Raw genomic sequence first — 125723 nt, 5'->3', positions numbered from 1 at the left:
ACGCGCTCAGTCCCTGGGCAAAGACGAGTTAGTCATCCGCTTCCTCAGGGGAGCTAAGAGGATGAACCCTCCGCGCCCCCCTTCGGTTCCTATCTGGGATCTTTCTATAGTTCTCGAAGCTATGAAAGCACCCCCGTTCGAACCGCTCGAGTCTGTGGACCTAAAATACCTCTCGCTCAAAACCGTTTTTCTGACGGCTCTGTCCTCAGTAAAACGCGTGGGGGATCTTCACGCGCTCTCATCCAGCGCCGCGTGTCTCGAGTTTGGTCCGAATGATTCTGTTGTCATTCTCAAACCTAGACATGGCTATGTCCCGAAGGCGATTGGTACCCCGTTCAGGGCTCAGATTATTTCCCTATCGGCTCTGCCTTCATCCGATAGTGAGCGCGACGCCAATCTCCTCTGCCCGGTGCGGGCTCTGAGATCGTACACTACGCGCGCTGCCACGTTCAGACGCGCTGAGCAGCTTTTCGTGTCGTTTGGGGGGCGCACCAAAGGTCTGGCCGCCTCTAAACAGACACTGTCTAGATGGATAGTAGACGCTATCGCCTCTGCTTACGCATCTAAATGCCTGCCCTGCCCTCTGGGCATCAGGGCGCACTCCACTAGAGGCATGGCCTCATCGTGGGCATGGTCCTGTGGAATTTCCATTCATGACATTTGTGTGGCCGCGGGATGGGCCTCCCCGTCCACTTTTGTCAGATTTTACAACTTGGAAGTTCCCGCCTTGCAGGCAAAATTACTAGCTGTCTAAACGACCAGCTCCCTAAGAAGCTGCATTACTGGGAGTCCCTCACACAACCGGTTCGCCCCTTGTGCTCTCCTTAAATGCTTATACTCTTCATGTGCCCGCTCTGCCGGCCTCATACATGCTTATGTATACACTTCATGTGCCCGCTCTGCCGGCCTCATAATACATTCACTCCACGTTAAAATCCCCCGGTATCTCCCTGGGATTCATGAGTGGATTCATAGCGCGCACGGCGTTGACCAGGTGTTCCCGCAGCGTAAGCTAGCTTACGCAATACGAGAGAACCTCTCGTAAGAGAACGAATCGGTTACCTAACGTAACCTCGGTTCTCTCTAGAAGAGGGAACGAGTATTGCGTTCCCGGCCGTGCTTGCGCTACTAGCGTTTCGCTTCACGCTGAAATAAATCAACATATAAGCCTGGGAGAGACTGTTATATACACCATGGCCACGCCCATTCTGGCGGGCCATGACGCAATGAGCGCGCGGGCGCCTCTCATTGGAAGCGGGTTCAGCCCCTTTCCCATAGGCTTAAGCAGTTCTCTCTGAGCGAACCAATGAGCTGCTAGCTAGCCTGCTCTAGGTCTGCCGCAGAGGAACTGCGTTGTGTATGGATACAAATTATGAAATAATTTTTGGCTTCAATATCTCAGCAAAGATGAATCTTTCCCGCAGCGTAAGCTAGCTTACGCAATACTCGTTCCCTCTTCTAGAGAGAACCGAGGTTACGTTAGGTAACCGATTCGTTCGTGGTTCGACCAGTAGCGCGGGAAGGGGGGTGCTGCGGGGGCTGCAGCCCCCCGCGTCATAGCCACAGCCCCCTTGGTGGGGGCTGTGGACTAACATAATATTGTACTAAAAAACGTGGGGGGAAAAATGAAAATAGACATGCTGTGTTTGAGTGTTCAAGCTACGGAGAAAATGAAATAAAGTTTGAATTTGTCATGCTTAGTTTGTTCCGATCAGAGCATGTGAGCGGAGAGCGCATTTCTGAATCCCTCCGTTCGCTCATTCCGCTCAGGGTCGCGCGCTCAACCCTGAATGGCCTGCTGGTTCGAAAATATGTGGAATAAGGGCTGCCTCCGACTAAAGTTTTCTTCTAGTCGATTAGTAGTTGTTCATTTTAGCCACTGGGGACACATCGCCCCTCTTTATATTGATTTCACGAGTTCACACTTACAAATAAGTCAGATAGAATAAATGCGTATTTGGCGTGCTGTCCGAGGAGAGGGCTCCGAGTTAGGTATTCGGCCCGAACCCAGAGCACTCCCCCCGTATTCCTGCTGTGAAATAAATAAATAAGATAAGCCAAGAGTGAGGAGTCGGGGTGGTGGAGGGATGCTGAAACTGTCAAGGAATGTTAGGTGAGTTGACAGAGTGAATATTTATATGCTCCTTCTCGTGCTGATAGGGTAGACATGGTAATTGTTTGATGACCAGTTGATTGGAATGATTATTTGAACGTGCTCCTCCCGAACTTTGTTTATAAAACATCATTTAATTACTTAAATAGGCTACAGGATGAGCGTTTTTACGTAGCCTAATATAGCCGCACTCAAGCGCACGCCCGCACTCATAAACCTTGCCACAAAGAACCGGCGAAAGTAATGATTATTAATGTGTCAAAAATAGCAAGGAGACATTTAATTGTTTATTAATAAACAGGTGTTTTCTGTGTCGCTGCAAAGATGAAGTTATGCGGACTCGCCATGAACGCCAGAGAGAAATGCACATTTGATTACATAATCAGAGAGTCGTCTATTTCTTTTCGTTTTGAATAGTTTCATTTAAAAGAAGACATTTCAAGCTAATAGATATCCTATATTTATAAAATCTGTGAGGCACAAGCTGAGTTTCGGCACCCTTCAGTTTACGTGCAATGCAGTGATCGCCGGCGCCTTACATTGTCTGCTATATTTGCTTCTTATTTAGCTATTAAATACAGGCAATTGTTTGATAAAACATATCAAAATTAAGATACAATTTATACTAAACGAAAATATTTTTAAAAGAGTCTTTCTACAACAACAACAACAAAGACATTTTGGGTATCTCATGATCTCATGTATCATGTCTTTCTCACGCTGCACGCTCACTTTCATAATCAACATTGATTAAATAAAAAATAACATTAGCCTATAATATTTAAACATAAATATGAAACTAAATATGTTTTCTTTAATGGCTACAACATATACAGAGAAATGTCATGTCTTGTCGTCAGCCATAACACAATGACGTCACATATTTTCCAACCCAGCCCTCAGCCCCCCTCGCATGAAACAGCTTCCAGCGCGCCTGGGTTCGACTGGTCAAGACTGTTTTCCAAAGATGGTTCCTGCCTATAAACGCGAAGTGAACTGTCTTTATAAAGTATCTTCTTATTAAACTGTCTGTACACTTACAAAGTTCTCAATGCTTCGGTTTGCAGAGACCCTCATTATGCTATACCATGTTAGTGTGGGGCTATTTTGAGCCTTGTTAGTGGTATTAACTAGTGATTTTTACTTTTACTTATTCTATGCCCCATACACTAGCGTTATAAGCTAATCTGTGGTTAAGCTAAAACTAACGTTAAAACTCGGTACATTCGATTATCATGAAAACGCATCCCAGAGAACGGTCAACTCAGTACCCTGTTATTTAGCCCAGGTTCATTTTTGGCCGGAATTGTCCTTTAACTTCCGCCCAGCTCCATCCACCCACACAGAACGTAAAATCCACCCAAGAGGGTCACCCCATATAGGCTACATAATAAAGTCTAAAGAGTATAAACCAGCCTATATAAAATCACATGCTGGTAATAAGTCGACATTTTAACCTTTATTATATATTTTTCTTTCATTTGTATCATTAGATACATTAGATTAATCGATTAAACTGAAGGATACTTGCATTTAAAATTGTAATCTGGCTATTTCGCCTCCGGCGCGCAATGAATTCTGGGGTAGGCAAGGCTACAAAGGATCCTTCTGATGTATCCTGCATTCAGGGGAAAATAAGAACGCATTTGCAGGCCGCATTTTGAAGGAGCCTTCGAAGGACCTTCGAATTGGGACAGCCTTCGTCGTGCCACGGTGACGCAATCGGCTATTCTTTCCCATTTAAACAAGTCTCGGTGCGTCCTTTGAAGACCGCTACGGCCGCGCACTTCGAAGGATGCGACCTTCAAATGATGCAGCCCCTGGGACACAGGTATTGACATCAACACATCTGTGTGAGTTTCTGTGTGAGACATCAACACATATCAGAGACAAGAGTCTCTGACTCTTGTCTTGTTATTATGGTTATTTATGGTAGTGAAATTCAAAGTAGGCCTACTGCTTTGGTGAATCCTCTGTTGGTGAATCCTGCTCTGCAGTTATTTAAATTTGTGTCAGTGGAAATTTTAGCGTTATCACACTATTTCTGGGATGCTTCTTAATTTCAGTTCCATGCTGTCAGGATTGCTCAGTAGAATTTGGTAAGAAAGAAACACTTGTTTCCTTCTTACTTGTTTCTATTGTCACTGATCATTCAAATGTTCACTTAAAAAATGTAAAAGTTTGAACTACTTTCCCCTTCTTGGAAAGTAGTCAGATGTCCCACACACTGTCAGAAAGTTTATATTAATTGCATTGTATTCTTTAAAATTATTACAAATTGGGCCCTGTCTGTTCATGTTCCAATGATACATGATGTCACCTCATAACCTACCTCTGTTTGCAAGAGTGGAAAAGCTAATTCCTGTACATATTTATCGCGATATTTGTAAAGTTGCGCCCCTTCTTGGAAAGTAGTCGGATGTCCCACACACTGTCAGAAAGTTTATATTAAATAATGTTTTATTAACAAAGTTCAGGGGGAGCTCGTGTCTTTCCACACCTCATAACCTACCTCTGTTTGCAAGAGTGGAAAAGCTAATTTGACATGTCACATGACATCAGATATTCGATTCTTCTGTCATAATCAGATCAGTTACACTGCTGATAACTGTTCCGTTTGCATGTAAATCATGTTCAACAGCTCTTTTAAGACCCAATCCTCACAAGAGCTACTGAGTCGTAGCGAATCTTGACGTGATCAGCCCTTCTCAGGTATTTCTACAATATTTCAATCAGTATTTACTCATCATATGCTCTCTCCTGAATCATTTGGCAAGTTAACTTATTTATAACGGTCTTAATTGATAAGTTTTAAGAATAGTATAGTAATTGCACAGACTAAGTAGAGACTTTCTTGTTTTACAGCAGAGAAGGAAGACCAGTCCTTATATCAAAGCAAGTCCTTTGTTTAGGGCGAGGAAGGAACATCTGGGGCCTCATTTATAAACATTGCGTACGCACAAAAGAAGGCGTACGCCGCTCTCTACGCAATAATTGGTATTTATAAAAAGCAAACTTGACGATCAGCTGTCACTCCCCATCTAAGCATCTTGGGCACAGTGGTGAACAAGGTAAGGTGTTGAAACACAACCCGAAGCGATCCACATGAAACAAAACCTAGTGAGAAGCCAATGATCCACCCTGAACCGTGAGAATAGGATGTTGAGACCTCTTCCTCTGGTTGAGAAAAATCTACACCACATCACTAATCACATCCACAACTGATGGACGAGGAAGAAGAACATGCACATGATGTGCAGGGAAGAGCAAGAAACCAGTTTAGCTGTGATAATGAATCATTATTTTCCAACTCAATATCAAATCTGTTTTCTGTAGCATAGGTGATGTGATGGATTTTTAATAAGATAAGATAGATGAACTATCTTTTAAAAACTAACCATGTTTCTAACTCCAAATCTGACTACTTCCCCTTCTAGGTCTAACAGTCTGACAAACTTTGGACACAATTTACCAAAACGTTCTGTTCTTTGTGTGTATTTGTAACGTGATGCGGTGAAGGCAGATAGGAGGCTGGATCCAAACGCAGTTTACACGCTTTATTTAAATAAACTCAAACAGAGACTCAGAATGTGGAACAAGAATCTTTACACTGGGAAACCAACACTCACGTTAATCCTGAAACATATAACAACTCACAAAGACAGGGCAGAAACACAGGGCTTAAATAATCAAGTACAAACGAGCTAACAGGATAACAAGGGGGCGTGGGAAAATCAGAAACACCTGGGAAAACTAATGAACAAGACAGTGAACCAAAGAACATGACAGGACACAAACCCACATCGTGACATAACCCCCCCCCTTAAGGGCGGCTCCTGAAGCCCAATAAAACAAACAAAAGTCCAGAAGGGCGGTCTTGGGGGAGGGATGGGGGGCCAGGCCCATGCAGGGGAACGGGACCTGGACCTAGGCAAGGCGGGCCTGGGCCGCAGAGCGTGGGCGGACCAGACTGGGCCGAAGGCCAGGGCGGAGCAGGACGTGATGGCGGCCAGGGCGGAGCAGGACGTGATGGCGGCCAGGGCGGAGCAGGACGTGATGGCGGCCAGGGCGGAGCAGGACGTGATGGCGGCCAGGGCGGAGCAGGACGTGATGGCGGCCATGGAGGTGAAGCCCCTGCAGACGACCATGGCGGCGCAGCCCTCATGGTCTCCTACCGGACCCTTGGCCCCCCCCAAAAAAATACTTGGGGAAATCCACGGGTTCAGGAAAGCCCTCCCGGAGCTTGAAGGGCGCAGGCAGGGCGAGGCGCAGAGGCGGAGCCGGCAGGGCGAGGCGCAGAGGCGGGGCCGGCAGGGCGAGGCGCAGAGGCGGGGCCGGCAGGGCGAGGCGCAGAGGCGGGGCCGGCAGGGCGAGGCGCAGAGGCGGGGCCGGCAGGGCGAGGCGCAGAGGCGGCGACGGCAGGGCGAGGCGCAGAGGCGGGGACGGCAGGGCGAGGCATCTGGGAACGCCCTCCGGAGCCTAGCGAGCCAAACGAGTCCTCCTCCTCCTGCGACGGCGCTTCACTGGGCTTGAAACTTTCACTTGGCTGGATTCACTTGACTTGGAACTTGACTCACTTGACTTGGAACTTGACTCACTTGACTTGGAACTTGACTCACTTGACTTGGAACTTGACTTGGAACTTGACTCACTTGACTTGGAACTTGACTCACTTGGAACTTGACTCACTTGACTTGGAACTTGACTTGGAACTTGACTCACTTGACTCGGCGGCACTTGACTCACTTGACTCGGCGGCACTTGACTCACTTGACTCGGCGGCACTTGACTCACTTGACTCGCCGGCACTTGACTCACTTTGCCTCGCCGGCACTTGACTCACTTGACTCGCCGGCACTTGACTCGTTCGCGCCGGCTGGCACGCGTTCAAACTCCGGTTCGGCTGGCGAAACCTCCGCCGCGGTTTCTGGATTAGCAAAATCAACAGGACCAGTGCGGAATACGGGCTCGAGGGGTCCGACACGAAGAGTGGGTTTGGCGGAGCAGACGTGCAGCGCGGGCTTTAGGAGCGCGGGTTCGGCTGAGCTGAAGTGAAGCGCGGTCTCTCGCCGCTTCTTCTCCTCCACGCCCACAGTAAATGATGAACCGCTCCTGAAGAGGGCCAGGTTGACATACCCCTCCAGGGTCCAGCTGGTACAGTCATCCGGCATTAACTGGGCAACGTCCTCGTCCAACCCGCTCCAAAACAAGTCCATGAGCTCGAGGTCGTCTAAAGCCCCCAGACGACAGCACGACATAAAGTCCCTCACGTACCTCTCGATGGACTGGCCTTCCTGAAATATCGAGGCAAGGAAACTTATGAGGGCCTGGTTGCTGACAACTGCTGGATCCATATTGTGGTGAGTTGTTCTGTAACGTGATGCGGTGAAGGCAGATAGGAGGCTGGATCCAAACGCAGTTTACACGCTTTATTTAAATAAACTCAAACAGAGACTCAGAACGTGGAACAAGAATCTTTACACTGGGAAACCAACACTCACGTTAATCCTGAAAAATATAACAACTCACAAAGACAGGGCAGAAACACAGGGCTTAAATAATCAAGTACAAACGAGCTAACAGGATAACAAGGGGGCGTGGGAAAATCAGAAACACCTGGGAAAACTAATGAACAAGACAGTGAACCAAAGAACATGACAGGACACAAACCCACATCGTGACAGTATTACGTCATGATATATTGAGTAATCAACTGAACTCTTAACCCTTTACAAAGTTTTTTTTGAGGATTCGAGATATTTTTGCTTTACCAATTGAACCAATCATATTGATAGAAGGTGACATGTTAGTCACGCTGATCTTATTTTGACGTGTCTGTCGTTATCCTATAAAACCTGATGTATTATTCTTTTTCAGGAAGTTAACTGCAAATTCTGCGAAATTATGCTCACAGTTAGGCTACTTGTCAATGTCCGGTAAATGATGACTCTTCCGGTTCTGGTTGAAGGGATTTAATCCTTAAAGGGATAGTTCACTTTGAAATAAATTTTTGATATGTTTTAGCTTACCTCAAGGGCATCCAAGATGTAGGTGTCTTTGTTTCCGCAGAAGTTTCAATTTTGATATTTTTAGGTCAAACCGTTCTTGTCTGTCAGTCATATAATGCAGGTCTGGTCACCACCTCAAAGAGCATGCACAGAGGAGTCCAAATTAAACATGATTTAATGACTCGTAAATGTAAGTACACATTGATGGCCTAAGACACAAAACGAGCAGATTGTGTGAGAAAACTAACAGTATTTATATCGTTTTTACCTCTTGTAACCACAGCCCCGTCCAAATGATCTGAGGGCACGGGCACTTCGGTCTGTGCGTTACAAGAGGGAAAAACGATATAAATACTGTTCGTTTTCTCACACAAACCGCTCGTTTCGTGTCTTAGGCCATCAATGTGTACTTCCATTTACAAGTCATTAAATCATGTTTAATTTGGACTTCTCTGTGCATGCTCTTTGAGGTGGTGACCATAGACCTGCATTATATGACTGACAGACAAGAACGGTTTGACCTAAAAATATCAAAATTGAAACTTCTGCGGAAACAAAGACACCTACATCGTGGATGCCCTTGAGGTAAGCTAAAACATATCAAAAATTAAATTCAAAGTGAACTATCCCTTTAAATATGTAATATTTAGACTGTTAAATATGTATTCCTTCTAATTAAATAATACAACTCACATTTTAAAACAAAAGACTCCTATGTGTGGTTAAACTGATAAATACATTTGAAAGATAAACTTTTTTTCTAACCAATGGCCTATACAGCAGGGGTAGTTTTGCAATATATTTAATTAAAGATAATTGCATGTAAAGTGCTTCTAACATTTACAGTGTATGTATATATCAAAGGTATACATTTAATAATTTAATTATGGAATTAAAATAAATGTAACTAAAGCATAATGCATGCACACAATTTTGAATGCATATTCCAATATTTAATGTCAAACTGTTTAAAGACAAATGTAGTGCTAAAACTAATGCAAAACAGTAAAAAAAAATCTGTTAATTATATATTTTTTACAAATCCAGATACAGAGGTAATGTATTATAGTGACACCTCACGTTAAAAATATCGCTATGATGAAGTAATAATATTTTTACAAACCAAGAAACCAACCAACCCATCGCTAGTGGGGTGAAAGGTGGTGACAATTATAGGGGCCCCGGCTGCCCAGGGGGCCCCACAAAATCCAGCAGTTATACTATTTATGCCCCTGTAGTATGAATAATTCTAATATTTATATTAGTTGTATGCCTGAGATTTAAATGAAAACCACAAAAACGTGCAATTTGGGTAAATATTTTTTCCAAATATCTGCTTCTCTTACCTCCATAAAAATGGTTTAGTCCGACCTAAAGTATGTATTAATTATTCAGTCAGAGTCAGTGACAAACATCAGATGGACCCAATAAAATTGTAAGTCCCACCCCAGCTCGTGAACAGAACCAATCAGAGTTGAGGCGGCAGCCTGAAGTTAACGATGAACTTGGTGGAAGAGCAGGAGACTAACTGACTGAAAAATGTTGGGGAAAAGAAAACAAATCAGGGAACCAGAAATGCCAGGAAAAGACGGAGAGGGAGGCAAGGAGAGTGGTTGTATCCCAGTCGATCAAGACGTTCTTAAAGAAGAAGGCCCGCCTTGCCTAGGTCCTTGTGTCCTGTCATGTTTAGTGTCATTAGTGTCTTGTCATTAGTTATCCCAGGTGTTTCTTGTTATCCACGCCCCCTTGTTATCCTGTCTGCTCGTTTGTCTCTGATTATTTAAGCCCTGTGTTTTTGCCCTGTCCTTGTGAGTTGTTGAATGTATGTTAGATGTTAACGTTGGTTATCTCTGAATCCTTGAATCCTGTTTCTGTCTAAGTTTGTAGTTTGTTAATAAAGACACACTGCGTCTGGATCCAGCCTCATCGCTATTTCTATCGCACGACGTCACATGTAATACTCTTTCAGCACCAAACAGAATTCAATAAATATTGATTGTTTTCAAAAGGTTTTCCTGAACACTCACTATCTTCAATTGTTCGGACAAACACCTGCTATATACACTTGCAGAAATATACGTTTGACTATTGCATCATGAAGTCCCTGCATGACTAGAACTAATGGATGGAAATGAATATGTCCTTTACCAAAACTCCTGATGAGCACTGACGCTTTTTTGATAAAGGCATTAGGCAGACATCAAGTACAGATTATGAAGCTGAAAAGCGATATGGAAAAAGATAAATGATTATTTTCAATATTGGTTCTGCATATATCAAAGAGATCATGAGGAGGAGTGGGACTTCACATGAAGACTTGAAACTGTGACAGAGCAAAGGGTGCACCTCGCTGGACACATCCTACGCATCCCCAAACAACAGCACCCAAAGACAGTAATGAAGTGGACACCACCACGATGATGCAGGAGACAGGGAAGACCAAGGAAGACATGGAGACAGATGTTTCACGAAGACCTGAAGAATGTCAGTGTCCCATGGGAAGATGTGGAGAACTTGGTGGGCCACGGATCGAATACGCTGGAGGACACTTGTTGCCCAGTGTACTCAGCACAGCACTTGATGATGATGTTGTGAGTTTATCTATAACTGTGGGATATTTTTCTGTAAAGAGTGTTGCATAATTAAATGTTAAATGCATTTATGTAATAAGTTCACTATGTGGGCATGATTAATAGCAAGCAATATTCATATGAACTCGTTTAAAAAGAACATGATTTAAATGCAAACGGGACAGTTATCAGCAGTGTAGCTGATCTGATTATGACAAAATAATCGAATATCTGATGTCATGTGACATGTCAAATTAGCTTTTCCACTCTTGCAAACAGAGGTAGGTTATGAGGTGTGGAAAGACATGAGCTTTCTGACAGTGTGTGGGACATCCGACTACTTTCCAAGAAGGGGCGCAACTGATTTACAAATATCGCGATAAATATGTACAGGAATTGAGGCAGTAGCCAATGACAGCAGTAGGAGTAAAAGCTGCAGGATTACATACAAATATGTACGAGTATTGTACAATTTGAGATGTTTGTACTATTTGGGCGATGGGTTTTGTAAGGAAAGGTTTAAAAAACAACAAATGCTTGATAAAATGTTTGACTAAGGGTTAAAACCAACACATACCATTGAAAATATTTGTTTCCGTCTCCTCCGTTTACTTCTCAAACAATAAATGTATTTTCAGTTGAAAAAAGAGAAAAGAAAATATCATTATATATAATATATAAGATTATTTAAAGGAAAAATAACAGATTTACCTCACAAATTTTGGATTTTAAATTATAAAAAAAAGCATGGTACGTTTTGTGGTTAGTTACTATCCTTTTACCACACCTATCACAATACAACTAGGGTTACTGTAGTAAAAGCAAGGTAAGTGTTGTGGTTACTGTGCATTTACAATAAATATCACATTAAAACTACCAACAGTGCGGTAAAAGCATGGTAAATTTTGTGATTATTGTCCTTTTACTACACTTATCACAGTAAAACTAAGGTTACTGAGGTAGAAAGCTTGTTTTGTGGTTACTGTGCATTTACAACAAATATAACATTAAAACTAAGATTACTGTGGTAAAAGCATGGTAAATATTGTTTTTACTGTGCTTCTACAACAAATACCACTTTGGAACTAATTGTACAACTTTGAACCTGATATGAACTGATTGAAGGTCAATAGTACGTCACGTGACAAGACTGCGTTTAATCACCCTAGTTTAGTAAGGTGTTTTGAAAAAGAAAGCAATGAAATGCAAAGCCTCCGTGGAGATGACAGATATAATGCAGTGACTGAACATGAGGGAGCTAATCTGATTAATATCGACAAACAGAAAAAACATTATATCAAACATTATTGGGACCGCATATTTATGACTAAGCCTACTTACCAACATCTGGCACACGAGAACTGATGCCAAATATCGTGATGTGTTTAATATGAGACTTCTTCAGTGCGATTTCCTACTGATACAATTCGCGTCTGTTGTTGATGCCACAGGTTTCCATAGGACTCCATAGGAGTTCCCAATTCGTCCATGGAGTGACGCCGGGGCGCCTTCACTGTGACGCTAGGGGCGCTTGACCATGCGTCAGTTTTTGACGCCTTGGTAGTGAGAATGGGTTGTCATTTTGTTCATTTCAGCAGAATATAGCCTAATTAAAATGTTACATGTTGCCCCAGTTCCTTTTCCTGCTCTTTCATCTGCTTTGAATTTAGCGATTGTTAAAAAACAGACGGAAATATACAGTATGTTTGGACCCTTTAAGCTCTGTGAGAAATCTGGTTAGAGCATATCTGAAGTCTGTGTCACCTCTGTGTCACCTCTGCGTTTTGGGATAAACCCAGCTTCAGTATTATCTTTATTGTATGCTGCATCGCTGTGGCTGTGGCTGAAGATGTAGGAATTTCTTATAACAGTCTCAATAATGCTGAAGAGAGCTCTGAACGACATAGCAGAAGATGCCAGAAATTAGCTAATAGCTTCACTGGGACTGAAGTGTAAATGTAAAATGTGACTGGCTTAATGGTCTATTCAACAGCATTTATACTATTATGTTGCTGTGGCTTTTTCTTACCAACAAACATCATCACTGAGTAAGAGACACTCTGAGTCCAATTTAATAGTTTATAAAGTATTTATTCTCTTGCAAGAGAGATCTTCGTCACCAATACACATTCGTGAGTCAGTGAGGAGAGATAAAGAGAAGCAGTGTCTGTCTTTTTTATATCTTGCGTCCTCCAAGGCCTTATTTCTGCCCTCCCCTCACAGGAGAGATATACTTTGTTTTTTTCCTATTTCTCCCTGTCCCTGAGAGGTAAATGCCCCCTTAACCCTTTAGGCTATAACGTACAAATGCACTCAAGATGACCCCTTGACCACCTGCTTTTCCTTACCTCCACTGACTCCCAACCACAGTAAATTATCACCCAAAGGCCCCCTCTCACTACATTCGTGAGAACAAATGAGGCCATCATTAGGAATCACTGAAATCAGAGTAATAATAGAAAAATTCCATAACAACTCCTCTCTGTTTATCATACTCTGATAACTGATTAATCAAACATTGTAATAATAGTAATAATAAATGCAAATTCAAGTCATTACATTCAAATCACTCTCCTTGAACCTGTGAAGAAAAAGTTTAGAATGAAGAAGCATAAGGCTGTTTTTTTTTGTGGGGGAAAGCCCCATAATTATTTAGCAAGCAAGTAAACATTTTTACTGGGCCGGGCTAAGCGAGGAATCACTGTTCCTGCGCTCCTGCAAGCAGACCCTCAGTCACACCAGTAAGGAGTAAATAGTTATAACACAGTAAGAAAACAAACAGATAAAAGTGTAATAAAAATCCCTCAGTTTCAAACCCTGTCCTTGTACGCCACCTCGTAACACGGATGACCGCTGCTTGTAACCTTCTTTAAATCTTTTGCCCTTAATCTTTCTCAGAAAATAAACAAATAGAAGAAAAACAAACAGAACATACATTTAACACATATCTCACTGTAGCTCCCGCTAACTGTATCGTCGCATAATTTTGTTCATCCTTGGGATAGACTGTCATTTTCACCAATTGAACAGACAGCAGGTTTTCACCTGTCTCTGTAATCATATTCACCCATGAATAACAAAATTATCAGAATAACACACACAATCCTAACTCCTATCATTAAGCCTTTTCCATGAATCTACGCCCATCTCCATATTTCATTCACTTCTAATTCAATTTAGTAAGCTCTATTGAACGCACTGTTTAACAAATCTAACCAGAGAAGTCTTATAATTTTTTTTCCCATTCCTCTAACCAAATTAGTTGTTCAAAATTAACTCTAATATCTCCATTACGGTCCTTCTTTTTTGCTTGTTACACATAAATTAATAGATTTTCTACATTTGCACCAATCAAATCAATACCTAGTTTGATTCAATCAAACAAAATCATCAAAATCATCACAAAAACAGATTCTTCTGTTAAACTTAAACCATCAGTTGGCAGTTGGTTCCTCCAGGTGTGTTGATCATCTCGTTCGCCCCACGGGCGTTCCGTGTTCACCATGTTGACACTTTGCGTGCCGTAGCCATGGTCTTCCATCGCTGGTGAGCAAAGTACGTTACTAGCACGTCCTTGAATCCCTCACTTTGTGCTCTATTGGATGGTTGAGGCCTGTTGGTGTTGTCTAAGGTGAGAGGCTTGGACCCAGGTGTCACACTCTCCAACCATTTTCTGATCCTTATAAGGTTTTCCCTTAAATCACGACCGCACCCCCACTGGAGTGAACCATTTCTTGCCTGCTTCCACCTGTGAATGGAGACCTTAAGTATTTTGTTAGTGACCGCTTGACAGCCGCTCGTCCCCTTTGGTGTGACCTGTGGAATCAACAACCTGAAACATTATCTCCGGATAATTTCTTGCTCACTTAATAGCACTCGGGGTCCTTTTACCCTGAAAAACACTCAACCCACTTTGCTCATGTCCACAACACAATATTTATACATTTGGAACAGAATTAGTTCTGTTTGATCCAATCCATCCTAATATTCTGTAAAAGGAAAATGTAAGTTATGCGCTGCGCAGGTGTGGCCTTGTTTCTTTCTGCCACAATAACAATCCAGGCCAGGATAGTTATTCAAATTCATCCATAACCATTATTTTATAGGGGACATTCTGCCCTGCATCAAAAGTCTGCATGCTCTGTAAAGAAAAGCCAATGTCGAGGTTATTTTCAGATAGTAAAGTACACATCGTTTATTTTGTCTGCTGTACTGCTGCGGCCTTCGCTGCTGCATCTGCCCTGGTGTTTCCTGTTGAAACAGTCCTGCAAATACACTTACAGACAGCAATTTTGTTAGGGAGAAGAATGGCTTCTTGCCAGGCTTTTACCCAATTAAACCCAGTGTCCTCCCAACATATATTGTCCCTTAGTAAACCATATTTTGTCAATTGTTACCATCCCCCTTTTGATGCATTAATCAACTCATGCATCAATTTAAACTAATTTGATTTGCCATCAACACCAACCCAAACAACGTCCTTCAGCCAAATTTTGCCCATACATCTTTCTCTGTCTCTGAAACAAAATATTACATTCTTCACTTAAAGCCCAATCTCATCTTCTTATCGAAGTATTTGAAGGGCAATGGCCCTGAGTCTCACAGCGAATCTTGCTTTTCAGGCCTGTTGTTTGGTCTCTCAAGTCAGTCATCTACAAACATTTCCAAAGTCATCAATTGTGTCTATCAGGTCAGGTCATGCTGTGCATACTTGGTCAATGTCAGTCAATCATTTCTCCCCCTTTGTTCACAATAATCATAAATGTGAGGGGCTCTCTTGATAATTTCATGTTGACTTAGCCAATATGTCACTTTGTTGTTGACATCAAATCTATAACCTTTTCATTTATCTCAGCCCATGCCAGATGGTGATCTACAACTACACAATTCCAATTTACACAAATACTTAAACTGATCCAGAACGTAATTCAAATCAACATCATAAAAGACAAAAATAATTAATACCAGACAGAGCTTGATGACTAGACACACATATGTTAACTGCTCATTCTCAATGTTCACTTTTCTTTATATTATTGCTTAAAGATTTAAATTTTAAATAAGATTTTAACCTTTCCATTTTCCTGTAGCTTCTATCTAATTTTACATGGTCTCTTAACCACTTTCAAAGCATGTCTTGTTCATTATTCATTTGATTTTTAGACAAGTCAGCTGATTTGTTTTAGTTCCTTATCATTATTTTCCCTTCAGCTTGCTCAGGCAGGCCGATAACAGAAAGACAGACACAGTTACCATCCCTTCCTCCAACTCAGGCAGTCTCTCTCACTATAAACAAATAATTTTTCCACCAGCCTCCTAAGGCTGTAACTTAGACAAAATTTGTATTCATTACAATAACCTTTGACCATTCACCTTTGTCATCCAGACTTTCCTTAAATCAAAAGCTGTCTTCATCTTTAGCCACCACCATGTCTAACGACCTTCAAGAGTTAAAACTATGTTATAGACCTATTAGTTCAAAATCAACACTATGATTTTCCTTGCCCATAAGGCAACCAGTACATAAAAAGTTTTGCTACTGTCTCCACAACAACTAATGGCAATCCCCTCATGGTCTCAGCTGGCCCTTGAAAGCCCATTTCTGTTAGCCCTTTATCTATAATCTCCATCAGGGTGTTTTCCCCTGGCATATTTGCAGACGCTTGTCACAATAAAAAACAAGCCATACAACTAATGCGGTTTCTTCTGGTGAGTGGTATGGAGGAGCTTTGCTTTATGGGGCAGACATGCCGTGACTCGTCACAGCTTCATCTCCCTGTAACGGTATAAGGACGCTGCTGGCCTCACAGCTCCTGCTCAACCCTCATACCTGTCTCACATAACACACCTCCATTCAGGAGATGCCCAGTGACTTTACGTGACCCCTCTGCCTTAGGTTGCCCCCTGTCTGGCCAAAGAAGGTCTTACCCGTCATAGAGATGGTCACTCGTGCCCACTGGTGACCGCTCTTTCCCATCACACAATCAGTTCTCTTCAACAGAACTCAGCTGTTTTCTGGAGCTTAGGAAAGGCACGTTCAAGAGTCACCAGAGCCATTCCGATTGCCTAATAGTGTTCACATAGGGAGACAGGTTAATAACAGCAGTATTTAATCACTTAAATCCATTAACCATCTTAAAAGCAGAAACCTAGCTGCTTAGATTATACTAGGGATGTAACGATATTGACGATATCGCGCTATCGCGGTGGTAAACGTGTCTCGATATCGTCGTGGTTGGGTTACAATATTAAAATGACAGGTGTCCATCAAAAAACAAGAGGATAAACACAGTCCCGCGGAACAAATCATTGTTAACTACATAGACCATGATCCTTTGCACTGCGTCGTCACAACAAACGTTGTTAAGCCAATAGGATTGCACGCTGCACGCTGTCCACACAAGCTTACAGCAAGCCAGCATGGCCGACAGCGATACTAGTAAGGATGAAAACAACAACCCCGAAGTTGAGATTGTGCCAGCCCCTGCAGCTTTTAAATCAGATGTCTGGAAACATTTTGGTTTCGCCGTGTCAAAAAACGCAAAAGGAGAGAAGGTGGTGGACAGACAATGGACTATGTGCAAGCACTGTCACAGTAAACTGCGATACAACACGGGAAACACAAGCAACATGCGAAGTCATCTGACGACCCATCATCCCGAAAAGTTTGCAGATTCTCTCACAAATCAAGTCCTGTCCGGTCAAAAAACCCTGAAGGAGGCATTTTCAACAACTATGCCACACAACAGCGCAAGGGCTCAAGAAATCACGAGGTACATCGCGGAATACATAGCGTGTGATTTACGTCCCTTTTCTGCAGTAGATGGCAAAGGATTTAAAAGGTTAGTGGCCAAGCTTGAGCCGAAGTATCACATGCCGTCGCGGGCTCATTTTAGTCAGACTGTGTTCCCCGCTCTTTACCGTGAGACAAAAGAACGTGTGATGTTGAACCTTAAACAGTCTGAGTGCATTGCTATTACCACTGATGGGTGGACTTCCAGAGCGACTCACAGTTACATCACTATTACGGCACATGTTTTGACGAGTGAATGGGAAATGCAGAGTTACGTTTTACAAACTAGACAGCTTAGCGAATCACACACTGGCGTAAACATAGCAGAAGTCCTTAAATCTGCAGTCAAAGAGTGGGGGCTGGACAAGATTGGAACAAGGATCGCTGTTGTTACTGACAACGCAAGCAACATGCGAGTAGCAGTAAAGGAAGCCGAACTGTCCCCTCACATACGGTGCTTTGCGCACAGACTAAACCTGGCAGGTTTAAAGGTCAACGCAGTGAGCCGCCTCCTCGGTAGAGTCAGACGTGTAGCAAGTTTTTTTCACCGCAGTTCTACAGCCACAGCCGTGCTGACCACCAAACAAAAACTACTCAATCTCCCTGTACATAAACTCATTATTGATGTAGTGACAAGATGGAATAGCTCTCTGGACATGGTGGAGCGCTACCTTGAACAACAACAAGCTGTTGCTGCAGCCCTACTGAGTGATGAACTGAGACACAAGTCACGTGAAATTGACACTTTGGACACATCTGACATTGCAAATGCAGAGGATCTTGTGAAGATTCTTTTACCAATAAAAAAGGCCACAACTGTTCTCTGTGATGAGTCGCAACCAACAATATCTCTCATTTCACCACTAAAACAAATGATTCAAGACAGCATGGCCACAGATAATCACGGGTCAAATGCCATTGCTCAGATGAAGGCAGCCATTCTGAAGGATCTTACTGACCGATACCAAGGAGAGGATGAAAAGTTCATGCAGGAGAGCAGTGCTTTGGATCCACGCTTTCGGACCTTGCAACATCTAGGCAGTGGAGAGAGAGAGGACGTCTTTGAAAGAATAAAGTTCAAAGCATCACAGATGCAACAACAGGTAAAAAATGTTAACGCTGTGCCATAGAGAAAATTGAGAGAAATACAATAAAATGTAACAAAATGCTAATATAATGTCTTTTTATAATTTATGAACCAGGACCAAGAAGTGCTGCCCAGGAGCCCACATCCAGCAGATCTGGACGACAGCAGCGCGAGCTTTGTGCCTCCTCTTAAGAAGCATGCCCTTGAGGACCTCCTTGGCTCTTCTTTTAGCAGTAATCAAGTCACAGGTGGAATTCAGGCAGAAATTGACTCTTACTGCAAAGAAGCATTAGTTTCTCTGTCTGCTTGCCCTCTTAAGTGGTGGAGAGACAATGCAGGGCGGTATCCTATTCTGTCTTCATTAGCAAAGACCTACCTGTGTATACCCGCTACCTCGGTGCCCAGTGAAAGGGTATTTTCAACAGCAGGGGATATTGTCAATGCCCAGAGGTCTCTTCTTCTCCCTTGCAATGTAGATCTTTTGATCTTTCTAAAGAAAAACTTGAACATTAGCTAAAGGATAGTTCAGTGTTTTTCAGAAGGCTTTTTGCCAGACTGTTTAAGGAATTTATTGTCTTTTTTTTCCCTTCTCCCTTGAAATGTAGATATTTTGATCTTTCTGATGAAAAACGTGAACATAAGCTAAATGATTGGTCAGTGTTTTTTTAAAAGGCTTTTTGACTGACTATTTTATTTAAGTTTAAGTTTTGTTTCTAAATACCAGTTTTAAAAGGCTGCTTTTATTTGCTTTGCACATAAACCTGACTTAACTTGATCTTTGTTTGCACTTAAAGGGAATTCCCTATTGTTTACAATTGTTCTAGTTGCTTCTTAACTTGAACATTGCACAGAAGAATCAGTTATGCAACCAAATATTACTATACAGAATATTGATGTTCCTGACTACAACTTGCACTTTAAAAGCACTATGTGATCAGCGTTTTATGTTGTCATGATCCATAAAAACAACAATAAATTGCCTGTTGACTGGCAAAAGCAAAATAAATGTCAGTATTTTTTTGCTATTATCATCACAAACACTATCGTGAGCTATTTAACAATACCGTGAGCTTTTCCACAATATCGCAATAAATATCGTACCGTGAGGTCAATATCGAAATTGTATCGTACCGTGGGATTTTGATATCGTTACATCCCTAGATTATACTCAGTGAATTTAGATCACAACCGTACATTCAGTGTACTTCATCTGTAGCCGGAGCCATCGGTCCTGAATGGTGGAGACTAAATGAGACAAAGAAGTTACTGGTCCTAAAATAAGCTAATCAAAATGTCATCTCTATCTGTATTATTATTTTAAATACTTCTTTAAAGTCATTCAGTTTTATTTTTAAAACATCTCTGTGTCTATGATCTTCAACTGAAACACTGTGCTTTACTTATTATCACAGATAACAGCTTTTAGCTGACTCATTGAATGAGAGAGACTCTGAGACTCTATTGGATGGAACACTGCTCTCTCAGATACTTCTAACATCAAACTTTTATCTATCATCTTTTAACTCTATCCCAGCTTAAGGCATCTTTGCCAGAAATTACATACGGTTTCAAATAAACATCTTATTTATATTTGTCTTTTGCCCATCTCAGGGAATTTAGACATTACAAATTTCCATTCAGATTGAGTCTCTGTCTCTCATTACAGCCAATAACAAACTTATCTTTTGAAAGCAAAACATCAGCTTCTAGTTCTTTCATGGTCAACTTTTCAAGCTGTTTGTTTAATTAGATGCCTTTCAACACATTTTACATTTAGCAACTGTTAATTCAGTAGCCTACTGCTTCTGCTTATTTGTTCTTACATAATGGTAATTATTCTAGTTCTCAATAACGTTTCACATTTCTCAATCTCAATTACCATAGTTTAATCTCTGACTTCAAAGTTTTCTCTTCTAGGAGTTTATCAGTCTCCAATCAGGATTCACACTAACTTTGACAAGGCTACTCTGCATCTTTTGCAGTTATTATAAATCATTTTTGAGATCTGTCTCTCTATATTACCTGAACCCTTTTAAAAATGTTTAATTAAAACACAATCATCCGTCTAGTTACCTTTACATATTTTGCAACTCACATTTGTTGGAGTCACGAAAGGATTCACTTTAAGACTTCAATCTTTTGACCTTGTTTTTTATCTCTTATTTCTCAGACAAAATGTTAATGTCGTCATTTAAACACTGATCTACTTTCAAACCCACATTATTATCAGAAATGTGTCACTATCACATTTTTTTTTAAACACCTTCTCGGTGGGCATTTACAGTTACGTGTTAAATGGTCCTGCTGACCACAATCCAGACACTCTCTGTCATCTGGTGGGTTCATGTGTCAGCCTCAACTACAGCATCAGACACCTTGACTATAGTTTGATCACTGTGAGCTTGCAAACGGCTCCAACTTACTGCACACCCTTGAAGCAGTGTGTGTCCCATTCAGGAATGTAAACAGACCCACTGCTAAGCAGTTCTCTCTATTCCTTTGACCATCCACCAATGGCGGATTCAATCACAATAGCCAAATCATAATCTTCATTATCATTATCATTGGCAGCACATTCATTTTCATGAGCAGCACAGAAAATGCTCAAAATATTCGAATTTGTTTTCTGTCTTTACCTTACTAATTTGGTATTATCATCAACAACACTAATTACAAGTAGCCTACATGTCTAACATCCGGAAGCCGGGCGAATAAGCAAGCACTGTTGCTGTTATTCCAGCTTATCTTTTACAAAACATCATCTGCAAATCTCTTCAAAGTGAGATCTTCAGAGCAGAGCTGTTTACAGCATTTGCTCTCTTCTGTCTCACTATTTATTTATTTATTTATTTTTTCCCCCAGGACTGTTCAGTTACTCTTCATAAAGTGTAACAATTTGTACATCATTATTTTCATTACAACTGGTTTGAAGCCTTTTTTCTTCCATCACTACTTGCTTCAATACCCTTATTTTCTTAACATTAATAAAATAAAGCAGATATATCATCATTTCAATCATTATTTTATCAAAATCTAGAATTGTTCCCCATTCTGCTTAAACATTCTTCATATCATGTTAATCCCTGTCAATCATACAATGCCTTATTTTATTCTAAAACTTTTCATATCATTTAAACAGTTAATTTGACTTCCATAAATTCTGTCAGACCATGTCTATTTTCATCACATATAGTTTTCTACTGTATTTCTCCTTTCTTTTCCCTACATGCCAGTTCCTTCATTATCCTCTCCTTTCTTTTCTCAAACATGCCAGTTCCTTCATTATCTAACCAGTACATGATTGTTTGCACAATCCCCACACAAACATGTCTCACACGCCAACCTTTTGTTTTTCACTTTCTTCTTCCATCAAGTCTCTCACCCGTCATAGTGACACTTGAATTTCCAATCTTTCCCTTGTTTTGATAACATAAAAAAATTTTTTTTCATTATAACTACTTCTCACAGTATTCCTTTATCAAATGGTTAGTCTGAGATCCAAAAAAAATATTATCCGTATTGTCTCAGTCCCACTTATCTTTACTGTTTTGCAGAAACCAAAATATCAAATTACAATCCTCTATTTCACACAGACAGCCTTATTGCTGCTTGCTACTTCAATCCTTATCATATAAATTTAAGTTCTCTAGACATCTAATGTCATGCATCCATTTACTGGATGAAGAAGTAAAAACCTTATTTCTCTCGACAGTTCTTTTTTATCTGACCCTTTAAGACAACAATCCATTGTTTGTCCACATTGCTTACACACGTTGAACACAGCCATAACAACCTTTTTGTTTCTCACTGCCCTGTTCAACTGATTCTCGCACTACTTTCAGTCTAGTTGTGCTCAGTGTTCCCTCCCTGGGGAAATCATGGTATTTTCTCAGTTTTTTTCAATATCTAAAACATAAATTTTCCCCCATAATTTTCTCATTTGATAGAAAACCGGTGTATCAAATTTTGCATGCTTACCTTGAGACTTCCCCATATTGGCTGCTTCTCTGTTCTCTGTGGATTTCTCTTCAACGCGCGTTTTCCTAATCTGTTAGGCGTCCCCAACAGACCTGATTTTTTCTTTTAACCCAAATCGGTCGGGTTGCACTATTAGTGCCCTCCTAATTAAGGTTTACCAAAAACTGTTCTGGTTCCCCCTAATTAGCCTCAGTACCTAAAAAAAATTTGCTCCGTCGTGGAACAACTGATTTTCAGGTTACCTATCTGTTTGAAATCTCTTGATCTGTTACAGTTCTCACTTAATCCCAGATTATTTATCTGCTTGAAATTTCTTGTTCTGTCGCAGACCTCAATTAATCTCAGATAATTTTCTCTCGTATCTGTTTGAAACCTCTTGATCTATATATAGATCTCAATTAATCTCAGATTACGTACCACAGAAACAGCCCTCAGCCAATATGGTTCACTCACATTTCATACCCGAAACAAAATACTTTTCCCCAAAAGAAAATATTTTAGACGTCTCTTACCAGAGATATGTTGGCTGCCACGGGTTCGCTTTCTTTTGATTCCAGTGGAGCCCCTCCCGGACCCGATAGCGGTCGGCCCCTCTCTCTCAAGCCTACGAGGTAGAGCTGGAACTGCTCAGTCCAGGTGGCCAAACACCGCCCGCTCTCAGGTCCAGAAGGCACTTCCAGGGAATCCCACTTCTGACACCAGATTGTTGTGGCTTTTTCTTACCAACAAACATCATCACTGAGTAAGAGACACTCTGAGTCCAATTTAATAGTTTATAAAGTATTTATTCTCTTGCAAGAGAGATCTTCGTCACCAATACACATTCGTGAGTCAGTGAGGAGAAATAAAGAGAAGCAGTGTCTGTCTTTTTTATATCTTGCGTCCTCCAAGGCCTTATTTCTGCCCTCCCCTCACAGGAGAGATATACTTTGTTTTTTTCCTATTTCTCCCTGTCCCTGAGAGGTAAATGCCCCCTTAACCCTTTAGGCTATAACGTACAAATGCACTCAAGATGACCCCTTGACCACCTGCTTTTCCTTACCTCCACTGACTCCCAACCACAGTAAATTATCACCCAAAGGCCCCCTCTCACTACATTCGTGAGAACAAATGAGGCCATCATTAGGAATCACTGAAATCAGAGTAATAATAGAAAAATTCCATAACAACTTTACAAATAAAAAATAAATCATCTGTAATTACATGGTGCAAAAGTTAAACCTAAAAGGTCAGTCATTCAGTCATCCAATTTCTCTGCACTACTGTCACTGTCGTTACTCACCTGTGAATATAATGTGTTGAATAAACCTGCATCTGGGATCAAGCTTCATCCTCTAGTCTGGGTTTCCCTTATATTGCTCAGTAATCACATTATTTTATTTAGCCTTTTTCATTATTTTATTGGTTGCTGATGAGTCTAAAATAAAGATTTGCATGTGTGTATTTAGATGCAAATGTCAAACATTTCTTAAAGTCTCTTTGTCTCATTACTATGGTGAAAACATCTTGCCTTTTGAGATTAACTGGGTTGCGTAAACCTGGGTGTGTACAATCGCTCTCGGGTTATTTTGAGGCAGTGTGTTTGACAACATTCCTAACACTCTTTATTCTCATTGTGATACTTTTCATAAGTTGAAGATCAGGTTTGAATAATCCGTCATACTCTAATCGGCCAAACACTAACTTTAAATAAAGTTATTTTATGTGTAATTATTTATCTAGGACTAGGAGTTTTTTCTGATTTTTCTTGTGTATGATATGCCTCATGATCTCATGTATTTGCATTTTGTCACAATTCATTAATTCCTTTCAGAAAACAAGAAAGAAATTCAATGAAGTTCTGAATAAACAAACCATCCTATTTTAAGGCTCAGTGAATGCAGATATCCTCCCAGTTATTTAATGAGTATTTGCTTGTATTTTACATCAAATGGGGTTCAACCAAACATTTCCATAGATCCTGAAACCCACAATATTAACGTTACTTACAGCATCTAAAATGACCATCATTTACATATGAACAACTTTAGAATTGTACAAACATTTATGAATCTTTATTGAATCTATAAATACTTTGGTGGTTCTATTGTATTTATAATCAATAAGATTAATTATATTTTCAATACCATCACATTTATTTAATACAACTGACACAATTACTTGATTTGAAATGATCACAACAGGCGTTCCATTCCCCCCTTACATTTTTGTCCTATATATTCAACTCTTATATTGTAAGCCTTCCTTGCCTTGTGTGGCTAGTTTCTGTTACTGGTCTTTCATTTTACTGTGGATTTACATTGAGCAATTGTAAAACAACAGACAGAAATCTACATGAATTATCATGCCACTGCATTCAGAACCGTTCAGTACATTTAGACTGCAGTTAAATAGGTATATCAACGCATGGGTGTTAATGCACATACGTATATAAACAAATGAACTCCATGCAAATATGTATGTCCCTCTGACTGTTACTATGGTGATTTGGCAGTGAAAGTGAAAGTTATTTTGGGAGGAGGCGGATCTTTTATGTCCAGTGGAAAAGTTAAAAGGTCGTCTGCGCTTCATATCAGATCATATGCTGTCAGTGTCTTCTTGCTGTGTGGATTGTTCAGAAGAATTTGGTAAGAAAGATACAGACTAAAAAAAAAACTTTTGACAGGAATATATTTCTTTTTGTAAAATGAAATGTTTCTTAATTGTTGGGCTTATACACATATCTTATACACAACAATACGTTTATTTATTCATTAAAAAAAACATTTATTTATATAGTCTCCTTTAAGGCTGTAATGTAAAATCGATTTTAGAAGCTTTTTTTAACATAATTCATATATTCATTTGGACTCCTGGAATGACTGTACTTCAAACTTTTCTTTACAACAGTAAATTTCACATTGTTGAAGGAAACCACAGCTCCTCTATTCTCGGTCTAAATTCTCTGTGTGTCTCGTGCTCTGAAAACAATTTTCCATTTAAGATCTCTGTCTTGTGATGTCTACACGTTTACGTAAGGAATAATTGACGACAGGTCGTTGAATTATAGGGGATCATCACGCTGATACGTAGTACTTCCGCATTCAGTGATCTTTGTGCACTGTCACTGTCACAGAGACCGTTCACGTCACGTCTGCCCAGCCAGAGACAGTTCACGTCACGTCTGCCCAGCCAGAGACCGTTCACGTCACGTCTGCCCAGCCAGAGACCGTTCACGTCACTTCTGCCCAGTCAGAGACCGTTCACGTCACGTCTGCCCAGCCAGAGACCGTTCATGTCACGTCTGCCCAGCCAGAGACCGTTCACGCCACGTATGCGCCGCCTGAGCCCTCAGCAGATATGGCCACCGCTATGCCTGAGCCCTCAGTGACCGCAACACTGGCCATTATGGCCACAGCCATGTGGTGTGGGTGGGCTGTGCACACACTTGAGCCGGTGTCTGTTCCTGAGCCGGTGTCTGTTCCTGAGTCGGTGTCTGTTCCTGAGCCGCGGTCTGTTCCTGAGCCGCGGTCTGTTCCTGAGCCACGGTCTGTTCCTGAGCCGCGGTCTGTTCCTGAGCCGCGGTCTGTTCCTGTAGGTACTCACCATAGCCACCCGAAGGGTCCTCACCGCCGTGGCCGCCCGAGGGGTCTTCACCACCGTGGCCGCCCGAGGGGTCTTCACCGCCGTGGCCGCCCGAGGGGTCTTCACCGCCGTGGCCGCCCGAGGGGTCTTCACCGCCGTGGCCGCCCGAGGGGTCTTCACTGCCGTGGCCGCCTGCGCATCCTGCTCCACCATGGTCTGCGCCTCATCCTGCTCCGCCCTGGTCGTCTGCAGTTCCTGCTCCGCCCTGCTCGCCCACGCTTCACGACCCAGGTCCGCCATTGCAATGCCCTGGTCCCGTTCCCCTGCTACGGACCTGGCCATCCATCCCTCCCCCAAGACCGCCTCTGCTTCACCACCCTCCCGAACTTGTGTTTTTTTGTTTTGATGGGCGTCAGGAGCCGCCCATAGAGGGGGGGCTATGTCACGGTGTAGGTTTTGTGTCTTGTTCCTTGTTGTTGTCTGTCATGTGATTCCCTGTTTGCCATGTGTCTTGTTAATTGTCTGATCATTGTTCCCAGGTGTTTCTCATTAGCCACGCCCCCTTGTTATCTTGTTTGCCTGTGTATTTAAGCCCTGTGTCTAGTTCAGTCTTTGTGAGTTCGTGATGTTGTTTTTGTGTTATGTCAGATTGGTTGCTCTGTTTCCTTGTCATGTTCCCTAGTCTGAGTTTGGTCTAGTTTGAGTTTGTTTAAAGAAAGTAAGCTGCATTTGGATTCTGCTTGCTCCTTGCTTCAACCACCTCTACGTAACATGTATAGAGAGCAAGTTGCAATAATTTTGCTAGTCCGAAATGTTGCATCCACCTCTTAACTACTGAAGCCTTTCTGTGTTTTATTATCCCTCGGGCCTTTAGTCCAAAAGTGTGCTCAATCAGGTGAAAACTTTAGGATTATCGTATGTTTACCTCAAATATCTTTAGAAGGCAGTTTTTTTTTTACCCAAAATAGGGTGACGTGAGCATTATGGAACTCTAAACTCTTACATGTAATTTGTTTCATTCCTACTCGACGACGGAGGTCACCCTCGCGCAAAAAGTCTACAAGGTTCCAGGAAATCCATAATATGGACAAAGACATCCAGCTTTTGCTGTGGCTGAATAAAATGCAGATATAGACATTTTGACTGAGACATGAAGAGAATTAACATACCATTGAGACAATATGGTTTATCTGTGTTCTTTAAGACATCTCAGGTACTTTCATGAGGATAATGTACATATATAATGCAATGCCAATCAACATAGACTGCATAGAATATGATAAAACCATTAAGTGTAATTGTTCCTTTTGTATGCAATTGTGTGATACTTAAAAAAATAATAATAATTAAAGATGAAATTGACTGATAGCATTTTTTTTCCGAGACTTCTATAAGCTTCTGCGACTTTGGTAAAGATGCAAGCAGACAGGGACAACCCGGAAGGGATGGATCTTGTACTGATATGGCCACCCTTGAAGCTGAACCGAAGAAACGGTCTGCATTGATTAAGTTTGGTCTTCCGTGTTGCAAGTAAAACGAATCGGTTACCTAACGTAACCTCGGTTCTCTCTAGATGAGGGAACGAGTATTGCGTAAGCTAGCTTACGCTACGGGAAAGATTAATCTTTTCTGAGAAATTGAAGCCAAAAAATTATCCTATAATTTTGTATCCATTGTCAACGCAGTTCAGCTGCAGCAGACCATGAGCGGGCTAGCTAGCAGCTCATTGGTTCGCTCACAGAGAACTGCTTAAGCCTATGAGGAGACGCGAATGTATGGAAGTAAAATAATCCCAAATGTTTTTGAAACAAAAAGCCTGTTGAATTGTACTACTTGAAAAAAATATGCATTGCATTAACCCTGCTTGTATTTTAATGCATTGTATTTTTAGGGCTTGAATTTTATAGGCTGAAATTTAGCATGGTTGAATATTTAAGCTGTGAATATTTCAAATCAAATCATTTCAAACACATTTTCATTAGTAAAATTTCAATAATCCATATTCACCTTTCATATTTCATATCCCAAATATTCAAACTGATTAAAAATACAACCTATAATATTCAACAGGCGGTTTTCGGTCCATTTTATTTCGCTTTGCAAATTCGCTTCCACAAATTCAGTGGTTCAAATTCGACAGTAAATTCAACATTGACATCCAGGAGCTGCAGGAAAAGTAGTAGATTACCGAGCATAATCTCCATCTGCTGTTAGTCGACCACACCAGCAGGGGGTGCAAGCGCGTGTTGTTGACGAAGACCAGAGCAACAGTTAGTGCAAGCCATTCATTCATAAAAACTTATTTGCAAAAATGTAAGTGTATTTGTGATTATTATGACGTCTGTTTTATGTGAAATTCAGTGTGTTCACGATTACTTTTCCTGTGTAGCCTAAGTTACATGCATCTTTCTCTACCATGAACGATAATGTTATTCCCCCGATGCGGATGTACAGATCCAGTGTTACATTTGACATATTTCTCTTGGTTGTTTAGTTGCCTTAACCTTATATTGCAGCGATGTGCTGCATGCAGTACTAGGGTTTGGTTTCCCTCAATATGTCAGGATTCCCCTGCTGGACATATAAAACGCTTAACGTAATGGACATAAAAGACCAAACTCGCAGGCTAGCAGATGGACTCAGAATATGAATTTAACGCGCAAAGTTTAATGCTGAGCGTTTCCCAGTGATATACTGGCATAAATTTGGTTTGACATTGGACATTCGCACATTTAGGGACCGTCTCTAAAGTTACATACGAAATTGGTATACACGTTTCTAACTTAAATACCATTTGAAAAGAACGACTTACAGTCATAAAGCCAACTGTAAAGTGTTCATGTAGGTGTCAGGCTCAGGCATAATGCGCAATTTATTCAAATAGATTGAAGTTTGCTATTGAAGTTAGAAACGTTTAGGCCTATAGGACTTGTTACTTTAGAGACGGTCCCTAAATGTGCGAATGTCAACCCAATTTTACATTTAGTCTTTTAGCTGGCACTTTTATCCAAAGCGACTAGTTAAACTAACAATATAGAACAACAATATGAAAGTGCTACTTCCCAGTTTAATCTAATGCAGTACATGTACAATACATACTTTCCAAATAAGGTGCGAGTTTGGTCTTTTATATCACTGTAGTCCATTAAGCTACGTTAAGCGCTTTGTCCTGACGGAATTCGGGGAATCTTTGAGTATGATGATGTATTGAGGGAAACAGATTATAATCCCATTCACTGTAGAAAAGGCTGATAACATAAGGCTACACAGGGAAAGTAACAATGAATGAAACATAAAAACAGCTTTTGTGCCTTTATCATCTTTTCCGCATATATACTGACCCAGATAATCGTCACAAAAAACATAATGCATGCTGAGTTTTTATGAATGAATGGCTTGCGCTAACTGTTGCTCTGGTCTTCGTCAACAACACGCGCTTGCACCCCCTGCTGGTGAGGTCGACTAACAGCAGATGGAGATTATGCTCGGTAATCTACTGCTTATCCTGCAGCTCCTGGATGTCAACGTTGAATTTACTGTCGAATTTGAACCACTGAATTTGTGGAAGCGAATTTGCAAAGCGAAATAAAATGGACCGAAAACCGCCTGTTGAATATTATAGGTTGTATTTTTAATCAGTTTGAATATTTGGGAAATGAAATATGAAAGGTGAATATGGATTATTGAAATTTTACTAATGAAAATGTGTTTGAAATGATTTGATTTGAAATATTCACAGCTTAAATATTCAACCATGCTAAATTTCAGCCTATAAAAATACAAGCCCTAAAAATACAATGCATTAAAATACAAGCAGGGTTAATGCAATGCATATTTTTTTCAAGTAGTACAATTCAACAGGCTTTTTGTTTCAAAAACATTTGAGATTATTTTACTTCCATACGAATGAACTCTCGGCCAATGAGAGTCTGACATGCTCTCATTGCGTCAGAGCCCGCCGAAACGGGCGTGGTCAGAGAGTATAATATTGGCGTCCTAAACTCTGGTTTTCATAGAATGAAGCGAGAACGCTAGTAGCACAAGCACGGCCAGGAACGCAATACTCGTTCCCTCATCTAGAGAGAACCGAGGTTACGTTAGGTAACCGATTCGTTCTCTTACGAGAGGTTCTCTCGCATTGCGTAAGCTAGCTTACGCTACGGGAACACCTGGTCAACGCTGTGCGTGCTAAGCATCCACTATGAGTCCCAGGGGAGACCCCAGGGAACCCTTATGAGTGGGAATAAATAAATGAAGAGTTCAGATGCAAAAGCCTCTAAACGCCACCTCCGTCAAAAATGAGATAATGACATTGAGTGAAAGCTATCTGAACACAGTACACGTTCAACAAATATATTTGCTTCAAATCCTCGAAATCTCAGCCTCAGCCCATTCAGAAACTTCAGTTTGTCGGCAAAAGCCTCTAGACGCCACTTCCCTTTGGCAGCAAAAGCCACTACATCCCGAGAACCAATCAGAAGGCGCGAGCCGCGCGAATCAGTACAGGCTGTTTCAATAGAGCGGTGCGCTGAGGAGACGGATTTTTTGAGACGGCTGAGGAGATTGTTTTGTTTTTGGATTCAGATTTTTTACATTTTTAAGATGGAGTACGATGAAATGGAGGAGCCTGTCCTACTGACATCAAAAGGCAGAAGAGAACGTCGTTTATCTACCTCAAAACTCTTCCCGTTAATTTACAAGGCAAAAGAAAATCGGTAACTTTACAGTGAAAATAGCTTGGTCGCAAGTGTAGCATGCACTCATAACAGTTCTTGGTGCAGTGCTGTAACTTTGAAGGAATTTGATTTATTATACTTGAGATATACATTATAATATTACTTTACATTATTTAAGTCTTATAAGCTTCTTATACAAAATGCACAGATATTGATGTTTAAGAATGTTGCTCTGTTCTACTTGATTATACAAACTAAAACTATTAAACTATTTTAATCGCCAATTCTTTTTGCCAATGTGGTTGTACTGTGTGAATCGGGGGGGGGGGGGGGGGGGGGGGGGGGCTTTTGTCTTTATTCAGACAGGGCAGATAGGTGACTGCAGAGAAATGGGGTGGGATTTGCAAATAATCGCAGATCTCATTCAGCCCCCCTGTAAAGAGGTGTGTCTACTGTTTAGTTTTGAAATGAATGTGCTCTAATCTTTTTCAGTGTTTCTAGTTAAATTTTTATTGATTTTTCAGCTATTTACTATGTCTTGTCCCAAAGAGGTGGATTTAGAGGTTTTTGCGAAAAAAGCACAAGTGGATTTAGCTGTTTTTGACGCAAAAGAAAATCGAATTTGTTAAAAATCACTGAATTGACTCAAGTGACATTTTTGAAAAAAAGTTATTTTATTCAATGACTAATAACCTTATCAGTACCTTTAAAATGAAACTACTGGACGTGAACATAGGAGCCTGATAAAAAATGCTCATTTAAAGAAAATAAGTCTGACGGATTTAGAGGGTTTTGCATCTGAACTCTTAGAAATAATAAATATGTACATGTGACAAAGGCCAGCAGAGCGGGCCGGAGATTGTGTAGTACATAAGCACATGATAGAGAGGGACAGAGCGAAACCGGTCTGTGTGAATAACTCCCTATAGTGCAGCTCAACCAGAAGAGCTGTAACATACTAGACTGCTAGTAGTTTAGCCTGCAAGGCGGGAACTTCCAGATTGTAAAATCTGACAAAGGTGGAGGGGGAAGCCCATCCCGCTGCCACACAAATGTCATGAATGGAAATTCCGCTGGACCATGCCCACGATGAGGCCATGCCTCTAGTGGAATGAGCCCTGATGCCCAGAGGGCATGGCAGGTCTTTTGATGCGTATGCGGCTGCAATGGCATCAACTATCCATCTGGAAAGAGTCTGTTTCGAGGCAGTCAACCCTTTGGTGCGCCCACCGATTGAAAAAAAAACTGCTCGGATCGTCTGACCGGAGCAGTGCGAGTAATGTATAATCTCAGGGCCCTGACCGGACACAGGAGATTAGAGTCAGATTCGCTATCGGATGCAGGCAGAGCCGATAGGGAAATAACTTGTGCCCTGAACGGGGTACCAATCGCTTTTGGGACATAACCATGTCTAGGTTTGAGAACGACTAAGGAGTCATTGGGCCCAAACTCGAGACAGGAAGCGCTAATGGGCAGCGCGTGAAGGTCTCCCACACGTTTTACTGACGCAAGCAGAAAAACGGTTTTGAGCGAAAGGTTTTTGAGGTCCACGGTGTTTAGCGGTTCAAATGGGGGGGCTTTCATAGCTTCGAGAACTATGGAAAGGTCCCAAATCGGCACCGAAGGGGGGCGTGGGGGGTTCATCCTTCTAGCTCCCCTGAGGAAGCGGATGACCAAGCCATCTTTGCCCAGTGACTGGCCGCGCAGGGGTTCAACGAACGCTGCGACGGCTGCCACATACACCTTGAGAGTGGACGGGGACCTGCCCTTGTCCAGCATCTCTTGGAGAAAAACTAGCAAGGAAGGAACCTCGCATGACCGTGGGTCCAAATTTCTGTCGGTGCACCATTTAGAGAACACAGACCATTTAGACGCATAGAGCCTTCTAGTAGAAGCCACTCTAGCCTGCATGATCGTGTTTAACACTCCTTCTGGCAAAGCAACGGGTAGTTGTTGATCACCCACGCATGTAGCGCCCAGCGCTCTGGGTGGGGATGCCAGATCGTGCCGCGAGGGAGGGAATGGGGTTCCTGGACAGACTGTCTGGACCGTCGTTCAGATGACCCGGCACGTGCGTCGCTCTGAGCGAGAGCAGGTGACACTGAGACCAAACTAAGATGCGTTCTGTCAGCCGGAAGAGATTCCTGGATCTGACTCCGCCCTGACGGTTTAGATAGGAGACCACGGCTATATTGTCCTAACGGATCAGCACGTGGTGACTGTGAATGCGCGGAAGAAAGCGCGTGAGCGCGTTCTCGACCGCCAGCATTTCCAAACAGTTTATGTGGAGGAGGCTCTCCTGAGCTGACCAGGGGCCGAAGGGCGGTGAGCCCTCGCAGACCGCACCCCAACCCGTGTTGGATGCGTCTGTCGAGATGACTTTTCGGCGAGAAAAGGTCCCCATGGAAACGCCCCGCTGAAACCATTCTGCCACAGTCCATGGCTGCAGAGCTGTGATACAGGTCTGCGTTACTTTTATCAGCTGGCGGCCCGTGGTCCACGCACGGTGAGACACACGGCTCTTCAACCAGAGCTGAAGCGGGCGCATGCGCAGTAACCCCAGCTGGAGCACCGCGGAGGCTGAGGCCATGTAACCCAACGCCTTCTGAAAAGTTTTCAGAGGTGTGAGTCTGTTCATCTGAAAAGACGCTGAACACGGCGCGCGCGCTGTGTTGACAGACGAGCCGTCATCGTGACCGAGTCTAGCTCTATACCCAAGAAGGCGATAGTCTGACTGGGTTGTAGTGCGCTCTTTGTCCAGTTCACAGAGAGGCCCAAAGCTTTCAGATGGTCGAGGAGAACTGTACGATGAGACAGTAGCTCTCTCTGTGATTGTGCCAAAATCAGCCAGTCGTCCAAATAGTTCAGTATTCGCAGCCCCTAACTCCGCAGGGGGGCGAGCGCCGCATCTATGTACTTCGTGAATGTGCGGGGTGCTAGGGATAGGCCGAACGGAAGGACGGTGTATTGATAAACCTGGCCTTCGAAGGCGAAACGTAAGAATGGCCTGTGAAGGGGATTTATCTGAATCTGAAAGTAAGCATCTTTCAGATCTAGTGAAATGAACCAGCCCCCCTAGCGCACATGCGCGAGGAGTTTTCTGATAGTGAGCATTTTGAACGGTCTCTTCATGAGAACTTTGTTCAGAAATCTGAGGTCTAAGATTGGTCTGAGGCCGCCCTCTTTCTTTGGAACCAGAAAATAACGGCCGTAAAACCCTGACTCGCTCATAGATAGAGGAACTCTCTCTATAGCCCCTTTGCACAATAGTTTTGCTATCTCTGAACGGAGCAGTGTCACTGCTTCTGGGTACACAATAGTTTCTAACCGCGCTCGGAAACGTGGAGGGCGGCAGTGAAACTGTAAGCGATAGCCTAGCCTTATTGTGTTTAGCACCCACTGGGAAATTCCCGGAATAGCTTCCCACGCTTTGAAGCGTAACGCTAAGGGGTGAATGGCGACATGGTCCCCGTTGCTGCACATAGCGGGCTGCGCGGGCGCGCTCATAGTGTTTATAACAGCGGGACTTACACTCAGAGAGGAGTTTAAGGGCCGTGTAACAGAGTGAGCAGAGGTGGGACGCGCACACGGGCTCGTGGGCGCGCTTATGCACTCTGAAACTCGAGCGGGTTGGAACCATTTTATGAGAGTGGGCTCTGTGAGAAACACGGGAACTGAAATGCTTTTGTGTATGAGTGAACACAGTGTTGTGGGCACATTTTCTACACAGGAGGCTTTTGTGCTCTTTTTGAGATTTCTCTGGGTCGCCGTGAGAACGGCGTTTGTGCTCATGCAAGCGGGAAAGGGGACCGGCTTGGTAATGGCGGGGTACACTGCTGTAGTAGCCGCGTGAGCGGGGACTAACAGAGGGCGAAACTTTGACGGCGGTCTGGCCGCGGCGGGAGAGCGCTGTCTTTTCCTCAGCTGTGCTAGGCAGACTTCGAGTGATCAGGTTTCAGCGTGATCCTAGGCCGAGGCCCCCGAGGAGGCGGCGGTCTGTGGCGACTGTCAGAGCGAGAACGAGGGCGGCCGCCCTGGCGTCGCTGAGAAGTCTGACTGTGCTGAGCTGGGAGTGGGGCTCGTGCAGGAGGCTGGTCACGTGAGCGGCCTGCAGAGGAGCTAGCGCGACGAGGCAGAAAGAGATTCATGGCCTGGGAGGCTTTCTGCACTTCGGAGAAACGGTCAACGATACCCGTGACAGCAGATCCGAAGAGGCCGGATGGAGAGAGCGGGGCGTTGAGAAAGGCGGCGCGCTCAGAATCTCTCATGTCGCCGAGTGTGAGCCACAAATGTCTTTCAGACACACACATGCATTTCCCCAGGGCTTGAGCAGCAGATTTTGTAACGCGAAGGGCAATGTCCGTGGCGCTCCTCAAATCCGCGACTGAGGGGGGATTTTTTCCGCTCTCGTCCCATTCACGAAGTAAATCACCCTGTAGTATCTGAAGGACGGACATGGAGTGAAGTGCAGACGCTGCTTGGCCAGCGGCTGAGTAAGCACGGGCGTGAAAGCTTGAAGTCGCTCTGCAGGCTTTAGAGGGAAGCACAGGGGATGAGCGCCATCTCGTGGAAGGCGGGCATAAATGTGTGGCGACTAGGTCCTCTACAGGGGGAATGGAGCCCTTTTCTGCGGCTCCGTCCACAATGCGAAGCGGGGCGAAAGAGTCAGAGCGAGTTCTAGCAGAGAGCGGGGCATTCCAGGACTTTGTGAGTTCCGCGTGCAATTCAGGCAGGAAGGGCGCGGCCCGTTTAGTGACGGGAGTCGAGCGCTGGCGGAAGTAGCTGCCGTCCATACGGTTGATGGTCTGCTCGGGGGGAGGGGACCAATCGAGCCCGAGGCGTTCGACGGCCTGTGAGAGGAGGCGCACTAATTCCTCCTCGATTCCAGCGCGGGTCCCAGAGGATTCTCGGGCCGAGGAGGCGTGAGAACCGGACCATTCCTCACTGTCTGAAGCGAGAAGCGAACAGGTTTCCTTGATGTCCGCGGCGTCATCGGAGGCGACAGAGCGGCCACTCGGCGGCAACTGTATGTCCGGAAGCGGCGGAGAGGGAGAGCGGGAGGCGACAGGCTCCGGCAGGATGAACGCTTCTAGCTGGGGTTCCGGCGGCCTCTGAGAGCGGCGTTTCCTCTGACTTCGCCGCGGAAGCAACTTTAGTGGGCTGAAGTCGAGGCCGCAGGGTCGACAACGGCATGTCCTCGCAGAGATCGCAGCCGCCATCGGCGAGGGCGAGCTCGGCGTGCTCCAATCCGAGGCAGAGAGCACAGATGACGTGGCGGTCTCCAGTCTCGAGGGGAGCGCGGCAAGAACCGCAGGAGGATTTACGAGACATCTTTAAAAAGACGCTCGGCTCTTTTAGATACAAATAAATACAGGAAGCTTTTTGTAAAAAGGATACAAATCCGTCGGATGGCGCTAGCTCGCAGGACGGCTGAAGGTGGCGAAGACGGGCGGCTTCCTTCCGTCTCCCAGATGCTCGCTAGAGTTGCCTTTTCGACGACGGCGGCTTCTCTCAGGATCAGCAGATGCGTGTAGCCTCGCTGAAGAGATGAATATCAGAGTTTACAGCCTAGGACGCCAATATTATACTCTCTGACCACGCCCGTTTCGGCGGGCTCTGACGCAATGAGAGCATGTCAGACTCTCATTGGCCGAGAGTTCATTCGCGTCTCCTCATAGGCTTAAGCAGTTCTCTGTGAGCTAACCAATGAGCTGCTAGCTAGCCCGCTCATGGTCTGCTGCAGCTGAACTGCGTTGACAATGGATACAAAATTATAGGATAATTTTTTGGCTTCAATTTCTCAGAAAAGATTAATCTTTCCCGTAGCGTAAGCTAGCTTACGCAATACGAGAGAACCTCTCGTAAGATAACTAAATCTATTGCAACTGTTTGTTTGTTTTTATACTGGGGAAATGTAATCTTGTAACATGCACCACTTTAACCTACAGCCCACAGATGTAACACTTACCCTGGAACTTAATAGAACAAGAGGGTAACAAGAACCACTGACCCTGTAACTACATGGAACAAGAGTATCCCAGTATTTAAAAAAAAAACTTGCAATAGTTTTAGTTTTACTTGCCTTGAAACAAACTAAAAAGCCCAAACTAAAACAGCTGTACTTTTGCTATTAAAACATTACTGTATGAATGCACTGATATGCACCCCATAATTTTAAAACATGTATTCATACACTATTATTACAAAAAGTTACACAGTGTATGTTCTCGCTAAATTGCTCCCATATAAGATTGCTGCCAATTATTTTAGTAGAATAAGTACCCCTAAGTTCTAAAATACTTACAGTAGGCTATAAATAATTTGTTGATTTTCCTGGTTGTTAGGCTACTCCTTTATTCCTCAAACTTTACATATTGTTCCCTTAAACCTACAAGTACATACTTTAGTTTACACTATAATTACCGAAAGGTACGCTGTAAAATTGTTTTACTTATGCAGTACTTTGTGGGCTGTAATCTAAAGCGTTACCAATGTTTCTTTTAATGGGGTTAAGCGCAGTGTGAAAAGCCCTTTTTTCTTTTTTTTACAGGATATGAGAAATGCATCAGTGTTTCCGCTACATTCATTCTGTGGTGGCGGGCCGCCACACCAAAAATCCACCCGCCACGGTTGCAGCTTCTCAGTGACGTCCGATATTGTGTGCACTATTCTGTGTTATAGTTAAGCCCCACTAAATTCATAAAACATTGTAAAGCACCATAAGGTTTTTGTGCACTATTCCAAGCTTTCTGGAACCATTTAATAGCAGTGCAGTATTTGATTTTTAGCGGCATCTAGTGGTGAGGTTACGAATTGCAACCAACAAAAGTTACGGTGGCCGACAGGAAAATATGTCATCGTCTGAGACAGCAGAGAGTAGCCAGTTCAGCAATAAGGTTTCTTTACAAGGATAAATGAAGAAATTATGTTTACTTAAAGCTGCAGTCGGCAAGTCTGGCAGATTGAGTGGACTTAGGCAAAATTTAGAATGTTTACAACTCTCATGTCCCTCCCCCACTATCAACGAATACCCTCCCACCGAGTTTGTGCTCGTCCGTGCGTGTGCAACAGATTTTCTGTGAACGCGCCCGTCTCATCAGCATCCATCAACACCATGGAGTATTTGGAGCTATCGTTAGTCAGATAGCACATATAATAACAGTAGCTTTACGACTGTTCTTAGTCTCGTAAGAAAGATAGTTTAATTGATTCTTCCAAAAAGCCGAACTTTATCCCTTCATTTGGACATGTTTATCCACCTAACGTTACGTTCACACGGATTTCATTGCAAACAAAGCTAACGAACCTGCCCAACAAGTGCTAAACGTTAGCTATCCATACCAACACATTTGGGCAAACATACTTAGATTACTAACATAACACTAAGAAATAAAGTAACTGGTTGATAAAGCACAATTACCTGTCGAGAAGAAATGTTGCAAGCTCTGCATCCAGCTTGAACCCAATTAAATCATGTAAATCTCTCCACCTTTCAAATGCCGATCCGATGTTGATCCTGTTTTATTTACGGGCACGGTCGCTTTCTTTCTTTACTTCTTTCTTTTCAGCAGGTGTTCTCTTTTCCTGTGTTGTTTTTGACCTCCTAGCTCTTGGGGCCAGTTGTTCAAAACATTTCATCTGGATCAAAATGATCCGGATTTGGAAATCCCATTTTTTCCTATCCAGGATCAGGTAATCCGTTTTACCTTTATGCCGGTTTTTCAAAGCAACATTGGACTGGATCACCCTGATCCAGATACACAGTTTTCAAGATTACCAAATCCGGATTACCAGTGCTCTAAATGGGACAACATATCACAATGTGGGCTACCAGCTATGTAAAGAACAGGTAGAAGAGCCAACATAAGGGTCACTGTAAGTGTTTCTTATTTTGAGACAAAACACAAAAATAACATAAACATCCACTTCTAATCATAATTTATTTTATGACCCACATCTGAACCACAACAAAATAAACAACAAACATACATTAACAAATACATTGTGGACATTTTGAAAACGTCTTAAAAAAATGAAATGGCTAAATATCCAATAGTTAAAGCTGCCGTCGGCAACATTTTTTTGATCATATTCAGTGAAATCGACACTATAATCTGACAGAACAACATAAATAAAGTGGTTTTAGAAAAAACCCCGAGCTTCTAACTCCACCTGGAGCTTGTTATTTGTTTTGCAAAAATCCACAGCTCCCGGTTCATCATGTCCAATCAGCGCAGGGGGGTGTGAGATCTGACTGTCAATCACAGATCGGGCACACGCCACCCCTCGCGCACGTTACAATCATATGCACACGCCTGAAGTTCGCGGAAGTTCGCGCAGTAACGAAGAGTGATGGCGGAAAATCAAGTAAGCTCATTTAGAGTATAAATGACGTTAGCAATTGCAATCTATCGGTACATTAGCCAGGACAGCATACCTCCAAATACTCCATGGTGTTGATGGATGCTGATGAGACGGGCGCGTTCCAGGGCTCTCAAGGTTTGAAGACAGGTAAGAGTGACACCCAGCCGACGGGGGGTTGGATACATTTTTGTCATTGGTTGTTGCGTTAAATCTTACCCAGATACAATAGTGCTATTTTCTGATTGGCTATTGTGTAGCTCGACGAACAACACCAGAGGAAACGCGCTTGATTCATGCCGGTTCCACAGTGAGAGCGGCGCGGCCAGAGTTTTGGGCGCTGCGGCATATTAAATATATTACAAATAGTTTTTCAGCGTGAGAAATACAATGTGTGGCGGGAGAGCGTGACAAAAGACCGAAATTAGTGACTGTCACGCTCAATGCGTGACACTTGAGAGCCCTGGCGTTCACTGAAAATCTGGTGCACACGCACTGACGAGCATGAACTGGGTGGGAGGGTATCCGTTGATAGTGGGGGAGGGGCATGAGAGTTGTAAACATTCAAAATTTTCCTAAATCCACTCAATCTGCCAGACTTGCCGACTGGAGCTTTAACGAAATAAAGAATGTTCAGGGTTCTTCTTCATCTGAGGAGGAGAGACCAGCATTTCCAAGCCCGCTTTTAGGAGGTGGATCTGAAGTTTCGCTTTGGTTTGCTGTAGTTTGGTCAGCTTGATTTGTTCCTCTACCAGGAGTATCTGTGCTTCTGCTCTTTTAGTTTCTCGTTTAAGAAGTGATTCATAGAAATCATCATTTTATTCGGCAAAGGACGCTTCAAGCCTCTTTTCTGAGCTCCTGTGACTGCTGGCTCTACCAGTGAGGATCCAGGTTGTTCTTCAATAATAAGGCTGAGATCCAGAATGAATGTTTCCTCTGCATTAGGAGGAACTGGCTCACTTTCCTCTACAATTGCAGGCTCACCTACAACACCTTGAATCCCATGCAGAGCTTTAGAGTTCTCACCTCCAATAATGTCCAGAATCACATCTGTGTATTCACCTTTCTTAAAGGATTTGTTGCCTGTTTGGGTGTTTTTTGCTTCAGCAAGGTCCTTCGTTGCTCTGGCCCTCAGATTCTTCCATCTAAATTTCACTTGCTCCAAGGTCCTCTTCTGGCCAGACCCCATTGCATTTACATTCTGGGTGATTTCAACCCAAATGTCTTCCTTCCTTTTGTTAGTCACCATTCCACCTGCAACAGAGCTTCGTACTATTGAGGCATAATGGCACTTAACACCCTCCAGCAGTGCATGGGTTTCTGCAACAGTGATCCTTTTGAGTCCATGGTTTCACTGCTTCAGTTGTAGTGAACATAGTATTTCTAGGCCTTGGGCATGATTGATTTAATTGAACACAAGCCATAGCACGTCAGCCAATTGGTGTGTGGGTATTTGACAGCCATCTTATATTCAGCCTTTCTCAGAGGACTTAGAGAGAGGCACTGACATGGCAGGTATTGTCCATCGCTACCACCGTGTTGGTGGAAGAGGATACCGTCAAAGGGTGTATGTTGAGCGTGCACAACCACTGGAGCAATACACCACTGAAGAACTATATGCTCGCTTTCGCTTTGAGAATGCTGATATTAGGTACATTGCAGACCTTGTCAGGCCAAAACTTCAACGGAGAACCCGAAGGAGTCACAGTCTGTCTGTGGAAGAACAGGTCCTCATTGGTCTGCGCTTTTATGCATCTGGGACTTTCTACCAAGTTGTTGGTGATAATATGGGAGTGGACAAATCAACTGTGAGTGATGTAGTGAAAGCTGTGTCAATTGCATTGGCCAGCCTGGTCAATCAGTTTGTTTCACTTCCAAAGGATGTCCAGATTGCCCAGACCAAGCACAAGTTTTTTCTTTTGGGGAACATGCCCAATACTATTGGGATTATTGACTGCACTCATGTGCATATCCAAGCACCTCATGAGAGGGATTGGGAGTACATCAACCGAAAGGGGAGGCGCAGCATCAACATCCAACTTGTGGGCGATGCTGACCTCATCATCACAAACTGTGTCGTGAAGTGGCCTGGGTCTGTTCATGATGCACGCATCCTGAGAGAGAGTGCTTTATACAGAGAGCTCCAAACCAACCGACCGGATGGCATTATATTAGGAGACAGTGCCTATCCACTCCTGATGACTCCTTTTCTTGCAGCAACCACACCTGCGCAGGCACGCTTCAACACTGCTCATTGCAAAACAAGATGTGCAATTGAGCGTTTAAATGGAGTTCTGAAGAGACGCTTTGCATGCCTTAACTACTTGCGAGTGGAACCACAGGGAGCATGCAACATAATACTTGCGTGTATCATCCTGCACAACATCGCTACCAGGCGCTATGTCCCTCTCTGTGATGATGTTTATGATGCACTTGAGCCTGTTGAAGAACAAGACCAACCTCTGGTGGTCTGTCAGAATCAGGGACTGACTGGACGTACAGTGAGGGATGCAATTGTTAGACATTATTTTTGACAGGCTCATCTCTGATGATTGTTTCTTTGAAATTAATATACGGTGATGAATGACCGAAAAATGAATATATTATGTTCATTATGTTTGTTATTGAAATCTGTTTGGGGGATTATTTCATGGGGACAAGATAATTTGTATTTTATTTTTACTTTACTATACTGAATAGCTTAATTGTTAGCCCATGTCTACTTTATCACTGTTACAACGGTTACACAAGTCAAGTGCAAAATATGAATAAAAGTATATACACTAAATGATACAAATGTATTATTTGACCAATTTTAAAGTTTTACTAAATTTTCTTCCTGAAATCCACCTTGAAATCCTACCCCCTGTTGGGATCAGGATAATCCTGTTTTTTGGATCAAAGTTATCCAAATCCCACTGACAAGTTTTGAACAACACAAACTGAAGGTTTGATCCAGATTAAAACTAGGATTGGATTCCCTGATCTAATCTGATTTCAGATTCCTTCTTTCCCTTTTGAACAACCCATTTTCAAGATTTGATCCAATCCGATAACCAAAATCCGATCAGCTTACCTTTGAACAACTGGCCCTTGAGGTTAACTGAGGAATTGGAATCTTTTCCTCCATCACTCTTCCTGCGAACTTCAGGCGTGTGCATGTGATTGTAACGTGCGCGAAGGGTGGCGTGTGCACGACCTATGATTAACAGTCAGATCTCACACCCCACTGCGCTGATTGGACCCGATGATCCGGGAGCGGTGGATTTTTGCAAAACAAATAACACGCTCCAGGTGGAGTTAGAAGCTCAGGTTTTTTATAAAAAACACTTTATTTATGTTGTTCTGTCGGATTATAGTGTCGATTTCACTGAATATGATCAAAAAAATTAAGATATGCAAAGAAACGACCAGGTTTCATTCCCGCGCAGCTTGTTTAGTAACTTCACGAGCGGGACTACTCGACTTTTTTGCTCAATGTTCCGCTCGGTGTTTGCTCTGCGCGTTCTGCTCTGTTGTTCCCGGCCCAAACGCTCCAATCATGTAGGCCTACCGATCACGCACTGAAAAAGCAATGTCCGCTCAAAGTTTCTCAGTAGTAGACTTCTGTTTGCAAGAGTCCACCTCTTGGTATAGCCATGCTGGGCAACAATGGTAAAATTACCTGGGGCATGTTCAAGATCACAACGGTGCGCAACGTTTTGCTACGGTTTCCGGGTTGAACGTCAATGTTTCCTGGAAACGGCGTGCACTGGTGTGCAACCATAGGTGTGCAACGGGGTTTGAGATGCGTTCCCCTATCGAGTCGGTCTCTCGACATTACGTATGGGGAAATCCATTTTCCTCGAATCATGAAGTCTGATAGAATAACTATTTTGCTTGCAAATAGCCAATGGCGGTCCCGCCATCACCTGATTGGCTGACACTGCTCAATATAGGTGACGGCGGGCGCCAAAAACCTCAGAATCTTTTTTCTTCACTCGAGTCTGTTTTCACCGTTGATGTACGCATTCAGAGCGGAGTATATTAAGGAGTTTTAATTCCCCTCTCGCGTTCCGGTGGATTATATTATGTCTCTTTGTCGCCCGTGTGGTGGACCCATCGAATCCCCGGACGCACACAACTTGTGTGCTGTGCCTGGGTCGGGACCACGCAGAGGCGGCACTCGAGGGATCGGGATGTCCCGCCTGTGAGGAGCTTCCCATCAGATCCTTCGTGCAAGGCTGGCCGTTACACGTAGCGACGACCTTGTGTCTCCTGCCTCTCCCCAGTCTGCCGCCGTCGAGCCGCGGACCGGGAGACGGCAGAGATCTCCATTCGCGGGTTCTGTTGAGGCGCTGACGTCGGCCCAAGGTCCACGCCATCCTCACGTGGCAGAGCCCGTGAGTTACTCTTGAGGCCTTTTACCGCCCTCTTGAGGAAGCATGGAAGACCCCCAACTGCTTTCCAGACCATATCGCGCTACTGCTCACATGGCTGAGAAAGCCTAACGTTACACGTCAGCTGGACATGCAGCATCTGCCCTCCACACGATGGCAATTCTGCAGGTTTTTCAGACACGACTCCTAGGGTCCCTGGATATGGGAAGCCCGGACCCCGAGTTGCTCAGGAAACTGCGCATGGCCGCAGATCTCGCTTTGGCGGCGTCAAAAAGATACCGTCAAGCAATCTAAGATGACGCCTCATCTACTGCCGAAACGGTCTCAAGCCCCCCCCCCCCCCCCCCCCCCCCGGCGGTGAGCTCGAGATCATCTTCTGCGCAGCGCCAGCGGGACCTAACAGACGCGCGTCCCCGAGCGCGGCAGAACGTCGCGAGCCAGAGCCTCCCTTCCGCCAGAGGCAGCTCAGGAAGTCGCTGAAGAAAAAAAAAAAAAAAAAAAAAACAGCGCTCCTGATGTGCGTGTCAGGGAGGAAAGAGCGCGGGACGTGTTCGTCGGACCCGTGCGAAGAGGGCGTGTTCCCGCCCAGAGTTCGACGAGAATGTGTTGTTTCTGAAACCGCTGTGTTCTGTTTCAATAACAAAGTACATTACATGTCTCAGCAAAAAGAGCTTCTCTCCCCAACAATATTACCCGCCTCATAGGCGAAGCCTCTCCCCCGGGAGACGCATCGCAGAGCGGAAGCTCGGGGAAACCCGAGGAGATGGCTATTTATGTCCCCGTGCATGATGCCGCGGACGAGCTATACCATTTCATATAGCAGTCAATGCTTCCCCGGTGGCTGGCGCCCAGCCCCCGCCGCAGCATTCATTGCCCTGTATCCTTCAGTGCGATGGCGATTCTGATTACTACAGTGTGTATTCACAGTTGTTGCGCGATGCAACTGACGCTGTGTTACGTACACACCACACTGTTATGTGTAATGATTTATGCCATTATATATTGCCCTGTGTCCTTCAGTGCAATGGCTATTCTGATTACTACAAGTACGTGTTCACAGTTGTTGCGCGATGCAACTGACGCTGTGTTACGTACACACCACACTGTTATGTGTAAGGATTTATGCCATTATATATTGCCCTGTGTCCTTCAGTGCAATGGCTATTCTGATTACTGCAAGTACGTGTTCACAGTTGTTGCGCGATGCAACTGACGCTGTGTTACGTACACACCACACTGTTATATGCAAGGATTTATGCCATTATATATTGCCCTGTGTCCTTCAGTGCAATGGCTATTCTGATTACTACAAGTACGTGTTCACAGTTGTTGCGCGATGCAATTGACGCTGTGTTACGTACACACCACACTGTTATGTGTAAGGATTTATGCCATTATATATTGCCCTGTGTCCTTCAGTGCAATGGCTATTCTGATTACTACAAGTATGTGTTCACAGTTGTTGCGCGATGCAACTGACGCTGTGTTACGTACACACCACACTGTTATGTGTAAGGATTTATGCCATTATATATTGCCCTGTGTCCTTCAGTGCAATGGCTATTCTGATTACTACACCGTAAGTATTCACAGTTGTTGCGCGATGCAACTGACGCTGCGTTACGTACACACCACACTGTTATGTGTAATGATTTATGCCATATATTGCCCTGTGTCCTTCAGTGCAATGGCTATTCTGGTTACTACGCAGTACGTATTCACAGTTGTTGCACGATGCAACTGGCACTGTGTTTACGTACACACTGCACACTATATGAATTTGCCGTTGTATATTGCCCTGTGTCCTTCAGTGCAATGGCTATTCTGATTACTACACCGTAAGTATTCACAGTTGTTGCGCAATGTAACTGACGCTGCGTTACGTACTCACTACACACTGTTATGTGCAATGATTTATGCCATATATTGCCCTGTGTCCTTCAGTGCAATGGCTATTCTGGTTACTACGCAGTACGTATTCACAGTTGTTGCGCGATGCAACTGGCACTGTGTTTACGTACACACTGCACACTATATGAATTTGCCGTTGTATATTGCCCTGTATCCTTCAGTGCAATGGCTATTCTGATTACTACGCAGTACGTATTCACAGTTGTTGCGCGATACAATTGACGCTGTACACACTGCACACTGATATGTGTAATGATTTATGCCTTATAATTGCCCTGTGTCATTCAGTGCAAATGGCTATTCTGATTACTACGTATTCACAGTTGGTGCGCGATGCATCTGACGCTGTGTTACGTACACACCACACTCTAATAATAATAATAATAATTCATTACATTTATATAGCGCTTTTCTAGGCACTCAAAGCGCTTCACATGGAAGGGGGAATCTCCTCAACCACCACCAATGTGCAGCATCCACTTGGATGATGCGACGGCAGCCATAGTGCGCCAGAACGCTCACCACACACCAGCTTACTGGTGGAGAGGAGACAGAGTGATGAAGCCAATCAGTGTATATATATATGGGGATTATTAGGAGGCCATGATGGACAGAGGCCACTGGGCAAATTTGGCCAGGATGCCGGGGTTACACCCCTCCTCTTTCGAAAGACATCCTGGGATTTTTAATGACCACAGAGAGTCAGGACCTCGGTTTAACGTCTCATCCGAAGGACGATAATTATTATTATTATTATTATGATCTATGCCGTCATATTTTGCCCTATCCTTCAGTGCAAATGGCTATTCTGATCACTACGTATTCACAATTGTTGTACGATGCAACTGACGCTGTGTACACACAACGCACTGATATGTGTAACTATTACGCCGCTATATATTGCCCTGTATCCTTCAGTGCAACTGGCTACTCTTTTACTGTGTAGTCACAGTTGTTGCGCGATGCCACAGACGCTGTGTTTTGTACATTGATATGTGTCTATGATTTATGCCGTTATATGTTGCACTGTATCGTCAGTGCAACCGGCTATTCCGATTAACTACGCATTCACAGTCGATGTCGCTATGCCACTGATGCTGTGTTATGTACATTGATATATGTGCCTATGATTTATGCCGTTATATATTGCCCTGTACCCTCAGTGCAGCCGGATATTCCGATTAACTACGCATTCACAGTCGATGTCGCTATGCCACTGACGCTGTGTTATGTACATTGATATGTGTCTATGATTTATGCCGTTATATGTTGCCCTGTAACCTCAGTGCAGCCGGCTATTCCGATTAACGACGTATTCACAGTCGATGTCGCTATGCCTCTGACGCTGTGTTTTTTGTACACAAAAATGTACCTATGCTTGTGCATAGTCTCAGTCGTCGCTACGGCGACTTGCGTTACATCTGTGTAGATATTGAAGCGTTATGCTGCCCTTCAATGTAATGGACCATTGTGTGCGCATATTCATGGAGTTTCGGTCGCTTCAGCGACTTGAGCTGCATTATACACGCAGATGTTTAAAATGTGCACTCTGATGTGTTATGCTGTTATGTTGCCCTCTATCATTCAGTGCAACAACCAGCTATCCTATCTAACTGCATATTCAGTTTGTCGCTACAGCGACTACACTGCACTTATGTACGTATAAGGACGTGTGTTGCTATTTTGTTGCTCTGTTTCTTTCAGTGCAAAACTAGCTATCTTAATCTACCGTGCATACTCACAGTTTCTGGATGTATGTACGTACACGGATGTGCAATTTACCATGTGTTATGCTGTAATGCTGCCCCGTTCCGTGCAGCTAGCCATCCTGATCGAACTGTACATCTCAGTCTCTGTCTCTACGCAGTTCTGTCGCTAAGGCGACTTATGCTGCGTTATGTACATGCATGGATGCGCCACAGCGACCGATGCTGTTACGTACATGTGCTATGCTGTTATGTTGCCCCGTTTCCTTCAGTGCAACTGGCTATTCTGTGCTAACTCGTCTACTCACAGTTGGAGCTACAGCTATGTGTTGTTGTTACTGAGGTGCTATGCTATTATGGGGCTATTATCTACTGCGTATATTCATCAGAGCCCAGGTGGTCACAATTCCAGCATTTTGCCCGGATGAGGTCAGTGTTTCAGAGTCTCAGAAGTACGCTTTGTGCCCCATGCGTGCCCTGCGTGCTTATGTGAACAGAACTAGCCAGTTTCGAACTTCAGAGCAGCTCTTCGTCTGCTACGCGGGTGCTAAGAGGCGGCGCGTTGTCGAAACGGAGGCTATCTCACTGGATAGTGGAGGCTGTGCACTGGCTGGCTTATGCTTCCCGGGAAGCCGTTTCCCTATAGGGGTGCACGCCCACTCCACTAGGAGTTTGGCGTCATCATGGGCGTGGGCGAAAGGCATGTCTATTCAAGACATTTGTTTCGCGTCAGGTTGGTCGTCTCGTAATACCTTCGCGAGATTCTATAACTTGGATATCCCTTCATTCGCACCACATGTCTGTCAGTGCAGGGGGAGAAAGCTGAGCTGTCGTTGGACTAGGCTAGACTGCCCCGATGGCGCGCGCTCTAGCCACGGTTCGACTAGTCGTCAGACAGTGCGAGTTATTATTAGCATAGCTATCATGTTCACTATATTGTGCCCTTTGTTATGCCCATATTCATAGCCGGCAGTATTTTCCTAAGCACCAATCACTTTGCTGCAATCTCCCTCCATTCAGTTCAGCGTGCTTAGCTTGATGGGAGAGGCCTTCGTTGGTGCAGATGCCGAGTTGGCTCTGTGCCAATAGATGTTTCAACCAGGTCCGGTGTCTGTTCCTGAGAGCTGGGCGGGGTTCTCCCACGCGGCGGGGGTTTTATTGTTCCCCATACGTAATGTCGAGAGACCGACTCGATAAGGGAACGTCTCTGGTTACTCACGTAACCGTAGTTCCCTGAGAGGAGGGAACGAGACATTACGTAACCTGCCGTGTGGGAGGGACTCTCAGTCTCCTTACTCTCGTTCAGCTAAGATTCTGAGGTTTTTGGCGCCCGCCGTCACCTATATTGAGCAGTGTCAGCCAATCAGGTGATGGCGGGACCGCCATTGGCTATTTGCAAGCAAAAGAGTTATTCTATCAGACTTCATGATTCGAGGAAAATGGATTTCCCCATACGTAATGTCTCGTTCTCTCCTCTCAGGGAACTACGGTTACGTGAGTAACCAGAGACGTTTTCTCTTGTTTGGTGGGCGTGTCAGAACTGCAGTCCAATCAGCAGCAACATGTATATAAAGCACACGGTATTAAAGAGAACTCGCACAATGGAAGTAATTTACAAATGTGTTCGATACGCAACAACTAAGGATATCAGAAGACATGTTTGTCGTAAGTATTATTGTAAAAATATAGGATATCAACATAATGATGTAGTTGTTTATATTTTTAGCTTCATTGCAAGTGTGTGACATTTGGTATAGAAATAAACAATGCATGTAAAGTGCTTTTCCTAAAAATGAGAAAGAAAATACAGAATATTAATAAAACATTATGAACAACAAGAATGTGAGCCTAAATAGATGTGTTTTACTCTTTATTAGGTAAGATGTGCTTCCATTTCAGTTTCCACAAATCCCTTCACTCGATTGGGATGTTCTCTTGTGTTCTTGGCGGCAAGTGCAGTAACTGTAACATCGGGCATATTTTGTAGTATTAAACATATTTATACCGACTTCATCAGGCTCCGAAAATTCTTCACAAAGAACACAAAAAGCCTTCTCAGCTGCCGTAGTTGCAACTCTTGCGTCATCACAACAGTGCGTTCAACGCATCACCGTTTCTGTTTAAGAAACGTTCTGCAACGTTTTGTCGGCGCTGAACGCAGCCCCGGTCTGATCACATGCTCTGGTAATAATAGCTTTGTAGGACTATAGGCCTACTTTATTTTGATAATTAGTCAAAAAATAAATCTGTTAAATCTGAGTATGTTCCATAGAACTGAATGAAGAATAATATATTGATATATTGATGTTTACAATTATTTTAACATAGGGCTATTTCATGTCCAATTTTTTTGGACATTTTTCTTTTTTCCTTTTCTTTTTTTTTTTCCTGTGTTGTTTAATTTAATTAGGTGATTCTACATATATTATGAATATAACCTTCTCTTACTGTGGCACTTTATATCTTTGCAAATATATATTGTGCGTAATTTGTTTTGATAGAGATGGTTGGTTTTAATTCTTCAATTCCTCAGAAAGTGGCCTGTGTGTGAGTGCTCATGATTCTTGGGTAAGGTTCAATGGAAATCACTCATGGGCGATGCCCCCTCCACTGTTGAAATTGACCTGCCACCACAGCTGGAAAAAAATCCTATAGGAAACACTGTGCATATTGTATAAAAATTGGGTTCTGGTGCACTTTTTTGCAAACAAACTCATGCTTACTTTCTTAGTCGAAGATAAAGATCAAAACAGGATGTTGAATTTACATGAGTATATTTCCATGAGTATATTTCCATGAGTATATTTGCATGAGTATATTTGCATGAGTATATTTGAGTATATTTGCATTTGGATAACAAAAAGTATGAAATCGCACTCACACAGATACATGAACATTGTTTTCATTCTTTTGTCCTGTCCTTTGCATGTGATTGGATTTTAAGACTATCCCCTACATGTCTTACGAGTGAACAGAAAAAAGGCAAATGAAAATGATATGGAGGGTTTCTGTTGTTTTGATACAAAGTTTGAATAGGCCTACCTAATTTGCAGAGGTAAAGTCCAGGGGTCAGAAAGTAAAAGTCCTGCCATATGTTTATTCCACCCATGAACTCAGTCAGCTGTTTTCACTAACTACTTCTATCTCCTGGTTGAAAAACTGTGCTTATTAGCAAATCCAGGTGATTGGAAAAAATACTGAGGAGGACTTTTACTTTCTGAACCTGGACTTTACACCTCTGATTATTTGTGTGTCCTCAGTCTGTGGGCAGAGAGTGGGCCTTAGCCTCACTGTGTTACGCCAAATTACATTCCCATTCATTAACTACAGTGGGGCCGGAAAATATATTTAAACCTCTCATAATAATTGTTTTGCACAATTGCTGTCAAACAAACTAAAATTGAAAGCGCGATAAGGCTTTGTGTCCTTATCAAAAGACTGCCTGTTTGCACTGCACAAATAAAAGTGCGCACTTCACTCACATGATCATCCCCTGATCCGCTCCGAGTCTCAGTTCACAGTGAATGAATGCAGTGAACTCCATCTGTGCATGAGAGTTTAGCGTGCGTTTAGGAATGCTGTTATGCATTATTTTCACATCTACATATTTGACGATTACAGTATTTTACTAGATTTGTAATGAGACGTGTTTGTAAACTTGTTTTCAGCCAAAATAAAAGCTTGACTGCAGTTTCCGTCAAAATAAATGCTCACGGGTTTATCTCTTGCATGTATAGATATTAGGACACAACTAATTATGAAAGTTTCATTTGTTTTTCAGTGCATTTGTTTTACAATATATAGCTATTACTGTCATAAGGATAATGTAGTATAGAAATTAGGACAAAACTAATTATGAAAGTTTCATTTATTTTTCAATGCATTTGTTTTACAATATATTACTGTCATAAGGATAAAGTAGTAGTAGTTGTAGTAGTAGTAGTAGTAGTAGGTGTAGTATTAGTAGTAGTGGTGGTGGTAGTAGTAGTAGTAGTAGTAGTAGTAGGTGTTGTTGTTGTTGTAGTAGTAGGTGGTGGTGTTGTTGTAGTAGGTGTAGTAGTAGTAGTAGTAGGTGTAGTAGTAGTAGTAGTAGGTGTAGTAGTAGTAGTAGGTGTAGTAGTAGTAGTATAGGTAGACTGAGACACTATATCAGGAGTAGGTATGAGACACTATATCACAACTAAAAAGAGGTTTGAGTCCCCTTTTAAGTTCAGGTACAAGTCAATTTGCTCACTGAATATGGGTTGGAGCTCTTCATTTTTTTTTTTTTTTTACTTCAAAGTGCACCAGATTTATACCTTTTCTTCCACCGGGACCAGTCAGCAATGACAAATATTGTGTTGTTAATAAAATTCAGAGTTTTTAAGAGTTTAAGATGCAATTACAGGCCAGTCCTCCTATTGTTTTATTTATCCAAGATCAAACTGCAAGGTTTACCCATGCATAATTTATTAAGTCTACAGGTTGTTGTCCTCTTTGTAACAAGTGCTGATCCTCTCATGCCACTTGCACATATATGATTTAACAAAGGAACCATTTATTTGTCCATTTGACTTGTTACTGGGGATTGTGAAAGCAAGTGAAAGGGTTTGGGTGTATCCTGCTCTGATCATATATCTGATTTTTAGGTGTATACTCTCACAAGCTTTGATACTTCGAGTTGCATCTTCCAGAGCCTTCTTGCTCAGAAATATTTGGTAAGAATGAGAAATGTATATCTTCCTGCATCACTTGTTCAACTTAAAAAAAACTTATATATAAAACACATTTTCTAATGACTAAATTTAATAGAACGTATTTGTATTCTGTTACTATATGGGTCCCACCAGTAATTCTCTAACTGAATGTATTAAACTTTCTTTATATACCATTAGCACCCCTTTGTGAAGGAAACAACTGTGCTTCAAGCATTTGATCTGTAAGCATAAAGGTAAGAGTTTGTCTCTGATTGAGATATCTACACATTTGTACTTATATATGATATTCCAATCATGAGGCTTATGTTTGTATTCCAACACATTTTTAGATGTCGTCTGCCAATTACTTTGACATAACAGACGAGCTGATGAAGCTTCAAGAAATGATTTCTACTCAAGATATTCCATCAGCGACAAACACAATCAAAGAATACCTCAAACAGCAAGATCTTGTGGAACTTAACATTGGTGTAACAGGAGAGTCAGGTTCTGGAAAGTCCACGTTTGTCAATGCATTCAGGGGTTTAGGAGATGAAGATGAAGGCTCTGCTAAGGCGGGTGTAGTGGAAACTACTACAGAACCAGAGGTTTACCTTCACCCTAAATACAAAAATGTGAAAGTGTGGGATCTTCCTGGCATTGGAACACCAAACTTCCAAGCCGACGAGTATCTTAAACTGGTTCAGTTTGAACGCTATGATTTTTTCATCATCATTGCTTCGGATCGGTTCAGAGAATGCCACACTCAGCTGGCTAAAGAGATCATGAGAATGGGGAAAAGGTTTTATTTTATTCGTTCCAAAATGGACTTAAGCATTAAGGCTGAAAAGAGAAAGAAAAACTTTGACCATAGAAAGACAGTGGATACCATACGGAAGGACTGTGAAAACGGTTAGTTTATTTAGTTAATGATATGGCAATGTTTCGCAAACAGAGCTATAACATTTTTTCAGGTTGTCATTAACATTATGCTTTCTTGTGGATATATCTTTAATAAAACTGATATTAACATGCATGATCATAATTAATGATAAATATTGTTTAATGAATAATACAATAATCCTTTGATTATGATTACATCACTCATAAAACCTTTATTTTATTCATTTTTACAGGTCTGAGAAAGATCGGTATAGAAGATGCTGTCGTGTTCCTGATCTCTGGTTGGGAGTTCGGCAAGTATGATTTAAGTCAACTGCAGGAGGGGATGGAGAAAGAGCTTCCACAGCATAAGAGACGTGTGCTGATGTTGGCTGTGCCAAATATCACACACGATATTAATGAGAAAAAGAAGAAAGCTCTAGAGGAAAATATTGCATGTGCAGCCTTTCTGTCTGCTTGTATGGCTGCAATTCCTGTACCTGGTCTTTCCAGATTTAGCCATCATAGCAATTGAGATAGAGAAGTACTGCAACGTCTTTGGTCTTGATAAGCAATCTTTGGAGAAGCTTTGTGAAAGGTCTGGAAAGAGTATAGAGACTATAGAGAGTCTGATGAAGTCAGTTTGGCATAAAGGAATATGTACAGGTTCAATCTTATCCATACTAAGAGATGCATCCTTTCTGGTAACAGAAGATGCTGTTGAGTCAGTTGTTAGGTTTGTGCCCCTTTTAGGCTCTGTAGCGGCAGGAGCAATGTCCTATTGGGCAGTATCAACAATGCTGAAGAGAGCTCTGAATGACATAGCAGAAGATGCCAGGAATGTGCTAATGGCTTTACTGGAGACTGAAGTGTAATTAGACAGATTTAACATAACCGCATATTTAACCAGTGGTTGCAAAGCATGTAATATTCTGCATACTTACAAGTTCATTCTTTCGGAAAGTACATAGTTTGCTCATCTTTGTTTCCTGTTTCCTTTGTTCTATGTTTGTGTTTGCTCCTTAGCTGTCATAGCAATTCATCATTTGATTTTATTGTAGAATGTCTATCCTGTAAATTAGTGAAAACTATATATTGTGGATACTACATAATCATATGAGGGAAACACACATTAAATTGTGATGTTCATATATTTCTTCTTAGTTTTTTGTTTTATTGTTTCCAGCCCAGTGGGCAATTTATGTTGAAAAGACATCAAATTGATGTCAAAATCAACATCAAAAACCAGGTCAAATATGAAATTCAAATTGACGTATTGACATATTGACCTGCATACATAAACCAATTTCAGTGTGGGTATTAACTTTCTCTTTTCACACTAATTACCACTGGAAGACATTGCCTTTCAAACTGACCTTAAAAGGATATGCAGTATCTTGATCAAGTCTTGACTAACTTTTGATGTCAAATTGATTTCAAGGTGATCGCTGGGCTAGAATACCCCTTTATATATATTGCAGTAATATTGCATAACTGAAAAGAACATTGTTTGACTGTACAGTTCCAAACAGGTTTGATACCAGATCTCTCTGCAAGTTTAAACTGGATTCAGCAAGTTAAAACTGTGTTTTTAGATTTGCATCCAAGCAACCATAAAGCTAAATTTAGTTATCTGTATAGGTGGAAGGCAAGTAATGAAATAGTTGTTTTGGTCATAAGCCTATATAAAAGAGAGAAACTTGCAAATGTTTAATTTGCATGGTGATACGGTGCACACACTGTTTTATAAACAAATATTATAAATTATATAATTAGTAATTAGTGCATTCAAAAGTGTTCCCTATATTTTGATGTCCTCTTTGTTAAAGTGCACAGAAGAACTGGTGAGCCCTCGCTGGGACGGATGGGAGTTAATGGATCGGTGTCTCTCAGCATTCACAAGAACATAAGAGTCAAAAACACAGATACTACTACATGGGTCTAGTCTGGATTTGTGACGGGGTCGATGCAGACTTTACTGGCCTCAAAGTTTGATCAACAGTAGTTTGCTCCATCACCAGTTATAAAAGACCTCCAGTGTTAATCTGCACTGCCCCTCCTGCATCTACACTGTAAAGAGATTGCTGTAAATTTTACAGTAACTGTATTACCTCTATATTCTTCCAGCCTCTTTCAGCTTTCCCACCAAATCCTCGACCGTCTCCACTTTCACTCCAGCTAGTTCATCCAGGTTCATCCACCTTGAGCACCTCCAACCGTGAGCTCACATCCACACCTAGGTCTGCAGGCTTCACATTTGCAATCCCTACCTTCAGAAGCTCTGTGAAAGATTTGAGAAAACCGTAGCAGAAATTAAGAGTTTGATGAAGTCATCTCTTCATCAAGGGATAAATCAAAGTTCAGTTAAATTGTTGGGTGCTGAATCAGTGTTCATAAAACAAATGACACTTGAGTGTGTTATTATGCAAATAATATAGGCTCTGTGGTTGGAGCACCACTGTCTTTTTTGACTGTCCAAAGAGTAGCCTACTGAAACAATCTCTGAAGAAATAGCAGAAGATGCCAGGAAAGTGCTGATGACTTCACTGGAGGCAGAAGCCTAATTATATACAAAATTGACAAATAGACATGTATATAATTCTGAAAATGTATTAAACATGTATTAAACACATAAAAGATCTCAAGTCTGGTTGGAAGGAAACTTTACTTGTTGTTTTGATCTATGTTTGGATGTTTCCTTAATCTGGAGATTTTGGTGAATTGTTTGTTTGAGAACACTTACGTAATAGAATGTCTCTTTACTTGCATGCTAATTTATTTAGTTTGAGTATAAGCCTTTCTTGACCCATGTTAATTGCTCCTTTTTATAGGCCTATAATTTTATTTTGTAATGGTGTTCACACAAATGTATCTACTGTATGCACAAACAGTTAAAATGCAAATACCTTTTATACCTTTATATTTCTTTATACAGATTTTCCCTTTATTTTTCCCCTTTTACTTTATTACGATTTAAGTATTAGCCTAATATTAGTATAATTCTTTATGATTATATATATAAAAAAATTTTTGCTGCTATGTTTTTTTAACAATGTTGTGTGCAAACAGCATGGCAACAAACAGTAGGACATGTAAGAGGATGTGCAAAAGTGCATTACAGAAAAGAAGAAAAAATAAAATAATTAATTAATTAATTAATTAGGCTAATTCAAATAAAAAAGAAGGGGGGGTGGTGGCTAGGGTTTACTTTCAAGTCATATTCTTCTATTGTAGCAAAAAGGGTTTTTTTTTGTCATTTTTACTTTTTGTCATTTTAAGGGCATTTGTATATGAAAGAAACTCATTGTGATACACAGAACTTAGGTTTCACTTTCAGATATTTAGATTTGTGTATATAATATTTTACCAGAATAAGAATGTTATTAACCAAAAAATCGTCTTTGTTGTTGCTGTCTATTACAATTTTTTGCTGCCATCTATGGTCAAGTAATTCTTTTGAAACAAAGTTCCACCCGAAGCAATAGGCGGCGCTGTGGGATTCAGTGTGTATCCGTACACACAGTGGACACGTCATGCTAGCGGAAGACTAAAATCATCTGCGCGTGCGTTGAACTGTCTTCGTAATTTTTGAGGCTCAAACCAGCGGACGAAGGTAAAGTGGCTGCTAAATGTTATATTTAAAAAAATATATATATATGCTGAGAAGACTTGTGAAAACGCTTTGGTCTGTGATTGTATTTGTATATAAGTAAACAGTAACGTTAGACGTTGTCTGTATAATACGCAAGGCGAATGCGAAGTACACGTAATCACAGTTTGTCACCTTGTTTAAATGAATAAATAAGATTTTCATCATTTCACTAATTTAATTTGTTTGTTTAACAGTTTTATTATAGTGCATTAGATACAATTAGCCGCGTTCAATACTATAATAACGCTGAAATCCAGTAGTTCGTAGGGGTTGTGAGTGTGACTGGTGTTGTACACGTAAGCATACAAAATGAACTGTCTTTATTTTAAAAATATTAAATGTCAATTTAATTTTTCATTATTATTTAAGAACAGGTCTCTGTATTATGCAACCGATATTTGACAACATGTGCCTTTTATTTGGAAATTTCATTCATCGTTCCTTGCATGCTGATGCTGCCTCTCATAGACTGCACTATATTATAGCTCAACCAACTGTAAGACTGAATATAAATCGATGTTTTATCAATTGACTTCATTCTTCTAAATTGTCCTGTTTCTCTATTCACCACTTCACAAAGATGTAGTATTTTCCATTAGTGAATGCATTTTTGTTGTCTTTTAAAGCAACAACTTTAAATGTTGATTATCCCTGTATTTGGTTAGCAGTTGGTCTGTTTTGTATATGAAATATTCCATTTCCCCCCACAGATGAGGCTGCTGTGTATATTTGCTCTGGTTGCTGCGGTGAGTCTGGTGGCAGGGGAAGAAGGGGCTCGTCTTTTGGCCTCCAAGTCCCTGTTGAACCGATACGCTGTAGAAGGACGAGACCTTACCCTACAGTACAGCATCTACAATGTGGGCACCAGGTATTGTCCTGTTTCTCTCCGAATTTTCAACAGATTGTGATGGCTAATTGAATGATTTATAATTTAGTCTGTTATTCTATTGAATTTGTTGTTCTTTTGCCTAGTGCTGCCCTGGAGGTTGAGTTGTCAGATGACTCTTTCCCCCCTGAAGATTTTGGCATTGTCTCAGGAATGCTGAATGTGAAATGGGACCGAATTGCTCCGTATCCTCCTCCTAAAATTAACTTTTAAACGTTTCATAACTATATACAGTGGGGGGGAAATAATTATTTGATCCCCTCTTACAAAGAAATGGTCTATCATTTTTATGGTAGCTTTATTTTAACGGTATAGACAGAATATCAACCAGAAAAACACATTATATAAAGATTGCAAATTGATTAGCATTTGATCCCCTACCAACCAGCTAGAATTCTGCCTCCCACAGATTTATGTGCCCATTTGGAAAACCGATTAGTCCTGTCACTTTAAGAAAGTACTCCTAATGTCAGCTCGTAATGTGTATAAAAGAAACCTTTCCACAGAATCTCTATCTTCCATTCCATCCTCTCCACCACCATAGGCAAGACCAAAGAGCTGTCAAAGCACATCAGGGACAAGATTGGAGACCTGCACAAGGCTGGAATGGGCTACAAGATCATTAGCAAGAAGCGTGGTGAGGAGGAGACTTTTGTTGGTGCCATTATTCGGAAATGGAAGAAATGCAAAATAACCCATCAATCGCCCTCGGTCTGGAGCTCCATGCAAGATCTGGACTCATGGGGTAAGGATGATCATGAGAAAGGTGAGGGATCAGCCCAGAACTACATGGGAGGAGCTTGTTAATGATCTCAAAGCAGTTGGGATCACAGTCACCAAGCAAACAATTGGTAATGCACTACGCCGCAATGGATTGAATTCCTGCTGCACCCGCAAGGTCCCCCTGCTCAAGAATGTACAGTTACATGTACAGGCTCGTCTGAAGTTTGCCAATAAACATCTAATAATTCAGAGAACGCTTGGGAGGAAGTGTGGTGGTCCGATGAGACTAAAATAGAGCTCTTTGGCATCATCTCAACTCACCATTTTTGGAGGAAGAGAAATGCTGAATATGACCCCAAGAACACCATCCCTGCGGTCAAGCACGGAGGCGGAAACATGCTCTGGGGCTGCTTCTCTGCTAAGGGTACAGGACAACTTCACTGCATTGAGGGGCTGATGGACTGGGCCATGTACCGTCAAATCTTGAACCTCCCTCCTTCTGCCAGAACACTGAAGATCGGTCGTGGATGGGACTTCCAGCATGACAATGACCCAAAACATACCGGCAAGGCAACAAAGGAGTGCCTCAAGAAGAAGCACATTAAGGTCTTGGAGTGGCTTAGCCAGTCTCCAGACCTTAAAGGGATAGTTCACCCAAAAATGAAAATTCTGTCAGTATTTACTCACCCTCATGTTGTTCCAACCTCGTAAGACCTTTGTTCATCTTTGGAACACAAATTAAGATATTTTTGATTAAATCTGAGAGCTGGATCACTCCTCCATAGGCTTCTTAAGGCATTGAAGCTTGCCAGCCCCTAAAAGTTATTAAAGATATCGTTAAAATAGTCCAAGTGACTACAGTGACTCAATCTTAAGTTTATCAAACGACGAGAATACTTTTTGTGCGCAAAAAATACATAACTTTATTTTAACTATTCGTTTCCTTCTCTGTAGGCCTCGAGTCAGTTCACTAGTGATATAGCGCAGTTCTTCTGTTGTTGTACGTCACACGCATCACCCACATGAACAGCGTCGGCCAATAGTGAGCCTACGTGTGACGTAGCTCTACGCTATCACACTAAGTTAACTGACTAGAGGCCCACAGAGAAGGAAATGAATAGTTAAAATAAAGTTGTTATTTTTGTTTTTTCTGCGCACAAAAAGTATTCTCGTCGCTTGATAAACTTAAGATTGAGCCACTGTAGTCACTTGGACTATTTTAACTATATCTTTAATAACTTTTCGGGGCTGGCAAGTTTCAATCCCTTAAGAAGCCTATGGACTAGTATGGAGGAGTAATCCAGCTCTCAGATTTCATCAAAAATATCTTAATTCGTGTTCCGAAGATGAACAGGTCTTACGAGGTTGGAACAACATGAGGGTGAGTAAATACTGACAAAATTTTCATTTTGGGTGAACTAACCCTTTAATCCTATAGAAAATCTGTGGAGGGAGCAGAGACTTCGAATTGCAGAGCGACAGCCAAGAAACTTTAATGATTTAGAGAGGATCTGTAAACAGGAATGACCCAAAATCCCTCCTGAGATGTGTAAAAACCTGATGAGCAATTACAAGAAACATCTTGCCAACAAGGGTTCACCAAGTACTAAATTTTGTTTTGCTTGGGGATCAAATACTTATTTCACTCACAGAAATGCAAATCAATTTATATCCTATATAATGTGTTTTTTCTGTATTTTTTGGTTGATATTCTGTCTCTATCTGTTAAAAGAACCCTACAATAAAAATTATAGACCCTTCATTTCTTTGTAAGCTGGCAAACTTCCAAAATCAGCAGGGGATTAAATAATGATTTCCCTCACTGTATATAATATATACTACACACACATTCTGTATACATCTGTAAAATTTTAATATGATGTTTATATAATCCTAGTATAAAGATGACACTTTTTTTTTTACCCCGTTTAGGTACGTTCTAAGTACTTTACACTCTGTTAGTAATCCATTAAACCTTTAAACAATCACTTCTGTCTTTACTGATAGCACTTAACATCATCAGAACTGTCACAGACTGTCAGTATGCTTTATTTACTTTTGCTCTTTCGTAGATTGTTCCCTAACTCTTTATCTCTATAGTGCCAGTAATGTTTCTCACACAGTGGTTCTGCGGCCACTGAAAGCTGGATACTTCAATTTCACCTCTGCTTCAGTTAGTTACCTGGCGCAAGAAGGTGGACAGGTTGTGGTAAGTGGAGTCCTCAGATACCTTTCATGTATACAGCTAGCATAAGGAAGTTTTTTTATTTTTTTCACTGCCTCAATTAGCCATAATATAAAAATGGCCTTGATTGTGTCTTAATACACAATCTTCTTATTCAGTCAGATTCTTATTCAAGACAGTGAGGTTTTTTTTTTTTTTACACTATTGAATATTTTTCTGCCTTAAAGCTGCAGTCGGCAAGTCTGGCAGATTGAGTGGATTTAGGAAAATGTTGAATGTTTACAACTCTCATGCCCCTCCCCCACTATCAACGGATACCCTCCCACCCAGTTCATGCTCGTCAGTGCGTGTGCACCAGATTTTCAGTGAACGCCAGGGCTCTCAAGTGCCAGGGCTCTCCCGCCACACATTGTATTTCTCACGCTGAAAAACTATTTGTAATATATTTAATATGCCTCAGCGGCCAAAACTCTGGCCGCGCCGCTCTCACTGTGGAACCGGCATGAATCAAGCGCGTTTCCTCTGGTGTTGTTCGTCGAGCTACACAATAGCCAATCAGAAAATAGCACTATTGTATCTGGGTAAGATTTAACGCAACAACCAATGACAAAAATGTATCCAACCCCCCCCCGTTGGCTGGGTGTCACTCTTACCTGTCTTCAAAACTTGAGAGCCCTGGAACGCGCCCGTCTCATCAGCATCCATCAACACCATGGAGTATTTGGAGGTATGCTGTCCTGGCTAATGTACCGATAGATTGCAATTGCTAACGTCATTTATACTCTAAATGAGCTTACTTGATTTTCCACCATCACTCTTCGTTACTGCACGAACTTCAGGCGTGTGCATGTGATTGTAACGTGCGCGAGGGGTCGTGTGTGCCCGATCTGTGATTGACGGTCAGATCTCACACCCCCCTGCGCTGATTGGACATGATGAACCGGGAGCTGTGGATTTTTGCAAAACAAATAACACGCTCCAGGCAGGTGGAGTTAGAAGCTCGGGTTTTTTCTAAAACCACTTTATTTATGTTGTTCTGTCAGATTATAGTGTCGATTTCACTGAATATGATCAAAAAAATGTTGCCGACGGCAGCTTTAATAATCTGACCATTGATTTTATTCTGATTACAATAAATTAGGTCCACCAGACCGTTACATTAAATGTTAATAAATGGAGAGAGAGAGAATGAGAGAATTGCAGTATTAAAATGTATTAAAATTGTATTTTAGTTACTGGTTGTTAGCTAAGTCTTATTCTTCACCTCTCTCAGGTTGGTTACACAAGTGCTCCGGGCCAGGGAGGCATTCTCGCCCAGAGAGAGTTTGACAGACGCTTTTCTCCACATTACGTAAGTTACTCATCAACACTTTAATATGAAAAATGGAGTAAAGTGGCTGTCAATGTGTCCTGTCCTGTAATGATATTTTTTTTCTTTTTTCTTCTATCTAATAGTTGGACTGGGCAGCTTTTGGTGTCATGACCCTTCCCTCCATTGGCATTCCTCTGCTCCTGTGGTACTCCAGCAAGAGGAAGTACGACTCACCGAAGAGCAAAAAGAACTGAGATATCAATTACAGGACAAAAACAGATCAGGGATCATTGCTTGAGTGTGGAGGGAGGGGGGTGTTGAGAGAATTATGGTGGGCTTAAAATGTTGTTTTTGAATACATTTAATTACCCATATTGGGGTAAATGGTCAATGATTTAATCTGTTTTTAAGTAATGTTCTCCATCGGATAGTTTGTTAAAGAGATCTGGGGACGGAAGCATAAAGTAGGATCATTGACATTTGCTTTTGATGTTAAAATGGCCATTCCATGGCGGCCTCAGGTGCACCATCTTATTTTGTTTTGTTTTATTTGTAATGATTCTCAAATGATCAACGGAACTGTACAGCCCTTCATGATCGGTGTAGGGCTAGTTTGGGGAAATAAAAGGTTTTACAGAGATGCTGTTGTGTGTCTGGTCACTTGCTGAAAAATGCTTTCATCTGTGTTCTGTGATGTTTTTCTCATGCAGTGATTCGTGCATTCTTGGTCTTATCATTGGTCAAAAGATTTTATCAAACACACTTGAGGCTATCATCAAACATTTGGTTGATTACAAATGACTAGAGGACTGCAATCCATATGAATTCATAAGAAACAAACGAAAACCGTAGAAAGCAATCTGAATTGTTTAATTAAAAATAAAAAATCTACTGTGTATTTAAATCTTTGAATTAGTGACTGAATCTGGATGTATATTTTTCATTGAATCGAGTTAAATGATCAATCCCTTGATGTTCACAGATCATGCCTAAGACCTCCACAGGGAGGTCCGTATTCACAAGCCTGCAGTTATAAGTTAAGTTATAAATGTATATACAAGTTATAAGTAATTGGTACAGATATGCATGCCATCCTAATGTTTATCACTATGCTGTTTTCTAAATTTATTTTATCAAGTGTGTGAACTAAATGCTCCTTTGAGTTTAGAGGTCTATACAACCATGAGGTCAGCGTTTGTGGATTGGTGGGGGCAGAGATGGTCTAGAGCTGGTAGATCTCTGTGGAATCTGCTCATAAATAGAGCTGGAGGACTCCAGATGTGGCTGCTCTGAATGATGGAAACCAGAGTACTGGGTCTGAGCCATTAGTGGGGACACACCAAAACTCTGAGGGAAAAATTACAAATTTGATCATTTTTATAATAGACAACACTATATACTATACAGAATATTGCACATTACTTTACCTGCCCAGTGATCTCTGGTCGCAAAAGATCATGAGGAGATCTTGGGGGTGGTCTAAGAGGAAGACTAGGCCCGGGTCTTGGTACAGCACCGCCGCCTTGGGCGCCCTTAATGTTCACCTCTGAATACAGATGATTATTTGGAAGGTTCACTGAGGAAAGGATCAAAACAGCAAACAATGTACCAAATAAGTATGTTTTATACATCTTTATATGCTTATATACTGTATATTATTTCACTGACTCTATTAAGTATGTGGTTCTTTTGTAACCAATTCAAATCATTCTTTAAGTATGAACTACGTAACAGGAAATGATTAAAATTAGCAAGTCTTGAGTGAGTTTTGATGCCTGTTTTTCTCATTCTTACCTACATCTCCTTCCACCTGCCTCCTCCACCCCATGGCGTAGCAGTCAATCTCCTCAGGACGGCTGCGTATGTGTGGGGTTTCCTCATAGGTGTGCATGGGCTCCAGTTGCCAGTACTTATTGTCTGCTGCTGTTGTGTCAAAGCTTGGGATGGATGAAGAGGTAAAAGCAGCTGTTGCTCCCTGTTGGTCTGGGTGAGGGTGGGCACTGAAGTTGGGGGTATTTTCTGATAGGCCTACTGCTCTAGGGGGTTTGTTAACTCGGGCATATGGTGCATCCACAGGAGGAGCTTGATCATCTGAGGGTCTTTCAGCAAGCTCAGAACTGCCATTCTAGCAGAGGGCAAATAAATAGTGTGATCTGTCAGTGTATAATATAACAACTTTCCCATTAAACACTTTTAAAAGTTACAAATGGAAAAAGTCATAGGCACAACCCACCATTAAACTCTTCCTTTTGTTAGTCAAGCTTTGTGTAACATCACACAGAGACAACTGTAATAATGAGAAGATGGCACAGGACAATAGAAACTTTGTCCAACAGCTATTGTTAACTAGAAAACGTGAGAAGGAAACTTCTGCAGCATTTTAAAGCTTCAGATTTTTTGCTTTGATTTTCTTGCAGTTTTATAGCAAAATATGTTTTGTAAAATATATATTTTGTATAAAATATTTATAATTATATTTTTACTTGGTACATTTTCATAAACTCAAGCTTCTATAACTTTTTTTCTATTTCACTTTCATCATTTATTTCACTTCTACAATAATCTATCAAATGTCTTCTTTAAAACAAAACCAAATATATATAGGAATATATTCCAAAGCATTCTTGAGTTACAAGTTTGGATAGTGCATTTTCATGTCTATGCAAAAAAAAAGGAGTGACAAGATAAGAATCGATAAGAATAATTAATTCGTTCGTAATTCAGACTAATACACAGTTGGGTGTTTGTTTACTCCAGACATTTTCTTGCCTTTATTTCACCATACATTCACAGTCGTGTTATAGTATTACATATATAAATATGGTTCAAATTAAGGTAGCAATTTTTTTTATCCAGCTCTATTTGCCAGGCAAAACTCACCACCTTGATGTTTGGGTTTGATGTTTATGTTCTTTATGGTTGCCTGGGCGTTTCTATGTGGTTGATAAGGTAAGCACTAAGGAGCAATTTGTAGTTTGTTGTTATGTTGTCTCTATGGTGTTTTGGGTGGTTGCTAGGGTGTAACTAGGCGGTGTGTAAGGTGATTGGCCTATTAGCCCAAACAGGTTGCTTAATTGACAAATGAGCCCAATTTTATGATGATAATCATATCCCCAGATATAAGTTTAGTAAGTCTGTTGGCTTTTTAAAATTATTATTATTATTATTTTTACTTTTGTATCATTCTGCAGAGTTTAATCTAAGAAATGTGAAAGAAAAAAGTCTGATATTTTGCTTTCATTGTCAGTAATTACTCACTTCTAAGCTAGGAGGCGCTGTGTTAGGTCCACAGTTGCACTCTGGCAACGAGTAGCTCTTTTTAAGTGGCTTTCTCACTGCTGCATACTGCACAGACTCTCCTGTAGCAGAAGTGATCTGATTGCAGGGGTTTGTGGGTAGTGGAATCAGAACAGCTGGACCGATGGCCATGGGCAGTTTTGTCAGCTCCTCTTGATCTGTTTCTTTTCCATTTCTCTCTGCTTCCCTGTCCTTCACCTTCCACCTATTCATGTCCTTAAAGCCACCACTAGTCTAGATAGCAAAAAAGACAGTATATGAAGTGAGATTACAGAGGAAATTCAAATGAATTACCCCCTCTCTGTATTAAATCATAAAAGGGTGTGTACCTCCGTACAAGGCACAGTCAACAACTCATTAAAGGGTCCCACATGATTATGGGTGTAGTAGCTGATTAGGTTGTCCAGGCTTCTATGACGGCTGTTTTCTCCAGCAATTAGAAATACACTACCAGATGCTCCACTCTCCTCCTCTTCAATGATAAAATGACGACATCTGTCCTCTCCTCTGGAAATTTAATTAATTTGTTAGTGAGTCACTGAGATTAGATATGTTGCAAATACTCCGTACAGTAACAATGACACCAAAATGTATTTCACGAGTTCACACTTAATTAGAAGGAGGAGTAAAGTTTAATGCGTATTGGCATGCTGTCCGGGGGAGGGCTCCGAGCTCGGAGTTCGGCCCGAACCCAGAGTACCGACAAAAGGCGATTCAACATGTTTAATCAGAGAAAACAAGCGCTGACCAACGCCAACAGAGATCCGACAAAACACAACAAAGTGTTTGTTGATCGGCGTCTGTCTACAGTGTGAATTGGCCTTAAAGGGATAGTTCACCCAAAAATGAAAATTAAGTCATTAATTACTCACCCTCATGTAGTTCCAACCCCGTAAGACCTTCGTTCATCTTCGGAACACAAATGAAGTTATTTTTGATTAAATTTGAGAGCTGGATCACTGGCTTCCTAGTGAAACTTTTCATTTTTGGGTGAACTATCCCTTTAAATGTCATTGCATTAGATAACAAAATGTCTTAGTAGTGTTTTTAAAATGAACGACTTCATGCAAGAAATTTAATTTTACAGATTTTCTAGTTTTTTAAAAGATAAAATGATAAAGTTTTGAAAAAAGTAGCCTATTGCCATTCCAAAAATTACTCAGAAAAGGGAAGTGTGAGCAGATGACACTTGAGATGCTGTACACAACAATTGACATTTTGTTCTGCAGCTTACATTAGCACCTCGGAGAAGGCCAGAGAACTGTCTTTAGGAGTCGTTTGAATCATTGACTCAACTGATTCATTCATTCACTGATTTCTTGCAGGAACAAAACAATGGTGCTTATCAAACGGAAGGCTTTGTCCGAATAAGGCTGCATATCTCGACTGCCGTCATCTAAATTTAGAGGATCCTTGGAAGGCAGCCTTTGTTTCGCATTCTTCATTTAAGCTAAATTTAAAGGATGCAGCAAGTGTATCCTTCATACCCACAATCCTTTGCACACATTCCAATTTACAAAAAAGACATGACGGAAAATGAGTCGGCACTGAGCTTGTCTGAGTTCATTTTGCAGGCGGCAGTGGCTCAGTGGTTCATGTAGGTTGTCTATAAAACTAAAGGTTGGTGGTTCAATCCCCGGTTCCTGACCAAGTGTCGAGGTGTCCATGAGCAAGACACCTAACCCCAGCTGCTCCCGACGAGCTGGATGGTGCCTTGCATGGCTGACACCACCGTCGGTGTATGAATGGGTGAATGTGAGGCAATATGTGAAGTGCTTTGGTGGCCATTGAGTCTGTGAAAGCGCTATATAAATGCAGTCCATTTACCATTATGAAATGTAAGACAAAAATAATGTTTTCGGAGATAAAGGCATACGTGTTATTTTTTGTATTGGTGTAAATTAATCACTTAACATTAAACTGCCAATATTATAAGCCACTGGGAGACCACATATAGTTGTCATTCACTGTACTGCATTTATAGAAAGCCAGATAATATATAAGATTCTTAATATAAAGTAGCATAGTTTTCCAGAATTAAGTTTTAATAATGTTTTCATGCCGTGGGGGCTGGCTAGCCATGCACACTTACTAGACTGTCTCATCCTAGCGTTTAATGCTGAGAAAGACTGTAGTCTACATGCCTCTGAATGACTGGACTAGGAAGGACACAGCCTCACTAGGATGTCAATTTGCACAACCAATTTATTCCAACACTGATTCATACAGGACCAAAATAAGTATTTTATCAAATTTGATTACCGGTAGTGAGTCACTAAATGTACTCAATTCGTTCAACAATGCTGATTTATTAAGGAACAAACCACCACTATGTGTGTTTCACAATGGTTGATGCTGTTTTTTGCTTTGTTTAGAACCATTTTAATTAGCAGAGCAAAAATAGACAATGTAAATTCAATGTCCAAAATGTAAGTTACTCAATATTTACTATATGTTTATTTAACTACTTTTAAATCCACATTATTAAGGCCCAATCACACAAAGAAGAACATTTATAACTATAAAGTTTTGATAATTGTTCTAATAGGGAATGTGGTATGTTATGTAATATAGTTATTGATTTAGTTATCTTTATAGTTACTATTTTTAGTGTGAACAGGCCTTGAGAATGACATTTTAAGAATGGGTTTCAGTGTCCAAAATACGTATCAGGCAACCAACCGTATGAAAGTAGGCCTACCTGTAAGACAGCACAAAGCCTATCTTTGACTCGCTGAGTCTCAACAGGAAACAGCCTTGTGGCTTATCCTCCAGCAGCTGCTCCGCTTCCCTGAGAGAGTGAGAATGACAGGTTGTGTGAAAATCTAAACCCAAAAGTATGTGCTTGACACTGTTTCGCACCTGTACGCGTGCAACTTTGCTTGTGCACCTGTTTTTTTCTGTAATGTTTTTGACAGAATATTTTGATGTGTGTGTAGTAACCTGCGTGTAGCGAAACCATGGAGCCAGCAGGGGAGAGGCTGTCCGGGTGTGTGCAGTCGAGGCAGCTGCGTCCTTTCAAACCACAGCAGAGTGTGAGCTCGCAGAGACGAAGTCAGGGCCTCCAGGGGCCCCACGGGACCCAAAACCAGAGCAGGATCTATTCGCTTCACTGTCGGCTTTAACAGAGAGAATCCAAGTATGATGTCATTTAGATCATTTAAATGTCAAAGCATTTCACATGTACCTAGGCTCAAAAAGCTATATATAGAACCCTGGGTTCTTGACTCAAAAAGGTTATACAATGTCAAAAATGATTGCATAATACTTTTACGTTTAACAGATTATTTCAATTTACTCTAGTGATAAAGTGGGTTTACGAGCTGTTTAATTCATAAAATGTAACCAAATGAATTAAAACAAAATTATCTAATTAAAAATAAATCCATAAAATCACCACATGATGGGAACCCCTAAAGGTTCTATATATGAAGATCCTGACAGAACCTTTTAAGGTTCAATATAGAACCAATATAGAATATATGCAAATAATATTTACAGGGCATATGGCTCTGTGATTAAAGCAAACATTCATGTCGACTGCACACGATAGACGTTAAACATCACATGAAATCTAACCAGTTATTTTTCATCAATTATTTGAGACTACTTAAAATATTGTATATTGTAAAAATATTGGCCTAAAAGTTAAAAGCGTCGGTTTTGACCTCGTTGTTGCTGTACTGACCAATTTATTATTTCTTTGCTTCAAAAGACTCTTCAGAGATAATGTAGAGCAGCAGAACCGCTGACAGAAGTCATCTTGTTTTGAGGAAATTGTAGCGTATGTATATATTATATCTTTGAGGGCATTGGAAGGTTTTTGCAAACCTCAAATGTTTTTTCAAATGCATCTATATACAATATATATATACATATATACATATATATATATATATGCATTTAAATATGAGATGTTGAAGTGTTGTATTTAAAATCATTAAGAAAATGTATACTATATTAATATATAAATGAGAGGTACTATATTACAGGCTGCGGGTATTTAAGTATGTTAAGCATTATTTCAATTCAATATTGTGGCTTTTTAAAGGTATTTCATGGAACAGGGCGTTTCAAACTTTTTAAGTCATGTCTACATATCAATCACTTGACATTCACCTCATTTTCCTTCTGCTGGCCCTGGTGTAATTGCTCGACCTCTTGTTGTGCTGCGGGACGACACTTTATGCTCCGCCGGGGTTTTACTGGAGGTTTCTTGGTTGTGGGATTGTTCTCTGGAGCTACAGATGGACGGGGCTTTGGTATTGGGTGATGGACAGAAAAAGCGCTCAGTCGCTCTTCTCTCTGCTGAGATTCAGCATCTGTACAGCAATAAATGTAGGCTACTCATTCTCACACAAAATAAGGGCAGTTTGATCATTAAAGCAGACAGTATTTAAAAACAGTAAATAAAAAGATGGACATGAAACAAATTGAATAGGTTAAAATTATTATCTTAATAAAGCCTTCAGCCTGCTGCCTGCTGATTTGAATTTCCTTTCAAATCAATTTATCAGATTTTTTATGTTAACTTGTAGATATTAGTATCTAAATAACAGATGTCAGTGTGTGAGCTTAAGAAGTTGAGATGTAGTTAGAATCACACTTGTACAGTCAGGCTCAAAATAAGCCTTCAAACGGAAATGTCACTTTCTTTACAAGCACGTCACCAACATGCATATCTGTAGAACTTTTAGACATCAAACAAATCAACAAAATATTACAGGCTCCGTAACACTAATGCTGTTGAAAGATTGTGACAGTCAGAATCAGTTGATGTGTCTGAGAATTAGTCTAGGATATTGAGGAGTAGGTTATTATGTAGATTTGTGTTGATGTTTTGTACAGGAAAATGTCTAGGACAATTCTGCTTTTTTGTCTCAATTCTATATTAATGCTAGATTGCCTATAAACTACATTAACACGTTAAAATAAAATAAGCACAGCCTGAGCACCACATAGCTTCATTCTAATCGTAAACCTATATGTTAGTTAGTAATAACAATAAATTATGGATAATTACATGCAACTAACCCTAAACCAAACCAAACCCTAATCCTAGCCCTATAGTAAGTATGTAGTTACTTAATTAATAATATTCAGTACTTAAATGTATAATTACACTGTAACAAAGACACCTTAAAATAAAGTGTAATCAAAAGAATGTTTAACTTCACAAAATGATCAAATGCAAATGTATTACCTTGACAAAATAACAGTTGTTTCTGGCATTCATATATATACATTTTGATGCTTTAAAAGAAAGCCTTTCCAGTTTTCAGTGTATCGTCAGAGAAAGCAAGTAAACACAACATCTCAAAACCATCAGGATTGTGTTTTGTTATTTCTATACTAAAACGGTCAATTTCTACCTGAAAGAATGAGTATGTAAGTTCAAAAGCTGGTGAGAAATAGCTGACCTTTAATTTTTTGGTAGTCAAAGTCCATGCTGAGGCGCAGGATGTAAAATGTTACAGTACCTCTTCCTATCAGATCTTGGGTGTTTCTGCCTCATCCTGTTTAAATGCATGTGTGTGACAGTGAGAAAGAAAGCGGCAAATAAAAGGTCATAAGCACATAACCAATAGTAAACTGCAACTGCTTGTGACTGCGTGCAGATTTCAATTTCAAACTCCTTGTGAAATATCCAGCTGATGTAATAAAGCTCAAATAAACAACCGGACCAAATTACATTGATTTTCAAAAAGCTGTCATGCATGCAATATGCCACAATTTATTTATTTTTTAATCATTTGAACTACCAGCACATAATTACCAAATTCTTCAGAACCAAACCAATTCTTTGAAAAGATATGTATTAATATAACTTAATATAATATCAAATTGATGTCTAAAAGTGGAGCTCCTCTTAAAACTAGTACTCATTTTACTGCAGTGTTATTGGGGTCCTGTAGATTTTTTAGGTTGATGAATGTCTGTCAATAAAACACTAACTCGTCTTGTTTAAAACTCTCTTCCATATTCAACACAAATTCTGTCAATCTGTATATATGTGCACGTTTATTTATGTTTTAGCACAGTGAGTGTGTTGTTAGGGTGAGAGAGAGAAGAGTCAGTTGAGGAGTCACGTGACGTCGTGACTTGCTCACCACACAGGATGAGAAAGAACGACCTCAATGAACAAGAGAGGTGAGGAAGATAAAGAAGACAAAAGAAATATAGCTACTAGAGTAGATGCACCCAAGCTTTTCTTTAAATTTGACAGAAAAGCCATGTGTATACATAATGAGTCATTATCGACCTTCTCTTTCTGTAGTTTTTTCTGTAGGCCTTTTTAATTTAAGCCTATATTATTTAGGTGAAAATTTGGTAACACTTTACAATAAGGTTCATTATTTAACATTAGTTAACTACCTTAGTTAACATGAACTAAGAATGAACAATACTTCTTTTTTATTAATCTTAGTTAACGTAATTTTTCTAAATTTACTAAGTTCAACTAAATTTCAACTAAGTTTACTAAAATCAAAGGTAGTATTTGTTAACATTAGCTAATGCACTGTGAACTAACATGAACAAACAATGAACAGTTGTATTTTTATTAACTAACATTAACAAAGATGAATAAATAGCCTACTGTAACAAATGTAGGCTATTGCTCATTGTTAGTTCATGTTAGTTAATACATGTTAACTAATGAACCTTATTGTAAAGTGTTACCGTGAAATCATATATTATTTAGTTTTTATTAATTCCGAAAATAATTTTCATTTAACAATATTTCTAAGTTTGTGTCTGTTATTTATTTTATGTTACAGTTACAGGATAGCTCCACTAGATGGCCCACTTACATTAACGTTGAGAATGAAATTCGGCACGAGACAGGAATGAAAATTGCCTGTCACTCTTTGCACTCGACAATAAACAATAACAATAAGTCATGCATACCAAATTATATAGCCTACAACGGATTTATTTTGTGCGATTGTCATGCGCATTATTCCATCTTTCAATGCGTTCCTTGCCATCTGATTCAAAACGTCTGTTTCAAAATCGCGTTGGTTAAATAAGATCAGATGTCCAGACTCCAGCCATAGCTTAGTCCACTCTAATTCTTGCCTAAAATATTACGATCACCTTAACTAATGTTCCGATAATTGTCTGACTTGTTTCAAATGAGTCCATTTTTGTTCTGCTGCAGAAAATGAATCATTCAGTCACATATCAACCGTGAATTCCAGATGTTTTATGGAGCTGCAGAGAGTTACCTATGATACATCCACCCCCTGTTCTTCATTTGAGGTGTGCTGTGGCAAGCTGTATTAACATTTAGTCTGGAAAACTAGTGTGTTGTAGGCTACTATTGATTGATTGATTGATTTAATATTAAGTAATTCAATGACAACTAACTAATATATTGTTGAATTTAGTAACTATTCAGCCATATTTTGTTTAGATGTGAATATTCCCATATTAAAAAATTAATTTTAGTAAGTGATAGTTTTCGATGTCATTTGTTACTATTCATTAGAAACTGATCCTTATTCATTTGCTAGTCACTCTCTCAGTGGTGACGGGTAACTATTTCATTGAAGTGAACATTTGTCTGTAAATTCTACGGGCATCTGTGGTTCAGATATCAACAATTCCCTTCCAACTATATTCCAATTTCTGATACACATTCCACTTTTACTAAATGCTATTAATTACTACAACTTGGTTACATGTTAGTCTTCATCTAGTTACGATAATTTATTCCAGCTTTACTTTTTTATTGAATACAGTAGCCTACTAGTATCTATTTATGGACCATTGTATCTTTCCCAGCTGCACTAACATTTCTTACGTAATTAAAGGGTAAATAACTACTACAATGAATAGTTATTAAATATAAATAACTGTAAGGTACAGTCAAAATACATAGTTGAATGTGATTGGTTGTTAACTTATGTATAGCTCTACCTGTCACATGTAGGCTAAGTTCAGTTTAGTTCAGTTTCTGTCTTGTCTGTATTAGTCACTATGCTTTCTAATTAGTTACGTCTTGTCAACTGTTCCGGTTTAGTGTCCATATTTGTGTATTTATACTCCCTGTTCTCTGTTCAGTCCTTGTCGGTTACGGTTATTTTTTGTGTGAACGTGGCCATGTACCCTCTGAGTCTTGAGTTTGTCATTTAATTAAAAGACTTTGTATCTATTACCATCTCCTTCGTCGTGCGCCTTTCTACAGCCACTAGACGCATTATAGCCTACTGTAGGCTCCTATTAGGCTCACTACTGGAATAAGTATTTGCTATAGTAGCCTATCAAATGGAAATCTAATGAACATGCAGTGATGTTAAAAATGGTCACTATTGCTTACTAGATATTCATTTAAGTCAGTAGGCTACTATAACAAATTAGTAACATAAAAACAGACGGTAGTGTAGAAGAATAGTGTTAAAATGGCTTGCCACATTTCGGGCACTGCACTAACATGGTCAACACGAGCGTTTCCTCATTTTAAGTACGAGCGCTTCTGCAGCGAGTGGAGCTCCAGAGGAATACCGTCCGTGAAACACACACGACACTGCTTCATGACGATCTATGCCAGGTACGTCACATAAATCAACCATTTCGTTTGGTTACAAGGGATTTCACATGAAATAGGCTATCCTATATGGAAGTAAGGAGATAAAGGGGTAAAAAAATTTTTTTAATTTGTATGCTACATGATGTGTCGCATTGCATGATAGAAGTTGTACTATAAGAAAATGGACATTAACGTTAATCGTTGCATTGTGGTCGTGACAGACTTTCGTGGGCTTCGTAAAGGTGCGGGTCTCAGAAACACTCGCAGTGGAATATCAAACACACACGACGTACAAGAATGAGACACGAACAAGTTTCCACACGCAGGTTTCGGTCGTGTTCAGCACAGAGATGACAGGAGACGTTCTCCTTTATAAATTATCGTTTCATTCCGTGTGGAATTTTCTGTCATCGTCAGACTAGAGCAAACGGACATTTGGAACATTCACTTCTCATTCACATTCACTTTCAAAATTGATCAAGACCTGTGTAAAAACCATAGTGAGTTTCAAAACTTTGTAGGTGACTGTCACTGACTTTATTATGTTGTTTAAAATGAAATAGTCAAGTAGCCAAACACAGATTGTTAAACAACTAGTTTAACAACAAGTGGTTGACTAGTGGTTATCACCTGGATCTTACTACTTGTCTGGCTAGAAAACCTCCCAGGCCCTGAGGGTAAACAACCTGATCTTCTTTCTGGAAGTTATAGGGTTTAAAAAAAATGCATATTTGTTTTGACCATATTTGGTTTACAGCACATTGATTTAGGCAAACGCTCAATTAAAAGTAGGCCTTTCTGGTTAGGTTACATGTGTAATTTTGTCCTTGCCCTGTAAAACATGATGTCAGTCAGGTAACCTAAAATCTAAATTAACATGGTTTTATTTGCTGTGGGGGGTTTCCTGTAAGCCTGTGTGGTAATACCTTCTAATTGAAAGTTACCTTTAATTTCGTTTGGTTATCTACATTCTTAGAATTTTCTCTTTCCCCATTATTTATTTGTTTTTGTTTTTCCCTTGCTTTTTTTCCTCATTTATTGTTTTAGGGAAGAAGCTGAAGGTCTGAGACTTTGATCCTAATCAAGAATGAGATCATTATTTTGGGTGTTTTATGGCGGGGGATCTGATCCTAGATTCAGCAGGCAGGTTTCAGGTCTTGGAATTGCTCTTCAAGCTCTTTCTTTCATCTTGTATTGAACATAATGAAAGCATGCTCATACTCAAATTTCAGGATTCACACACTTGAACCCGCAGGCTGTCAGTCACACATCTGAGTTTGCTAAATAAAGGAGCTAACGTAAGGTGAGGGAAGATAAGCTGTATCCATTCATAGTGTATGTACTTTTTAAACTAAAAAGTTGCAAAATGCACTAATGATGCAAACATTGCATTCAAGCGCAAGCTGGAACTAATGGGCTCTATGCACGGCGGTATTTCCGGTGAAGGTCTAAGGATGCTGGATTACTTCCGCCGATCGTAGAGTCCATGCTATACCGAGAATTTATATTGGTTTTTATACTCTATTGCTTGCTATACTAAAGAAACGTTAGTCACAAAAACAGACACCCCTCATTTTGTTTATGCTTCTGTGTTTATTATATTAAATAAACATAACTACCGTAAAACTTCAAATAGTAGCCCGGGCTTTTATTTACCCAAATCGTCGAACTGCACCGGCTTGTATTTGAGACAGGCGTCTATATGAGACAGGCCTTTATAATTTAGTGTTGAGATGTCGTTCATTGAGTGTATAGGCCTGTCTCTAATCTCTAAAAATCTCCAAATGCTCCACGTGAAACTGCGGTCTTCCGACCTTTTACTATCGCGTCAATTGATTTTGATTAATATGCGCGAGGGAGAGAGAGCAAGACAGCGCTCGTTGTTTGAAGCCGGGAGAGTGCGCGCGCGCGGCCGGAGCGCTCTCTCTCTCTCTCTCTGCTCGTAACGCGCCCTGTCAAGCGCAGCAGTCATTCTATTCTACATCACTCATCGATCAAAAAAAGGCTTTGGAGGGACAAAAATGTGCTTTGGCGGCCGCCAAAAAGCGGGCGATCTGGCGGTTTTAGAGGATTAAATACAACCCGAAACTAAAAAACAGACCCGGCCTCTATTTGAGACCGGCCTTTATTTACCCAAACCTGCAGCCACACCAGGCGTGTAAAAGAGACAGGCGTCTATTTGGGAATCGGCTATTATTTGAAGTTTTACGGTATATATAAAATTACATGTAAACGTATTAAAGTTTTGTTTCAAAGACGAGAGGACAGTAAATTTTGAAGACTCTGCCATAATCCCGTTTTCCTCGGTTTTCCTCCGCTTTAAATCTCCCCAACCGGAAACGCAAGAGCATCCTTGCGTCAAACGCGGAAGTTATGCGTGCATATAGCCTATTGTTTAGCCTAGCTTTACTTTTACTAGATAATATGAGTGTGTAATTCGACACAGCTGAGTGACTGTTGCTCCAATGAAGCAAAAGGTTTTTTTTTTGTTTAGCAATGAACACTATTGTTCTGCTCTGTGGCTGCGTTCCTGGTATGTTACTGTAGGAAGCTGAAGTGAGATGGGTGGGGTGTTATTTTGGAAAAGAATTGTTGATCGATGAAGCCTTTCCAGCTCTGTTCCGTTCTAAACACAATTGACGTGCACTTTAAACAACGTAATTAACATGTGCTCTAAACACGCTTGGATGCCCAGTGTGCTTTGTAAACTTCAGCTTTAGCACAGAGAAATAAGTGCTGTTGTCCATATTATCACTGAGCATTGCAAATGTAGGAAGAAACATAAGATGTGCGTTTTGATATGTAAGGATGTGTAGTGTGTGTTCTCTAGATATAAATGTTTGATTGTATCTCTGTTTTCCCAAAAGACACTCGCTTCCTTTTTTGGGGGCTCTTTTCTACTTCTATAAGCACTGAACTCTGGCTGGATTATTACCATTGCAGTGCTATATGGTTGTTAGGGTATTCAGGGTGGTTGCTAGGGTGCTGTTGGTTTGTCAAGGCACTGCTATATGATTTCTAAGGTGCTCTGAGTGGTTGCTAGGGCATTGCTGGCTGGTTTGTGGTGAACGTGTTTTCACCAAGTAGAACATGTTCTTGTATCAACATCCTTGTTGATCCTGGAACAACATTCCAATCAACCAATCGGATTTGAAGAATAGTTTTTGTCAAGTTTCACGAGTTCGTTTGCCCATATAATCTTTCAGCTATTAAGGTTAAACGTATTTGGCTTGCTGTCCGCAGTGGAGGGGCTCTATGAAGCAGCTTCAACTCGAGCTTAGTTACAGTATACCCCCCAGTGGGACTAATAATGCTTGGAAGATGAGTCTGGTAGCAAGATGCCTAAATTATGTTGGGGAGGTGGAGGGATGCAAAAACAGCTGATGCCACAAGGTGAGCGGCTGCTTATATGGTAGTTAATTGAAAGATTAGATGGGTTCACTACTCCGAAATGACGTTTAGGAACTTCACTTAGGCTTATAACAAGGGTTAGGGGCTTCTTATTTACCTATCATTTCCCTCTGATTGTAAGGATATAATGGGTAGGGTAAGGTTTAGGGACAGTGATTGGACTGGAATGTTGTTCCATGATCAACAAAAGATGTTGTTTGGAAAAATCACAGCTGGGTGGCTGTTAAGAGTAAAGTTTAGGCTACCTTAGATTTGGGATTAAATAAGGAATAATAATAGTGATGCTCCTCTCAGCAGTCTAAGAAAGAGAGTGTCATTATGTGCATTTTAGTTAGGTTGCACTGTAATCACTCATTAAAAAATAATGAGTTATAAAAACATTTTATAACTCATTTAGCATTTTGCTAAATATATACACTGTATAGTCTTTGTATTTTTACTTGACCTGTTAGTGATGTTTTTTTATTTAATGTATGCAATGTAATGTATGTATGAATAAATCTGTCACGAAAACCAGTTATTACAGTTTATTGTCGTTTAAATGTTTATACTTCACCAACAAACTGGAGTAGAAACAATTCTGTATTTAAAAGGTTTATAAAAAAAACTACCTTATATGCAATTTTTAATGCCTGAAGTCTGTGCATCCCTAATTTTAGTGTTTGAACAGCTTGTATTCAAATCAGATAAACAGCCAATTGCAGTTTCTCTCAATGGCAAATTTTTCACATTCACATTACATTTACATTATTTAGCTTATGCAAATAAACAGAACCACATCAGCTGTGTTCATGAAATGTGAAATCATCAGTCTCTCGTAGAACTCCATTGAGATTTATAACTCACATTTTCTCATCTGAAATGGAAAAATGATACATTATATGGACAGACAGGCAGACAGATAGATATGCCAAAATAATAACTTGTGTATCTCGTCACTCCATAAATAATCCTTCTCCTCCTATCTCCTCATTAGTTTTCTCATTTATTTCTCCCCTAGTAACAAACTATGTTAGCCATTGAAAACTAATTACACAACAGCTAAATATGGGAAAGGGTCTCATTATTTAAGAATGTGTTAACATAACCATGAGAGGGTGACTGAGGTCTGTTAGGCAGTCTCTCACAGTATGTTCATACTCTGTATCGCACATTGTGACCTAACGGTTTGTCCACACTTGGCCGAAGTTTAAAGGACTGGTTTGTTTACTTGTGACCGACATTCTAGAGCGTTTAGTGCAACATTCTTTCTCATGTATGTAGTTCTAGCGTATCAGAGGGGTTTACCCTTTAGGGACTCGTAAATTATTTCCAGATATCTGTTCCCAGTTAGTAGTGCTGTTAGGCAGCCTTTAAAGTCATCAAATACTGTACTTGCCAAATGGTTGTGCAAGTTTAGTTAAATGCTGAAGGAAATATATTCAGCGGGTTTGGAGCTTTCTTATGGAACAGATATAGACCACTAACTTATACCCTTTGTGTTTCAGGTATGGATCAAATGCTAAACTCAGTATGAGCACTATATAGCCCATAGCTTTCCTTTGGACATTCACAGACAGAGGACACTGAAGAGAGAGAGAGAGAGAGCAGCATGGCTGTCTTCAAGCTGGATAATGTTGAAGACCTTTATGAGATTGGAAATGTTTTGGGAAGGTAAAGAGATGTAAAACAATTTTCTGCTATATTCTCTTCTACAAAACAAAGCAGCACAACTCATGATTGATAATAAGAAATGTGTCTTGAACATCAAATCAGCATATCAAAATGATTTATGAAGGATCATGTGACACTGAAGACTGGAGTAATGATGCTGAAAATTTAGATTTGCCATTACAGGAATGAATAACATTTTAAAATTGTAATAATATTTTTACAAAATTACCGTTTTACTGTATTTTTTACTTTAAATACAGCCTTGGTGAGCACACTAAACTTTCGAAAACATAAAAAATCATACAGATCCAAACTTTTGAACGGTAGTGTTTATCAAAATATAAAAAAAATAATATAATATAACAATATTCATATTGTTCATATAATATGATCATATCCATATACATTGGTATTTAAATGGTATTTTAAAGGCACTTCAAATAATAATTTGGTATTAACAAGGCAAAATTTCCAACAATAAATATAAAAAAAAATGATTAGAGTTAGTTTATTTCAATAAAGTGATTATAATGGGTTAAATTATTACATGGCAGAGAAAAAATAATAGGTAAAATGAAGAATCTAAAATAAATAAATATAATTAAAATCATTTATAGTGCCATAAATATCAAGTATTTTACTATGTATATTACACAGCTGGTGCACTACTATACATGCATTGTACTGTTATGATTATCTATTTTGGCCCAGTTATTTCTTAGGACTTACATAGTTGAATACCTGCCTAGTTCTTAACACTTATCTCGGTTCATTCTGTCTATCGCCTCTGTCTTAGTGGCCACTTCGGGCAGGTGCGTGAAGTGCGGGAGCGGGCCACTGGCGTTCTGTGGGCCGGTAAGTTCCTGAAGCTGAAAAAAGGTGCAGGAAGCAGGCTGGGCCTGGAGAGGAAGAGTGTGGAGAAGGAGGTGGAGATCCTACAGGGCTTTCAACATCAAAATGTCATGGCTATCAGAGATGTTTTCGAGAGCAGGGCAGAGGTGGTCCTCATCGTTGAGCTGTGAGTATATGTGTATGTCTGAGGTACAAATTTGTTTTTGAAAAGGTGGAGGAAGCTTCTTTATATAGAAAAAAACAGAAAGTGATAATATAATAAATATTATAAGGAAATGTCCATCATATTTTATAATAAAATCAAAAGAAATGAAATATATATTTTGCATTAAGAAAATGTCTAGAAAATTGTGAAATTCCTTTCATGTTTTATTACATTATATGAAATTATTATTAGCTTAAATTACATTATTTTTAAATAATACAATAAAATAAAATGTTTTTGCATTACACCAATAATGATGACCTGTGGTTCACTCCTGTCTTCTCTGTCATATCTTTTTTTTTTTTTTTTTTTTATATATAGCATAAAGGGTGGAGAACTCTTTGATTTCATCGCTGAGAAAGAAAACCTCACCGAGACGGAGGCCATTGAGTTTATGAAGCAGATTCTGGAGGGTGTCAGCTACATGCACAAAAAAAACGTTGGCCATTTTGACCTGAAGGTAGGCAGGATGCCTAGCTGTATTCAAACCCCCAGCTAAAAGTCAGAAAAGCGAACCGTTCAACCACACAAACAGTTTCAAATGGCCTTCAAAAGTTAATTTTAACTCTATGTGTAGCAAGCTTGTCACTTCCTATAAAGATTTCAACATGGTAATGAGGAAGTAGACTGTGTACCTTTCTCACTGAAACTGTCACCTCTGACCAAAATTAGACACTTCCTGATGAAATATTCACACGACAACAATGTTTATCCAGATATTTTGATTATGTGAACATTGTGGAAATGCATTATATCTACTCTATTTATTCAAAATATCTGTAATATTTATTCATATCTGTGTCATCAAACTTCACTGAGATTATCAAAGACACCATACCAGAATTTTACTGACCTAAAACCATAGACTGTAAAAAAAAACCTATGTAGAAAAAACAATATAATTTACAATAAAAATCAATAAACTCTTTGTGAGTCAGGCTAAAGACATATTTTTATATTACTTTTTGTTCTTCAGCCGGAGAACATCATGTTGTCGGACAAGCTCGCTCCCAATCCAGACATCAAGATCATTGATTTCGGCATGGCTCATCGCTTCATTCAAGGAGAAGAGTATAAGAGTTTAGGTGGAACCCCTCAGTATATTGGTGAGTGGTTCAGTCTGTGTGGTTTTGACTTCAGGTGAATGTGTTCATTTTAAAGCCATAAACCTACGCAAATATGCAAATGCTTGTCCAATATCAAAACCATCAGATATGCACTACCATTCAAAAGTTTGGGGCCGGTATGATTTTAAATGTTTTTGAAAGAAGTATCTTCTTCTCACCAAGTCTATAATTATTTGATCCAAAATACAGTAAAAAACGTAATATTGTTGCAATTTCAAATAAGTTTTTTCTATTTTATTATATTTTAAAATGTAATTTACTCCTGTGATGGCAAAGCTGAATTTTCAGCAGCCATTACTCCAGTCTTCATTGTCACATGATCCTTCAAAATCTTTCTGATATGCTGGTTTGGTGATCAAGAAACTTTTATTATTAATTTCAATGTTGAAAACAGTTGTGCTATTTAATATTTTGCTAGAGACCGTGATACATTTAATATATAATGTGTGTGTGTGTGTGTGTGTCTGTGTGTGTGTGTTTGTGTGTGTGTGTACCACAATAATTATTAATTGCTATCAGGATGTGAAGAGACTTTCAGTTTCAACCAACAAAAATGTTTCTGGAAAAAATTGCCACCCTTCCTTTAAACAAAAATTTCAAAAGAACACCATTTATTTGAAATAGAAACCTTTTATATCAATGTTAAAGTCTTCACTGTCACTTTGATGAATTTAATGAATCTTTGCTGTGAATTAATGTATTTCTTTAAAATATAAAATCTTACTGACCCCAATTATTTGAATGGTATTGTATACTTTGCATTCTTCCATGACGGTAAAAAAAAGAGTTACCTTTAGATGTCTGTGCTGTTATACTGGTTTTGTTATTATTTAAGCAGCTAACTATAAATGTGTCAACAGCTGAGTGTGTGCTTTTATAGCTAAACTGCATCTGCATTTACATAACTGCGTACAGTATTTTTTATTTTTTTGACTAAGTGTGTGTGCGCATGTTTAGTTTGCATCTGCTAGAGTGTGTTTGACTCAGCAGTCAGCACCTTCTTCTGTCTCATGTGTTGTTCCTGCCTTTAGCAATATTCACAATTTTTAGTTCTAGCCGTCTCCATGGAGATGAGCTAACTTCAGATGAAATGGCAGAGCTGCGTTAGTTCAGCTGAAAAATGAGTGGACAGGAACAGAAATAACTATTGTGAGATGTGATGTCACTGCCGATGTATTTCACAAATGTCCTTGAGTGGTTTAACAGCTCATCAGTTCCCTTAAACTACTGTGTGTGTGTGTGTGTGTGTGTGTGTGTGTGTGTGTGTGTGTGTGTGTGTGTGTGTGTGTGTGTGTGTGTGTGTGTGTGTGTGTGTGTGTGTGTGTGTGTGTGTGTGTGTGTGCAGAAAACATACTGAAGTGTCACAAACACACATCCTTTGGTTGGCCTGCCACACTTGACAGTGCTCTTTTAAATATTGACCTTGACAGAAAGCACATGCACATATATTTTGTACTCTCATATTTTGTACTCTCCCTGTACTTCAGGAGACTATGGATCAATATTATTTTTTACAACCAATACAAATAGGGATTATCTTAATACTAATATGCAGAACCGATTTTAATTAGTTTTAATTCTGATTTCTGGCACAATAATAAATAGCCAAATGTTTAGATTTGACATGCATAATTAATATGAATATTAAATTATAAATAATAAAAAATAAAGAAATGAAATAAATAATATTTTTAAATAATAATAATAATTTTAGTAGCTGTTTTGAGATATAAATACTTTGTATATAGATTTTGTTTTGTAAAATATGCAGAATATTAAATAATACATCATAAATAATGTATTTGATAAATAATATACATTTATAATTAATAAAATAGTGTTTAATAATCATATTTTACTAGTTTTTGTCTATTATTAAAGGGTCATGAAACCCCCCTCTTTCAGCTCAAGTCTAGCTCACAATCTTTTTGAAAAATGCAACTTAAATGGGCGTGGATGGCTGTGAGAAGGGGTATGGTATGGCCATCACTGTCATCGCCAGTATCCCATGCATATCGACTGTCACTAAAAGCAGTGGTAAAACGTGAGGAAATGCTAGATTTTTTTTATAGCTGGCAAAGTTAAAGTCTTATGAAATACGACACTTTATTATTGTCCTTTCAAAAGTAACTGAATGCCCTGCTATATTAGTCTACAGTAATCATAATTCTATTGAGAACATATTAATGTAGGCTACATGTATAATTATAATGTTATTATAAAATATATAGTTGTTTATATAGACACTATAAATACATATATTTGAAAATTATTAATTTTCCGCTTAAAAAAAAACGTTACGTGCATAGCTAGATCTACGCGCCCCCTGAACCCCCATAATAAATGGCTCTGTGGAGGTGGATGACGTCTCATTTTAGACACACACACACACACACAGACACACACCTCTAAAGGGATAGAAAAGTCCTCGGGACTTGGTACCGCATCACTCGCAAGACGCAACCTGCATTGGTCGTCAACAAGGCGAAGTCCACCATTCTCCAATTCTCGAAGCTCTCTCTCTCGAAAAATGTTTGAGGCACACACGTTTAGATGTGTCCGTGGTTGATGGAAAACCAACCGCCCAGAGCCAGAGTCTAGCCCGGGCAGCATCGCGGGGAAACATATTCAACCCAATTGGACTTTTGCACCACGAAAACAAACACTTGCGTGCGTCCCATGATTGCCTCTCTCATCTACTACGCGATATCACAGTTTGACATGTCACTGGAAAGATCCACGTGGTGTCATGAATAATTAAGAGACAGTGTCTTCTCATAGGATATGAAAACTCAGTCTCATTAATAATTATGAGACACCGATGAGTCATCAACGCACTCAGTGCACTGCCACGTCACAGCCTGTGACGTGGACACGATGAAGATTTTAAACCCGGAAGACAAAAAAAGCGGAAAAAAACTCAAATTTAACCATTTTAACCCTGCTATTAAATCTAACTGATGCTAACATTGTCTTCAATGGTGTTCAACACATATACCTCTGATAAAATCTCAGAAAATTTGGTTTGGGGTTTCATGACCCTTTAAAGAAATACTTTTTTAATACATTATTTTTTCCCGTAAACGTTGTTGTACCATGTTGAATAAATGTAAATGTAAGTAGAAAACTGTGAATATTGGTATTGGCCAAAGCAAGTATTCTGATTTTCTCCAGATGAGACTAGGCAGAAGTAGTATGCTACTTGATATTAAGTTGTCCCCTTTGTCCAAAGATACGAGCACTTTACTTATCATAAGGATATCCTTTGTGAACAACTAGAGGTTAAGTGTTTTTCTAAGCACATATAGTGATAGGCCGAATTGTGATCCCAGTAACTCACCAGTGCCTGAGTCTGCCCTACTTATGGCTGAACATATCCCAAATAATTAAGCTATCATTTAAAATACACTTTAATTTGATAGACTAACAGGTTTAAAGGGATAGGTCACCTAAAAAGTACAGTTTCCTAATTTACTCACCCTGATGTTTTTTTTTTTTACTATTACTTTGTCATGTCCGGGCACAAAACAGAGATTAACGGAAGATGCCTTCATCTCTGAGAATGTTAACTAAGGCAGTCTGTTTGTTTGTTAGTCAGATACTTTAAACAAAAAAACAAAACAATAAAAAAAATCCTGCAGATTTTCTGTCAAGGTAAAGTGAAGCTTTGTTCATATGAAACTCATTAGGGAACAGAGCACAATCTGCTGTGGTTCATGTGAGGACATGAACATGTGCCGTGGATCTCAAAGAATGCACTTAATGGTTTGATTTTTGTGAGTTTGGCTTCTCAAAAAAGCTTGCTTCTGTCTGGCCAAAGCTGTCTGAAACTATTGATTAATGCAATAAAATGAGATCAGTGCGCTGTTGCAACTGAAAAGGTTTTTATGAGAGCCAACAGGAGAGTTGGTGAGTTTTATTTTAACTCTACATTATCTTTCCTTTTCTCTCAGCCCCTGAGATCATCAACTTTGAGCCTCTCGGTACGGCAGCTGATATGTGGTAAGTCTTGCCTGGTTAAATCAGTAGCAAACACTCAAACGTACATGCAATTATAGGGTCAGAATGCATAAGGGAGTTTTGGGCATGCTCAGACTTGATTCGTCTTTCCTCAGACATCACCAGGTGCTCATTTAAGTGTGTGCATCTGTCTCAACGTGTATATGTATTTGTAGGTCATAATATGCAACTAAATATGGATGTCATGTACGAAACATAGTCAGAAGGGAAGCTATTTTGGCTTTTGACAAAACGCAGTAGCTATGGTCTGCTGTGCCAAAGACAACAACTCATGTCTGGTTAGCATAATTGTTAGCATAATATGTGTTCGGTTTACATCTCATTCATTCCTGAAGCTCAACTGGTAGAGCATGGCACAAACAAAGCCGGGGTCATGGGTTCAGTTTCCGGAGAACACTGATAAAATCTGAAACAATTTCAAATATGTCACTTAACATATAAAAGAATATATTTAATTAACATGGTGAATTTCTATATCAAAATGTACACTTTGTGAATTATATTTTATAATTATATGTTTATTGTAATAAAAATATGTATTTATAAAATATATATTATATATTTGTATAAAATATTATATAGAAAATATATTTTAATTCTTTTTAGAAAATATTTTATATATTTATAATAATAATAACAATAGTTATTTCACTCGTTGTGAGATAAAAATAGTATTTATATAAACATTTTTATTATAATATTTGTTTTATAAAATATATGTAAAATAGTTAATAAAAAAATTATGTTATAAATATTTATTTTTGGTTTGTATGTTGAATAACTCTGAATTCTATTCATAGGCTTTAATATTCAATTACTAATGATTAATCATTCTGGTGTGTGTGTGTGTGTGTGTGTTTTTTTTTTAGGAGTATTGGTGTCATTACCTACATTTTGTAAGTAATCTTTTATTGTTCATCATATGATAACACTTCAGACAGCCAAATCCTTTAAGAATTATTCTGCAAACCAAGGTCGTGCTCCAGATATTCAGATTTTAACTAGGACATAAATTGCCTCCGAAATAAAGCCTCCCTTTGACAAGCAATGTGCTTTCTCAAGTTTAAAGGTCAGGTCCTGTGGGATGAGATCAGTTATGTCAGAAATGAAGCACACCAGATATGGAGTAGATAACCATCAGAATGCTTAGTAAAAGCCTACGGCTTTAAGCAGGAATAAAGAAAGCAGTTGATCTTAAAGGGGGTGTGCGTAATTTTTAAATATTACCATATTTTCTCATAGATTATTGTGGAGAGATATTTCAGACTTAGAAATAAAACCCGTAGAAACGATTGTATTTTGTTGGAAACTATAGACCATTTCAAGGACGTAAACCGTAAAAAACGCGTTGGAATGTTTAATTGACTTTAATTGTCTACTGCCTGTAAACATTTTTATGGTTCTTTAAAAACAAGCAATAATTGTTTAAATCCTTTTTGTAGTCTGTACAGGGTCATCTGATGGCTTTCCTAAAGACAAAAGTAGAAAAACAATAATTATTTAACTTAATCTGGTTAATCTGGGCACAGTCTTTAAAGATACTACTGTTATTGTTTAATGCATCAGTGCATGTTTGAATTAACATTAGCCAAGCTTAATAAGTGATGAAAAAGTCTTTCATACTAATGCAATTAGCTAATGTTACACACTATATTATTACTGTAACGTGTTACTCATTACATTTGTCAGGTGACTAGATATAGACAATTAATGCGAATGGCAACTTTCCTAATCATAGCCAAAAGAAACGAAAATAAAAACTTTTTTCACTACACGCGTATCAAAACACTAGCTAGCTACGCATGTAAACAATGACGAAGCCACAATGCTAGCTCAAATAGCTGGGTTTCAGTCACGTGATTATGATGACGCGCGAAATTCAGATGGAGGGCAGGGAGTGAAGAGCGCAATGGACGAGATGGAGGAATTTCCGTACTGTACTACTTTACACGCTATTACAAGAGAAAGATATAAACAAAAAATCAAACATATGTTGGACGTGATCCTTACGTTATGAAGAGGAGCGATTTTTCAACTGAATTGAAAGATTTTCCTGAGATCGAGGCGGTAGATATCAGCAACTACATTGTCTTACAGACATGCTTTGACTTTACAAAGTTCGGAAACGTTACACGTTACACAAACATAGCCACTTAAGTTGTATTAACTCACCTTTGACGAAGTGATCACTGCAAACACGGGCATTTTCCCATTCGGCTCCTCCCGACCGCAGACGTAAGTTTGCAAGCCGTTTTCACTGAGTTTTTCAGTCAATTTCTTTCATTTTCCCCCCTTATGAACAACAACTTTTGGTACACGATAAAAACTCCTCGTGGTTTGATCGATTTAAGTAACCATAAACGATGCAAAACATAGGCATTTTAAGTTTGTTATAGTGCTTTCTAAATACAGCAAATCACTTCCTGCCCTCCATTTGCATTTCGCGCCATGGCAACGCAGTGGCGTGACGTCATATGAAAACAAGCTATTATGCTGCATCATACTTAAATAGTTCATGTAAAGAAATACAAATGATTAAATGGGAAAAAATGAATTCACTTACCAGAATCAAAATGTGTGCTGCATATCCTAGAGTTGACTTCTCGCTTCACTTCTGCAATCCAGATGACACATTAAGTTTCGTAGGTTAGTTCCAGGCCTTAGAGAGCATCCAAGCTCCAAGAAACATGGACCTCGTTTTAATTTTGACATTTTCCTTAGCATGATTTAATAAATTAGCACAATCCCACTGTGCATCAAACACCTCCCGCCGATGGAGTAACATTAAGTGGCATGGCATCTTACGCACAGAAGCCATTGGCAGATGCCGCTGTGCTTAGTGCGATGGCACGTCCGGTTTTCATTGGCATGTGCCAGCGGATAGTGACATGCGGCACTAAAACTTGTGATATGCCGATGGATTGCGTCATGTACCACTGACAATTCTGTGGAACATGACTGAGTTTTGACTGTGGAACAATTCTGTGGAATTGTTCCAATTCTGTGTAACATGACTGAGTCATGACTGGTATGTTGTGGCACCTCCAGTAGTGACAGAGTTGAGCAGCTATACAAAATTATACAGCTATTCCTCACTTGGGGGGGAGGAGGAAATAGGGCAGAGAGGACATACATATACATACATACACATACATACACACATACATACATACCTGTACTTTCATTATACCTCACTATATCACTATAACAGTGGACTTAACATTGACAATTTTTAAAATAATTTATGGTTGTTGATATTTTTATTAATGTTATTATTATTATTGTACTGTTGTATTATATTTTCTCCTTTTCTCTGCTACTCTCTTTTTCCTTTGCTAAAACTGCTGCTGGAATTTTCAATTTCCTTGCGGGAGTCTTCCTAAAAGGATCAATAAAGATAAGTCTAAGTCTAAATCGTAAATAAATAGCATAATTTAGTCATTTTTAAAAATAAATATCAATTAAACATGTTTACAAATCGGTAATATTTTTCAAACATGTTTTCAGTTGGTGGCACATCTGTATTTGAGTGACATGTGCCACTGAATGTTGTGTAATACCAGTTCTATTGTATATTGTTGATCACGCAAACTGCCCAGTCTAGGAAACACACGGAATAAATCTATCATGGTCACTATAAATACCGCATTAACAGTCGCATCCATTACTGTAAACCTGTATATGCATATTGCTGCATGCACGCCGGTAGGTGTCAGTATAAGTATAAGAATACATGTTTCACCATACATGTTTGCTGTGCTTCTAAACCATATTTGGCAGAATTTCTAAATCTGATTGAGTCTTTGGGTTTCTGGTCCAACACATATCCATGGCCACACCCTTGATCTGATTTTAACCCATGGTGGTTTCTCTATTTCAAACTTAGAAATCAGTAGTGCATCTTTCTCTGACCGCAGGCCTGTACTCTTTACTGTCCCTCTCACTGGCCGAATCCTCAGAAATCCATCGCTGGCACGCTTAACTTGCTTTTTTTTACTCAATGTTCTAGTGAAGAATTTTCTGCAGCCTACCATTATGAATTCTATTGCACCATTGAAGTACAAAAATCATAAGCCTGCACCAGTGCCCTGGCACGCTGACACTACACGTACCTTTAGACGGGCATGCAGACGGGCTGAGCGCCAATGGGAAAAGAGCAGATTGCACATTCCTAATCAAATCTTAGAGCTTGTTTCAGAAAGCTGCAAAGGCCGCAAAATGCATATATATTTTTTCTGAACTTATCACAAAAAATTCTCATAAACCTCAAGGTCTTTTTTCCACTATTAACTCTGTTTTAAATCCTCCTGTGCATTCCATTTTAGACCCCTCTACTGCTCTCTGTGACAACTTTGGAAAGTTTTTTTGTTGATACGATCACAACTTTAAGATCTCAGTGGTCTAGTTCTGTATATACGGTACTACACAGAAAGTTATATCACTTTGGGTGAAACATTTTTACACTTAAATATATTGATACAGTTTTATCGCAATGAAATCAATCACATATACCATATGAACTGAGTAAATGTAAGTAAAAAAATGAAGTAGATCTGAGTAACTGTTTTTGGTACATTATCAAATAAAATTGAGTTGAAATAATAATTCAGTTAGTGGTTCTCATCTATAATTTTATGGAATTATGGAATGTGAAATAAAACCATTTTTTAACAGAGTGAACATGCATGTTTTGTTAAAGTATTTGACTTGCTGTAGGCACATTATAATAGACATCCAGTTTAAAAAAATGTATACAGCGCAACAATGTCAGTGGTACATGACGCATTCCGTCGGCTCGTGTCACAAGTTTTAGTGGCACATGCCACTGTTCACTGGCACATGCTAATGACAACCGGATGTGCCACTAAGCACAGCAGCAGGTGCCAATGGCTTCTGTGCGTAAGATGCCATGCGTAATACCGCTTCTCCGCCAATGTTTTGAATGAGCTCGACAACTAACCAGAAACGACCAAGGAACAAAGATGTCACTTCCTTAAGCCGACAAATTGCCGTTGAAATGGTCTAAATTTTTTCATAATGCATTTTTATGAAGGCATTATATCTGCAGAGTTTACTCTCTCCCTAGGATCTCTAGGCAAACAAACATTTGTCCCCAAGTTAAAAAATGTTTTATTCGTGTATATTTATGCCATCAGTTTGAGTGGCCTGTCACCATTCCAAGGGGACACTGATGAAGAGACGCTGAGGAACATCGTGGCAATGAACTATGAGTTTGAGCCTCACCACTTCAGCCAAACCAGCAACATGGCCAAAGACTTCATCCTGAAACTACTAGTTAAAGACCAGAGGTAATGAGTCATTATAGCAGTCATTCTATTTTAATCACTGGGACTATCTATCTATCTATCTATCTATCTATCTATCTATCTATCTATCTATCTATCTATCTATCTATCTATCTATCTATCTATCTATCTATCTATCTATCTATCTATCTATCTATCTGTCTGTCTGTCTGTCTGTCTGTCTGACTGTCTGACTGTCTGACTGTCTGTCTGTCTGTCTGTCTATCTGAGATTTCAAGCTGTTATTTTAATCTTTAACGGTCTAAACTAACTTTTGTCTAATAAATCATTTTTAAGGGTTAAATATTTTTATTTTACTTCTGTGCATTTGTATTTAGTGAAAGAATGACAGCAGACGAGTGCCTCATTCATCCCTGGATTAAGGTGAGATGCATAAACTTTCCCCTCTCCTCTTATATATTTTATGGCATAATTATTTATCATTTTACCTTCTCATAAGGATTATTTCAGTAACTTTTTCCCACATCCATTTCTCTTTTAGCCTCTCAATAGAACTCAAATAGCCAAGAGGAACCGCTCCTCCATCAACATGAAAAACTTTAAGAAGTTCAATGCGAGGAGGAAATGGAAGGTTGGTGTTTGTTTGTTAAACAGCCCTGCTGTGGGTTTTGTAAGCATGGTCAGAGAAACTCGCTATTGGCTGGAGTGTGTAGACTGTTGTCACCCACAGACCAACTTTCGTCACTACCTGTGTGTCTGCATGCTTTATCTTTCTGTCTCCCTCAGTCAATCTTTGTCCCTCATGTACTATTAATACACATCTAGATGATTAGTCTTGATGATGCACACTCTTTTTATTCACTGTGATTTCAATGGTAGCATTTCTCTTAAAGGGATAGTACACCCAAAAAACTGATATCGATTCAGCATCATGTTGTTCCAAACACATGCTAGGGTTTTACTTCGTATAAATCATACATAAAATAATTTGCAAAGGAATTCATGTAACAACAGTTGTTTCTAGGGGCTTTTAATCTCTAAAAAAAAAACATGAATGTAAAAAGAACAGTTCCTTTAAATGTCTGAACTGGTTGCTAACACTACCTTAGCTGACTCAAATGTCTTCTCTGACCTAACAGACCAGTGCGTAAAGACAGACACCTGCTGTTCAGTAGAAACACTGAGTCAATGTTTTTCCTATCATGATGCCTTTTTGTTGCTCTTTTTCTGTCTGGATTGTGACAGACATTTTGTGGAAATACACTGTAATATTTATTAACTATGTAAATCTTGTTGACTTTCTCATTTCACTCTGTAGATGTCCTTTAACATGGTTTCGGCTTGTAATCGATTTTGTCGACTGCAGTTACTGTGTAAGGCCCGCGGTCCAGAGCAACAAGAACTGGTAAGAGTCTCATAAAAACAGGTTCATATTTCCCCCAAACATACCTAAATTTATTTAAAATTTAAGTTTAGACTAATAATCAAGCAGGTAAATAAAATAAAACCCATTATTGTACTTTTATTTTTAAAAGATAATTACATTATTTTTAAGAACAGTTAAGCACAGCAAGCCACCAAATCTCATGTCAAGTCACCTTTATTTTTATTATTTAATATTTATTTTTACAATAGAAACTGTTTCAAAGCATTTCACCGTATTAAGAGTCAATGATGCAAACTTCATCAAATAATCATTTTAATTATTTATTAAATATTTTAAATCTGAATTAAAGACATTACAATAAACACTAATGTACAGTATAAATAAAATGTTAAAGGTGCTGTATGTAACTTTTTTACTCTACTAAAGCATAAAAATACCATAATATGTTTACAGATATTTAGGAAACATGCTAAGTTCACTTTCTCGTTTCTCTGAAAAACACTTCTACAGACAGTTATGTTACTTATTATTTTACACGTTCCGTGTTGTCAGTCGGGTTTTGTTTTGGTCTGTGTGATCTCGCCGACTGCCTGTTCACCCAATAGTATTTCGACACCCTGGGCTGCCATTTGGCAGGAAACACAGCGTATCGCAGCCTTGGAAACGAGCAAACAAACTGGTCAGAGATTGCAGATTCCACACAACCTAAAAAGCATCGGTATCCATCTAAAAATCTATATGAACGAGAGCATATTAAAACGCGGATACTAAATCAACTCATTAACTTACAGTCTGTAAGTCTCCTCGGTTTTCGCTGTCAATTGCGCTCGCTCCTGTTGCGTGTCCTCAAACTGGCAAACCGCGTGAGCTTCGAGTCTGAGGAGGAGGGGGCGGGGGAAACAACGGTCTCTGATATTTTGAATTTGGACTGCAGTTTCGTGTTTTCCTGTCATTCTTACATACTGCACCTTTAAATGCCAATTATCTTTGGCAAAGATCTGAATGAGAAATATAGGGCAGATGTGCTTAATTCTTGTAAATAATTCAATGCTTCATTTTCCTGGTGTTTTCCAATCAGAGAGACTGTGAGAGCGATCAGGAGGACACTGGCACAAAACCTGCCTCTCTCTTACGCAGACGTCTTAGTAGCAATTCATAAATCTCGCTGGTAGAGGGAGTCATAAACCACAAGCATCTCCCTGTATCGAGGCGGCGGCGCTCATTCAACCTGCAGTACTTTGTAGTGCCAAGAGGGGGAAACAGAGGCCACAATCTCTTCTCTTGTCTCATCCAAAGGCCTTGAACCTCAGTGCATGCGATTGCCCAACCACCAGCTATGTATCCTGTTACCCTGTACCCTGTTACAGTGGTTGACCTCATCTGAAAGAAGGATGGGGCCATTGTGGTTTTCTATACTAATATGCAAGCATGTTCATAGAGTTCTACCTCTGACAGACTGAGTGTGATTCTTTTACCTGAAGTGCTGTTGACAGGAGGGTCAGGTGTCTTGAAGGAGGTTCCTACAACATTAAGGTTTCCTTAATTTTTTTTTTTTTTTTAGGTTTATTTCAGTGGGATTGCAAAGTTACTATAGGGACTGTCCATTCATGTTGTTAAGCTATATATCCTACCGTTCAAAAGTTTTGGGGTCTTTTTTTAATTAATACTTTTATTCAGCAATGATGCAGTAAATTTATCAAAAAGTGAGCGCAAAGAGTTATATATTGTTAAAAAAAATCCATTTCAAAATATAAATGCTGTTCTTTTTAACTTTATCATGTGACACTGAAGACTGGAGTAATGATGCTGAAAATTCATCATAGAAATAAATTACATTTATTATACAAAACATATTAAAATATAAAAGTATTATTAAATTTCCTAATTGTATTTTGTATTTCTACAGTCTTGGTGAGCATAAGAGACATCAAAAAATCTTACCGGTCCCAAACTTTTGAACGGTAGTGTGTGTGTGTGTGTGTGTATAATATAACATTGCATTTCAACATAAATATTCAACATCAGATTTGCTTAAAAACAATAGCAAAGTCAAAGCCCCGTTTATACCTGGTATTAACATTCATTTAGCAACTTGCTAGGATTTCAAAAGAAAGGACTCATGACTATGTACATCACCTACTATGTCAGTGTGTTACTGCATTTTGATAAAGCACAATTTTTTTTAAAGCACAAAAATGATCCTGATTACTTGGGCTTTAAGCTAACTAGAATTAATATGAACTAACTAATATTGATATCAGGCATATAAGTTACTTTCTTGTGCATAAGTATGCAGTTTATCCATTTTTTTCTTCTTTTGAATTTTAAACCCTTGTTTAAGCACAATGGATGGTAGACAGGCGAGTAGACGATCCTTATAACGTTTACACTACAAATGCAACATGGTCACATGTGTTTCTGACTACCTCTGAATGTGGTTTGAGTGAGTGAACCGATCATTTGCACCCTATTTAGTAGGGCTACTGACCACATGTGATTGAATCAACCGAGACGGATCTTAAAACCAGGTGTAAACGGGTGTCATAGTTTACTGTACTCAAAGAAAAACAAGCAAACCAAATTATAAGAGAGGACTTTTTGGGCTGAGTGCCTTAACTTACATATCTTCTCAAAAACACGATCTATTCTAGACCAATACATGTTCTACAGTCCTGAATTAGACTACCAGAGACCAAATCATATTCTCTATATTGATGAGGATTCAACAAGCTGCCTTTTTTTCTCCACATGGCTGAATTGTAGTTGAAATATTGCGTGAGTGCTGGCTTGTCTGACGAGTTTAATATTTACTAGGCATCTTCAGTACGGTCATCTCTGAGCAAATATTCATTTATGGCATGAACAGATATATACAGCTGTTATAAATTGTGTTTGACATGTAACGCAGTTAACAATTTTACAACTTTGAGTGTGATCAACTGAGATTTCATGTGAAGAGCCACTTTAAATGTACTTGAATGGCGTCATGCAGTGTTGAGCTTTATGAAACGCTGCTTGAATTATTCTAGACACTAATTGTTGCCTTTTTTGTCAGTCTCAAGAAACTATATCAATTTAATTTTTGATAGTGCTCTACTGATATTATATATACCTGTATACTGTATATATATATCAGTCTTTTTTAAAGGAAACTGGTCTTCCTTGTAGGTTTAAAAATAACTGTTCAGTTTAAGAAGTCTTCCATCATCCAAACATAGCTACAACATTTTGCCCTCTTACACTCTTGCCTATAGAACTTGTAATGTGAATATCGCACAAATTATTATTATATATTACTGTCATGATATATTTTGTAAACTATACCTGACTTGCAAGAATGTTACTGTGTCTTCTGTTATGTAACATTTGCCTGAGGGTTGTAATTCCTTTAATATGTAACAACACAGTTTAATGAATCAAATATGTCAACAGACCACTGTTTTTGTTTTTTATTATGTTTATTTATGTTTTTTTAATGGAGCATGTCAGATTAGTGAGTGTGATTTTCTCTCTCTCTCTATGTGTCAGATTTTCTTATGCAGTATTTGTTTGTCTCATTTGCTTGTGTATTTGCAAATGTATAATGATTTGGTGTGTGTTTAGTTTTTTATATAATTCGATACTATTGTCTTAGCTATATAAAAAATGTCATTGAGTAATTTGGTGCATGCGTTTTTTTTCCTATACAGTTTGTTAGTTTAAATGTATGTCCTGGTTTGTTTTGATTCTGCTTTGTGTAAATTAAAAGCAGTTTGTCCTTTAATTTAATGTCTGATCAATTTTGTTTCAGCACATGCACATATCAGGGTTTTCTCCATCATGGAAAGCCAGGAAATATCGAGGAATTTCAAAAGTGTGATTTGCAGGGCTGGAAAATCTATTAGTAAATTGACAAAACATTAACAAAAATAAATCATGCACCTACTATTAATAATAGTAATTAAGATGTAATAGAAATTAATCTATAGTGAATATAATTGTAATAGTGAATAAATAATTTTTCACTAAAATTGAGAAATTAACAATATTTATAATAATAAATTAATGGGAATGTATATTGAAACTGCTATAAGAATCTGCTCAGTAAACAAATTAACAAAAAAATGTAAAAAAAAAAAAAATTATAATAAAAAAGTCATGGACATTTTAAAGTGAATATATATTTTTTCTAGTTATGCTCATCTCTAAAAAAATCAAGAAAGTTCTCATAGAGAGTACAATCTTAAAAATCTGTATCAAGCGAATAACACATGACTGGAAAATTCATGAAAACTAGTTGGTCAAACAGTGTAGGAACCCTGACATAATATGTGCTTAATTACTGACCAAATTATTAGATACATAGTCTTTATTAATCCCATGATCACGTCAGCACAGACTAATTTCACTTCACTCTCTCAAACACACACACACACGCATATTTGGAGTGTGTTTTCTAAATTATATGGCTATAAATACAGTCCAACTGGCACACCTGGACCTGTGATGTCGTCACGGATGTGGGCGTGGCGACTGCGCTGGTCAGAGGCCGCGGGAGCGAGCACAGGATTTCCCGGCGAACGAGGGGATGAAGATGATGATGTACTTTACCGGAGTTTGTCCGGCAATGTCATGATTGAAAACCATTTGGTCTACGGTGCTTAGATGAAATGAACACACCAAGAGGATTTTAAAGGTTTTTGAAGAGGAAGTAAACATCGAGGAGCGTCTGTCTGGGTGAAATTGAAAAAGACGTTAGGATATAATATAAACAGAACATCACAGCGGACAAGTAAGTCACTAAAAGTTACTACAAACTGTTTTTATTAAGTGGGACCACTCATTGACTGTCTGGTACAGTTAAAACAATCACAATGAAAAGAGAAAAAATAAAGGAAAAGAGTAACAGGAGAACACCGGTTAAGTGCTTCTTCGTCGACCAAATATCAATAAGCGGACACGTAACGTTATGTACTTTTCGTGCATTGTACAGGTTCTTTTTATATATCAGTTCAGAAAACTGAAATGTTTAATAATCCCTTACGTTGTTAAATACTTAATTGTGCGTGTGCGTGTGTGCGCGTAACCCGGTCTGTTCTTTCTGTAAACAATGACAGCCGTTAAGAGTGAAGAAAGGTTTAGGAGAAGGAAATTCTATTTGGATGTTGAGAATGTGTAATTGAGTGTGCGAAAGAAAGCTCTTTGTGTCTGACCCTATATCTGTAATCTCCAGGGGCCCCTGTGCTACCTGAGACCTTTTTGAGGACCTGCTGCTTTTCTTGCCTATGGAGTTCTGTTTAAAAACATGACTTCATGGAGAGAGAGGGAGAGAGAATGAGCAAAGAGGATTGAACTGGGAAAACAGAGGTTAAGGGTGAAATTGACACAGAAAAGATGAACTAAGCAGGATCAGGATCTTTTTGCTTTGGAGATGGGACAGCGGCAGATGAAAGTGTAGCATATATAAAAGAGACATAGCCTACATGGGTCACTTTCTAGATGGAATCAAAGAATGCATAGGCAAGCTCTTAAATGAATGCTCATACAGTAGCAGCCTATAAACAAACAGCATTAGGCCTATTTTTATTTGAATGTCATTTGAGATGCCATTTCATTAATTTACTTTTATTCATTATCTTTTGTATGTTAATATTATTTCTTCTGTTGTTTTTAAAAAATGAAAAAAAGTAAAGAAATGTAACTCAGAAGGGGACAGACCAGTAAATGGCAATGACATGACATTTAAGGCAATAAGAAAAAGGGGAAACGTTGAGCAGAGGTCAGCGAACCCAATGAATGTGTGTGGCCTGAGTCTCAAGTGTGTTATTGGCACAGTTGCTGTTAACGGCGTCATTACGTGGAGGAGTACCGTAGAAGTCAGCGTATCGTAAACATGGAATCTCTCATTCTTTCATGCTGCAAATACGACCGGAATGCTTTCTTGGAAGTCACACAGTTTCACTTCATTTTGCTAACTTAAAGAGAAGGGGCTAGTTGCATAAACCGCTAAGACTAGTCTTACAAGTTAGTCATTCTTTTTTTTTTTGGCCTAATTTGATACCGAAAAGTAAGACTGACTGCCCCTTGACTAACTTCTTGGCTCATACTACAGTAGATCTTAAAACACTGTCTTGACATAATGGCTATATTTACGCAACTGGCCCCTGAGCTGATTCTCATTGATTACCATTGATTCTCCGGAACAGTTGATCTGATTGCGATTGCATTGATTTCTGATAATAAACCTTTTGAGGTGAGGTAATTTTCTTTGATAAGTGTCAGTGCTTTTGATCTTTTGACCTTTTAACGTTTCTTGAATTAATGCCATTACAATGATTCTTGAGATTATTTAAATATAACACTGTATATACAGTATATATATATATATTTACTAGAACTTAGATGCTGTTCATCGGTTGATCTTGAATTGTTCAAAGTCTGCCGTAACAGGAAACTCCTTAACCTTGGCAAACAGAGATCTAGTTATTAGTAAGAGGTATTCTGAGTTCTGTATTACTCAGAACCCCCTCTGAGACTACATGTGGCCTTCTTTGCAACGAATAAGAAAAGGAAGAGGAGATAAATAGAGTGAGGGGTGACAAAGGGAAGGGGGTGGAGGGCATGTTTATAGTCACTTGGTAACTGACAGCAGCACACAAGGTGGCGAGGGGGGTAGACATCTTCAGAGAGATAGAAGTAAATGTGAAAAAGTAAATTGCCATTTAGAACAAAAACACCCCAAATTAAGTTAATTTGGAGCTAATTTCGGGAGTTAGGAAAAGTTCAGAAAAAGTTTGCTCCGGCTGGTAAACGCCTTCCAACTACCATAGAGTGGTGCAGGTATGACGTCACAACCGGCCGTTAGCATCACACTGGTTCTCTCGACAAAAACCCAATAGGATTTTCCCATAGGCTTTTGAATTATCGCTAAAAACAATCTCTGTGATCAACAAAAGCTTATGATACTTGCGTATGTTTTGTCCATCAAGATAATTATCACAGGTGGACACAACTTTTATGAATTTTGAAGCCTAAATGCAATCGCCAGAAATAAAAATCTAAAGGTAGGCTATAAATGAACTACACCACGGTCCCATGAATTCGACGTCACCATGACTAAGCTTCCGACAACTCTTTCAGTCTTTATTCAAAAACATATTCCCAGTAAATTTGAGTTAAAATAGTTTGTAAGAGCTCAATTATAAATATAACAATGCTGTAAAAGCCGATTGAGTTACCTGTTTAATCTCCTCGACAGCCTCTGTAGTCCCATTTAGCCACTTGTTAGCAACCGCCTTTTTCAAGACACTTAACAGCTTCAAAAAATCATGAGTGTGTTAATACTGGTGTGTTTTTATGTCGTAGAATAAAACGTGAAAGTGTCCTTGACTTCGGGACGATGGAACCAGAAGTGCTAAAATGCTAACTTGCTTCCGCGTTCTGGCCTACAAAGTGATATCATACCTGCACCACTCTATTAGTCTGTGGTTATTACGCAACAGGTATGAGTCTGAGGCTCCACCTTTGACATGGAAATCTCTGGTTCATTTCTTCTGTTTAGTCCGTTGAGGTTAGACGCGAGTAAAAACATAGCTACTTTAGTAGAAATTGAAGTTGTCTAAATGAAAGTGACACTGACACAGTTTTTTATGTTTAATACTGTAAAGCTGCTTCCTTTAAAGCATTGTATAAAAGGTTAGGCTATATAAATAAATATGACTTGACTTGAGTGAATTGAATTGCAAAGCTATTGCAAACATACCCACATCGCAATGATCAGATGCTTTCTTAACTGCTTTTTTCTTTCGTTTTGTTGTGTTTTTAATTTGTTATTGAGAGGAAAGCGAGCAGCACATATTTACATATTTTTTCTGAACTCTCAGCAGTGTGGGTGGCGTCAGGATGTTTGCTAACAGTATACCGCTGGTCTCGTATCGAACTTCTTTTTCTAGGCAGGATAACTCCTGTCCTGGAGGGCCACTGTCCTGCAGAGTTTAGCTCCATCCCTAATCAAACACAGCTGAAAAATCTCTACAATAAGGGAATCCACTTCACCAGCTAATTATTCCTGTACGACGATGTCATAGAAATATACAGGGCTACTCCAAAAACAGAAGTTCAAAGACAATATTCTAAAGATGGCTGCGCGCTTGTTTCTCTTCATGTTGCATTTTTATTCACCTTTATTTCTCACTTGTGTGCTTTTTCTGTGCGAGTCGCAGTGAACTGTGGCACTAATACAGTCTCATGAACGTGCAGTTGTGCACAAAAGACCAATGGCCAAGGTCAGGATTTTCATTAAACAGTGCATTGTTTTTTTTTTCTTAAATCCTATTGTATACTAGCCTGGTTCTACCAGACTCTCGTACATTTCATTTGTACAGAGAGTCTGGCCTCGCTCCATTGAGAAACGTTTACTTCCTTGTAGGCGGGTTCTCTGTTAAAGTTCAAAACTATTGGATCTGCCCAGCGTCACTCAGGATCTGCCATAGCCAATCGCTAACGTGTGGTCGTGACGTATGTCATGCGCCGAAACCGGCTGGAAACAACAAGTCCGAATTCCATATTCATAAATCTAAATGCTAAACCTCTCTTTCTTATATTTGTGGAAGAATTTTAAAAATACCTCTTTTCAATTAAGTTGTCTGAGAACAAAAAAAGCCTTAAAAACATTATCTGTTTGTAATTATTTTCCTTTTTTCAGTGTCATGTAATTCTCTTAACTTGTTCATGTTTATTTTATATTATCCCCCTACTGTTTTATTTTTGTTTTGTTTTTATTATTATTTTTTGTTTGTTTTTGTATTATGTTTTCTGTTATTACTTGTGTATTGTTTTAAGCAATACAAAAAAACAAGTCCGAATGATCAGAGGATTATGTTTAGAATAAGATGTCTGTCAACGAGAGCTGCATGTTTTGTTCATCGAATTTAAGAGTTCAAGGAACAATTCTAAATTCTAAATGTATATTTGACACTAAGGACAGTAATGTATTCAGTCAACTGTCGAAGCTGGGTGTAATCATTAACAATACGCCGCTGCGGTCGTTTCGGATCTGCCGCAAATGCTGTACAGTGATCATCGTGCACGCCGAGCTGCCCAGCACCAACTCCTAACCTTTCTGCCTCCCTCACTTGGTCCTCCATTAGTGCAACAAGAGGAGACGACAACAACTATCGGCTTTGCATCCTATCGTTCGCCTTAGCTAACTCATTCACCACTAGCGGAGTGAGCTGGAAAATTAAACTTTTCCCGAACCCCGTGGGGAGGAGGGCCACAACATCATGGCCACCAACAACACTTAGCAAACATTGATCTTGCTCCGGCTTTAACTTCTGGATATTCGGCAGTTTTGCAACAACGGACCGAATAGATTTTCTCACGTCTTTCTCCGCTGCCATTACTGAACTCCAACTCAAACTGACGCGCTACATCAACGTCATCGTTCTCAGCCACTCCCTCTGTTCGCTGATTGGACCGGTAAAAAAATTATTTCTGGAAACCAAAGTCTACAGCACAATCCCAGACGTAGTACTGAAGGAAAATAAAATTGAGCGGAAGTGCGTAGGAGGGCGGAGCCAGGCTAATTGTATACCCCTTAACACTTGGAATATACGACATGTTGCATGGGACCATTCTGTGGAACTTGTGTGTCTTTTTTTTAAAAGCTTGATGCAGAGCGCGAGCGGTAGCCTACTTTAAAAAAGAAAGGGCATATGGCATTAGAACAACACCAGGGTGAGTAAATGATGACTTAGTTTTCAAGAAAAATTAAAGGAACCAACCAGGTGATACTGTACGTACTTCTAAACCATTTCGCCATACATTTTCTTTATTAAAATGAATTTAAAAAGCAGCATGAACATTTTTAAAAACATCTCCTTTTGTATTCCACAGAAGAAAGTCATACAGGTTTGGAACAAATGAAAGTGAGTAATGCAATTGTTTGTAATTTTAGTGAACTGTCATTTTAAAATGTAAGGGGTTGGTGAATGGTGGATTTACTTTTTGATGTCCTAACTCATAAAATGAGTCCTGCAGACTGTCAATAAGTTTCTATTCACCAGGCGACCACAGCCAGTTTCGTGAATTCCATCAATTTGATTCGGTTGTAATCAGAAGTCATCCGCTTGTATTTCTGCAGTACAATTCAAGGCTCTGTTTAAATGTCAAAAGTGCAGTTGCCTCAGTTTTGGATGCTAATTCAGTTGCTAATGGTGACAACTTTCAGGTGAGTCATGAACTGAGCGCAGTGTACCAGTGATGCACCTTCAACCACCGATTCAACTCTCACACACATGCGTATGTACACACACTCGCATGCAGCTTGCGACCTGTAGTTCACCCTGACTCACTGTACACATCCTTTCTCCCATTGTTCTGCATGTTTGCTTTTTGGGAGAGGGACCCAGTGTGAACATGACATCAGTGGATTCTGAAAGAAGGGAGGGGATTATAAAAACATGGGCTGTAAGAAAATCGCAGGACATTTAAAAGAAAGCTTGGACAGAAAGATGTTGCCTTTGAGCCACCAAAACAAAATGTCATTTGATTCATAGAAAGTAATGAACAATGCCAGCTTTGTGAAGCAGTTGAACTAGATGCAGGTTTTACTTTGCATGGCTTTTTACTTTTGAACTTAGGGTCACTTGACAACAATATTACAGTTGTACTTGTGATATTTAATGTTATACACTTTGCTCTAGCTAGTGGACCCCATTTTGCCTCTAGAACTGCCTTAACTCTTTGTGGCATAGATTCAATAAGGTGCTGAGATTCCTCAGAGATTTTGGTCCATATCGACATGATAGCATCATGCAGTTGCTGCAGATTTGTCAGCTGCACATCCATGATGCGAATTTCCTGTTCATCCACGTCCCAAAGATCCTCTATTGGATTGAGATCTGGTGACTGTGGAGGCCATTTGAGTAAAGTGAACTCATTGTCATGTTCAAGAAACCAGTTTGAAATGGTTTAAGCTTTGTGATGGTGCGTTATCCTGCTGGATGTAGCCATCGGTAGATGGGTACACACTGTGGCCATAACATGATCAATACTCAGGTAATGCTCAATTGGCACTAAGGGGACCAAAGTGTACCATGAAAATATCCACGCCATTACACCACCACCAGCAGCCTGATCCGTTGATACAAGGCAGGATGAATCCATGGTTTCATGTTGTTCAAGCCAAATTCTGATCCTACCATCTGTATGTCGCAACAGAAATCGAGACTCATTAGACCAGGCAACGTTTTTCCAATCTTCTAATTCTCCAATTTTTGTGAGCCTGTGTGGGTTGTAGCCTCAGTTTCCTGTTCTTAGCTGAAAGGAGTGGCACCTGGTGTGGTCTTCTGCTTCTGTAGTGTATCTGCTTCAATGTTCGACATATTGTGCGTTCAGAGATGCACCTCTTCATACATCTGTTGTAACAAGTGGTTATTTATGTTACTGTTGCCTTTCTATCAGCTGGAACCAGTCTGCCCATTCTCCTCTGACCTCTGGCATCAACAAGGCATTTTTGCCCACAGGACTGCCGCTCACTGGATATTTTCTCTTTTTCTGACAATTCTCTGTAAACCCTAGAGATGGTTGTGTGTGAAAATCCCAGTTGATCAGCAGTTTCGAAAATACTCAAACCAGCCAGTCTGGCACCCACAACCACTTTCAAAAGTCACTTAAATCACCTTTCTTCCCCATTCTGATGCTCGGTTGGAATTACAGCAAATCATCTTGACCATTTTCTACATGCCTAAATCATCTAATATGCTGCTTTGGTGCTCAAGAAAACTTTATTCTTATTATCATTGTTGAAAACAGTTGTGCTGCTTAATATTTTTGTTGAAATTGTGGTCAATTATTTTTCATGATCCTGAAAAACTAGCATTTTTGTAAACCAAAATCTTTTGTAAAATTAAATCAATTTAATGCATCCTTGCTGAATAAAAGTGTAAGTGTCTTTCGAAAACTTTTGAATTGTATAATATAACCAATCCCCCCCACAATCAAAATCTTATTAATCTATTTTTATACCAATTTTGGTCCCACTTATATTAAGTGGCTTTAAGTACTATGTACTTACATAGAACAATAAGTACAATTTCCTTATTGTGTTCATGTTGTATTGTAAAACACTTTTGCTGCTATTGAGGTGTGATACGGGTAAGGTTAGGGACAGGTGTGGTGGTATGGGTAGGTTTAATGTAATTACAAGTGTTATTACATAAATTAATTACAGCTGTAATTACATACAGGTATTTTTAAAATATAAGTCCATTGTATCAAATGATTAATTTCAATGTTAGTACATAGTAGTTAAAGCCACTTAATATAAACTGGGACCTACATTTTGAATACTCAGCATGATAAGCTAAGATTCCATCCCAAACATAAATGTATTCTTTTAGCATCCCAACTAGCACAGAATGTTGGCTTAACCAGTGGCGTACTTGAGGCAGACTATTTGTTTCTTTGACCAATGGCAGATGGACAGAGTATTTGGGGAAACCCGATTGAAAACAGTTTAAGAGTTCACACTTACATACAATTAGAGGGAGTAAAGTTTAATGCGTATTTGGCGTGCTGTCTGGGGGAGGGCTCCGAGCTTGGAATTCGGCCCAGACCCAGAGTACTCAAACCCCCCCCCCCGTATGTAAATTGTTAGGACTAGAAGAGTGGAGAAGGGGTGGTGGAGGGATGCTGCTAAAATGTCAATGGATTGAGGTGAGACTGCTGAATCTATATACACCTCTTATCATTCATTGCTGAGTGCTCTCCACCCGTGTTAATTATCTGAACGAACGTGCTCCTCCCGAACTTTGTTAATAAAACATCATTTATTTTTTTTCCATTCCATTGCAGTGTTAGAGCTGCAGAAATCACACACCTCACCTTTAAAGACATCAGATATGTTCAATAAAAATCCACCGTCCAATTCCACGCCTCTGTTGAGCAATGAAATGGGCTGTAATTTGATCTATCCATTTTTTGGTTCTAGACTCTAAAGTTAGGGTGGATAATATAGAGAGAGGATGACAAAGAGTGGCAAAAGCATGCAAGAACGAGTAAATGTATAAGCGAGAGGAGGGTAAAAGAGACCCAGGAGCGGTGGAGGACTGAAAGACTGAGAAGGAGGGGTGAGAGGGTGTATAAAAGACTGTTGCTGTTCTTGTGTGTGTGTGTGTGTGTGTGTGTGTGTGTGTGTGTGTGTGTGTGTGTGTGTGTGTGTGTGTGTGTGTGTGTGTGTGTGTGTGTGTGTGTGTGTGTGTGTGTGTGTGTGTGTGTGTGTGTAGGAAAAAAAGTGCTGGCTGCCTTCATGGTGACATAATGTGATTATGGTATTATCAGTAATCTTGTGATGATTTTGTGGAATTTTAAATGTTATGACATCTGAGTCAAGCAGATGTACACGGAGTCCAAAATTAACTTTTTGCCACACCTGCCAAAGGTGAAAATTTAGCAGCCAAATCATCAGCCAAAAAACATATTTTTTTGCATTAGTTTATTATTAATAATATGTATTTGTACCTATGACCAATGTAATTATTGTTTTTATCCTTGCATATTTGTGACTCAAATTCTCTAAGCATCCGATGGCTTCTACGTGGCAGATTTGTGCGGGCCCCATTGACCCGCCCGACAAACATGAGTTCTGCATCGCCTGCCCGGGCCTCGCCCACGCCGAGGCGGCGTTCACGGACTCCACCTGCGCCGAGCTACCGGTGCACACCCTAAGAACCAGGAGGGATATGGTTCGCGCTATAACGGGGACGAGGCCCACTGCCGCCAGCGAGCCACTGGTGGGACCTCCCCCACCTGGAGGTGAAGATGACGTCGAGACCTGGAGCCGCCGTCATCCATCGTCACCGCGCACCTGTCCTCTTCGCGGATGCGATCTTTCTTCATTCCATGGCCATACTGCAGGTGTTCCAGGCCAAACTTCTGCAGTCCCTGGATGGCGGCGTCGTGGACGCTGACGTCGTCAATGATCTGCGCGTGGCGGTGGACCTCGCGCTTATGGCGACCAGGAGCTCCTCTCAGGCCATTAGCTGCTCCATGGGGTTTATGATCGTCCTAAACAGGCACCTGTGGTTAACCCCAGCTGACCTGAAGGACACGGACCGCAGGACACTCCTTAACACTCCAGTCACTCCCTCCGGCCTCTTTGGTGACGTCGTGGAGTCAGTCACGGAGCGTTTCTCCGAGACGCAGAAGCGCGCGAAAGCGATGAGCCACGTGATGCCCCGTCGCTCGCTCCAGCCCTTGTCGAGATCTCGCTCTTCCTCGGCGCCTCGCCCCGCTCATTGACCGGCTAGACAGCCCGCCGCGGCGCCCCACCCTGAGCCGTATGTTCGCCGCAAGCAGTGGACAGGGCCTGGGAGGAAGCTTCGAGTTCAGAGGAGAAGCCCGCACCGCGAGAGAGCCAGCGCACCATCCTCGGCTACCAAGCCTTCATCCTGACGGATCAATCAAGAGGAGAAGAGAGTCCGCTGAAGGACCGCCCCCAAGCGCTGTGTTCTGCATCGTGTCCCCTATGTTCCGGCAGGCGACAAATGCAATGTTTGTGTAAATTCTGTGTCTGTTTGTGTGAGTTCCACAATAAAAACACGTATCCCTTCACAAAAAGAGCTTTTTCCTCCTCTTACACCCAACACTGTCACTTGCCCTGCCCCAGAGCAGTGCAGAGTCACAGCCCATAACTATAATGGGCTCTCAAGGGCGCGAGAGTGCCAATATTACCCCACCACGAGCCGTTTCCCTGCCAGTGCTTCTAGCCTCGCTGGGGCAGGGCTCCAATCAAAACACGTAGCCAATGGCAACGGCGGCCGTAGAACTAACGCAACGACCACTGTGTCATTTCCTAGACGCGTTGAGGGCTATTCCGGGCGTTTCACCATGGCTACTGGGAATAATTCAACACGAATATTCTCTTCATTTCAGACGCAGACAACCCCGCTTCAATGGCGTGGTCCCATCACTGACATTGCCCCAAAACGCCCCCGTTCTGAGACAGGAAGTTCTCAGTCTGCTCGAAAAAGGAGCGATAGAGCGTGTCCCTTAGGAGAGCGGTTTTTACAGCCGCTATTTTGTGGTGCCAAAGAAGGATGGAGGACTCCGTCCGATTCTGGACCTGAGACCCATCAACCGAGCACTTCACAAGCGCGCATTCAGGATGACAACACTGAAACAGATCCTGGCTCAGATCCGCCCCGGGGACTGGTTCGCTTCAGTGGATTTAAAGGACGCGTACTTCCATATTAATATAGCGACGCGTCACAGGTGCTTCCTGAGATATACTTTCGAAGGCACATTATACCAGTATTCAATGCTTCCGTTCGGGCTAGCCCTAGCCCCCCGCACCTTTTCCAAGTGTGTGGATGCAGCGCTTTCTCCCCTCAGGACGAGCGGAATGCGCATTTTGAATTATCTGGACGATTGGCTGATTTTAGCTCACTCAAGGGATGTGCTAATCAGTCACGTGGAAATGCTGCTTCGCCATTTGGATATGCTGGGACCGCGTGTGAATGTGCAGAAGATCGTGTTTATTCTGAGTCATGTCTGAGTCACGGATGTGTCGACCTCTGGCTGGGGAGCAGTGTACTTGGGCGTGCCTGCCTCAGGTCTGTGGTCAGAATCACAGAGAGAGTGGCACATAAACCGTCTGGAATTAAAGGCGGTGTCTTTAGCCCTGGAAGCTTTTCGATTGAGGTTGGAGCAGCAGCATGTACTGATTCGAACCGACAACATGTCTGTGGTTTCGTACATAAATCGCCAGGGTGGCGTGCACTCCAGAGCTCTTTCAAACACGCAGCGAGTCTCCTGTTGTGGGTGGATCGACATTTTCTCTCCATCAGAGCGGCGCATATCCCCGGTCTCCTAAACCGCAGTGCGAACATGCTTTCGAGGAATGGGATTCCTCAAGGAGAGTGGAGGCTTCACCCCTGATCGGTTCAAATGATTAGGGATCGATTCGGGAGGGCGGACGTGGATCTGTTTGCCACGAGCGAGAACACGCACTGTCAGACGTTCTTCTCGCTATCTCACTCCCGCTGACCGGAGATCCTCTGATGTCGCATTGGCTGAAAACCAGGCTTTAAGTGTTCCCTCCAGTGAAGATTCTGCCTATGGTGTTATGCAAAATCAGGGAGGAGAGAGCATCAGTGATCCCCGTGGCCCCGAACTGGCTGCACCAACCCTGGTTTGCGGACCTGAGAGAGATAATGGCGGCTCCCCCATGGCAAATCCCCCTCAGGAAGGACCTGCTGTCTCAGGCGAACGGCACGATATGGCACCCCAGCCCTGAGCTGTGGAACCTTCATGTGTGGCCGCTGCAGGGACCTTAAATGAGCGAGACACTCTGCCTTCACGAGTGCTGGGCACACTTGCGGAGGCGCGCGCCTTCTACTAGGTGCCTTTATGCTCTAAAATGGGGAGTTTTTGCAAAATGGTGCCAGGACATCAATATCGACCGGGTGATCTGGTCCGTGTCAGATGTTTTGCGCTTCCTACAGCACAGACTGTATAGCGGGAGCTTGCCATCCACGCTGAAGGTGTATGTGGCCGCTATTGCTTCGTTTCGTTCCCCGGTTGATGGGCAATCGATCGGTAAGCACACTCTGGTGACCTGATTTCTCAGGGGAGCGAGGAGATTGTGTCCTTCACGGCCGCCATCTGTGCCGCCGTGGGATCTAGCTCTAGTTTTGAGGGCTCTCTCTGTACCGCCATTCGAGCCCCTAGCTTCGATTGCAGTTAAGGAGCTCTCCCTGAAAACGACTTTACTCCTTGCTCTCGCCTCTGCAAAACGCATTGGAGACTTACATGAGTTCTCGGTGAACGATGATTGTATCTGTTTCGGACCCGGCGACTGCATCGTCACTCTCCGGCTTAGACGGGGCTACGTGCCGAAGTCACTCTCTACACCATTCAAAGTACAGGTTTTACAAGCTGGATGTACCGTCTGTGGCGTCACAGCTTTCGGTGAGTTAAGTTTCTTACTCATGTATTGTGTGAACTATTGTATCCAACTATGCAGTGGTTACCGCTATCCTGTTAACTCTGTGTATATGGCTACTAGTGTTAATACAGCTGTCACCCCTACCACCGTTGACAGACACTGTGTTTAAGCCTCATGCTTGAGTGCTTATTGTGTTGTGTCTGCCCTGGATCGGTGCAGCCTTCACTTTCATTGCATTTGGATATGCAAATTTGGATAGGGTCAGAGCTGATGGTTCTCATTGATCTAGTTCCGCCTATCAGATGCGAGCACTTCTAGCGGTGCGGCTATTGGCTGACTGTCTGTCTCTTCCGTGGCTGGTGTAGCTTGACCCCGTTTCTCAGGGCTTATTTTCACTACTCTCACGGCGGGAGTTAATACAAATCCCGCAGCGTTGCTACGCAATGTAGAGTTACCGCTCTCAAAAGGGAACGTCTCCGGTTACTATCGTAACCTCGGTTCCCTGAGAGGCGGGAACAAGTCATTGCGTTAGCCGCCGTGTTCGCTGTTTGATCAGCTGTGCAAGCGTTCAGTCGTGATTCTGATGCAATTTTCGCGTCCCGTGCATTTTATACTGCCGGCGAGCCTGTCAGTATTTGCACTTCGCGACAATTGGCCAGCTGTTCCAACACGCTGTTCCCATAAGATTTCAACAAAAGTGGAGAAGGGAGGAGTTCCCGCAGCGTTGCTACGCAATGTCTCGTTCCCGCCTCTCAGGGAACCGAGGTTACGATAGTAACCGGCGATGTTCTTTAAAAAACGTATTTTGTTTTCCACGGTTTAAAAAAAACTGTGAGTAATTGGCATGATTTTAATATTTGGGAGAACTATGCCTTTTTTTCTTTTCTTTTTTAAAATTGTGATAGTAGAAATGTACTGTGTTTAAGAACAACGATGCATGTTTGATATGCTTTACACACAGTGCCATAACAGTTTTGCTGCTAGGAAACAAAATCATGAACTGCGATTGCAACAATCTCGACCTCTACATTCTCTTTCTACTGTCAACTTACTTTCTCTCATTGTACGTGCTTGCATACACAAAGGTGTGGAACAGAGGTAATAACAACCTTATCTCGGCCTGTTGGCAGACCGTGTCTTTGTGTCATGTAGCCTACAAATTATTTGCAGAACATTACTCACTTTTAATGTGTGTTGCACTTGCGAACTGAAACACTAAAATGACAGAACCATTATACTAGAGGAAATGGTTGTATATAGGGATGTGTGTGCTTCACAATGCATTCCTAATAGAATGAGAATAAAGAAAAGGATGGAAGAACCACTCCAGACTATTTCAAAACGGTGTTATGCAATAACCATAGAGACCGAGGGGAAGAAAGGAAGAGGGAGGTAAAATGAGAGATAAACAGACTCTTGGAGTGAAAACATAAACCAAAGCTGTTCCCACCCCATCAATTGCTTTCCATAAAGTCCCTGTTAGGTTACGACACATTTTTACTAAATGTACATTGTGCAATGACCTGGGAAGCTTTTATGACTGGATGAATTCTCTCATGTGCTGGACTTTTATTGTAGTTGTAAACGTAACTGTGAAATGAGATTAGATCCTAGAAATACTGGTAACATCTAATTAACTGGATGTATAGAAGTCAAAAATATTTTATATGACTGAATAAACCTGACCAGGGCCGTCCTTAAAGGGCAGTGCAAGTGGTGCGATAACACAGCAGCCTACGCTTTAGGGGGCCCTACGGCGAATGGGCAGAGGGGGACCCAACCCTCTGGAAGGTGATTGCGAATACACCGACATCATGCTTGGGATGGCCCTGAAACCTGACTTCATTAGGTTACACCGATAATAGTCATTTTTAAGCACCTTAAGGAATGAAATAGATCTAAGATTTTCATCTAACAGATCATAAAACTAGCACATCAGATAAAATCAAATAGACTTATATTGAAGGAGAGACCTGAGGCATATCTAGAGACTTTTGACTTTGCCTGAAAGCAGCTACCTTTGCAACAACCATCCAGCACACCTTAGCAACTAGATAACAATGTGGTAAAAAACAATTAGCACACACCCTAGCAACCATATAATTCCCTTTCGACCATTCATAGCATTGCACTCAAATTTTCTTCAATGAAACAATATTGTTGTTATTATTATTTCTATAATTTATTGTACATGTACATCCCAGTGTTGGGGAAGCTGTTTTTAATGTAGCCTAAATAGACAACGCTTTTATTCAGGGATATGTTTAAATGGTTTTCAAAAAAGTGTTTTAAAATTAGTCTTGTTTTAATTTTAAGTGTTTTATGTTTCATTAATAAATAATCACTTTATTCTCGCCTTGAAGATAGTCTTGCTGGTGACGGCATTAAAAGATTATTAATAATTTGACTTGACTTGATGGATGAATGGTGGTCTGGATCTCTAGCAGGTGTATTGGATATGACTTTTGTGTTAAGTTTTGTTGTTGTTTTAAAGGCACACTGTGGAACTTTTCAACCTTTATAATATATTACCAAAACCCATTGAGATGGTACATCGACTTACAATAGGTTGAATGACACGTCTGCCGTAGCCTGAAGGTGTCTGTATCGCTTTTACTAGCACTATGTAACTTCGGGGTTCGGGTAGGAACCCGAGCACAAAAAGAACTACAAAATTCGACCGCTTTACGGCATACGTCACTTCCCCCACCACCCACAACTTCCTCAGATTCTGACGTGAGTGCTCAACTCGCGTTTGATTGCCGTCTGTATGTTTTTGTCATGGCCGAACCAACAGCTACAAGGAAGAAGGCAAAGGTTTTGTCAGAGGACACTAAAAAAAAGAAAAGGGCATAGTGACAAATGAAAAGCCAGGACGAGGATCACCATTGGTCCAGCGTTCGCTCGCTGGCGTGAGCTAACGTTACACGTCTATGGAGCTACAGGAGGAGGATGGGTGCCCGACCGATGCTAACGCTTGCCTGCACACAAATGCCGTTTCCAAGGTGACACAGATAAATCATATAAGCAGTGTAGTATTGTCTGGTATTCCGGCCACAGCCGATGGTGTTATGAGTGTAATAAAATGCCCACAGCCCATTGTTCATTTCTACACACAAACACAGCCCGCCACAGTGCAGGGCTCGAACAAATAAAATCGACTCATGTCAAATGTAGCTGCTACATTAAATGTAGTGAACGTTCCCACGACTCAGTGCCCACAAACACTACAGACAACATGTCCCACGGTTTCTGTAAAACGAAACCAACACACATAGCTTACAGTCAGCTCAGGCCGACGGTGTTTTTAGTGCAGTAAATGTGCCCGCCGTCCCGCGCCCACATTCACTCACAGACATGTTAGCACTTATGGTGTGTTCACACCGAACGCGAATTTAATTATTTCCGCGAGTAGATTACATACAAAGTCAATGCAAAGACGCGAATAGACGCATCATTCGCGCCAGGCGTTGCGAATGACGCGAATTGGGCGACGCGTTTGCCGCGAATGTCTTCCGCGCAAGTTGAAATATTTGAACTCGAGCGAATGTTCAAGCGTCTAACTAGACGCGATAGACGCGTATTTGACGCTCTATTCGCGTTCGGTGTGAACACACCATAAGCCCCACGGGGCTCGCCCCGCTCGCTCTCTCTCAGCAGACTGCTATAAGGGAATCGACCGCGGCCAGGCTGCCCGCCTCAAACACTGCAAGCACACATAATCTAAAGCAGTGGTTCTCAATCCTGGTCCTAGGGAGCCACTGCTCTGCACAGTTTGTATGTCTCCCTCATTTAACACACCTGATTCAGATCATCAGCTCGTTAGGAAAGAGCTTTATTAACTGAAGTGGGTGTGTCAGATAAAGGAGACATATAAAATGTGCAGAGCAGTGGCTCCCTAGGACCAAGATTGAGAACCACTGATCTAAAGACACGGGAAGCTGACCCACTGTCTATAGGCGGACCGGTTGACTTTTGCGACAGTGCTGCGGAGCTTGTGGCCTCTAGGGACGCTAGACGTGAAAGTTACAGGTCGAGCGCCACTAGTGGCCAAAAAGTTCCGCAGTGTGCCTTTAACTATTTTACCCAAGCACATTCTTAAGAATCTGTAATGTCATATTTTGATCTGTAGGGGGAGCAGTGAAGCTATAATCTGAGTATGGGCCCTGAGGAGCTGCCTGACCTTATGGACACGGTATGAAATTGTGCATATATGACCCTGGATCACAAAACCAGTCACAAGCAGCAAGGGTATATTTGTGGCAATAGCCAACAAACAATACATTGTATGGGTCAAAATTATAGATTTTTATTTTATGCCAAAAATCATTAAGATAATAAGTAAAGATCATGTTCCATGAAGATATTTTGTAAATTTCCTACCGTAAATATATAAAACATTAATTTTTGTGAGTGAATGCATCACAATCGTGAACATAAATGGGCAACTTTAAAGGTGATTTTCTCAATGTTTCGATTTTTTTTCATCCTCAGATTCCAAATATTGTCCTATCCTAACAAACCATACATCAATAGAAAGCTTATTTATTCACCTTTCAGATGATGTATAAATCTCAATTTAAAAAAATTGACCCATGTAACTGGTTTTGTGGTCCAGGGTCACATGTGTTTCTGTGTGAGGAAAGAACTGTGTATGTTTACATGCCAGTAATTTTGCATGAATTGTTCTCATGCACACTTACAACACAAACTCATTTGTTCGTTCCCTTACTCATTACACCTAGATGTCGAGCACTCCTCCTCCCTCTCCCCGTCCTTCATGTTCCTCATTCTCACCTCCTCAATCCTCTCCACCGATCTCCCCCGGCCCTCCGGTCGTGACCTTACGCTCCCCTGCCACTCGTCACCTGCTTCAGATCGACCCCTGGAGGAGACACAGCTGGGAACCTGGAGCCGTGGCACAGGGATATCAACCCAATGACTCACGCAGGTGAAAACACATTTACATCTGTGGCACTTTAGTTCTTCAGAATGATCCAAGTGTGCTCTGCCTGAATTAATTAAAATTTAAAAAAGGAAATTGTGACTAATTTGGCTTTATCTGTACTGACATATAATAAAATGCTATTATGATGGCTAAACATCATATCATATAAATTGGAGCCATTCACCATGGCTGCATTTATTTTATCGAGAATACAGTAATATTGTGAGCTGCATTTTTTTAATATTGCAAAGCTGGCATTTTCAGCAGCCATTACTCCAGTCTTCAGTGTCACATGATCTTTCAGAAATCATTCTAATATGATGGTTTGCTGCTCAAGAAATATTTCTTGTTTTCAATTTTGAAAATCATTGTGCTGCTTAATATTTCTTTACAATTCCTTGATAAATATGAACACCATTTATTGGAAATGTAAACTTTTTGTTACATTATAAGTGTTTTTACTTATAATTTAAGTTTAAGTACATTATAAGTTGTTTACTTTTTATCAGTTTAATGCATACCTGCTGAGTCAAAGTATTAAAGGGGTCATATAATGCCATTTTTGTACAAGCTAATATGATTCTTTAGGGTCTAAATTAAAAGTTTGTAATATACTTTAATTAAAAATTCTCATTAGTATTGTAAGAAAACACTTATTTTACCTGGTCAAAAACAGCTCTGTTTTCAGCACGCCGTTTCAGTGTATATGACTTTAAATGATCATGAGCTTTGCTGACTCCGCCCCTCTGTTCTATGCGTACACCAGAGCCGGCTCTGGCGTACACCATTTGTAACTCAATAACACAATAACCATAACGCGTTCAGTATAAACGTGGGATTATGAATTATATTGAGAACGTCATACATAGAAAACATGCCGTAATGTACCCTAAGTGTAAACCTTAGACGCATTCATTGTGAAGCGTGCAGCTAGCGATTTGCAAAGATTAATATATTAATATAAAGTTTAATAAAACGTTACACTCACTTCCGTTCTTCTGGAGATTCAGCAGGAACACGAATATCTGGTAGCAGCTACCGATCCATTTTTCATGAGCAGCAGCTTAGCAAATCCAGCTTTATACTGATCCTCGTCTATAAAGCAGTCTGGTGAGAAATGATTCGCGCAAACATGAGAGCATTGACGTTGCTCGTGGGGAATATTCCCTTCGAAAACAAACACAGCCACTGCGTCTTCGGCGGTTCGGATTTAGGAACATTAAAATGACTGCTGTGTTCGTTATTACACCCACGAACAGAACACCACAATCGCTTAGACGCCATTCTGCTCGAGCGCATCAACAATGGCGGACTATGTTGACATCTCGCTCACGAGCGAGGGCGTGTCTGTGTTGAAGCGCTGCTGTCACTCAACAATCGTAGGAGGGGCGTCCGTTTTATTGACGTCACTAAAACGAACGGCTCAATTTGAGGCAGGGGAAAACATATAAGGAGATTAAAACAAAACCACTGGATGGATTTTTATCATTATATGATGGTTGTGTACAGACACTGCCAACACATATTTCAGTATAATCAACTTGAAAAAGTGAATGTACCATTATATGACCCCTTTAAAGTAAAGTAAACAAAATCTTACTGACTCCAAACTTTTGCATTTTATAATATAAACAAATGTGTCTTTTTGTCAGCAAACCCTCACAACCTAAATTATTTACTTAAAATGTTTACTGAAATTAATGGTTAAACCTGCAAAATATGAATATATATAAGTTTATATTTTTCTTACCCTTAGTATGTTTAAAAGAACATTTTTACTTCTTTTTAATTACAATACTTTATACTGAGTTAGGCCATTACAATATATAATATGGTATACCATGCCCAAATTATTGGTTTCCATGTTTTATGGGGACTTTCCATAGACATAATGATTTTTATACTGTTCAAATTGTATTGAATAAATTGTATATATTCAATATATTCAAACTTTCTGCATTTTTACATATTGGAAAAACATCACTTAGTATGATTAATAAGCTGTTATCCTCATGGGGACCAAAAAATGTCCCCACAATCACAGGGATTTCAGATATTGCCATCTTTGTGGAGACATTTTGTCCCGATAATGTAGGGTTTACCTGAACCACATACACACAAACACACACATGCACGCACACACACACACACACACACACACACTCACTCACTCACTCACTCACTCACTCACTCACTCACTCACTCACTCACTCACTCACTCACTCACTCACTCACTCACACACACACACACACACACACGTACACTCACTCAAACTCACACGCACACACACACTCATAAGCGCACACACACACACACACACACTCACTCGTCCTCACAACTGTGCCGATATAGGGCCTCTACTGTGTCACTCTGTGGACTATTATTGTGAGATCACTACCAGCCAGTGCCAATGTACTCAGTGAGGAGACAGACGCATACACACACACACAGATAAGAACACACACAGACATACATAGGTCTCTCCAGTAGGGAGCTAACATTACACTGCAGTTTGGGTCGTTCTCTGGTTAGTGTTACTGACTTATAATCAACTAAAGGAAGAGAAAAGAGTGAGATTGAAGTTTTTTTTATAAATCTTTAATGTTATGAAGTTTGTATATATGTTTGTGTTTACATATGTGTAGGTTTGTTTATGTTATTGCAGATGTACTGTGTAACTTATAATTTGTGGTACTCTGTAATGATACTCATCAGACGACAGGACAAAAACAAGTCCGACCTACAATTACTTGCCAAGAGTTATTGTATCGTGTCATGCAATAACAATGTATGTGAATTTAGTGTTGATTCTGTCTCTTTTTCAGTGTAAGTCTGGAAGATCTGGACCCGGATGAGATGTCCTTAGTGCTGAACGGTGCATTGAGGTCAAAGAGAGCTCGTGAATCCCGCCGCAGGTCTGTCACTCAAGCCTCCCTGACGTCACTTACAGAGGAGGAAGTTGGTGCTGAGCATCAGGAACATCATCGATCAGTGCTAGAGGTTAGAACATGCATACAGCTAATGAGCTGCATTGCTGTGTACATGTGACCTTCTAAGGCTGAAAAAAAATGCAAACCCCATAGATAGACAATATAAATATAAAATAAAACAGCTCATCTAATTTTTCCTTTTGAGTTCCTGAGATCAAGGTTCAGCCCTCATTTCAAAGAGAGAAACCCCCCAAAGAAATTACTTTAGAGTTTTTTTTGTTATTTAAGGAAATACTGATGTGAACCGCTCAATATTGAACTTGCATTTAATGGAATGCAATAAATTCTATTTTAAGTGGAGGACTTAAAATTAACTTTTATTTAACAAGGATGCATTAAATTGTGAGAAAAGTACAGTACATACTTTTTCAATGTTACACAAATAGTCAAATAAATGCTGTTCTTTTGACATTTCTGTTCAAAGAATTCTGAATTATATTTTTTAGTGCTGCAATATTTAGCAGGACAGCTGTTTTCAACATTGATAATAATAAGAGATAATTATTTCTTGAGCAGCAAATAAGCATATTAGAGTGATTTCTGAAGGATCATGTGACACAGAAGACTGGAGTAATACAGGGTTCCAATGCAGTTTGGAAAAGTATTGACAAATATGGAATTAGATTTGAGTCATTTCAAGGTCTGGATAATGGCAAAAAGGTTTTTATTTACCATGAACTAGTCTCTTTTGAACTTCACTAAACGAATGTGCGTGTCTCACTCAAACCAGCAACAGATAAAGGAGCTAACCATATTTACAGTATCAAACCGATGTGTCAGAGGTGAATATATGCAGGTTATAAAGCGTTTTAGGTTCTTCTCATCATGTAACATACATATATACATTTAATTAATGTTTTTACTGTATTTTGATCAAATAAATGTAACCTTAGAGCAGCATTGGAGAACATTATAAAAACATTAAAAAAAATAACTGACCCCAAAGTTTTGAACGGTTGAACGAAATAATTTCGTTTTATTTGGGCAAATTTGTTGTGTTTCAGTTTTGTGGGGGGTTTTTTTTTCATTTTTTTTTCTTCATTCTTTCTGAATTTCTGTCTCAGGAGCAGTCCAATCAGATGCATGGCTGCAGTGTCTCCGCCCCCACCCTGTGTATGATGCAACAGATGCCTAAGAGCTCCGCCCCTCGTCCGCGCTCCTACTGCCATGGTCAGTATGTTTGGGATCTCCAGTTTATTCATACGAATTCAATTTTAAATGAAAATATGAATCCCTTTTGCTATGTGGTTCTTTTTCTGACTTTTTTTTTTTTTTTGACATCTTTTATAAAGTTTTATTACTACTGTTCAAAAGTTTGGGGTCAGAAAATGGAAATGTTTTTTTTTTTTAAGAAATGAATACTTACTGTTTTACTGTATTTTTGATAAAATAAATGCAGCCTTGGTTGAGCATAAGAGACTTCTTTCAAAAACATTAAAATGCTTACCAACTCCAAACTTTTGAGTGGTAGTGTAGGTTTCCCTGTTTAAATAAAATAAAAAGTGTTCAAATATTTTTGTTATATTTACTGTGTTTTGCTCTTTATTTGTGACATATCTGCTTTGCTCTGAATCGGAAACTAACATTAAGATGTCATATGCTCGTTTGAATTCAAGTTTCATTTCAATGAGAATAAAATGTCTTATCTTGTTCGGCAATCTAGAGAGTGTTTCGTACCACCAGATTGGAGATTCATCTTACAGGTGTGTGTTTTAATCAGGCGTGGCCTTACATACTTAATGCAAATATCCATACTTTTAATGCAACCATTTAACTTTTTTTTCTGGTACAGTATAGATAGTGCTGCTCTGGACTGGGATATAGGACAAATAAAGGCTGAGGGGGGCGAAAACAAAGAGCATCACGTATCAGGAAATCGGCTGGAACGAACGCTGAGCTTCTTACGCAAGATGACCGCTATCCACAAGGTAGGTGTCCAGCTTTCTTTCCCAGTATGTTAGAAGGCAAAACAATGTTGATGATGATTATCAGTCACATGCAGCATCTGCCTCCTTCTTCACTAAAACTAACTATTTCAGTGTAGTGGAACCGGATGATATATTATTTTAGTCCAACAGAGGGCAGAGTGAGACAGTCCTGCTTGACAGAGAGCTTGATAATTGACATCAAACCCTCTTTACCCCTCCTCCAATTGTTTTCTCTAAAATGTCAGTTTCTGCCTTATTATTAGTTCTTGATCTGATTATATACGGTTTAAACTTTTATTAAGCTCCCAGCTCAAATTCCACAGCTAGGTTTATACTTAGAATCAGACTCCAGCTTGCCATGAATCATAAGAACCTGTCAAATGCTGACTCACTGTTGCAAACTTAGCAGTCAGCCCCAAAATTCATCAGAAACCGCCACAGATTTTGCAGGTTTGATGTCTCATCGAAGCCATAATAATTTCGGTAACACTTTAGTTTAGGGTCCAATTCTCTCTATTAACTAGTTGCTTATTAGCATGCATATTACTAGGATATTGGCTGTTTATTAGTACATATAAAGCACATGTTAATGCTTTATTCTGCATGACCATATTCTACATCCCTTAATCCTAATCCTACCCAATACCTAAATTTAACTACCTTACTAACTATTAATAAGCAGTTATTAGGAGTTTATTGAGGTAAAAGTCGAAGATAATAGATAGTTAATATGTGAGAATTGGACCCTAAACTAAACTGTGACCATAATTTATTTTAATTTTCAATTTTCTTGCTTTTTTTGTGTTTGAGAGACCGCCTTTCTTCTGTGGAACACAAAAGATATTTTGGTGAAAGTTTTGGTTACCATTGACTTTCATTGTATGAACAAAAGCACAGACGTTACTCAAAATATCTTCTTTTATGTTCTACAGAAGAAAGAACGTCAGGTTTTGAATGACATGAGGGTGAGTAAATTATGACTTTTTTCATTTTGGATGAATTATCCTTTTAAGTTTCAGCTAATTCAAGCTATCTATGGGCTGGTTTAGGAAACATTGGGAAACCCATATGACTGAATGAAAAGGCAGCTTTTGTAGTTTTAAGGATGGAAAGCAGTCAGAATATTATCTTTGACCCAATTTACTACTATGACACATGATAAAGCAGGATTTTATGGTCGAGTGATGACAGGTCTGAAGATGACATTGTTTTGAGTTTGCTTGTGAAACCTAGTCCTCGTTTGCTCACATTAGTGTTAGTCATGTTCTTGGACTGTCAAATCTATATAGAATTCTGTTTCAGAGTAAAAAATAAAGGTAATTAGAGAATGTCTAAGACAAAGTTTACAATGAGATATGATATGATTTTTTTTTAACTACACTAGCATTCAAAAGCATGAGAGACTTCTTTCAAAAACATTAAGTTGGAATTTATTTGATAAAAAATACTGTAAAAACTAATATTGTGAAATATTATTGGAATTTATAATATATATATATATGTTACTTGAGCACCAAATCAGCATATTAGAATGCTTTTTTCAACAGAAAAGTGTTGGGAAATATTCCCTCTGGACTCAAAATTGTTATACTCTTTCTGTTCCATTTGTCAGAACTGAACTGGAAAAAAGGGCTTTTATGTATGCAGCTCCGTTTGAATGGAATCTACTCCAAATTCTGGTGTCTAGGGAACATTTTATATCTATTATTCGGTCACTTGAAGAAGACTCAATGATTTGCAATTGTTTTTAAGTGTTTTAATGTTTTATTTGTTATTTTGATCTGTAAGTTTGTGATTGTAACTGCTGCCCATTCTTGGCCAGGACACTCCTGTGAAAGAGATTTTTAATCTCAGAGAGATTATCCTGGTTAAATAAAGGTAAAAAAATCTGAAGGATCTTGTGACACTGAAGACTGAAGTAAAGATGCTGATTTTTTTTTTTTTTTTTTATCATTTTGTTCAACATCTTTACTTTAGTCTTCAGTGTCACATGATCCTTCAGAAATCATATCATTCTAATATGCTGATTTGGTGCTTAAGTAACTTTTAAATTTATTTATTATTATCATAATTGAAAACCATTGTGCTTAATATTTTTTTGTGCAAACTGTGATTCTTTTAAATCATAGGTTCTCAAAGTGCGGCCCGCGGGCCAATGGCGGCCCGCCGAAACATTTCTGGCGGCCCGCGATAACATCTGTAAAACTGTTAAAACTATTGCTTTGAAAAAATGAATATCTCCGTTTAGTGGTGTTTAGCGGCATCCATAGGCATAAGCGGTAATTACATGGTCCGACCGACCGATCGCACTTGACCTCACTCCCAAGGCCACCAGGAACAGTGGTTGTCTACACAGGAATAGGAATCGTGGCCAACCGAAACCAGCACCACAAATCCCATTGCAATTTAAAAGGGTATGTTGACCAAGTAATCAATATTCAATGTGACTTAATAATAATCTTAACAATGTCAAGCTTATTAATAGCCGCGTTTCCATTACCTTTCAAAATGTTCGCGGGCGCGAACACTTGCATTTTCCTATCAACAGTGGAAACAACTTAAACTAGTCTATCATTTCTGGTCATACAGAAAATAATAATGCATTATTCGCAACTACTTTTATTTGTGTAAACTCATAACAAGAAAACGTGCTTTTGTAAAATAAAATAAAACAATCAGTAGCCTAGGCTACTACGCGCTTTCATGATCTCCGTGAACTGGAGCGCGAGAACTGAAACAAAATATAGCCTATGTAGGCTAAAGCTTAAAATGTGCACTTTTAAACAAACAAACTCGAATCGAAAGCAAATACCTGATTATGTAATCCGTATGAAAGGTGGATTTCTCTCTAAAAGCGCATCTGCTTAACAGCGGAGATGGAGATATGTTTTTAGCCGACACTTAGAAAACAATAGTTTATTAATAAACAATTAAAATGCCTCGCTGTTTTTTCAGACGCATTTATTATCATTAGCCTATAACTCAAATCAGGCTAGATCAGACACGTACAGGCTATATGGCTCTTCTCATTCATCACTGCGGGAAAAATATAAATTCCAGGTTCTAATTTGGCCTTAGAAAACCAGTAAAATCGACATGTTTTCCATATTAATTTGTGAATATTTAAAATGTTTAATAAAGGGGCAAAAAGTCATTTAAACAAAAATCTGAAAAAAGTCTGTCGATATTTACTTTTTTTGCGCAGCAGTTGGTGAAGCCAGTTCAAATTAAAATTTTGTTCAACTTTGCGTTTTAAAAAGACAACAACCGTTCATTTTTCGTTTTTCAGTTACGGGTTAAAAAAGATAGATAATAATATGCAAATCTGCAATAATGGAAATGCGACTGACAAGCAATGATAGAAATGAATGATGATGATGACTTGTTTGGTAAGCTTCTATTTTAAAAGTTTCTTTCTCTCCCCCCAAAAATTTTCACAAGTTTTGCCAGGTTTAGCCTCAGTTATGAATTAAAATGTGTTTATTGCAACTAATGTAAACTGTAGAGATGCAACCTGGTCATTAAAATAATTTCAAATGGGATTTTCTTTTCAGTTTTTTTTTCTTCGTTTTCTCCCCCTCACCTCACCAATAAATTGGCCCTCACCTATCAAAACTTTGAGAAACCCTGTTTTAAATGAAGTTTAAAAGAACATAATTTATTTGAAGCAGTGTAAAAGTCTTCACTGTCACTTTTGATCATTTAATGTGTTCTTGCTGAAAAAGCTTTAATTTCTTTAAAACAAAAAAATCTTGAATGGTTGTGTATATATAATTAATTAATTAATTAATATAAAGTTTTTTTATTACATTTTAAACTATATCCCATTGTAAACCTAAATTATTATTATTATTATCGGTAATTACAAGAAGTAAAGTCACAATTGGGGAAGAGGATCGCAGTTTTCCCTTTTTATTTATGTATTATTTATTTATTTTTACTCTGAAGCAGAAACCGGCTTTAATAAATCTTCCCATACTCTAAACACATACTCTTATTATTACATATAAAGGTCTGTTTGATTTGCAGGTCTTTCCATGACATCATGCCACTAAAAATCACACACACGCTTTCTGTGTAGACCTTGAGGGAGCGTCAGCAGAGAATCGGCACTCATGATTGCTCGTCTACTTTAGGGAATATGAATTTCGTGCCAGGCCCACAGGCTCCAACACAAACAGTCCAGCAAAAGAAGGGAGGAGTTTTATGAGGCTGGCACTTTCTTTATTTGCAAGCTAGACTCTTAACTTAAATAGTCTTTTTTATAAGAGCGTTAGTGAACATATTTCTGTCTGAGGATTTGTTAAATGTTCTTCTGCATTATGGTTATGCATTTTTCACCATTTGATTTTAACACAACCATATGATCAGCCGGGAAGCACAGACTGATGTTCATGTGACTAAACTTCCTTTAAAACGCTTTCTGCTTCTCTCTCTAAGTTCCAGACTCTTACATACTCTTACTCACACACAAACAATTACACACGGGTCCAGTCAGCTGTTTGGAGCCTGATCTGACCCCATACACACACAAGGAAGGAGATTGTGAGAGGACAGACCACAGGCACAATCTTAAAGCAGCATGACTGTTTGTTTTTAACTCTTGTCAGCCTTTGGGAATTCATTCTTTACCAATGAGTGGGAACAATTTAGACATAGGCTTCTACGACCATTTAATTACATCAAATGGATTGCGTGGGAAGAAAAAATAACCCTTACAAAAAGTACCATGGTGTTACTACGGTTTTGTGAGCGTAGTTTTAAATGGTAAAATTTTAGACAAGGCTTTGTCAAGCCAAAATCAAGTTATCATTTTTAGTGAAACCTGTGCAGCGATTATAAATCCAGTAATCATACAACACCATGGTATATAGTAAAGTTTAGTGGTACCATTAGATAGGACCACCCCTGTACAGGGGTTTGTGTGTGTGTGCGTGTGCACGGCGTGTGTGTACAATGATTATTAGCTGCAAAGTAAACAGTCTGGCAGAGTCATCTCATGGTCTGGCCTGTTTCCTCCTTCCATTATCTTTAACTCTCAGACGTCCCCTCTGTTTTCTTTGTATCTTTTAGTTGCTCTTTCTTTCCCACCACCAGGTTTATAAGCTAGTACGTTTTCTCTTTTCTTCGCTACTTTACATTTAAGTCTTAGAAGATAAACATTGAAATGTATACATTACAGAGTTCCTTCCTTACCAAAGTGACATAAAAAATCATCAAGTGGGAAATACTCAGAGAGTGCAGACGGACACGTGTGCTTGGAGTAGTACTGTCAGGATTTTTTACTGGCAGTCATCTTTCAGCGACTGTGTCTCCACTCACTATCGGCCATTTGCTGCTCTGTTTACTCCTAGTTTTTGGGAGGCTCGTAAAGTCATGGAGGGGGCTGCAGGGTGGAGCACAGGGCCTTTTTTAAAAAGCCTTTGCACTGATTTGGCAATCCCACCACAAGAGAAAAAACATCTGTGAGACATGTGTCAGCGAGAGCTCCTCCCACACCTCCACTGACAGACTGGGATCTGGGTTATTTTGAAATGGAAAAATGAATGAGATGTTAAAATAAGGGAGTGCAATATTTGATAGTTATCTAAAGTTATCATTAATTAATACATTTATATATATATATACAGTATGTATGTATGTATATATGGTCACACTTTAGATTAGGGTCAGATTTTCACAATTAAGCAACTATAAGCTACAAATTTTGCCTCAATAAACTCCTAATAACTGCTCATTAATAGTTAGTATAGGTAGTTGTTAAGTTTAGGTATTGGTAGGATTAGGGATGTTGAATATGGTCATGCAGAATAAGATATTAATTTGTGCTTTATTAGTAGTAATAAACAGCCAAGAACATCCTAGTAATATGCATGCTAATAAGAAATAAGTTAATATTGAGAACTGGACCCTAAACTATTTATACTGTATATATATATATATATGTATGTACATATACACTAACATTCAAAGGTTTGGGCTTTGGGGTCAGTACTTTATATATATATATATATATATACATAAAAATGTATACTTTTATTCAGCAAGGAAGCATTAAATTGATCATCAAAAGTGACAGTAAAGACATTTATAATGCATGAAATACATAATATTTACACAATTATTAGTGAAATACAAGATTTGTTTATTTCAAATGAATGCTGTTTTTTCTATTCAGCAAAGAATCTTGAAAAAAGTTATCAGTTTCCCCCCCCAAAAAATAATTAGCACAACTGTTTTCACATAGAAATGTTTCTTGAACAGTAAAAAAAACATATTAGATTGATTTATGAAGGATCATGTGAAGCTGAAAACTAAAGTAATGACTGCTGAAAATGTCATTTTTACCATCACAGGAATAAATTACATTTCAAAATATATTAAAGTATAAAGCAGTTATTTTGAATTGTAGTAATATTTATAACTGTAAAATTATTGCTGTTTTTACAGTATTTTTGATCAATTAATTGCAGCCTTGGTGAGCATAGACTTCTTCAAAAACATAACAGACTTCTTTAAAAAATCATAACGACCCTAAACATTCAATGATTGATGCTTCATCTCACTTAGCCAAAATTAGAAATACACTCATGAATACAAATGTGCACACACACATTCACCTTAAGGCATCACGTTGTGTTGTATGACACAGTCTGTGCTGAATGACAGGCCTCCTGGGCTTTAGCCTCCAGAACCTGGTCATTATCTCTGCAGAAACACACACACACACACACACACTGTCCTCACTATAACTCCTACTGTCATATATACACACTCACACAGAAAACACATTTTCTCATCTGCCGCAGAAAGCAGCTCTGAAGAGTGCCTCCTCTATAGAGTGGTAACCACAGCAACGCTCCCTCTCTCTGTCTTTCATTCTCTCTCTTTCTATCCATCTATTTCAGTGTAGAGTCAGGGCCACAGCTAACACCCACTATTGTAACTACCAGCTTCAGTGTAATGCAAATTGTTATACAAACTGCACATAACTCAATGAGCTCTATTTCTTAGACGCCATAAAAAGTTATATCAATCTATAAAATGACAAAGGAGCTTTTTTGCTCTTAGATCAGGAAACTATTTAATTATCGACTTTGTCTTGGATGTTTCTCCCAAAGTAGTGTCAAATGAGTTATTTTTTTACATACACTATAAAATTAATGTCTATTGTATAGCTGACATAATTGGCTTTGAATAATTTGATTCAAAATATTTGTTCATGTTGAAATTTCTGACTTGATTGCATATTTCATTGACTTTTGGGTTTGAGACTTCTAGATCTCTTCGGGGTTACGTACACACTGCAGCTAAATCTGGTTGTCAATTAACATTTTTTGTGCTTAATCCTGTGCTGCACACATTGTTCCGTAATTTACAGAAGTGGCAACCACATTTACTAAAGTCTATGCAGTGTGTACGAAACCAAACTGGTTTAGTTAAAATTGCAGAACATGACAAATCTTTGGTCTCTGTAATATTATTTGGGTCAAAAACAGCAGATACCAAACAAGCAAGATTCCAGAACATTGATATGGTTACCATGATGTCAATTGTTGGAATGATTCATGTTCCGTACACACATGGAACGATAATTTAGGGGATTCATTCAGTTTTATTTAAATTCAGTTTTCACTCCTAAACTTTAGGTGTGTACTAGAGCTCTGAAAAAAAACGAATGACCTTTTACTCAGGTCTTAATTTGTTCTTCA

General features: G+C 40.0%; 6 protein-coding genes and 1 pseudogene across 7 annotated transcripts; 6 read left to right on the top strand and 1 right to left on the bottom strand.

The window, feature by feature from the left end:
- Window positions 1-17111: 17111 nt before the first annotated feature.
- LOC130076456 (E3 SUMO-protein ligase ZBED1-like) lies at window positions 17112-18614 on the top strand. Its single transcript, XM_056241535.1, has one exon. It carries the CDS (start codon window positions 17112-17114, stop codon window positions 18612-18614), a length of 1503 nt encoding a protein of 500 aa, XP_056097510.1.
- A 22044-nt stretch (window positions 18615-40658) lies between these two features.
- On the top strand, window positions 40659-41684 carry LOC130076455 (putative nuclease HARBI1). Its single transcript, XM_056241534.1, has one exon. The coding sequence runs from the start codon at window positions 40659-40661 to the stop codon at window positions 41682-41684; it is 1026 nt and encodes a 341-aa protein (XP_056097509.1).
- Window positions 41685-49969: 8285 nt separating this feature from the next.
- On the top strand, window positions 49970-53579 carry LOC130076461 (interferon-inducible GTPase 5-like; annotated as a pseudogene).
- Window positions 53580-57042: 3463 nt separating this feature from the next.
- ssr2 (signal sequence receptor, beta) lies at window positions 57043-62100 on the top strand. Its single transcript, XM_056241537.1, has 5 exons — window positions 57043-57224; window positions 57329-57427; window positions 60066-60174; window positions 61424-61501; window positions 61606-62100. The coding sequence occupies exons 1-5, from the start codon at window positions 57067-57069 to the stop codon at window positions 61714-61716; spliced, it is 555 nt and encodes a 184-aa protein (XP_056097512.1). The 5' UTR covers window positions 57043-57066; the 3' UTR covers window positions 61717-62100.
- Window positions 62101-62311: 211 nt separating this feature from the next.
- On the bottom strand, window positions 62312-70284 carry si:ch73-109i22.2 (SH2 domain-containing protein 2A). The gene is made up of 9 exons (XM_056241536.1): window positions 70180-70284; window positions 68879-69081; window positions 67703-67878; window positions 67461-67550; window positions 65089-65266; window positions 64721-64993; window positions 63257-63587; window positions 62890-63038; window positions 62312-62809 (listed from the first exon to the last, which is right to left on the bottom strand). The coding sequence occupies exons 1-9, from the start codon at window positions 70205-70207 to the stop codon at window positions 62651-62653; spliced, it is 1587 nt and encodes a 528-aa protein (XP_056097511.1). The 5' UTR covers window positions 70208-70284; the 3' UTR covers window positions 62312-62650.
- Window positions 70285-73203: 2919 nt separating this feature from the next.
- On the top strand, window positions 73204-92558 carry si:dkey-240h12.4 (death-associated protein kinase 2). Its single transcript, XM_056241530.1, has 12 exons — window positions 73204-73313; window positions 78191-78356; window positions 79153-79374; window positions 79735-79873; window positions 80390-80519; window positions 84494-84542; window positions 85430-85456; window positions 89717-89869; window positions 90205-90250; window positions 90369-90458; window positions 91146-91232; window positions 92293-92558. The coding sequence occupies exons 2-12, from the start codon at window positions 78295-78297 to the stop codon at window positions 92371-92373; spliced, it is 1086 nt and encodes a 361-aa protein (XP_056097505.1). The 5' UTR covers window positions 73204-73313; window positions 78191-78294; the 3' UTR covers window positions 92374-92558.
- Window positions 92559-95752: 3194 nt separating this feature from the next.
- LOC130076453 (uncharacterized) lies at window positions 95753-119006 on the top strand. 2 transcript variants are annotated; one of them, XM_056241531.1, is made up of 8 exons: window positions 95753-95985; window positions 112277-112339; window positions 112890-113095; window positions 115919-116093; window positions 117148-117253; window positions 117747-117786; window positions 117876-118011; window positions 118944-119006. In XM_056241531.1, exons 2-8 carry the CDS (start codon window positions 112304-112306, stop codon window positions 118989-118991), a joined length of 747 nt encoding a protein of 248 aa, XP_056097506.1. In that variant the 5' UTR covers window positions 95753-95985; window positions 112277-112303; the 3' UTR covers window positions 118992-119006. The 2 variants fall into 2 exon arrangements, with proteins under 2 accessions (XP_056097506.1, XP_056097507.1); XM_056241532.1 differs by lacking the exon at window positions 95753-95985 and adding an exon at window positions 100936-101122.
- The last annotated feature ends 6717 nt before the right edge of the window (window positions 119007-125723 follow it).

The sequence above is a fragment of the Rhinichthys klamathensis genome, unplaced genomic scaffold, assembly GCF_029890125.1.
Source record: "Rhinichthys klamathensis goyatoka isolate OS25496 unplaced genomic scaffold, OSU_Roscu_1.1 h1tg000653l_1, whole genome shotgun sequence".
Classification (NCBI taxonomy): domain Eukaryota; kingdom Metazoa; phylum Chordata; class Actinopteri; order Cypriniformes; family Leuciscidae; genus Rhinichthys; species Rhinichthys klamathensis.
The sequence above is the reverse complement of the archived record's forward strand: the minus strand, read 5'-3'. Positions and strand labels throughout refer to the sequence as shown.

Coding starts and splice junctions, on each gene's coding strand:
- LOC130076456 (XM_056241535.1), top strand. CDS start 17,112: ATGGCCGACAGCGATACTAGTAAGGATGAAAACAACAACCCCGAAGTT.
- LOC130076455 (XM_056241534.1), top strand. CDS start 40,659: ATGGCAGGTATTGTCCATCGCTACCACCGTGTTGGTGGAAGAGGATAC.
- ssr2 (XM_056241537.1), top strand. CDS start 57,067: ATGAGGCTGCTGTGTATATTTGCTCTGGTTGCTGCGGTGAGTCTGGTG. Junction 60,175..61,423: donor AAGAAGGTGGACAGGTTGTG/GTAAGTGGAGTC, acceptor CACCTCTCTCAG/GTTGGTTACACAAGTGCTCC. Junction 61,502..61,605: donor GACGCTTTTCTCCACATTAC/GTAAGTTACTCA, acceptor TCTATCTAATAG/TTGGACTGGGCAGCTTTTGG.
- si:ch73-109i22.2 (XM_056241536.1), bottom strand. CDS start 70,207: ATGGACTTTGACTACCAAAAAATTAAAG. Junction 69,082..70,179: donor TGACTACCAAAAAATTAAAG/GTCAGCTATTTC, acceptor ATTGCTGTACAG/ATGCTGAATCTCAGCAGAGA. Junction 63,039..63,256: donor GCAGGTGGAAGGAGATGTAG/GTAAGAATGAGA, acceptor TCCTTTCCTCAG/TGAACCTTCCAAATAATCAT.
- si:dkey-240h12.4 (XM_056241530.1), top strand. CDS start 78,295: ATGGCTGTCTTCAAGCTGGATAATGTTGAAGACCTTTATGAGATTGGA. Junction 80,520..84,493: donor TGGAACCCCTCAGTATATTG/GTGAGTGGTTCA, acceptor CTTTTCTCTCAG/CCCCTGAGATCATCAACTTT. Junction 84,543..85,429: donor GGTACGGCAGCTGATATGTG/GTAAGTCTTGCC, acceptor TTTTTTTTTTAG/GAGTATTGGTGTCATTACCT.
- LOC130076453 (XM_056241531.1), top strand. CDS start 112,304: ATGGGCCCTGAGGAGCTGCCTGACCTTATGGACACG. Junction 113,096..115,918: donor CAACCCAATGACTCACGCAG/GTGAAAACACAT, acceptor TCTCTTTTTCAG/TGTAAGTCTGGAAGATCTGG. Junction 118,012..118,943: donor AGATGACCGCTATCCACAAG/GTAGGTGTCCAG, acceptor TATGTTCTACAG/AAGAAAGAACGTCAGGTTTT.